Here is a 113,131-nt window from a genome sequence, read left to right as displayed (position 1 = left end):
AATATGCATCGGTGCCTCAGAGAAGATGTAGTTATTTCCACCGTTTTGTGTGGGAGTGTAAATTTATGTGCGTAATCCCTGTGTACTATATCGATGCTCCTGGTCAAAATGAGAATGAATATTCACAAATGCATGCACCGGCGCACACACAGCTGGTCCTTTTAAAGTCAATAAACACAGCTATGATGGCAATACCGTCTCTGCTCATATACAGTATGCTGCAGATGATGCAACCTCTGAGCAGAGCCCAGATGATCCGGGCCACACATTTGTAATATGTTTGCTCGCTGCAAACTCTACACTTCTGAATCTCATAACAATTTGAATGTTTTTTTTGTTTTTTGTTTTTATCCTCATATGCTAAAAAAAAGCTTTTTCTGCTTTTTAGCACAATAAAAACAACTGAATATTTTCTACATCTAATCATAGAAAGTTAAATGGGTGTTCTCTTTGAGGGTAATTGTGCTGTATTATTTTAAAAGTTAGGACTCCATGGGTTCGTAAAAGTGGAATTGTGTCTTTCGGCTCTTTCTTTTCTATTTTTTGCAAAAACTATTGTTGCTACTGGCAGGTAAAAGCTGTAGGACTTTATGATGGGAGATACTTCAGGGGAAAATACAGTCTAAAAATAGAATTTGTGCGGCTTTTAGGTTGTGTTCTTTCACTGTTTTTGAAGGGCAATGTTATCACTGAATTGTTTAGAAAGAAAATCAGAGCATTAAGACTCGAGTTGAGAATGTCATCAGGTGTAACAAGTTGACTGACACTGAATTAGTGACTGAATCTGTGGATATTTTAAATGTAACTCTTCAAGCTGTGAGTCAGAAAATGCCCCATGTGTCCCAGTAAAATAACGGTGACTGCTGTCAAAGAGTCCCACAGGAGTTGTTCCATTATTCACTGTCTGGCAGCTCCAGGGTTTATATCTACATGACATCATCATCGCTACTGCCTCTTTGTAGGCAAGAAACATAATCAAATCCATAATGTTAAACTAAAAACATTTGATGGTAATAAATTTAGGAGAGATCATCTTTTCAGGGTATTAAATCTCCAAAAGAAAGGTTATGTCAGGAACAGCTTTTCACTTTAAAATGTTACTCATAACTAACAGAACTGGTAATACATGTACAACTTTTGGAATATCATTAATATAAGAAAAAACTAATTAAGTAGCCTACATTTACTCAAGTAATGTACTTCATTTACTTGTACTTGAGTATTTCCCATTTAATGCTACTTTCAACCCACTTCATTTATTTTACTTTTAAGATGAAGACTTGACACAAAAAAAATAACATGAGCTTTTAAAACACAACACAATATTAAATATTAAACCAGTGGTTTCCAACATTTTTGGCTTCTGACATCTTGAAAAAAAAGCTGTGTGTACTCGAGGTCTCATGCCTATGAGCTGTAAACAGCTCCACCACATACTGTTCTTTTACTCTTAACTTCTCACATGGTTTGATTTTAATAAATGTTTATAATTCAATATCTGGGCAAAAGTCAAATATTAAAGAAAAAGTAAAAAAAAACGAAAATATAATTTAACTATTATTATTGAACTATTATTCATTTGACGAACCCTCACATTTATTTGCTGTCCTTGTATAAAAAAAAAACCCTGTAGTTTAAACTACTCCACTTGCAGCAGCTACAACATGATGCTTCACTATTAATAATCAAATGATTATTTAGGGTTACTTTTAATAGTAGTTTTACTTTAACACTTTAACTATGAAGTAGCTGAAAGTAGCCTACTGGGTCTAAATATTACTTCCACTGATCATGAAAGTTTCTAGTTAGGTTTAGTACGCGTGTAATCCAGCACTCGGTCTGAATTTGGTAAAAGTAAAGCTTTGAAGCTGAATTAATGTGCTACAGTTCAGGCCCTGTCATATAGTCTTAAACTTTAAAATGGAATCACACGATTCACCATCTCAGTGCCTGAAGTGTGCTGGTATCACTAGTCGTCTATGCAGTACCCGCACCTCTACATTTTACTGTTGCACCAGCACTTCTTATCAGCCGTCAATACTTTTTCTGACCTCTCCATGTTACGCTATCTGGGCGATTCATATTTAAAGATGCTGCAAAGCAAATTCCAAGATTTGCTTCTCAATACATTATATACGAGTGAAATGAGTTGCTGAAAGCACGTGCAAAGTTTTTCAACTTTGTCGCACTGAAATGTGGAGTTAGACCGTTAAACAGTTTCTCATCCGTCTGCAGTTCAGGTTTTTTTAGGCGTGGCTAAAACCGAGCTTCAGTACGTCACCGACGTAGCTACATCACAATCACAGACTGTTTATATAACCTTCTGCGTGGCTCCTCCTCTCACACGGTGAAACGGTATAAAAGCCTGGAGCTCATTTGCATAAGAGGTCATCCCACTGGACTTCAGTTCTACTCCTGCTGTAGTCAGATTGTTATTGTACATCAGCTGGCTGCTACAGGACGTCTCCCTCCACCTGCAAGTTCATCTTTCCTGGAAGCAAGAACCTCCAAAGCAGCGCTGCATCGCTATTTAAATGTCCTACTGATGAAGAAAGGAAAAAGAGGTGGATTGATTTCATGAAGAGCTAAAAGAGACTTTAGGATGAACACCAACAGCCGCCTCTGCAGGGACCATTTCACGGTGGATAGTTTCAACTTGGACCGGAGACGGACCGAGTTCACGGACACGCCGCTTCTCCTGCAGCGCGGAGCCGATCCGAGTTTCACCCTCACGGCGTTCATCTTCCGCTCGCACCGGTACCGTCCACCGCCGCCGGCCGCGTCCGCAGCCGGATCGCGCCGCCGGACCGCCGGCCGTCTCCGCCGCTACCATCGGCAGTCTCGTCCGCCGCCGCCGCAGTTCACCACTCAGCATAAGTTCTGTGTGCTTGTTATAATTATACGAGATAACTTTTCCACAGTAACTCTGCTATATTTAGTCCGCGGTGCAAACCCCTAACGTGATTTTACTTGATGAAGAATAACTTGATTTTGGTGAAATGGGAGCTAATGTGCTAAATAGCTTCTATTGAGCTCGTAGCCGAACAGAGTTCAGAGGAAAATGCTCCGATAACCGCAGATTGTTTCATGCGTCTCAATATAGCTCCGATAAGGAACTATAATACATGTAACTCTGTGTTTTACATGTCGGGGTGATGGTAAACATGGACCAGAGGATATCTAGTCCTCCCATTAATGAGGGTTGTTGTTTTTGTACTCCAGTGTAACGTTATAATCAGCGACCCTCTCGGTTACATGTACCGGTACCGGTCCGGGGATAAACGAGCCCAACTACATGTGCAGGAGGCTGCAGAGAGCAGGAGGTGGGAGGAGGAAAGACTGGAGAGCAGGTGGAATGGACATCAGTGAAAGAGAAATGAATTAACATGACTGTGATATAATGAATTAACATGTGCTCAACCTGAGCAGGTTCAAAGAATTTGATGTAATGAATGACATGTGATGTAATGAATTAACATGTGATGTCATGAATTTACATGTGATGTCATGAATTAACATGTGATGTAATGCAGCGTTGTTCATGTTACAGTCGTTACAGAACTAAATCAACTCCTCCATTCTTATTATCTCCACTATTGTAATGCAGGTGCGTTAGAAGTAGTTGGAGACTCACTGTCTGCTGTCTCTGGTGTCCAGTTTGACTCCTGTGTTACAGCTCAGGGGGACAAGCTGGATTTATATGCATCTGTATGTTTCACTCATTGGACAAATAAATTCTGATTCTATTGTGTTTTCCCAAAGCAGGCTGCTCCGTCCACCAGAGAGACAGAGTACCAGTGGGACATCATGCATAAAGTCACCGAGAGGTTGGATGTCAGACGGACCGCTTAGTGGGGAAAAGAACTGCAGCCACAGGACTGTCATACAGGACACTGAACACCTCCCAGCGAGTGGGCGGAGCTTCAGCTCCGTCAGGCGACACGCCCCCCCAGTCTCAGAGCAGAGAAGACTGATGATTTTCTCACGATTTCAAAGCCTAATTTAACAAACTTGTCTGTTTTTTTTCATTCAAATTTGGATGGGTAGTTAACAACCCATACTTCTGTGGTGTGATGAACTTAAAACTCATTTTCATTTCTACTTTACAGCATCTTTAAATCAAAGCCAGAAAGTTCAGCATTTACATTCTGTTCTCAATGCATCACAGCCTTTAATTTTACATGGGCTTTGGTACCAGAGTTACCTCCTGTTGATTTATTTAAACTTTGAACTGTGTTATGAAGAATGTAAAATATATATCTGTCAGTGCTCCCGTCATTTTATACAGGCGAGGAATAGTTTACAGGAAAGGCCTTGACATTAACTTTATTCACCATTTGCTTGGATTTCAAGTTCATGTTTGACTTGTCGCAGTTGTTCATAAACATTTGATTGAAACTCAGCTCAGTGACTATTTATGGAAACAATATAATAAAACACAAAAAAAATAACGTGGTGCCTAAATCAACCACAATAAACAAATAATTAATACTAAGAAGAATATTTGATCAAGTGTAATAATACACACTGACTGGTTGTTAGAATATATCAAGCCTATTTACTTTGTTAGCAACATGAATAGAACTCTTGGTTTACAATAGGAAGAACAAGGAGTGTACATATGAATCACAGCCTAAAAGAAACATTATTGAAATTCACAGTAAGCTACTGCAACTCAGAAAAGGTATACAGTGAATTTATTCCACAAATGATGTAAAGAGAATTGAACTGTTTGGGTGCAGCATTAAATGAGCTCGTCAGTAAAGTTGTTTCACTAAAATACAGAAATGTCGTCGTCGAAACGTCGTTCTTTGTTTCTGGGTCTTGCATACCCTTTTTTCAAATTTTATATATATTTATATATATATACATACATATATATTTGTATGGTTATATATATAAATATATATAAAATTTGAAAATTATATATATATACATATATACATATACATATGTATATGTACAGTTGATACATTTAGTTAGCGGGATATAAAACCTGTTAATCCTTTCCTGCAAAAAATATATATCTTATGATCTCTTATAAGAGTGAGATCATCTTTGGTGATCAATGCTTGTTTTAAACCGATGCTGTCATCATCAACCCTTTAAAGTCCTAATTCAAATTACAACCCAAATTGTGTGCATTTATTCATTATATGTGCAGGCAGAATTTAAACTTCAGTGTGAGTTTGTATAGCCTAACATATTATTTCATGTTAAATTCACCGTACTGCGGTACTGATTACTTCTGTTTACGGTAAAGACGTGAAGAAACTCTGCAATTAAAGCAGCATGAAAATGTTCTGCTCTTGTCAGCTTTGAGTTTTGTTATGAACTTGTTGTGATAAAAGGAGCTGGAAGCTAATTTATGTCTTTCTTAAAACCATCTGTAACAATAACTGCAGCTGAAAAGGTATTTTAAGAAACGTGGATATAATTTCTGTTACTATGGAGTCACTATGGAGATCATTAGCTTCGATCTTGCACTTTACATTTAATGTGAAAACATAGCTAATGAAATAAATGCTAACCACCCATTTCCAAGATCATTTGCATTGTGTGTGTGTGTGTGTGTGTGTGTGTGTGTGTGTGTGTGTGTGTGTGTGTGTGTGTGTGTGCACTCAGTTATATATAGAAATGGTAAATCAAAACATGGCTATGAGCATGCACAGGCAGAAGAACAAGTTCAATATCATAGGATCTGTCTTTACATGTGGCATCAGTAATAATGTGTGACCCAGCTGCAGTACAAGGACAGTTTTTGTCTCTGTTATATCGGAGGTCATTACAGCTCAATCGTGAATCCAAACAATAGGAAATAAACTATTTAGTTTGAATAAATTGTTTGTTTCAGTGGTTCTGTTTCATTGAGCATTACTATGCAGGTAGATTACAGAGACCTTCACCATGAAGAGCCTCATGATGTCTTAGTATTTATATCTAAAGGTAAAAGTTTAGGGATAATAGACCTGCAGTAATGTTAGAGTTTAAACAATTTGATCAATTGATAAGTTAAATAACTAATTAATAATTTATATGATATTTTTTAAGGGTTTCAGTTCCTCAGATGTGAATCATTTCTTTCAATAGTCTCTGTGCTGTTGACAGCCGAAGCTACAGACATTGTTTTCAGGTTGTCCTTCTGTCCCACTCTCGTGAAAGTGATATCTCAGTGCTTTGAGGGAATGGCTTCAAAAACATTCACTTGGACTCGAGGATGAACTGATTCATTTAAATGTTGGTGGTTTAAGGTCACTGTGACCTCACAAAACATGTTTGTGGCCATAACTCAAGAATTATTTTAACAATTGAGAGAAAATTTCAAACAAATGTCTAATAGGATAAAATAACTGATGACATTTTATACCCAAAAGATCAAAGGTCAACTTCACAGTACCATCATAATGTTCTGTAAAAACTCCATTGTTCAACACCTTAAGTCGGGAACAGAAAGGCCGATTGTGACTGCATTTGAACTTACGTCAGATACTGAATTAGTGCAGTATCGGTGTCCACCTTGAAACTGTTGTGACTGTTTAGATCTTCTGCGCTGTCGTGTTGAAGATGTGTATGAAACATCAACGTTTTAGAATTTGTTGCTTCTTTGCAGCAACATCCATATTTGAAGCATCGTCTATTGTCATGACCTCAATTTTGTGTTCTATTTTAATCAGCTTTATTGGACAAATTCCTTCAAAGTCTTTACTACATATATTATATCTCGACAGGCATAAATGTAAATTGCAATTTGACTATTCGACTTAGGTCTACATCCACGAGGCGGTAATTGTAGTTTGTGTTCTTTTATAGTGAAGTCAATTAATCCCTCTGGGTTATAAGCTGTTTACATAAATGTCAATTTGAGCTTTAGGTAAATGTCATGAGAAACACATGCTTAAACAAGTGAACAGTTAATTACCTGGATGATAGGGTTTTGTCTGTAAAATATTAGAATTGAATAAAAGATACAAAAATTTCCATCATCAAGTTTTCAGAGCCCGAGGTGAACTCTTCCTATGTCTAGTTTTATTAAACGTAGAGTCTAAAACCCAAAGATATTCAATGTACAATGATATAAAACAAAAAACAGCAAAACAATATATTTTAGGAGATGAAAAAGGGACATTTTTAAATTGGCACTTGACTAATCATAGAAACATTATTAAAACCGCCGTCAACTAATCAATTCTCTATACTCAGATTAAAAAAGGTGAGTCAATTGGCAATCAATTGTTTGACTCAGTTTTCAGTAAAAATACGTAACATTTGGGGATTCTTTGTCATTTAATAGTAAAAAGAATATGATTTTTGGACGGTCATCTTTTGGAATTTCTCATCTTGGCCTCTAGAAAATTACTATTTATGAAGCATTTGTCAGTATTGTCTGACTTTTAGATGACACAGTTAACCAATGAATTGATACAACAATTAAATGATTAGTTAAGGACACTGTCGTTGCACACCTAAAGATTTGTGCCCTGGATATAAGCAAGAATGAACCTTAACAAGTATAAAGAGAGCCACACTCATACCCTACTTTTTGCTTGTGTGTAGCCTGACCTGTCTAATGTCTTTAAACACTAATATAGAAAACATTGTGGAGTTGTACTTCTGGACTATCTCCCATATATTTCATGTCATATTTCTTCTTTCTCTTCTTTAGTTTGCACATCCAGTTAGAGAGAGAGAGAGAGAGAGAGAGAGAGAGAGAGAGTGAGAGAGAGAGAGAGAGAGAGAGAGAGAGAGAGAGAGAGAGAGAGAGAGAGACCCCCACCCCCGAAGTCTATCCAAATATTGCTTCCAGTCCGGTACGCGTTGTGAGTGGGCCTATCATCCAGCACAGGCAAACATGAGTAGCCTATTCATTATTCATGTCATTGCAGTTGCCCTGTTATGATACAGTCCTATTCGGAGTGGGCTACCTGATTTGCTCAGCGCGTCCGTCAAAGCAGTGCGTGGCCCTGCGTCGGCTGGCTGTGCGCGCTCATAGGTCGGACCGAGAAGAATCGGAGGGGGAGCAAGCAAAGTGCGCGCCTACGAGACTGCGCGTCGCAAGGAGGGGGAGAGGTCCAGCTGCAAAAAAAAAAAAAAAAAAGGAAGAAAAAATACGCCGTGACAATGGCAACATCAAGCATCTCGTAAAAGGTAGATAACAGGCGAAGGGGCGCCGCGAATCGGGAGTTTGAGAGGCGACGGCCCCTGTTGGTCCCGAGAAAAGCGGCGATATTAGGACATGCTGGCTGCCCTATAGCGCGTTTCCTGGAATACGAATTCTTCCGTAATTGAAAATGGAGCGGCGGGGGAGAAGAGAGTCGCGCTGTCTCCATCATTGAGAGGCGCGTCCACCTGCTATTACTGGAGGCCCGGGCTGCTGCTGCTGGTGGTGGCGGGGAGGGTGGGGGGAACATGCAGGGGAAGTGTTTGCATTTCGGGGGGAAGACGCATCTCTGATACTGTCCAGAGCAGCTGAGAAGGATCCCATTGCGACGGGGGAAAAAACGCAGTTTGGGCGCATACGCTCTGGAGGTAGGCAGTGAAAACGTTATTATGCTGCTATTCGGCGTGCCGTGTGTATTTGAATAGGGAGCGAGCTCTGTTAGGTATGCACATGACAGCTTGATTTATACACACACTGATTTATATCCCTGCTTTACCTGATTTGGTCTGATCGGACATTTTATTCAAAGGGAGAACACACCATGCATGCGGTGTAGTAGCAGCCCTACCTCCTTGGGACAGCTGTCGTAGCCTACATTCATTCGTCTCTGCTCCATCGACCTATTCCCTGCGAAAAATACCCCCACTTACTTAAAGCACAAGCTCTGACCTATTCGCTTAAGGCTCAGAAATTCAACCCAAATACAGATACCACGTGTGGTTGTTCATATTGAAGCCAGTTACCTTGCGCTGTTTGTATGTTTTGGAGAAAAACAGTGGCCTCTGGACGTCATTTTGAATCAACGTTATGCATCCCGAGCAGTACTGCCCCAAAATGAATAAGAAATGAATAAGGGAGAATAATCTATAGTCCAAACTAATGAATGATTCATGAATGGGCTATTGAAACCTAATGGGATAACACATCATTTTACAGCTAGGCCCCTCCTGTGATATGGCGAATAAATGATTCATAAACGGTTTATAAGCACAAATTCTTAAAATTGGCCTAAACATCACCACAACAGAGCACACACAGGTGCAGCAAGGCATGTGTGAATGCCTGCACTGTCCGGTCACTAGATCAGTAGCTTACTGTGTCTGTGCTCTCCTTTTAAGGATGCTTCATGACAGATGTTTACTGGATGTCCCAGTCACCACACTGCAAGCCAGACAAGCCATTCTCAAAAATAATGAGCTCCGGCCCATAATAAGAGCCTGTGTGCTTGGTTTTGTGGAGGTGTAACTTTGTTTGAAATAGGATTTTAATTGGATTAAATTTTAATGAGCTAGAAATTTGCCTGGCTGATGTTTATTGGAATGCCTTGTAAAATGGGATTTTCAAATAAGAACTTGGCAAATTTATCGCCACAGTTAATGATCTGTACAGCGCACAGTTATTGACCTGACATGACTTGGTTTGATTTACGTTTTGAAGCCTTTGAAGCCAACTTGACAGGGTGCTTTTGACTTGCTGGGTACTTGTTGGAGTATTTGCTTAAAGAATATGTTATAATGTTAAAGTGTAGGGATTTAGGGGGCAGTTATAGGGTGAGCTGCTGGTGAAAGGCCCGTCACTACCCTCTCCTTCTCCAATGTGACGACAGCATTGGAAACCAGATGGAAGGCCATGCATTGATTGAGTCAAAGAGAGCCTATAAGAGGGCCAAATTGAGTTGACACGTTGATGTGGGTGTCATTATCATGTGTGACGGCACAGTGTGCCATCGGGCCCGAGGCTATGGGATGTGTGGAGGGGTGAGGAGCCTCCTTGCTCAGGCCGCCCTGGCCTTGTTTGAAGATCATAGCTGCGGAAACTATCGTACCATATCAGCGCTGTCTTCGTTCTGTGATGTGCCACCAAGCGTGCCATGGAGATTTGTCTTTACGTCATTTGCCATTCACATCTCCTCCTGGTCAGTCCTCATTGCTTTTGTTAAAGTGCCATTTTCTGTTCAGTTTAAATTGGGTGAGAAATTGAGCCCAATGACACATTTCAATACCATGGCTCTGTTCCACAGTAGCAAGGACAGCGCTGGCAGGTTTTCTGCAAATGTGTTTAAAATGCTATCCGAGCGTTATGTTGCAGCAATAAAAACCACCAGCTTGTGTACATAGTCTCTTATCTTCCCCTGTCCATGTGTGCTCTGTGGCTTCTCCTCGGCTTCAGCCTTAGGCACATGTGTTGGGGCCTCTACATGTCTCTCAATTGGGAGAGTCTCAGTTATACACAATGAGCTGATCCTCATCAATCATCCTTTTTCTTACAAGTGAACATAGTATTCATATGTGAGGATCATGATTCTGATTAATATTTTACGCCTTACATTTAATGATGACTATAAAACCGGATAAAGAAGAGAAGCAGCAGCATTAGGGGCTACACTGCAGTATCACAAACATTCATCCTCTACCATTGATTCTTTTTTTAGTAGTTAGGTGTTCCCAGATCTCTTGAGTTTACCTGTTCTGAGCGTGACAAAAGGCAGAGTACAGGTGAGAACATCTCATTAAGTGTACATAGAGGCCCTTCCTTGCTTGTCTGGAGCCCTGCTGTGTTTGTGCTGCAGTTTTTTTCTGCAGATTGTGTTGCTACTGTATAGAAGCACCTCTGTCTTAGTCTATGTAGACGCATGCTGAGCCCATCGGGACCTGCTGCAAAGCTTAAGCACCCAGTGTTTATGTCAGGCCACTGTATGCAGAGGCCTGCTGTGTGGATCCCGGCCCCTGTGTTTGGGTTGTGACATGCTGGCTCTGGCCCAGTGGAGGCAGTCTTTCTCTGTGCTGCTGAGTTCTGTAATTAAAGACAGAAGTAAGTCCAGGGGAGAAGGCCGGGCTCTGATTGCTTTTCATGGCCGCGAGGAGAGAGCTGCAGCGTGTCCTGAGGGACTGAGGCGCTGCTGAGCTCTTTGCTGCCTGCTCTGCCCCCCCAGACGGGAGCTGTTCCAGGAAGACACTCACATTTGTACTCACATGCTACTGGCATGCTCGTGTGCACACGTAAACATACTGAAACACATTCAGCTGCACACACACGCACACGCACGCACACACACACACACACACACACACACACACACACACACACACACACACACACACACACACACACACACACACACACACACACACACACACACACACACACACACACACACACACATGAACTGAAACACAAATATATACACAGTGGCTGAGAGAGGCAAAAATTACATCTGTAGCTGACAGGCAAACTGTGCTAATCTACTTTAAAGAATGCCCCGTTTTGGAAAATATGTGTCAGTGTGAGGTGTAAGGCGCCGAGGCAAAACTGTTACAGCGCAGTCATGTAATGAATTAAAAACAATACAATCAGAAAGACGTTAAGCATCTCACCCTTGATTGGCTGCTCTTTGGCATTGACGGAGCAGTTGATGTCTGTTTGGGCTAAGTGTGGATGTGAGCAGAGGCTGCCTGTAGTCCACCCCCCACCCCCTCCCCTTTTTCACTTCCAAAGCAGCATCAGCCAAACCAACGAGGGCTGCTCTGCACTGTGAGGGCTGAGCCAGCATGGACATGCTCACATGTAGGGTCTGGGTGGGCCCCAGTGCTTTTAAAAAAGATGAGAAAAATGGCCTTGGCGCTCTCCTCTCTTTCTGTGGATTCATTCATGGCAGCTGGCTGGTTAAAGTACACTGAAAGTTTAAACCATCACATGCCTTGCAAGTCCTATCAGAGAGATCAGGAGCACTTTGAGGATAGGAAGTTTCAAAAAAAGAGAGAGAGGAAAGCATTTTGGATGCTATCTGAATGCCAAGTTCAGCCATGTTCATGAATTAGTTCTGCCAGGATAATTAAAGTAATGCATCAGGATTTCACCCATTAACAAATAAAAGTCCAATCAAACTGGGGTCTATTAAACCACTTTTCACATTGCCTACTTGATCTCAATATGTAGGCTGGTGGCCACCGGGGCCATGACCACGCAGGCTTGACGTTCATAGCTCATTTCCTGCTTCCTCATCAGACCCTTATATTGCAGATGGATAGATAATGTGAAATTTCCCCTGTTCTGCTCACACTCTCCTGGGCCCCCTTGTATTTCAACTCGTGGGATTTTTGAAACAGATAGTGAGATGTGATGCAAGGAAATTTAAGAACGGGCTGAAAGAGGTGAAGATTTAATGCAGTGGACACAGGTGCACTGACATGAATGGTGTGAAAGCGGCATATTCACAACATGACTCGGGAGGGAGGAAGCTATATGACAGGGCTAGATTTTAATTGGTTTCACACAGTGTGCTCCTATGTATTGTTCCCTTTGTAATGGCACACACAGTGGCAATAACAGCTCTGGTTTTTGTTATATAATAACACTAATAGATTCCCCTTGTCTGCAATGCCCCTTGTCTAATTTGAACGTGTTTTTTTTTTTTAGATTCCTCATGTTAAAGCCGTAGGAGCCCCATATTTATGTTACACTGGATGTGCATACTGTCAGGATCCTGAACACTGGGATACTAAGCCACCTTCATTAGCCTTATTTTTTATTTGTGGTTGGAAAAGGGGTGGTGGTGGGTGAGATGAAATAAAGGGGTTGATGAAGAGAAAGGGACCAAAACATTGGGTAGGATTCTCTGAGAGGAAAAAGCAGAGAAGCTGCATATGGGTGTGGGGGTGGGGGGTGGGGGGTGGACATGGTGGGAAGATTAGAGGAAGGGCTGGACAGACGGAGGGAGAGGGGACAGAAAAAAGGGAGAGACATAGTTACTGTTGGTGGTGGGGGTTCAGGGTGCGTCTTTCCAGTACAGCCAGTTGGAACAAACAAACAGTCGTGAGACAGACTGTGTTGTTTCTAATGGGAGAGAAGCTCGCTGTGCCCTGGATGTTTCCCTGCACCTTTCATTTTCTAAATGCTGTTTTGTCTGTTCACCACTTAACAAGCCACCAGTGCCTCAGAAAGAAACCACGCTTTATTTGCTGCTGTACATAATTACCAGCCATTCAAGACAGGCTTGTTTGCTACTCTAAACGATGTTGTGAATTTATGTACAAATAAGAGACAGGCTATATTTTGTTGTAAATCTTTTTACTGCATACAAGTTGAGTGTTTTAAAATTTACGGCAGCGCGAGCATTCGCTCGAAGATTTGCTGTAATTCATTTCACTTTAATTGTGCTGCTGTTTGTGGAGACCGCGCCATTTGTGCCCTAATCAGACATTAGTGATAATTGAATTGTATGGCTATTTTATCATAAGTTGTGGTTGATGATGTAGAGAGAGCAGAATGACAAAAGCCTGTTGAGCAGATGCAGTAGTTTTCTCTGTCAGATAGTCAACTGACGAATAGCGCTTTACTTTTCATTTACCATTGCATGCCAGAGGCAAAACATAATCCATGCGCGACACATCCAAGCAGAAGTCAAATGAGAAATGTTTTTGAATATCTTAACACAGAGGATGTGAATTGAATTGCATACATGAATTTCAAGTTGGATCTGACCCTGATCTGTTGGATGATGTTGCTGATGATACAACAGCATGACTGCTATTCTACTACGGGTAATAATTATAATCATTCACAGCTAGTGGTCCTTGTCACAGGAGTGGGGCACAATGGAAATAATAATTAGGACTTCTAATTTCAGATGCATGGCAGGAGAGTGTATGAAGTGTGTACTGTGGCTCTTTGACTTCTAGGATGTACAGCTGTGTGTATACTTAGTCATTTCCCTGTGTGTGTCAGCTCCAGCATGCCTCAGTAAGAATTTCTGCTGGCTCCAGGTTTTCTTCAGCTTTGTGACTCTAGCTATTTCTCACAGTGCACACAACACACACGTCACCCTCCACACACAGACATATTGAATATTTTACATTATGACAGTGACCCAGTCTTTGCTGTCATAAACAAGTAACTAATTGTAGCATAAAGATACTTGAAGGGCCAGGATTTCGGCTTCACATTTATTCTGGGCTCACCCCTGACAGCAGCGTTCGGGGACATACTGAAGCTCTGTCATGCGCAAATAGACATTTTTCAACTCACTATCTCTCAGTGCTCTTCTAACCCATTTCCCCAAGTCATCATTCAGCGACACTGTCAGAATACAGCCCACATATATCACAGTTGAGCCAGTAAAATGCTCTCCAGAAGGAGTCAAATATGCACCTCAGTGTAGCCGCCACTGATAAAAGAGCTAATTCATCATTTAGTCACACAAAGCCTCAGAGATTCTTTGTAATATTTTGTATTCTGTTGAAATTCAGGATTTGTGGATTTGCCAAATAATCTCCAGGCTTTCTGTGTGATACCAATGTTGGTATTTAGCTACGTTTTTATCACATTTATTTTTCAATTTATGCACGTAGAATTTCATCTTGATTGGCTGCATGTTTTTCTGATGCCAGAGACAAAGAAAAATGGAAGCGATGCTCAACAATGCCATAACACTATATGTATCTCATCTACTTAAATTAATGAGCATCAGAAACAGCACCGAATGTTTGGTCTCAGTGTTTTTCCTTATTGGCTCATCATATATCTTGATCTGAATCATTCTTTACTGCATTTTAAAGTGTGGTATTTAATTGGAGTGAACTTCATGTTTCGTTGCTTTGTTGTAAAACCAGAGCTGAAGTAATTATTAAATTAATAATTCACAGAAGAATTATCTGCCGCTATTGTAACTGTTTACGTTCTTTTTTTCCAAGCAGAATGGCAAAGAATAGTCTGACATGTAACTCCTAAATTGGGAGGATTTTCTGCATTTCTTTGACTTATTTATTAGCAAACTCACTATTTTAATTTCTTGGACTGGAAGAGGTAGTCAGCGGATAATTAAAATAATCCCTGGTAGCAGCCTAGACAAAATTTAACTCTGAATTTGAGATGTTTAGCTTGTGTTTTGGAAAAATAAATGAAAGTGTTCTGTGAAAAGACGTTATATTACATTTGTAAACATTGGAATTGGTGCCAAACCCCCAGCAAATGCTGCTCAGGTGGGCTATGAACATGCTATATTTTATAAAGTGCATCTTGGTACATCTTATACCAGTATACAGTATTTTAAAGAGAGATTTATACATTTACACATTTACAGCGACTGGGGAGTAGATAAAAAGTTACCTTTGATATCTGATCTTTGAAGATAACCTGCTAATTATGGTAAGTAATGATGTAAAGTATGTGCTTGTTCCTCAGCTATACAGTGTCCAGTATTATTATTGTCAGTGTGAGCCTTTTTTTTTTTTTGCCTTTATTATTGTTCCATTTCTGTCACTATGGGCTAAATACTTTAGGATCATCACAAGACAAGGTATTTTCCTTTTATATTCAAATGACGCTGTGTGTAACCTGCTCCTTTGAGATCTGTCTCTGAGGTGTGTGTGTATGCTCGTGCATGAGTGCACCTTTTTGCCTTTTGTGTGCACTATTTGGGATTTACTTATGGTTTATTTATGCCGTTAATTCCATTGAGAGAAACTCTTTTGTCACGGGAGAGCCAGTGTACAGTCTGCATGCATACTTTATAGCCATATGATCTAATAGGTTTAAAACCTGCTGTCAAAGATGTATGCTGCTGCAGTGTTTTGGCTCGAGTGATGGGGCCTCTGGAGAGGTGGCGTATCTATGTGCATTGTGCATCGTGTATGCACTGCAGTGTGTGTATGTGTGTGTGCATATGAATGATCTGTTTTAGGGGCAGCCAGTGGTTTCAGAAGCTCTCTGTGCTGACTGTTAATCCCAAGGCACTATGAGTCTACCTGGATTTAGTGACCTGACAAAAAATTAGCAATAACAAACACTGTAGCACACTGTCTGTATCCCTCTCTTCTGCTCTTACAAATCTGCCCAAAACTATTGCGACTCCACAGTGAACGCATGGCAGTCCGCCAAGCATTTGGAAATATGAATGTGTACGTACGCATGTGCACATGCTTATTTGGCCCCCTGAGCTTCTCTGTGGGCACAGAAGTTGTTTTTTTTGCATGCATGTGCAGGTCCACATTCATATAATAATAATAAAATAACTTATGGTTATTTTTTTTTCATCATACAAAATGATACCAAGTGAACACAGTTATTTGGATAACACAGTGCCTACGAGGAACGCATATCCAGCGGACAAAGGCTCCATTGTTGAGAGAAAAGCAAGGAAATTTTGTAACAATTTACACTTTGACTCCATCTCTAGGGGCTTTGCAAAATGTTAATTTAAGTTCCCATTATAAGATGTATTTAAGTGAGACTAAGAATTAATTCCATTATTCTTGGAGGCAGCTGGGGCTTCTGTATCCGTTGAGATGGTTTTCTGCTCCCTCCTGAGACCTGTGGGTTTTCCCATCACTTTTAAAATCAATTACCTTTCTACCTCCCTCGCCTCTCCAACTCCCTCTAAGTACTCTTGTCATATTCTTCATTAGAAAACCCACCACTTCACCTATAGCTCGCTATGAACACCTCAACCGTAACTCTGTGTATTTTTAAGTGTTCATGGCACATTTGAGTGTCTCTCTGATTTATGAATATATCTTACACAGTGGCGTATAGGTGCAGGTCTAGGCAGCCTCATTTAAAAAAAATTTTTTTTACAGTGTTAGACGATGTTTTTGGCTCGGATATAAATAGGAAGACAATCTGACGCCGGGTGAAACCTGTTAGTCCTATGTGACACTAAAGCCACAACAAAGACATTGCTGTACTGCTGCTGAGGAGAGTATGCAGCCCTTGGGAGAGATCATGTTATTTTCCCTTGTGCGCCATCTCACAAACATCTCACTGCACTAACTGAGGGGACTAAGCATGGATGGGCTTGACGGCTGCTTCCTATTTTAGTCATCGGCAGGTAGGCGGATGAGTTGAACTGTGGAGGATCTCTGTGCAGCGAAGTCTTCGTCTAATTAGTTTGTCTAATTATGTCTTTGTGCTGGAAATTTCTCAAATTAGTGGTATCGTGCAGAATGTGAGCATGCTCATTATGGTTGTCATGAGAATTGTTGCGGCAGTTGGAGAGGAGAAGAGAAAGGGAGAGGGAGCGAAGGAGTGTCACTGGACCAAAAAGCTCTCCATGGTCGAACTCCCTTTATCAAGTACAAATATCTTGTAATGGGAGATGCAGTGCCCAGCGTCGTCCCAGGAATTCACAGGGAAAATCTTACTTTTGTCAGTGAACCCCCTCCCTCCTTCCCTCCCTGCACTGGGGCTGCACCTATTTGTGGCAGACCACAAAAAGGTCCCCTTTGATTTCCCTTCCTTGTGTGTCAGCTGCAGGAGTGTCACAGCATCAGGGATGTAAGTGTCTCACATGGAGGCCCTTTTTGATTTTCCCTCCTTGCAAGGTGCCACAACATCAGGGAGGACCCCCCCCCCCCTCCTGCCCTCCCTCCTCCCCTTCCTCTTCCTCACCGTCACCTATAACTCTGAGCTGCTTCTCCTGGTGACCAAGTGAGAGCAAGCATCCCGGATCACCTGCCAGCGAGCAAGCCATCCCCCCCCCCCTTCCTCTTCTCCTCTTTCTTTCCCTCCTTCCCTCTCTCCCTCCTTCTCCTACCATCCCTCCTTCCCCCTGTCTCTCATTCTCCCTTTCACTCCATCTCTCTCCCTCTCCTTCCCCCACTCCTGGACCTACAGTAATTGGTATTCCGAGTGGCAGCTGGGATCCATACAAACATAGCAGACAGAGGGAGAGAGCGAGCGAGGCGGAGTGCGTGTGTGTGTGTGTGTGTGTGTGTGTGTGTGTGTGTGTGTGTGTGTGTGTGTGTGTGTGTGTGTGTGTGTGTGTGTGTGTGTGTGTGTGTGTGTGTGTGTGTGTGTGTGTGTGTGTGTGAGAGAGAGAGAGAGAGAGAGAGAGAGAGAGAGAGAGAGAGAGAGAGAGAGAGAGAGAGAGAGGGAGAGAGAGAGAGAGAGAGAGAGAGAGAGAGAGAGAGAGAGAGAGAGAGAGAGAGAGAGAGAGAGAGAGAGAGAGAGAGAGAGAGAGAGAGAGAGAGAAAGCCAGCAAGTCAATACGCTGGTTCATTAGAGCACTGAGTCACAGTGGCCGCTGCCTCGTTTGTTTGTGTTTGTCCAATACTCTGTCTTAAGCAGAGCCCACCGCCTCTGTCCACTCACACTGGCAAACCTGACAGCAACACACCCCAGGCTGCCTGGTCGCTGGTGATATGGGCTTTTCTGTTCCTGTGAGTATTTGGACATACCGGCTTATGAAATAATTACCAAATCAATAGCTCCGAATTAAGCAAAGCGAGGCTTTTTCCCATGATTCACACCAACCAAGTCCAAGTTCATGGCTAAAGCAAGGCTGGTATGGAAATAGGCGTGATATATTTTTGCTCCCCCTCCATAATTATGCTGTGATCGAGTTATGTTTTCCATGACTGATTATGTGTCAGCAATATGGGATATTTTTGACCGGATTAACCGAGGTGTTGATGAAACACGCAGCGACAAAAAATTGTAAGTCTGATTATGGCAGTGGATGTAAAGAAGACAGGCCAGTTCTCTGAAATGGATTCAGAGACAAGAAAAGAGAGAAACTCCATTAGGAAACAAAAATAGGATCCTGCAGTTATTGAAAATATGAAAGTGGATGTTCCAAAAAACAAGAGAGAGGAGTGTTCTCTGGTCACGGTGTGCTTTGAGCAGACCACTTGTCAGGATATTGAAAGAGAGATAGAGAGAGGCCGGTTAAGAGAAAAGGCTGAAGTGACCTGTTCTTCTCTTCAAGGCCTGTTTATTTTGGAGGAAATAGTAATATGTCGGTGGCTGTGCAGTTGTCTGGCCGAGGCTGCTGGCTCCCAGGGCCCTCGTGGTGCACAGTGACCTCTCATTACCACTGCTTGAGGGAGCGTGAAACGTAGGAGATCACTCCAAAGGGCAGCTGTGTAGATGCGCCTAACCTTTTAAACCATCGGAATACGTCAACCATACAAATAACTCATTAACCTTATCCATCTAAATGAAAAGCTCCTACTTTTATCCCACACCCCTTCCTCTCTCCAGTATTAGATTTGTTTAATTGGCCATTGCCCATGATGAAAATGGCAAGTCCTTTTACAATGTGGTGTGGTCATGGAATCCAGCAGGGCAATGGGGATTTGGCCCCCTTTTGCCACAACACTTAATGAAGCTGGTTTAAGATTTGGGGGGGGAGGAGATAAGAAATGTAGGGTTGTGGAGGTGAAAGCTTGTTAGCATGTGTGTGTACGTTGTTCAGGAAGTGGCCTCCTGCTCTGTCCAGTAGCACAGGGGGGCATTGATTGAAGGAGCTCAATAGCTCGGGCCTTTTAATCACCTCGCTCAGAGGCTGCATTGTCCCACAGGCCCGAAGAATAAGCGCTGCTAATACCCCTGTGCATATGCACACAGCCACTGGCTCCCACAGACCCACACAGGCACTAATCAATAGGCGTGATTAGAGGCAGACCGGCCTTTGTTCTCATTTGTCCACAGAGAAGCTTGTCTTCTCCCCAAACATTTGGCCAACTTTTGCCTTCATTTAGACCCAGTTTGGTAATGTTTAAAGACCTGGACTGTGCAGTTTCTGTTACTCTGATGAGAAATTTAACCTGCTGCACCTCGAGTTTGCATCTGAGACTGTCAAACGAAAAATGCTTGTTCTGTGAGTGTAGAATAATGTCCTGTTCTGACCCAGTTGTAAAGAGAACATTTAGACTTACACATCAGCCTTCTAAAAATGGCATTTCTCTCACTCTCACTCTGTTTTGCACTCTATCTCCATCTCTCCTCTCTCTCCCTCCCTCAATCTGTCTCTCTGCCTTCTTGGCTGTCATATCTCTTTATACTGTTTAGAAATGCTGTACATTGTGTTACAGGGTTGTGACTGATAGCCTGCCAATTTCAGCTGTGGCACATCAGAGAGGCTAACCCCCCCTCCTCCGAACACAGAGAGACACACATTAAAGCCGTGACAGTGTGCTCCTTTTACTGCTCTCACTGATTCCATACTGCCTGATTAACTGTTTTGTGAGAAAGCTGCGGTTCTTATTTATTATTGAGGGAGACCAGTGAAAACACAGTGGCCAAAGCTGCAGCAGAGAGACTGTCTCAATGCAGGAAAACACAGAAACTCCCTCCTGGCGAGGGTTGTGTTGTAGAGGTGCCGCAGCTACACGAGCAATAGACAAGAATTATCGTTCTTTCTCATCAGAGATTCTGAGGCCATTTATATTTCCATCTGTGCAGCCTATCAATAAGCCTCTAAGCCCAGGTTTCAAAAACTAATAACATCAATGACTTTAAAAGGGAAAACAAATATCAAAGAAAGGCGGCGTATTAGCAGCCAGAGACGGTGGGTGAATACTGCGATTTGAGTTTGGAGACGGTCTGAAGGGCAGAGTAGTGTTCTCGTTCTGTCCCAAGTCCTCCTTGTTATTAGCCCCAAACACATACAAACAAGCTGCGCGCACACACACACACACACACACACACACACACACACACACACACACACACACACACACACACACACACACACACACACACACACACACACACACACACACACACACACTCTCTCTCTTTCCTCTTTCCTCTGACCGACACCCTTCTCTCCATTTTCTTGCCTTGTCTCACTGGCTTTTTTTTCCCTCTGCCCTCCCTCTCCCGTTCCCTCATTCTCCCTCTTTTTCCTCTGTGTATCTCCTTTCTTCTCCTTCTGTCCTCGGCTACCCCCCTCCTTCCACCCCGCCTGCCCCTGTCCTTTGGTTTTGAAGCCAAGTAAAGGAGTCGCCTTCTGAAGCAACGGGGAAATAATTTGTGGCTCCGAGAACAAAGGGAAATCTTTACTGTGAGAGTAATGGAATGGATTTTGTGATGTGGATGAAAGCCTTCTTCATTTTCAACTCTCATTTTGAAAAACAAAATACTGATAAAAGATTATAATTTAAAAACAGAAATAATGACACTGTAATATCTGATGGATAAAATATATCCTTTTATTAGGATCATGATTATTTGATTTGAAGAAATAAGCCAAGAATAATATATTATAGCAAATAAAAAAATTATAACTTTATGACTGTATTTTTGTTGGTTTTATTAGTGTTGTAAAAGTTTGCATCCAAATTGCAACCACCGCAATTTCACGAGTAAAATATAGTCCATTATGGTCGCATATTGACTGGAAATTCCTCAAAGCCCTCAAGAGACCTCCATACTCAATTATTGAGCTGTTATCAATGAGCTGCTTTTGTCTTGGCTTGAGAGACTGTGGACGTTTTAGCAGGACATTTATTGTGTTGAAAATAAGGAGTTGGGAAGCCAAAGATGCAGTGGATCTGTCTGCTGCACGCTCGCTCGTCAGTCTACTTAATATTTTTCCTACATTTTGATGTATCGAACTGTGGAACATTTCTCAGGGTCCTTAACTCCAGAAAGAATTTTATTTATTTACCAATGACAAACAAATCAAAATAATATATTGCTTCCTGTATGCATTATGATGTTTTCTTTTTGGCAATTTTTGTCTTGACAATAAATTAAAGAAATTTAATAAACCTAACTCTTAATGACACAAAGGCATTTTACTTTTATATTTTCTCAGCTTTTAAAAAATCTGCTTCCATTACTTCACTGAATACATTAGTTAGTGACCCTTCAGTGTTCCAGATCCTCAAAGTAACTGAAAGTGTGTTATTAAATCATCAAAGATATTGTAAAAACAAGATTTGCAATTATTTCCTAAGAAAGGGAAGTAGTGGGCTTAAGTAGTGCTGTACGATTTAATGACCCTTTTCACTTTCTGGCTTGCCGGCTCTCTGGTAGGTGCCGGAAATCTACTGGACTTCTCACTGGAGACAGAAAAGAAGGGTTTCTTCACTTAAGAACAAGTGGACACTGACTGATGAGTGGCTGGTGGAAGACGGTGGACTTTGCCAGCAGTTGGTCTGTTCTTTGCCTCAGAAACTTGTGCACGGTATCGACAAATAACCCCAGTGATTTTAATTAAGATTATGGAAGTGAACAAATAAATAAACCTGAAAACTGCATTCATTGACTTTTGGTCATGCAGGGCAGAAAAATAGCCAACAGGTTGACAGCCAATACACAAGCTATTATCAGTTTATGAAGCTGTTATTCTTAACAAATTACCTGATTTCACATCCTACAGAAATGGAGCAACATTAGATTTCTTTAGGAGTTGTGTTTCTAGCCAAATGAACTGTAAGTTGAATATTCACTCTCCTTTTAGCTCTGGCCTTTTGAGTGCTAGATGCTTGACTTTGTTCTCCTAAGAACAAATGTGCTAATTCTGCTGTCATGTTCTGGGCTCAGGGATGGATATTTCATTTCACTGTTGGGGAGAGGACAATAAACAGAAACATTTCTCAAGATTAATTCCTTTAAGAGGACACCAAAGGTGCTGCCAAAAGTACAGTTGTGTTCGATGTGTATAGGGCAAACCCTGTTCTTTTTTTCTTGTGTCTATAACTTGCACAAGTGCTTCCACTGTATTGTATTTGAAATTTTGTAGTTATGTGATATACTGAGGGGGACAACTGTGTGTTTTTTTTTCCAAAAGCAGGGGTCAGTATGTACCCTGGCTCCACCAGACTATTCTTCACAATTTCAGATTTCCTTGCTGTGATTACAGTCTGGAAACTCTGTTCACATTAACGTTGGTTCAGCAACTTTGAAGGGCGGACCAGCCGGCAACCAGTGTTGGTGGCTCAGTGCGATGACATTTAGGTTAGTTTTTTTTTTTTTCTCATGTAGTTGCACTGGTGATAAAGTCATCCGGTGGTCAATGCGGATTGGTTAAAGGCTGCTCCAATAGTTTAAAATTGGTCTGTGCCCAGACCCATATATATGTGCAGTGAATTCTGGTTACTCTCTGGGACACCAAGCTAGTCTTAACCCTCTTCCCCCATAATTCCCACCCATTGGGAGACAGGTACTGAAGCATGCTATGGTTTCAGTAGTGCTTTTTATCTTGAAAACTCATGTGAGCAGCTCTGGCCAAACTATAAAGTGGGGGGTGGTATAACTAAAACAATTATTATTTTTTTTTACCAGGGGCTAAAAATGTCTGTAGCAAAATGTGTTGATTATTCTTGTGATTCAAGTACTGGGAGTGACCACTTTGTATTACACAGAGTGGCTTCATTCAAAGTTTATGATTAACTGAGTTTTAAAGATAATCTGGCTGCTTATCCAACTCAGTTACAAGTCAAGAGTCATGACCTTTTGACTATGACTGACAGTGAATTTCCACCCACACACTGACTGGGATATACATGTGCATCTGCTAGTAGACTTGAACTTTGGAGTTAGCTAAGCTAGCTGTTTCTACTTTCTTTCCGTCTTTATGCTAAACTGAGCTTAAACCCTCCTGACTCCCCGAACATAGAGACATATGAGTAGTACTGATAGTTTCATCGAAAGGCCTTTACACACCGGGGCGTGACAATTAAACAAGATGAAAATACAAAACACTCACCTGCAAATATGTCCCATCAAAGTGATGGACATCCTAGATGTTTGGCAGTTGCTTGTTCATACTTTGTCCTTGAGATGGTTATCTTTGTAAATTTTACAACGTACAACAGCAGGTGGCTGGACACACAAACAATCAACATTGTCTTCAGGAGTTGTGAAATGATGTCTGTTCCACTTCCACACAATGTGATTGGTTGATGTCGTTACTTGCGCTGTGAAAACCCCGGAAAAAAAATTTCACCGCTTGATATAATAAAGACCTCAACTCTTGAACTACTTTAATGCCTTTGTACCGCCATTTCTTTTTTTTTTTCTCACGTCGTCTGTCGGAACATTATCTCAGAGGGAATTTCTTCAAATTTGACACCCATGTTTTTGAGAGGTCACAGGTCAATGTTACTGTGACCTTACTTCCGTTGCATCCGTCCATCCCATTCTGGTAAACGCAATAACTCAGAAATGCCTTCAAATGTGGCACAAATGTTCACTTGGACTTCAGGATACACTAATTAGATTTAGGCAACGATGAACTTTCACCACCAAAATCTAATTAGTCCCATTCTTGTAAATGTGTTGCCACAACAGAACAGAAGGGAAGATTGTGACGATATTTCATATTTGGGTAGATACTGAACTGGTGACACTAATTGTGGGTGTCCACCTTGAAACTGTGCTGATTGTTTAGATCTTCTGTGCTGTCGGGTTGAGGATGTCCACATTTTAGAATTCGTAGCTTCTTTGAAGCTACATCTGTAAGTGAAGCATTGTCTACTGTCATGGTGACAACCTCTATCAGAATCAGCTTTATTGGACAAACTCCTTCAAAGTCTTCTCTATATGAGTTAACATGAACTTCAATTTAATTGATGGCGGAGTCATGCAACTGCTAGTTGAATGCATTTTTAAATCCATACAAAGATCTTGATATTTCAGAAATGATTTTGTTAACTAATTATTTTAAACCAATCATACAATCCAGTGTTTTTCATGTTATACAGTTTACGTTTTTTTCTGCGAAAAGTAAAAAAAAAAAAAAAAAAAAAGCAAATACCTGAATAATAATCATGATCATTCATCTGTGTTAGAAAACAGAATGTAACAATGCCCTCTTTTGTTGAAAATGAAATCCCCTTCAAAACAGAATTTGCAGTGTAGACAGTGACTGAATGTGCTGAAGCGATTAACAGTATTAACCAAACCTATGTGACCCCGACAGATAAAAAAAATGCATGTATTTAATGTTGTGAAACAGCAAGTCTCTAAATTAATGCTAATCAGAAAAAAAAACGTAGACTGTTTTGTGCAGCGTACTTCAGTCCACAGAGAGGAGACAGTGTAATGATTGTAGCAGCAGCAGCAGCCAGTCCTGCATCACTCCTGCCGCTTTCTTTCTCCTCAGCACTGGCTAGTTGAAAGAGGTGATGGGGGAATGACCTCAACTTCCTCCCTGGTAGCTGCTCAAGTCACTCTGTTAGTCATCTTTAATTCTCAGCCATCAGCGCAGTCGGCGGGGAGAACAGACCTCGCAGTGAAAAAACTTTACCGACCTTTTGTCGGCAATAATGAGACGTGACTGTACAGTGATATGCTTTTAATGCGCTGGTTACAACAAAAACATGAAACATTTAAAACTCAAACTCATGTTTATCGTATTTAGCACTGACATCGTGGCATACACTGTTAACACTCAGACGATTACGTTTGGCCTAAAAATATCTTCAGAACAATTAATACATGATACTGAATCTATTATCGAGGCAGCTGCAATGCACGCTCAGTTTGGTTCAAACCTGCAGTGCAGAACTTTTGTGGATTCCTTCTGGCTGTGAGAAATTTATGGCACGTGGATATGATGTATGCATATGGGTGATCTCGCCTGCCCCCGTAACTCCCTCGCCTCTAGGAGAACGATCTTCACATTTTTTTGAAGAAATAAGGGCAGAGGAGAGAAAAAGTCAAGTGATGTAGTTGTCAGATGGTAACTTTCAATTTGTAGCCCATTATCGACTGCAGAAATGTGTATTAACAGCAAAAGTGTTGATTGGAGGTATTTATAAACAGGCGGGTTAACGACTGATCTATAACTGACAGGTTAGTGTGTGGAAACTAGCAGCCTGATAGTCAGATGACATTATTTGTTGCCTATTGCTCTCGAGAAGCTGCTCATTGACTGACTTTTTCAGAGTCCTGAGGCTTTGTTTCTTTTTTGACCCTACAAAATACAAAGTAAGATCAATTGTATATGCTTACAGTTCAATTTGTGTGGGTTATGTATGCAGATATATTGTTGAGGACCCAAGATTCCCACTCACCTGCTGCAGCTACACCAATAACCCGGGTTTCTTCTCACAGTCAATTTCTTTCCTTTTTTGACTTTAATGCTTCCCCTTAATGCTGAGCTTATTTTTTTTCCAGAAGCATCCACTCAAGAAACTTTTACTTGGATGCTTATTAGGTTTTTCTGCCATACTTTCAGCTGCTGCATCCGACTCCTACTCGTTGCTGGAGGTCACATCAGACAACAGATTTAAAAATGCTGTGTACTATAAAATGCAGAGATATCCACTTTGCGGTGATACTTGTTTGGTGAGGTCTTAAATGTAACAAATGTTAATTTGCATGACAAAGTCACAGCCTTTAGGTTTAAACCTCCATGGTAATAAGTGAAAAAACACGACTTCGAATTTGGTACAACCTGTCCTGTAGCGACCCCAAATGAAATGGCAGTTGGTGAGAGTTTGAGTATGGTCAGATGTGAAAATGTCCTTTAGTGGGCGCAAGCATCACGAGTGCAAAGGAGGTTAAAGATGGATGGGTCAACAAAACCTCTAACCTGACGCGCCAGATGGTTTGTTACACAGAGCCATCAGAGAAGTCCACCTTGGAAACTGCAGGCACATCTGTCTATTGCCGTCTATCATTGGCTAAATTCATTAGATCGTTGTTATATCTGCACAAACAGTTGCTTATGTCTACACCTGCAGCTGTTGGTATGTAGGACGCTGATTGGTCCAATTCATAGGTGGTTAAGACACAAACTTGAAAACTGACCAGACTGGATTAGTTTGATGTCGTGAATCCAGCTGCCTCACAAAGTAACAAAAATTTAATTAAAGACATAAAAAATGTTGACCCCTAAACTTAAGCGTTTGTGATTGAAATCACGATAAAAAAGAAGTCATATTATTTTCCTAAACCTAACCTAGAACAAGCCAAACCTTAACCGTAGCATTGGCACATCATAAAGCAGATTTATATATTTAACACTGATTTTTAACACTTTGGAGAGAACAAACACAAGGTGTAGTACTGGTATGATGGAGTTGTTAGAGGTTTTTCTCGAGGACATGGTCATTTACTGCAGCTCCCCTCACATGTTTCATGAACTTTTTAAAAACCAAGTCATTATCTGAACAATTCATTGAAAACGGCTGTTGTCTTCTAAAGAATTGAAAAGTTGACAGTGTGGAGATACATTGTTTTAATAGGACAGCCAAGTTTGGTTGTTTAGACCTTCTGGAACAGCTTGAGGTAACCAGTGAAGATACTGGGCATGAATTGAAAATGTGGTTTTACCAAAAGAAAATTAAGAACGTACAATTTTGTCAAATATTTGGCATTTCTAGTTCAATTAGCATATTGTGGATCTGTGCTGCAAAAGCACAGTGGTAGTGTCTTCACAGGACTTTCAGTATGTCCACTTTTTAGTGTGGTTTGATATTAGGAACTAATATTTTACGGAAGTGGTCAGGAGATCGACCCACTCGTGTCCTAAAAGATCCTGGACGAGCGTTCAGAAGGATCTTCCATCCCAACTGTCATTTTCTCCACATCTCTTTCACCATCTTTGAGCACGGGGAGAGAGGATGGGAAATATAAGGTTGGCCGTGCATACAACCATTAATCACAGGCCCAGAGGTAGTAAACAGTCTTTGATGGTCATTAGAAAACAGTTCTATTACAGAGGTTACTGTGTCGAGCGGTTAACCTTCTCTTCTTTGATGTATAGCTGCATGGGTTTTTAGAGCAGGAGGAGCAGGAGGAGCAGGAGGAGGAGGAGGGGGAGAAGCGGGAGAAGGAGGAAGCATGCTCACCTAAGCTGGAATGTCCCCCTTTAGCAGCTTTTGAATCGTTGTGCAATCATCGTGCAACCTTTTGTTTCCCTCCCCCTAGTGCTCCTCCTGCTGCCCCCCCATCTTTTCCTTCCTCCCCTTTTTTCTCCCTCCCTCCCTCCCTCCTGTCGTCTGAAATGTGCCCTGCATAAGTGGAGGCAGCTGCTTAAGTGCTGAGAGAGGGAGGAGAAGGGGAGAGTGGAAGTAGAAGGAGGGAGGTGAGGGCCGAAGAGAGAGAAAGAGAAAATCTGACTCACAGTTAGCTTTGCTTTCCCTCCCTGAATGCTGCAGCATCTACTCCTCCCTTTGCACTCAAGGTCTCTCTCTCTCTCTCCCTCTCTTATACACACACACACACACACACACACACACACACACACACACACACACACACACACACACACACACACACACACACACACACACACACACACACACACACACACACACACACTCACGTACACACTTTTGCAAGCATAAATAAGCTGGGTTCAGTATTTTACTTGAGGTTTCTAGGTTGTTGAAAATGATTTTGTTTTGTGCTGCTGCGGTGCATTATTGACTTGAGAGGCTTTATTGTCATCTTGTTTTTTTGTTATGAAATTTTAATGTGGACCCTCATAATTAGGGTGGCTCTATTTGATACAGCTACCAGCCTTTTCTCAGTGTTGGCGGCGGCATACGGAGGGCTACTGATGCAATAAAATAAATAACACATGGTTAGAATGGCGACAATTGTCTCTGTCAATAAAATGTCAGATGAAATATCTCTGGAGCTTAAGGGCAATTTGGCGAGGGTTTGTGCCTGTGTCTTTAGTGCTCTTGTGACAGTGGGCTTCATAGCTAAAAGCACACTCCCCTGCAGTGGAATTACATAGTGGTGGTGACGCCAGCAAAAGCCCAGGGCTTTTATCAGCTGTCATTCACGCAGAAGCTGGATAGAGGCAGCAAGGCCGCCACGGTACAGAACAGGACAAAAGCTCAATACTTGGCTGTAATTGTGAGGAAAAAACAGCATCTAACAAGGTCAGAGAAGCACTGCGGTGAAGTTGATGCACTGTTTCAGTGACATAGCTGTACTGTAGCCTTGAGTTGGATCAGAAAATGCACTTTCAAAAGAAATGCTGATAATATTCTCACATCTCTCATCAACTGCATCATTTGGTTGATAAGGTGCAGACTCCTCTCATATGTTTAACACATTAGATGGAGTGCTGTGCCAAATAGTACTTTTCACGATGATATCTGTATAATTTTTTTTATATAAAATAATGTAAATCATGATAACAACAATATTCCTACTCATCGATGTAATGACACATTCCATGAGTGTCATTCAATAATGTACATCATACTTGCAGAATCGTATGATGTACAATATGTGTAATTTTTAAAAGCAGCTATATTTTATTACAGAATCTGAATCTCACTCCGAGTTGCTGTTGTTGTTTACAAACTAAAGAACTGAGAAATAATATTTTTTTTGTATTTTGTTATATCATCAAGAATATCGTCATCACAGAAATATCATGATATTATTTTAGGATTTTAGCATGTTGAGATCTGTGATAGACTTTGTAACAAAAGTTTCATCGTAAACAGATTAAAACAGTTTTCCTTGTAAAAAAAAAACTATAAACTTACTATAAATACAGTTAGTTAAATAGAAAACTGCTAATGTAACTGAAACATATTTGATGGAAGAAAAACTGAGGGTGACTGACTTTACAGTCGATTTTACAGTCCGTTTTCAGCTCTGTAACTCGTTAATTAGCTGGTTTTGAAACAAAAACAATAGATATGTTACTTTTTTCACAGAAATATTGGTCTTAATAAAAAAATTAAAAAAATAAATTTAAAGTTAGTTTAAATAATGTATAATGTGCAGGCAGTAACAATTGGCTTGAGGTTTCAGAGGTAAGATGCCAATATAGATGATGAAAGCGGACACTTCAAAACGGTGGTTTGCGTCAGTTTCTCCTCAGTTTCACATGCAAACCGAGATCTGTCACAAGATAATGAACACCGGCTCCACCTGCGTTTGACCTCAGACTGCTCGTGTCCCTCTTCCTCACTCTTCACATTCTCTGTACGATACGCAGCTACAGTTCCATAATTTGCACACGAGAACTTTATCATTATTCTGTCCTTTCAATAATCTAATTGGAACTGTTAGCTTTTATGTCATTGAAAGTTGTTGCTCCGCAGTTGACACTACAAAACTGACGTGCCCGTCTGGGCAGAGTGAAACAACTCTGTCGAATTTTTTTTCCACTGAAAATGTAACAAACTGAATCTTCAACTCCCTAAAATCTTGTTGAATCAAGTCTTTGCTGGTGTAGTTTTACTTGTGCAGCTGATCTAAAATATTATTGAAATTTTTGGTTGAGGAATCTATGATTAATCTAGTAATAATTTGTTAATCATATAATGAGCCTTTATTATTATAATTACATTCTTGTAATGCATGTTCATCATTTCACACCAAAGCGAAGCAGCAGTGGGAAATAACTTCATGGATGTTGAGCCGTTTGGAGAATTGGCAAATGTTGTTTATCCCAAATTAATTGATCACTTTGACTGGAGGAAGAAAACTGTGTTTTTTCACCAAAGAAGCAGATTTAATGCCTTTAATGTGCACATGTATATGAAGTTGATTGTCCTATGTTAAATACATGCTAAGAAAACAACTTACTAAATGAAATATAATGAGTAATTTAACTGCTGTCATATTAAGCACTCTTTTCTTTCTGGTCATTTAAATTGACGTTGTGGCATTAACATTAATGTTTTGACCCAAGATAATTAGGTATCAAAGTCTCTGACTTTGCAAAACTAAACTGAGTAACATTCAAGGTCTGTGTGATATCATTAGGGCAGTCGTGAATATTCATGATCAGAGTGGGCCCCACAGGTCGGCGGTTGTGAGGCTCCTTTGTCAGATCACTTAAAAAAATCCTGAAGCAGTTAGAGGAAACAGAAAACATTTTACATATTGTAACATGCAGTCCCCTGAAGTAGAAACTGATTTAGGTACAAAAATGACAGCATACAGGATGCTCAATCAAGAACTGATCAGCTGAATGTTTTTTTTCCTCCCAATATTATTATTATTATTTTTTTTTCAAACTGGGTTGAAACATAATCAAGTGCAGGCTCCAGGTAGTCACAGGGGTGGTTTAAATATGTGATGACCAGTGATCACTGCTGTACAATCTGACAAAGGGGCTGCAACCCGATTATATTGTTAGGATTTATCAGAACAGCTAATAACTGGCAATCAAATCAGCTCCTCTCATGACGGTCCATGTTGAGGAATATACAGAATTCTACATATGTATTCAAGGTCACATGACATTCGCTTTCATATGTAATAATGTACAGTAAGCTATTTTAAAAGACCGGGAAGCCTGCACAGTTTTCTGTTTGTAGTTGAAATTATGAATATGCAGTCAGTATGTCCTATAATGATATTCTGTTTGTTTGTTAGCATATTTAGCTTCCCATTAGCTGCTGTATCACAGCAGTTATTCTTTCAGGCCCCATAATAAAACATACAGTACGTGACAGTACAAATCAACTCCACTTATGCCCACCCAATTACATAATGGCAATGACAACACAACATGCAACAGCTCCATCCATGTTCTGTGCGAGGGCAATTGCCTGTTTTACTGGAGCAATTTACATGATTGCATTTCTACTACAACAATCTTATTCTTATGTTGTAAAATATTACTTTGGTTTTCCTGAAGAAATAGTGCTTGAGAGGCATTGTTTGTTTGAGAAAGAAATATCCTGACGTTTTCATTGTGACACCTTGAGTACTGCTTGTTATTTGCACAGACTGAACTTGAGGAATAACTCATTGCTGTGGTTTGCAGGAAAGAAACAGATTTATGTTGTTTTGTTAGTCCTGCTGCCACCTGATTGCTGCGCACACCTCGCCGGACTTTCCCGTCATCTAATAAAAACAATTCTCAGCATGCACTAAATAAAGAATTTACTATAAAGGCTTAATAAAACTTGTCCATGGGTTTTTGGATGGGTTTGCATGTGCACTTCTACTAGTGAATGCCATGAAAATTGCTCTTCAGCTTTGTGTTAACTTAAAATAACAGAGGGATGAAACACGACTATGTCATGCCTGCGCAGGGACTAATACTGCATGACTTTAAATGTGTCACTCTGCACTTTAATTCATGCTCTAAAATGACAAAGGCTCTCTACCTTGAAACTCTTCAGAACTGTTGCTTACTCGTTGACACTGACATTATCAGTCAGGTAGAAGTGAGGCTGCTCAGATGCTTCTCGATATAATTTTTGTTTTGGAGCAAGTACTGACTGTTCTGTTGTTTTCTTTCTTTATTTGTCACTTTTCTTTTCTGTGCCACAGGCCTGCTGACACGCCCCTCCTAAACACAACTTCATCCATGTTGTAACAGGCTCCAGTTTTGACTTGAAATGTAACTTGACATTTTTAATTGTATGGATATTTTGCTAGATGTCGACCAACAATTATACATTACACAAATATGCTTATGTATTTCAACTTATCGAGACTTCAGGAAAATGTAACATGTATAAGATGAGTAAAAAAATATATATATATATTCACCTAATTGGTAAATACAAACTAGCAAAAAAAAGAAAAGAAATGATCTTACATTCAAATGAGCAAAAGGGTACGTTTAGTTTCAGGTGTTTTGATATGTGGAACTTTTGTTTCAAGCTTTTTCCTGAATTGGCCTCAGGCTGATTGCCCTGATTCGAAACACCTGTTCTAGTTAGTATAAATGCCAGGTAACCGGTTGCTGAAATGTTGATTGCTCCAAGTAAAAGTAAATAATTGCATCAGTGTAATGAGTTTGCCGCTTCTCTTTTTTTCCCCCTGTCTGTCTGCGAACCGGTGCTTCGCCAGACTAGAGGTGCGTTTTCCTGCAGCTTTTTCTTTGTCAGAAAAATTGTGAGCAAATAGGAGATGAATGGAAGATCATAAAAAGGAACTCAACAAAAACAAGTACAATATTGTTTTCATAAGTGCAACATGCACAAGACATGTAATGATATCGCTACCACTCCTCTAAATATCACCCTGAGAAAACACTGTACACAATTTGTACCTTTTATCCTTGCAAAGTACTTCACTGTCAGATTGAAACAGCCACAGTGACAACAATGTTTACACCTTGTTTTCTCTATCTATCGCCACTACATGCTGTATTCAAAATGCAATAGTAAGGCAGTCTATATTTATTTGCAGAATATAAACGAATTATATGCCACAGTAACCACAGTTTACATTATTTTTTTAATGATCAGGTTTGGTGATGGAAAGGTTTGTGGTATTTTATTAGTGGCACAAATTTAATGGGAAAAGGAGGATCGTTGTTGTTGTTTATTGTTTCTACATTGATGAATTTATGCTACCACTTTTCTCACCTAATCTAAGGTTTGTGTGTACACACACACCATCGTGTGCAGAATCAGATCATAGACTGGAAGTTAGACTAAGCTCTATACATGTCCCAGTAATTGACAGCTAATCCAGGGTAATCAGATTATTTTCTACCTTAATTTGACTAACATGAGCCTGGATGTTTACATGACAGTTGAGGTATTTGTAGTATCATCTTAATCGGGCTATAATGATAATGAAAGGAGGCTCACCTACCTACTGCCCGACATTTGAACATCTGGAACACTAGAAGTTTTTAATGTAAATATGCATAAATAACAGAAGAGCCAGGTGGAAATGCTTTTGGAAGGGCTGGCTGCTAGCAAACATAAATGTAAATAATATCACAGTGAAGAAAAACATGTGCCTTCTTGAATTTCTCTACTCTGCCTGTTTTTCTGAGGGCTCATCAGCAACAGAGCCGTTCTGTTAGAGGAACTCTGTTATTTGGGATATGAGAGTCAATCCGTGCTGCTACTCGGGGAGCGTTTCTGAATGGCTGCCCAGGGCATTGAGCAGAACAAGGCACAGAGTGAGCTGCAGCAAGCAGCTCTGGAGAAACAGCAACACTCTGTTATTCAGCCCTTGGCCTGTGCTCCAGAACATTGTGTGTACATCTGTAATCTTACCTACCCCCTAGGCTCACACAGCCCCCCCTATCCCTCCAACCCACCACCATCGCCGCCATCATCACCACCACCACCACCACCACCACCACCACCACGTTTTCTGTCTCTCATTTACTCTCAGCCCTCCTGTCCATATTCTTTCTCTCCTTCTCGCTCAGTCGTTCTCATCATCGCGTCATTCCCTTTTTCTCTAACACAAAGATATAGTCAAGCAAACACACCCACACACTTTCTCACATTGACACCCGTACACAAACACACCAAGGGCCTTGAAGATACACCATGTGTGAGATCGCACAGTCTTAATGTGTCAGGGCCACTACAGCCTGCTCAGTTTTTCTCCTAATTAAAATGTAATAAAAAATGACGTAAAGAAAATGTTCTCCCTGTTGGGGTCATCCGCGGCTTCTGCAAGAGGCTCGCCCTGATTTGTGATATGTATTTATACGTGTGTGTGTGTGTGTGTGTGTGTGTGTGTGTGTGTGTGTGTGTGTGTGTGTGTGTGTGTGTGTGTGTGTGTGTGTGTGTGTGTGTGTGTGTGTGTGTTGCAAAAGTAAACGTTTTGAGCTGAAATTGAACTGGAGCTGCGTGTGTTTAAATATACATGATGGTGAGGGCTACATGAATGCGATCCTGTCCTGGATGGTGAGCAGTTATGAGCTGTGTCATGTGTCTGTGCTTTCAACTGCTCTGTGCAGGGCTTTCATCAGCCTTTGCCTCTGTCACTGAGACATTCCCCACTCCCTCCCTGCTCCCAGCTCCACTTCACACGCTGTAATAAGGCATTCATACGCACTCTCTGTTGCCTCGGCTGTTTTGGCGCACCACTACATTGCAGTCCAAGTGTAAAAGACTGCTGTCGTGTCAGGGATCGTGCACAGCTCTTTGATGTGTACTGATGTATATATACATATAACATATATATATTATTTTACCCCGATTTATTTCAACACTTACATTTTAAGGATTAAAGCTCTTCTTTGTCTGCTCTCTGACACTCCAACCGTACAAGGTGATCAGTTTGTAGCAACAAGAATATCTCGTGCATTGACAATCCCTGTGATATATTGTCATTGTCTGCCAGTTAATATGTAGTGCTGTTCCCTTGGGGATTAGATGTGGCTGTCATGCTGCGGCTTGAAGATATCAGGAGATCACGCTGCTGCCTGCACTTTAATAAATCTTTATTGTTTTCATTGCATTACCAATCAGTCACCATTTGACACAATTACCACTGCATTCCTGCATCTCACCATATACCAAGTCTACTGTTAACTATTTTTCTTGTTTTAGGGTTTGTGTTTTTATTTCTAATGGGAGGCATTATAAAACACATCTTTTAAGCTCCCACAGAGTTCAAAACAACAGGAATGTATTTTTCTCTCACGTCTTTTTTTTTTTTCTTCCTCAGACAGCAGCAGCTTTTACAATTGAATTTGAATGCCATGCTTTTAGCGCCAGGGTTGTTTGATTATCCACAGACAGGGAGCTGTGCTGGATTCCATTCCTTTCATCATGCTTTAACCAGTGTGAGCTGGCTCCCCTGTCGTATTTTATGAGAGGTGATTTTAGTGCCTCTCCTTTATGCAGATGATTTTGGCTGCCTCTCCCCAGTCTAGTCTTCAAGAGGTGGATATTGGTTTTGACAAGAGAGCTAACCCTGCTACCTCCGCTCTCACCAGGCTGTCTTCCTGACTGCTTCACCAAGCTGGATATTCTGGGCCATATGCTAATGCAAATTACACTTAGTGAAAGGGAGGCTATTGCATGCATCTACAGGTGTTTTCATAATGAGGCTCAGTGACAGGAAAAAGGACAAAGGGCTGGAAAACCTCATTGACCCTTTGCATTTCCACCGGTATGAGTGGTTTTATATACTGCCACTGAGCCATATATGCTCTTTATATGCAGTAATACTCCCAGTTTATATCCACATCAGATGACACGTGCAGTGTATTCATTCATGGATGTGGGCTACAGTTGGTGCAGAGCCTCTATATGGGATCATGAGCTGTCATTTACAGGGTTTTTTCTTTCCAATGATAAGTGTTCATGAGTCTTTTGCCTTTGTATGCATCTACATTTAGCTTCCGTTAAGCTGCACCTTTCCATCATCTCTTTTCACAGAGAGCACTGATGTTAAGGTGATAATTTAGTGAATGGGAATAATGTGAATCGGGTATTTCTGGTCCATATTCAGCTCTGCCGGAGCCCCAACATGCATAAAGGCAGACACACAAACTCCATCAACAGTGCACGCAAATGTCCTGCAGAGCTCTTTCACACTGTGGCTGAACTTAAAGTTGCTTTTACATTCATGCTCCCCTAATTCAGATAGCATTGTTGAGGAAGAGTCAGCAGTCTCACCGGAGGGCGATCATGTTTCTGTGATGATGCTGAAGCTTGAACTATGGAGTCAGTCATACAGTGTGTGATAATCATGTGTCTCTCTCGCTCTCCCTCTTTCCAGTTTCACTGTCTAAGTAGAGGGCTTTGCATGATTGCCTGGATGAGTGTTTCCCCTCAACGCTGCATTGCTATTGTCCACTTGTCCCTCCTTCATCTGTGTAATTGTATGCATGAAGTTTCAACTGTAAATCCCAGCTGTTGGCAGGTTGTCTGCTCTGCAGTGCTGGGTATTCTGGTAAGCTATTGGCTGAAGGCTATTGGTTTTTCTTAAGCTGGTAAACATAATGAAAGATAACACAAAGAGGAGCTAGGTAGGTCGGGTTTTTTTTTCCTGCTTCTCCAGTCAAATAGATTGGAAGAAGAAGAAAAAAAACAGGCAGCATTTGTCCCCCCTCTCTCCCTGCTGAAACAGAAAGAGTAGCTGTGTGGAATAAAGGAGATGCTTCTCTCTCTATCACACTCCATCAGCATTATTTACCAGACCTGCCAGTTGCTTTGTACAGCACCTCTCACTGCCAAGTAGGCGACTGGCGTACGACCAGGGGCTAGTGACAACAGGCTACAGTGGAAAGCAAGGAGAGCTGTATGGACGAGCCAAGTCTATTCATTCCCCTAGGCTGCTGAGTGAAGCACAGAACTCTATCTGCTCTCACTGAGGAGAACATAGCACTTTTTTTTTTTTTTTTTTTTTTTTTTTTGTATACACGCAATGCTGGAAATGATCATAAACCCGGCTTATCTCTTTGAATCAGAGTTGAAACCCACCGTATGCAGTATTAGTAGGTTTGTAATGGCTGTGAATAACCATATTTGTTTACCCTGAGCCGAAGTTAAAAGGCTTTGAATAACTGCGAGGCTTTGAAGGTGTCGTGCGTACTGTATATACTGTACTGGAGGTGAACTGCACGTGTCAGAGAGGCTGTAATAAATGCATTTTTCCTTTGTCATTCCCAGCCACACTCCCATCAGCCTTCCTCACAGAACCTATGGAAACATCAGCACTCGGGGCTTGGAAACAGAAAAGTGATTTTTTTTTTTTTTTTTTCCACAGTGTGTCACAGATGGTGGGAAAGCCTTTGTAATGCTAATATAATATCACACTGTGTCGGCCTAGCTCCGCAGTTCGCTCTGTGTACCAAGCAGCCTGGCTGTAGAGTGATTTACCAGTATGGAGAGAAAAAGACCTCCCTCGGTTCGCACTGAAAAGGCTGTGTGGTTGGCGGGTCCTGCCGCTCGGCCTGCTGCGACTGGGCCCGCCTTGACTTTATTGATTCCGTGGTCCATCCAGTGATGTGTTCCGTTAATTAACTCGGTCTCTGAATGTTTGTCACATTGTGTGTGCTTATAGGAGAGGATATTACTTACAGGGACTTGGCATTAAAACCAGAAGGAATTATATAGTAGTTGATTCTCAGAAACTAAAGGCAAAGGAGCTCCTTATTTAGGCCAGTGCTTTTAGACAAATTTAATTACTGTAATATAAATGCACAGATGATTTAACATAAAATATGGTTTCTTTTCCTTTGTAAAAATCAGGTAATTGCAGTAAAAGGCACCTGACTGTGTTATTGTGCAATGTTATGCCACCTCCCATCAAACGAGCCAATAGCAGGCCACTTCCTCTGATGGTAACCAATGACTTTGTACCTTTCTCTGTGGCAGCGAGACAGCTGCCGGAGAGGAGGAGATAGGGACATTGATGTCTTTCTGTAGTTGCGCCATGTCACATTGTTGTCTATTCGATTTCCAGCCCTCATCCTTGGTATTTGAATCACAAGGAGGAGCGTGAAGGGGGATCTTGTCTATCTGAAAGAGCATGCTGGATTAAGGGGGTTATTTCCCCAGAGGGGGGGATATGAGAGTGAGTGTCACTCAGACAGCACTCACTCTCACACTGCCTCTGCCTCTGCATGTTGCCAGGGAGCCCCGGCTTTGACTTCTTCCCCTCTCCTCCCCTTCCTCTCCTTCATCATGTAATCCTTAGCTTTTTGCCTTTCCTCCCTCTCCTCTTCCTCTGTCTGGTATGCTTCCTCTTCCTCATCATTGCTACCATCTCGTCACGCTCCCTCCCGTCTTCCCCTGCCGGTTCCATGCTGCCCTACAGGGAACGGAGAATTGCGTAGTTCGGAGGATGGTTGTTATTCCAATCACACCTCTGATGCAGCGAGGGTCCAGTAAAGTACAGAATAATTGGCAGGTTCCAGCAGCTAGTGACAGCCATTCTGTTCTAGTATGTGTGTGTGTGTGTGTGTGTGTGTGTGTGTGTGTGTGTGTGTGTGTGTGTGTGTGTGTGTGTGTGTGTGTGTGTGTGTGTGTGTGTGTGTGTGTGTGTGTGTGTGTGTGTGTGTGGCTCTGATGAGAGGGGGTTGCTGCAGGTGAAGCATTCAGAGGTCATTTCATTAATTACTGGCTCTTGTTTTACGTGCACATTCTCACATTCTGTTTGTCAGTCTGTGTAGTAATGACATGTGCGTGCTGACAAAACATCTTGCTGCTGACAAAAAAAGAAAACATCAAGCAAAGCGCAAATTATGTAAAAATTGAACCCACCCGCTCGTTAAACCAGCCAATAACATATTGGATAGTTGGAATTTGTCTGCAGCTTTTTGTCTTTTCGCTACATCGCTCAATATTTAACCCACCTCTGCATCATAACTCACTAATAGTATTTGTGTCTGTGATTTCAGACAGCGGAGTAATGGTGCAAGTGGAGCAGATGTTTGGTAACCACACACCTAATTAACTGAGGGCCATCCTGGGTCAGAGGCCAGAGGTCACAGGTCTTATGTGTTCAACCCTGTGCCTTCTGAGATTCACTGACTGATAGGAATCCAGGGCTGATCACTGATACACATCAATGGAGCCAAGCAGGGCAGCTAATCAAGCATGTGGGGTATTGGGATGGGGACAAGAATCAGGGAAAATAAACCAGTGCTATCTGCTGGCAAACACATTGACCCACAGACTTAATGGAACATGTCTCCCATAGGTGCACTGTTCTATTGATTAGCCATTCTTGGCAGTTGTAGCCAACACTCATATTGAGTGTGATTTTGCTTCTTTCACCATCTCCGCTGTAGGCAGGTCTGTTCTTGCAGATGCTGAATTACAATGGGTACAGTATATCTCTGTGTTGCTACATGTGCTGTTTTTTTCTTCCCTCAGCTGTGATTGCCTCCCATAGAAACCAGCACCATAGCGACAATCATCACTTCTTCTGATGCCCTGTTCCTGTGATCCAGCTTCACCTTTAAGGGCTTCTCATTATGAAGGACTCTAACTTTAATGTCTTACACGAACAGACGTGCGCGGCATATGTGCTCGACATGCACACACAGTGTACATGCAAGATCGAACAGAGCCATACTACACACACTCCTGCACGGTCAGACACGCAGCTATACAACACAAGTTCATTTATAGCAAGGAACACACAGACATGTACACAGCAACACTTAAGCTCACTTGTGAAGAAAAGAAAGGCAGTGGCCCTGAAAACTGCATAAATGTCTAGTATTCTAGAGCTTATGTGAGAGAGGTAGAACAAAGTGGTAGTAATACAAAATATTGATCACATCAGCCAATAATGTTTCTGACAGGAATTGTTGTGGCAGAAACAGGCATTGACAGAGTGCATTTGCAGGCATGTAAACCTGCAGGACATTATGCCATTGTATTAGCACTGATCCCTGCGATGGAACGGCCCCCAGTGCCCCCCATCCTGATTTAGTTTCAAGAAAGCAAATTAAGCGTAATTTTAATAAATGCACCTGTTGGAAATATGATAATGGCATCGCTGATGTCTGACCATTTTTCTTTTTTTTTTGGCTGTGGCAGTAAAGATTATTTGATGCATGCAGAGCATGTGTGTAAGTGCATGGCTTTGTGTGTATCAGCCAGGAGTTCGAAGGGCTGGTCATGATTGTTAGTTTTGGCTCTGTGTTTCTGGGGGGTGGATGCATCTTCTGTATTTATCAGCAGTTACTCATACATCAGCATCTTTTTAACTGTACTGAGTGGGAGCACTGTGTATGTAATGAGTGTGTGTGAGCTTGTGCACAGAGCCGCTTGTATGCAGAGCCTCATTAAATAAGCAATCGTTTCATAAGACTGACCCATCAAGAGCAGTGGGTGGACCAAACACAGATTTGCTCAAATGAGCAAATAAAGCTGTAATGTGAAAGTTTATGGTGCGCTGGCCCGCGTGTGTCTGTGCGCGTGTGCATGTGTGTGCTTTGCGTGTATTAGCATTTTCAAACATACAGTACATTTCCAATTTCTGGCTTGTTATAACAACCTCAGGCTAGTCGAGGTGCTTTTTTGTTAATGTCATCACATTAACTGGGTACTGCCGTGCACTCTCATATACCATCAGAGGATTGCTGTACATGGGAGTTGGATATATCCATATGTTAGTGATGATGCCATTGCTTCTGTCTCATTAGCTGCAGTGCTGAGGCTCTAAGCTGCTTCTTGTGCTCCATTGGGACAGCTGATGAGGCCTGACTATGTGACCTTTAACAACCTAATCAACTTTTAACACCTCGCACACTGCATGCCTTATTGCCATTCTTCTCTCTGCCATTCACCAGCAGGTCCCCTTTCCTTTTTTTGTTGTTTAAAGCGATAGCCTTGTTCTGACTGATCATCTGTACATATACGTATCAATGAAGCAGCATTGTAAACACATGCAGCAGCAGTCTCAGGAGGCACGCAGTGATGTATTGTAATCGACTGTCTCTCACCTGACTCTTGACCTTCCCTCTGCTTATTTTTCCCCCCTTTTATCTCTTACTTTCATCTCCTCACTGTGAAAAAGCTCAGGTTGTGCAAAAGATAAACAAAGAGGAACAGTGAATATATAACCATGTAAAAGTTATATATCATACACTGTCTGTTGTATTTGCATTGCATAAAGAAAACTAAATAAACTTGAATAGTTTATTATTATTTGAATGTTATGTCTGCATATATGTACTGTAATGCTAAGAATGACAATGACTAATTTAATGCATTTATCTGCCATCACCTTCTGTCAGAAAGTATATATATATTTTTCCATGACAGTTTACAATTTATATGAAATATCACCATGTCATGGTAGAATGCCTCCTTAAATATGGAGCAATGCAATGGGCATTGATGAATTATATTAATGTATCATGTTTAAATAACTTCAGTTATTTTAAATACATTTTCTTGTGTTTAAAGAAAACCTTATCTCATTTTTGAAAACGATGCCATATAGGAAATTACGTTTTTATCTGTTAGATATTTAGTAGCGTACACACACAAATCTAAATTGGAGTATTAATGACACAATACTGTAGAGACCTGTAAAACACACATGGATAATATCATCTCATTTAATGCAGTGGTGTCTTTGTGTCTTTGTGGTGTCTTTGTGTCATTATTACTGAATTTATAAAGACAAAATAACAAACAGCTTGGAATGAAATACAATAGTAGGAGCAGTACGACAATAAGGTGTTAATGTTGCTGTATTTTCAGCGTGGATAGAATTGAATGAACACTTTTTATGCAATTTGTCCTGTAATGACTTTAACAGAAATAAACTTCATTGTAGTTCATACTTGTCTGATCATCCTGAGACTAGATCTTACTTGCCGAGTGTATTAAGGACACAAGAAGCCTTTTGTTCACAGTTATTTACAGGAATATTATGTTGAACCAAGGCACAGTGTCCTTATTCATGTTTTTAAAAGCAATTTGTGTTTGGAAACTGAGTTAAACACAAGTGGCAACCCACCGCGACGTCATTGTTGGTTTGTTAGCTGCCGTTTTGAAGCCTTGAGTCTAGCAATTCGGAGTTTTTTTTTTTTTTTTGAGGCAGGAGTGACCAGATTTGGGAGAGGGAGTTAGAGCAGGAGAAGAGGGTGGATTTGAACCCGAGGACACAATCCCCACCCACCTATAACGGCAACCTATCTGCACCCTCCAAGCATGTCAATCAAACGAGGCACGCCCCCAAACATAGCTCTTTGAGGCTTAATATCTACTTAATAATGGAATTATTCTCATAAGGACCAGCAGACACTGATCAGAAAGAGTGAATTTAACAAATGACACCATAATGACCTGGAGAAAATTTGTACTGACTTTGTCGTTCGTGAGACATGTTGACGCTTTTTGAATGAAAGTCTATGGAGCCAGAGTTTATTAGCAAGCCACTAGTGGCCCTAAGTGGTATTGCATTGTAAGGCACCTCAACACTGGCTTTACATTTCAGACCCAGAGGCTACGGTGACTCTTATATACAGTCTGTGATTTACTGCAAGTTGCAACTTATTACATGAAAAACTAAATGGCCTTCACACCAGCCAGAGGAATCAGCAAAAAGTGGTGAAATGTTCCTTTAAATAAACCTAAAACTGAAAAGATAAATATAGTAGTTGAAATGAATGTGTCTCTAGAATTAAATAGTGCCGTACGTGTCACTCATCTTCCACATCTCAGCAGTCCTACGATCCCATTAGGAACTGAATATTAATGGACTAATCAGTCCCCTGAGAAAAGCTGGATTTAGACATACGTTCAGAGGGTTAGAAGGAGGCCGAGGCCTCAGAGGTAACAATAGTTACAGTTGTGTCGATCTGTATCTGCAGGTTCTGCTGCACTGATAAAGATCCAGCTCTATAATCCTGATTCATAGTGAATCTTCAGCTATCAGATGCTTCCTGGGCTCTTCAGCAGCCTGTGATTGACAATGATTATCTAAAGCAGATGCTGTATCTCTGCCATCACCGTGGCCATGTCAGGGATTTCAGGTGAGGATGTTGGATCAAGTGCAGCACCAAACAGCTGACAGAGAAGGTGTGCAGAAGCAGAGGCACATGTAGGAGACACCATTGAATTAAGATAGATAGATAAGGAATGATTTTATTCTCTCATTCTCTCTTCATGTGTCAGAGACAAAATCATTTGAGATTTGTCCTCAGCTGCAGCACAGACATTACCTGACAATGAATCTTCATGACAAAGTTAGTCAGTCTGAGCTTCGTGTTGAGAGTTAGCTGGAGGAAAAATGGGCTCAAATCAGGAAGCATATGGTGCATCAGCATCTCCTACAGCCCTGACACACCAACTCTGTCAGATGCTGCTGTTGTTGAGCATATGTGGCAGCTTTTTGAAAGTTTGCGTATCTTTCGATAAAGTTTAAATTTTTCTTGAAATAGAGAAACCCAAGTAATAAGGTTGATGTTAGTAATAATTAATTCATTGTTATGGTGTACAGTGAACCCTCGTTTTTCGCGGGGGTTACGTTCCAAATAGAAACCGTGATAGGCGAAATCCGTGAAGTAGTAACCTTTATTTTACAATTGAAATAGATAGAACTGGACATTAAATATATCTACGTTACATATAGTCGTAATGTGATTTCAATGCACGATGCAAATCCGTGAAGCAGCGAGACCGTGAAAGGTGAACCGCGTTATAGCGAGGGTTCACTGTATTGACTTTAAGTTGAATTGTGTTCTTTTAAGAAATGTGGTTCTAAATTTGTTAAGATAATTGATTCTGAGCAAATTGTGATCATAAATATTATAATAGCTGATATAATCAATATCTTAACATGACTACTTATGTGGAAAGGGCTGTAGTGATGTACCCAACAGAGAATTGTCAGTCAACTCTGCACCTCCTCTCGGCTCTATAGAGCTTTGTAACTCATTTTTTCCTTCAGTACCAAACAGCAAGTAAAGCTAGCTACAGGCTCGTGAACACAGAGGAGCATTTAGCACCTAAAGAGCCAGATATTTCCCTCAGGAGTTGCTTGTGAGAAAAACAGAGCTGAATATTGGACACAAACATACGTTCTTGTGAATACTGTTTTATGAAGCGATAAGATGTAGGCTAGTATGTCAGTCTTGCTCATACAGCCTTTTACACAGGCCCCAGAGGCCAAATAATAATAATAATAATAATAATAATAATAATAATAATAATAGGTGTAAGGTCTTGTCTGTGAAGAGGTTGGTCTGATTGTTTTTTTTTAAATATATTTCCGATGCGTCCCTTATTGTAATTTGCGCAAAATTATAATTGATTACAGTCATATCGACCAACTCTACTTACAAACACTGACAACTCACTTGTTAATTCCACTCATGCAGGCACACAACGTACGTACATGTTGACGGTCAGCAGGTGGTCGGCGATGGTCTTTTACGATGTGCTCATGTGGAACATTTATCAGGAGACATAAAGCGACGTGAGTTGATGGAAAGTGTTTGATCTGTTGTCCACTGACAGGGAAAGCATCTTTGAGGTTGGCTCAGCGTGTCCGGACCTCTCAGCACAGGAGAGCTCTGACATATCAGCTGTGAGGGGGCCTGCTGACCATTCAATAGAGAGAGAAAAACAGAGGAAGATGAAGATGGATAATAGTTGGGCAGGTTAAATTAAGAGGTCAAACCTGGGAATGAAAACAATGTACTCAACATTAAAGAGTCTTTACTTCTATCAAAAGGAGCTCAGATCCTCACTGTTACTCATAGTATAGCTCCGACTGTCTTGCAGATTCAGAAACTCCTCAAAGATAAACGACAGATTCAAAACCACTAATATGTCTGTGAATACAGTAGGTTAATGCTGTATGTATTACTCTGCACCCGTGTCTGTACTGGATTTGTGCTTGTCTGTACTCCTACCACGTATTGCTGTGAACTCAAGAGTATTTCTGCGAGTTGCGTGTGAGGCAGGTTAGTCAGCCTGTCTGCAGCCAGCCATTGAACCTGCTCTGAAACTGTATACCTGTGCTGAAAAGAGGAGTCGCCATTTCAGCGCTGTCTGTTTGGATCAGTGTTCCCTGTGGCGCTATGCCCTCATTGAGTGCTCCTCTGTTGGGGAGCTACTCCTTGGCCCCTGACTCTCTCCCTCTGTTGGCACAATGGACCCTTTGTACCTACATATACGACTGCTGTGGGACCTTGCCTCGTATTTTTGGCAATTATACACAATCGCACTCCAGCTATCCCTCTTGTTGCCGCTTCATTGCAGAGAAATGCAATTGAATCGAGGAGAAATGCAGTGAAACGCGGACCCGTGAAGAGGCTTGCAGGAATTAGATTGTGAGGCTGATAAGTTCTATATAAAGCGAGTAAACATGTTCTTATCTTGTTATCCAGCTTGCACATTAACACATGGTGTGTGGAGGAAGGTTTAAAAGGATAAATCAAATCCTAATCATTCTGTTTGGCTTTTTCCACTCTCTGCTTTTTGTCTCTATGTCTGTTTCACATCGCGCAGAGGACCTTAGTCCACAAGCAAGAACAATGGAAGGGTCAGAAGAACTCGCCATTTTCCTACACCTGCTGAACGCTACAGAAATGAGTGCACAGTGATTATGTGCCCTAATGTGTGGTGTTTAAAGAGCAGTTTCCTGCAGCAGAGTTAAATGGTGGTGCCCTCTGTGAAGTATTAATGATGTGGATGGATGAATCAGGTCGGCGCAAACCTGTTGACGGCAGCTACAGTGCTCTCTTAAAGCTGCACCCAGACATCAGGCTTAACCGCTTGGCAAATTGGACATGCTTGTTGGCTGTAGCTCCAATTTATGTGCACTCTCTATTGCAGTTAGTCCGTCTTCATTATTGAAATGGCCTCTCGTCAGGTCTTGACAGAGTGGTGGAGATGGTAAAGGGAGGGAGAGGGGGAGCATGCAGGAAAATCATGAATAACGTGGAAAATAAACACATTTGAGGGACTGGAGCTGGCTGGCAGGAGGGGTGTTGGAAGTGTTTAATTTTCTTTCTCTTCCTCTTCCTCTTTCTCTTTCTCTCTCTTCATGTGATTGTATGTGCAGCTTCTGCCAGTGGTTGTTGATGCTGTGGATCCTCAGCCTTGGGGCTTTATCTAACACACATGCAATTGAGCATAAACACAGACAGACACACAGACCTTGCTCCACACCCACAAGCAGCTCTCAGCGCTGAACTCTAGCAGTACCTCTGTAGCCTGACCAGCAGCCCAGCTGTGTGTTGTGTCACAACCACGCTGGAGACATGCTGCTTAGTCGCCACAGCCTAGGGTGATACTGAGACTACACTATTTTCCAGGATAGTTGTATTGATCAGGCCAGGCTTTGCTCACCTAGGTCAGTTCAAAAAGGATATCAAATTCCAATTCATGCTTTGTTGGGATGTGTTTCTTGCCAGACGCAGAATTTCTCAGTGAGTCGAATTGATATAAGATGACCTCAAAACCATTTCATAGCTCTGTAAATGTGCACTTAAGCCTGGGCTTCAGGTGTAATAGCACTTCCCTTTGAAGAGAAGGACAGGTTCTGGCTGGGTCTACCCACAGGGTCCCTGTACCTGCTGCACACATGAGTAGATGTGATGGCTCATGAGGTAATTACCCACTGAGCTGGTGTGTTTGCAACTGTAAGCTGAATCAGGGGTTCCCTTCAGGTAGCTCTCCTGCTCAGGTCAGTGAATAGCTAATGACATCAAGAAGAAATAGGATGAAAGAGATGGCATTTGGTTGTAGTCAGCCGCACAGTACCTTTGTCTTATTGTCTGCCGTCTGTCTTAATCTCCCAGCCACCCTTTTCACACCACAAGGAGATCATGTTATTAGATCCCCTCCCTTGGCTCATTTGTCATCCGGCAGCACCACTCCTCCAGAGAAGGACTGCAGGAGCACAAAAAAGAAAACAACAAAAACAGGCGGGAGGCCACAATATCAAATGTTCGTCATTTACCGGCCCAGAGTCTCTTGTATCGTCATCATTCTTTTACAATCACAGTAGATTAATATGCTTTTACTTTTCCCACCTGATTCCAAAAGGCTGACAAACTTCAACCTCTCCTCACGCTACTTTAACATACCATTTTGTATTACATTGTACGCAGTGCACGCACGCACACACACACACACACACACACACACACACACACACACACACACACACACACACACACACACACACACACACACACACACACACACACACACACACACACACACACTCACGCATGTACACTCAATCATCCCAACCCCACTTTCACCATCACTTCTTGCTACAATAAAAAGTATTGTCAGTGGTCACAGTTTGCTTTCACCGCCTCAGTCACTTCTCTTTAATCTCTCCTCTTTGAGCTGGGCTGGTTTTCTTGCTGCTAAGGCACTCTAAAGGGAGGGAGCCAGCTAATTACAATAAACAAATATGCTCAGAGCCACCTATGTAAGGTTCGCATAGGTTAACAACTCTGCTATAAATGTTAAATGAAGCTTAAAATAGGATAGTATGGCATACAGTTGCCATAGTGATCCTCGCTGTGATTCTTTGTGTACTTTCTTGGTTGGCAAAGTTTAGATTAATCTCAGACATTAATCTGTGAAATGGAGAAGAAATGAGTGATTGTTTGCTGCCCCAAGGGCCTCTTTGATGCCTCAATCATGTTTGGAGCTTTTTGTTCAATTACCGCAACTTTGTGTTTGTCTTTGTTTAGTGTCAGTCTTTGTTGTAATGAAATGTAATGCCCTGCCATCAATGTTATTCTGCATTAGACACATGGAAGTCACCTTTAAATGATTCCCCCCGTGCTCATGTCTCTTCCCATTTCTCTTCATGCTTCTCTTTCAACAGGTGGGGCAGTCAAAATGATGCATAGGTGGTGCAGCGTTGAGACGTATTGATGGACGTGTTAACAGACAGCGGTCTCACATTGATCGTGAAGACTTCAGACCCAGAGAATGCAAATGTAGTGGAGAACACAGGTAAAAACTATTCACTCTTTTAAAAACATGTATAGCTCATAAACATAATTTCCATTAAATATGACTTTGTTTTTGAATGAGAAGTTCACATAAAATGTTACTTTTACCTTTTAATATTTGAAAATTAGCTTTGAACATTTAGAGAAACTTGATTGTTGACCTAAGAGAAGAAATTTGTATTTTTTTCCAGAATAAAGGAAAGTTGAATAACAACAGTTTCTCTCATCACTCCTTAAAAACTTTTAAGAGACAATTACCAGGGAACCAGCTTTCTTGAATTTGCTTTTCACCCTCAGTTTTAAGCTCTTTGACAAGATATGGGGAGCGTAAAACACACCGTCTTTTTTTAAATGAAAAGTGGAAAAAAAAAGAAACATTAAATGAAGCTTTTTAAGCTATTGTTAATCCTCTCTGCTGATGCTTCCACAACTCAGAAATATGACATCTACCTTTTCTCATAAAATGGTGCAAATGTGAGACGGTGCTCCCATTAATCTCACACATATTCACAGTCATTAGCACAGACAGAGGAGGTCTGTGTGTAAAATACTGTTTATCTAAATGTATTTGTTTATTATTTAGTTTTCATTTTGGGTTGTACCTGCTACCTCTCTGTGTAAACAGTGCATCATAATCATATTTCCATGATGTAAGCTTGTGATATCAAGCGTAATTCAAATGAATCCAGGTATGTCTGCAGTACAGTCTGTTCCTTTTAGCGGACGATAAGCCCCCACTGATGTTGTGCATTTTCCAAGACTCATTCAGCCACAACCTACTGCCCCCTATAGTTTACCTCTATCAAGCACCACTGATCCTTAGATGAGGTTTATCTTAGTGTTTCAGCTCTGGTCAGGCTCAGTGAGGACTGACCGCTCCCCACTGTGAGAATCACACAGATTATCCCCAGCCGGTTCCCTGACAGGAAGCGAGAGGAAGAGACCGAAGGAGGGAGAAAGGGGAATGAAAGCATTAAAAAAGTAAAGGGTGAAAGCGGCTCCATTGAGCAGGAATAAGGAAGCTCTTTGAGGAGGATGGCCATGAATCATGCTGCAGTTACTCACCACTTATTATGAACATCCTGTATTGGCTGGATTGATCCTCCCCACCGCCATTCACAAAATGTCATATAGTGAAGATGGAGCAAGCAGCTTCTGTGGCTGGTCTACCAGCTGGATAAGAGAACGCCCCGGGTGGCTGAGCTGCAGAACGGCTAGCTCTGCATTTTACAAATGTAAAAGCCGCCGTATAACAGGGATAAGGAGAGAGTGAGCAGAAAAGGGTGGACGAATGGATGGAAAGGAGGGATGGAAATGATTTCAAAAAAACATTAAAAGGATTAGAAAGGCCATGTCAGCAGTTTTCATTTGTATTGTACTTCCTATTGTGATATTTGAGCTATTTGGTCTTTTGGTCACATTTAGTGGATGAATGTTATTCATGCAGGGACAAATGGTCTCCATAAAGAAACTTTCTTTTGTTTCTGTGTGGTTTAAAAAGTGATTGTACCGTGAGAGAAGAAGCATGCATGTGTATGTGCATGTGTGGCATCTGACACACTAATAGATAGGGCAACAGGCGCCAACTAGTCTCCCTTCTCATGTCTATGGCCATGTCCCTCGGCATGGGCTTGTGTCTATGCGGGGCTGCCTGGCACAGAGGAGCTCGGGCTTACCTCAGGTGGATGAAGCCCTGAATGTTATGGCTCGAAGGAGAGGCATGACTCTGAGAGCTCAGAGTGCTAACTGGTCTGGTCTGGTCTGGTCTAGTTTGGCGGTGGTCGGGCTGTCTAGCATGGCTGGGCTTGGCAGATCCGGGGATTAGAAGATCACCGCCACCTGCCAGCAGCTGGGGTCCTTCCATATGCTCAGTGGTAAATGTGGATGCCAGATTGCATGAGCCGTGTCACATCTAGCCTCACTTTCTATCCAAGGAGTTTCTCCCCTGATAACACCGCTCCAATGCTACAACTGTGTCGGGTTGATCTCAGAGTATTTTTTTTGTTAGTATATGAGCTATTCTCTCTGGAAGTGAGAGATTGAGTACCGGCTGCAGTGAGAATTTTGGATGTTTATCTTGTTTATGTTTGCCAGCTCAGATGCAGTAGTAATATTATGCAGTACCATAACAATGAATATGAGGCTGCTGATCCCCCTTTGACCTGTAATGTCAACCTCGATTTGTCAGCTGCAGTCATCGCTGTAAGACCCTGTGTGCGTGTGTGTGTGTGTGTGTGTGTGTGTGTGTGTGTGTGTGTGTGTGTGTTTGTGTACCTGTCTGACTGACTGATCTGTGGCACATTCTGAACAGCTGAAGAGCTAATGGTCCAGCTGGAGACAGATGGCCTCTCGATAACACTATACCCCCAAGCCAATACTCACACTCTCACTCTCTCGCTCATGCACACACACACACACACACACACACACACACACACACACACACACACACACACACACACACACACACACACACACACACACACACACACACACACACACACACACACACGTGAATCTACACATGCACAAACACACACTCTGTCTATCACACATAGAAAATACAATTCACACACATTGGATAGGATAGATTGTTAATCCATTATAAACCCTGAGGAAACACATTTCTCAATATGAGTTTAATGTTTCACAGCAATTTTGAACAATCTTTTGGCCATATTAGGTTTCATGCAAGCACAGGGGGATAAAGGAGGCTAATTTCTCTCCTTTCCTGTTTCTATAGCTTTTTTCTTCTTTGTAGCTAATGGAAGAGATAACTAAACATTTCTTTATATTTGTCTTGCCTATGATTGCTGGAAAATGATTCTGTTTATATATAATTCCAGTGTGTGCCCACATTTGGAAAGATTTCTCGTTCTTCTTTTGGTCTTGTCTTTACAATAACGGCATTACAATATGTCTGTAATTTAATTCAAAATGTAGGAAAGGACATCTGTCCTGACTCTCCACAGACAGAACATGTGTCAGTCACATGCTTTTGCTCTGAGGTCATTTTGGCTCACAGACCAAAAGGAACTGATGGCAAACACCTCGCAGTGATGCCTCTGCAGCATCTAACAAGTTGCTGCTATAAAAAATGTCTGACTCCGAGAGGAACACAGAAGATGCATATTTCTCCTGAGGTTTTCTTCATTAAGGATGACAGTAGCACAGTCGTATGCTTTTAGTAGGTGTTGTGGTTGCTCCGATGTGTCTGCAGGCCGCAGACCCAGAGGGACCGGCTCTCAGAAATTTCATTACCTCATTAAATCACTCTCAAATCATATCCATATTCAAAGATTTACTCACCACCAATACAGCCAGGCTGAATATAGTGTTTGCTAAGCAGTCTTCCCCTCAAGCATATATCACTACCTCAGTAATGATTAGGCGCATCCATTCTAAAATGGGTGATGTTGCTCGTTAACCTCTGTGAACACATTAATTGCTGTGCTATGTTTTGCAATTTAAAAAAAAATAATTCTGGCATCATTTTAAAGAATACATGCGAGGCATCAGCTTGGGATTGTAGAGGGAGGCAGGTGTAGATGATATGGTTATACAGTTTCCAACATATGGGCCTGTCGTGTCCCATGTGTATGTACCTGCCTCCGCTGCTGTCATCTAATTATGCAGAGCAAACAAAGCTATCTGCCTGCTGCTACAAGCCTGCTTCTGTGAGTTTTGATTGTTACTCATCAGATGGATGTCTTCAAGTGATTAAGACATTGTCACAATTGACCTGTAGAAAATCACCAAAGCCTACTTCCAGTTTAGTCATTATTGCTATTGTTGCTGCCAATCTGTGTCATTTTATGGTATCCTGTTACTTAAAAGCTGAGTTGGATCTGTGTCTACACAGAAATGTTAAAAGGAGGGGGAGGTAAAGCAAGACAACTGCATTCATTTGATCTCATATATTGCACTTGGGTTGGAAAAGAATGACATATAATATGATGGTGCTGTTGTTGCACATCATTTCCATAAACTGTGATTTCTTATTTTCAGTAATTAAATTGCAAGACATTGCAGTGACTTTTCCTTCTCTCAATCAGGGAAAGCTACATTTAAGACAAAAATGACTATTTAGTGACTATTATCCCTTTTAATAAATGCTATGTAATTGCAAGTCATGTCATTGATCACTAACACCCATTTTCACTCACATTTAGAGCTCTTGTTAGAGCTTTGCATTGCTTCCTGTTAGTATACATATGATACAGTTACTCATTTTGTTCTGTTAAATCCACATTGATATCTCGCACCTGTTTATCACCTTTACCTCTGCCGTCATGCTAACTTAACGTAAAGCAGGTGGCTCTATGTGTCATTCATCTTCTTTGTGCTTTCTGTGTTCTGAGAATTGCCTTGCCTTGTCTTGACTTTTACGTTTGAACATCAAGCGTTAATGGGTAAGAAGTTGTCCAACTTGACATTGCTAATACCTCTCATTGAATCTGGTATCAAAACGGAATTATTAATGTTTAAGGCTGGCATCACAAAATGACATTTTGAGCTCTAGGGGGTTAATTGACACTAATTGCATTTGAGCAGCCAAGAAGAATGTCAGGGTAACTACAGAACAAAAACAATATAATTCAACTTCAGACTTGCAGTTCAAAGAGCTGAAATCTTTCCTTTTTTTTTCCCCCTGCAGGAGTATGTGAGCAGAGTGGTGATCTGAGTCTGTGTGGACTCGTCGATGCTGCTCTCCCTCCATCCTCACCTCCTCCTGCCGCAGAGACTTCACAGCGGGCCTGCCCGCCGCACCAGAGGACCACTCCTACATCACCATCCCTCCCCCTGCCCCTTGGCTCCGACCCCTCTCTGGGCCTAACAGTGGCCCCCTGCCCTCCCTCCGATGACGCTCCGACTGTAGTCCCCCACCTTCACCAGGGTCCCACACCCGTTCCCGGTCCCACTCCTGCGACACTTCCCACCCCAGCTGTAAGCTCCTGGGACCCAACTGGAGACACCCAGAAAACGTCCCTGCCATTGCCCGTCGCCCTCCCTCTACCTGCTACAATGATGGAGCCTGGCACCGTGTCTGCCCTGACAGAGGAGTGTCTTCTTCAGCCCAACCGAACTTGCCTTGGCTGCTTCATTGAAACCCGCGATGCCACTGACCCTAATTCCATCCAGAACTCACCTCATGACCCCAGCGCCAACCCCGACACAGAGACTGGGCTAAGTGTAAGGATAGGGGATGTGAGCCGAGAGGACTTTTCTGACATCAACAACATCAGTATCCAGTGCCTGAGCCATGCGGGGGAGGCAGTGAATCACTATGGAGAACAACTCCTCTCTGACCAGCTACTTAGCTTTCCTCTGCCAAAAGCCCCAGGTGAGGGCAAGAGAGTGGATGGAAACAAAACAACAGAGGACTGTGATGACCCAGAGGACGATGCAACAGCTAAGAACTTGTATGAGGGACTGTTACTAGACAAAGTCAGTGGGGAGGAGGTTCTGCTGGCTAATGCTGGGCAGGACTGGGGATACTTTGAGTCTTTTATCAGCGAGAGTAAGATGGAACTGCTGGATCTTTGTTCTAAGAATGAACTGTCAGTCAACCTTTTCTCTGAGGAAGATGTTGACAATTTGTTCGATGATGAGGACGACGATTCAACATTAAGCAGTGATGTTTGTTCACTGAAGATTCGTTATGAGTCTTTCCAGGACAACATGAGGGAAAAAACAAACGTGCTCCAGGAGGAGACACAGTTCAACTTCTTCCCCAGTGTCCTGGCCAACTGTGCCAAGAAAGAGGAAGGAGCAGCAGTGTTGAGGAGGAGTGCTGAGGAGCTTCAGCCCAAAACTGATGAGCTCATCCTGGAGACAGCGCAGGAAGGAAAGGCTGGGGACTGCAGCGGTCGGAGCCCGCTTGATGGCTCCCAAGGCTCACCCATGTCCACTCCCAAAGTCAACTACCTAATGGACTTCAATTCCACAGAGGAGTCAGGAGAATTCAGTGATGACAGCTCCTGCACGGGCTCCTCCTCAGACACGCTGCAGGAGGGCAAATTTAAAAAGGGTCACTCAAAGAGATTCCTTAGCCCCTCCAACCCTCTCAACTACGGCTTGCGCTCCAAGAGAAAGGTACGATACAGCGACGATTACTTATATGATGTTGACTCGCTGGAGAGTGAGAAGAATGCCGAGAAAAAAGAGAAAGCTCCCGTTGGTCAGAAAGAAGAGGAGGATGTCGACTGGTGCCCCAAAAAACGCCGGAAATCCTGCCGCAAAGAGCCGCCCGTGGTCATCAAGTACATCATCATCAACAGGTTTAAAGGAGAGAGACTCATGTCAGTGAAACTGGGCAAGCTGGACCCTGTGGATGCTACTGTGAGCTTAAATGCCGACACAGTAAGCAAATATGAGACACTGGCTCCTCTGAAGCATTTCTGGCAGGAGAAGCAAAGAGAGAGACAGGAACAGCTTAAGCTGGCTGCCAGAGATAAACAACAACGCGGTTTTCATCTAAACGGACGCCATCATCGCCCTTTTAATTCTAGTCATCCCAAAAGGAAATACAAGATTGCAAACAGGCTTAAGGTTCAAAGGATTCACACTGTGGAGCAATCAGCAACAGCACAGGGCTCCCCTCTCTCTGATCAGGGCCAGGGAGGTGTCACTAAAGAGGAGGCCACCCCCACGGTAGGAGGAATAATAGCAGCCCCAGGCCTCCCAGTCACATTAGACACAAACTCCATCACGCACACAGTCACAGCCAAGAGCCGCTCCCAGGAGAGGGAGGAGAGGGAGGGGAGGAGATTGGGTGGAAATAAAACAGTCAGGATAAGGAAATTCAAAAGCGAAGCCAGGCTGAGGAGCAAGAAAATGAAAAAGGCAGAAGGAGAGGAGGGGAGGAGCGTGACAAATGAAACGGATGCCTGTGTCACTGCGGCACAGATTGAGGACCCGACTGCTGGGTTAGAAGAGGCAGGCATTAGCTCAACTACAGTCAAACCCCATTTCTCTGACAGCACCACTACCGCTCACGCATCTGAGGAGAAATTCCCCTTTGTGTCATCCACCTGCTCTCCTGACAAAGCTTCCTCCTCAGAGGAGGTGGAGACCGGTGTCCCTGTCATCCCGGGGGGTTACCTGCAGACCCTGTTAGATGCTACAGACTCCTCCGGTGGAGCAGCTATCTCTTATTTCCCGCAGCAGTCCTCTCGGCAGCAGTATTCTCTGGGGCTGTCCCTGGAGGAGAAACAGTTTTCTTCTCTGCAGCTTGCTCAGAGTTGCGTCCTCTCTCCTCCCTCCGAGTCCGAGCTCCAGCAGTCTCCCCAGAACTGCCCCAGCTTCCCCCAGATGTGGCACCCACAGCTCTGCGCGAGTCATAGCCAGAGCTTTGGGCCCGAGACCCCTGAGACTCCCATCTTACCCAACAACTTCCCAGCTGCTGTGCCCCTGAATGACAGCCTGCCAGTGTCTAACTACAGCCAGCTGAGCCCTGAGGCTGACAGGCTGCTTTATGAGAAGAGCTACCTGACTGAGGCTGGTCTGCAGCCTGGGGCAGATCTGCAAGTGTGTCAGTCTGCCTGTGTGGAGGGCCAGGTGCAATACCAGAGAGGGTCCCTGTGCACAGACAATGGCAGGCTCATCAGCTATGACTCAGTGGGCTCTCTGTCAGCCTCCTCCAGCAATTACAGCTCCCTCAGCCTCAAGTCTTGTGAGCGAGAGGGTGAGGAGGAGGGCCGAGACAACTTCTTAGCTCACTGCAGTCCTAAAGTGGTGATTCAGCAGAGTGTGGATGCCCTCACTCCACTCAGGGAGTCCTCAGACCTGCTGGATATCTCCAACTTCACCCCCGACAAGTTTAGACACTCATCACTGTCAGAGCTTTCCCCTCCCGAGACCCCTAACCTGTCCCCCCAGGTGGTGGGGCGGGAGATGAAGATGGCAGGGAATGTTGGAGAATATCAGGAGGTGAATGATATGAGTATGGACTGCAATAGGGAGGTAAAGTGGAACTGTGAAGTTATACAGCAACAGGAGCACACAGCAAATGCATACACGGTAGAAGACAGCCAGTTTCCACTGCACAATTTCAACGGCCAGGATGTCTTAGGCTTAGATAAAAAGGAGCTGGGTGTTACCGAATTCGATGAACAGACTGCTGAGATGTTGGCTGGTGCGAAAAGCATCAAGTCAAAAAGGAAAGGCAATTGCAAACAGACAGCTGCAGGACAGAGCCCAAAGAAAGTCCGGGCTCCCAGGGCTCCCAAGTCAGAAAAGGTCAAGACCCCGAAACAGAACTCGCGTTCCACCAAAAAGATAAAGGCCATGTTAGAGGGGAAGGCGGCAAAGAACCAGGCAGGTGGTTGTGGCACAGGCCTGACTGACAGTGGCAGCACTGGGGACTGGCCTGGCACCGGCTGGTCAGAGAGTAACAGCCTGGTAGGGGATGACCAGAGAGAATTCGAGGAGCCCTCCAATATTCTGTCTAACATTGTCTCCGGCATGGCCGAGGTCCAAAGGTTCATGATGGCCTCCATTGAGCCACTGTGGAATCCCATGTCTGAGGCCTGCATGCCCTCTGAGGCAAATAGCCTCAACCTAAAGACCCTCAAAATCTTGGCAGGAACAGAGGCTGACCTGAAGAAGAAAGGAGCTGTGCTAACGGGGGCTGGGAGAGGCAGAAAGGCAGGGGGAAAGGGAGGAAAAAACCAGGCCAAATTCAACCCCTCTCATCCCTTATTCCCTCAACTAGCTCTGGGCTGTAACATGTTTGATAAACCCAACTTTATTAACCCCGGGCCTGCACACAAAAAGCTGTACCGCCACAAGACCAGTGCAAAGTTCCCCCGGATTGAGACACTGAAGGGGAAGCGAGCTGAGAGAGACCCAAATAAGGACATAGCACTGATGACCTCTTTTGAGAAACTGAGGTAATATTTTGTTATCAGCTGCTGTTGCCCTCCTCCCTCCCCCGCCCCACACTCTCCCCCCCACAACCTGCTCAGCCCTCCCTCCCAAACATACCTACACTGACGCTATGCCAGAGCTGCATGAGTACTACGTTTCCCCCTGACTACTCCCACTTCCTTTTAACCCCCTGAAGAGGAAATTAATATCTGCATGAAAAACTTCTTGTACTTTGCAAACTACCTATTGAGTGATTGTGTCAAGCTTGATTGAGATTTGAAACGACCATGGCTGCATTTTTCTTGCTTTTGTTGTTTCTGCTTTGTTTGTTCTTCTTATAGTCGTTTTTTGTTTTATTTTTGTCTGAAAAAAAAAAGAAACAATAAGCCTTGAAAACAGTTCTGTCGCCTTTTTGAGGAACTTTGTTTTTGTATTTTCTCAGCAGAACTAGCTCCCCTGAATTATATATTTATTTCCCTTTCCCCTAAAGATGTAGCTATATACACAAATGCATTGAGTGACATCTACGCACCCCTTCCTCCTCATCTGTTTTTGTATGCAGAATATGGATGTCCTGTTGTTGCTGTCCTTCATACACTGCCTGGCTCATTTCAAGAGGGAAACCTACAATTAATGAGCCCTATTTAAGCCCAAGACATCTTAAAAATACAAGATGGGACCATTTTGTATTGATGACATATCAGACGTTGTCTTTTTTTTCCCCTCAAAGTTGGAATGACTCCCCATTTCCATTTCTTTTTCTTCTGGAGTTTAGAGGACCTGGTTACCTAAATTAACATTTTTACGCCTTGCAAATTCATAAAAGCTCCACCCTCAGAGTATTTTTGTCAATGTTGTTGTACAGGGACATGCAATATTTGCAAAAAAAGATCATTATAATCTTAAAATCAATGTGCCAAAAGTAACAATGCTGTGTAAATGACCTCTTATATATGTGTGAATATTGGCTGTTCCTCTTTTCTATCCATTGGAATATAGGCTGCTCGGGTTGGAGACTCCTTACAGAGACTTGCAACTACAGGAATTCTTTATTTGAGACTTTTCTCTCTTCTCCGATGAAAGGCACCAACAGCTGGCAGTGGTACACCACCACTCACTAAACCAAATCAGAAAGACTCTGAATTCTCCTCGTTTCCCCCACTTTGTTTGCTAAATTCAATTTACCTCAACATCGCCTGGCACTGAGAAGCAACAAAAGAGAGGCAAAGGGGAGATCTGCTCTGAAGGCTACTGTAGAGGAAGGAGATGAAAAAAAAAAAAAGAGATGTTCAAACAAGCTTTCTCTGGACCAAGAAGAGTGTAGTGCAGATGTCTAAGGGTAAGCAAGGGAGTTATTTGTCATTTGGGGCTGTGCCTCACTGAATGGCTGTTTGTACTGGAAACTTAAGGCAGTGTATTACTCATAGAGATTCTGATGCACGCATCAGTCGTGAATGGACATTTTTGCAGTTAGGTCTAATGTGAATGTGAAAACAGTATTCAGTACAAATGGAATCAGTAATCTTGTAAATGAAGGAAAGCATGTCTTTTCATTCACTCCACTTTGGAATTTTACTTCTATCTTACCAGAAATGGTAATTTAAACAGTAACTTTTCTTGACATTCTCATGTAATTTATGTCTAACACTGCCATACTCTATGAGTTACACCACTGGTGTATTTGGTGTCTTGATCATTTGTTAAATTTTTCACATAATGTCGAAATTTAACTTCTTTCTTTTTAAAGTACTTTCTGTCTTTTATTGTCATCTCAGTTTTGACGGGTCATAATTCTGGCAGAAAATATTGTGACCAGAAATTCAAGGCCAAGTAGGGGCACAAATTGAAAAAAAAAAAATCCATTGCTATACTTTACTTTGGGCTCATTCACTACCTCACAGCTCTGAAATAAGCATGTAGAAATTCACCTTAAAATGGACCATATACAATCATGTTAAATCAGTTATGAAATCTGTTGATTTTATACACTAAAGGAATTTCAGGAGAAATGCAGAGCCAATCAGACGCTTACAAGAGTATCTTTTACAAATATGTGCTCAAAAAAGGCCAATGTCTTTTCTTTCTTTTGAACAATACTATAATTTTTTTTAGCATAGCAGTAATTACACAAGACTGCATGGAGATGTGCAGCCAAATTGATTGATTGATTGATTGATTCATTAATTGATTGATTGATTCATTGATTGATTCATTGAAAAACAGGCCTTGTCACACTGGATATGGCAATCCTGACGCACAGGTTACAGTAATTGATTGCTTGCATATGGCAAGAATCATAATCAATCTCTCTGTGTCTCATTTTTTCTCTCCTCTCTGCCATGATCCTTTGTTTCTTTTCTCCAGTGTATCAGGGTTAGGACCAAGACAAGCTGCTGATGGGAAGCTCCACATGGGCTGCAAGCCCATTTAGTCTGCCTTCTCTCATTTCTGCCTATTGTCAAATTGAATGTACTTCTCTGAGTTCATAGTTTTCTTTCTTCTTTTTGTTTTTAAAATGTGCCACTGTTGAGCTGCCTCATGTTAATGGTGCTAAGAAAGCTGACAATTGTTTTCTTTTCTTTTCTTTTGTGTTTGGTTTTGATTTTTTTTTCTTTTTTTCCCAGATTTAAAAAAAAAAGAAAGAAATGCAAAATAGATTAGGTACCTAACCCTCTTTATGAATGTATATTATAATGTTATGTTTGATGTATTCACTTCATAATTCTTTGACACTGATTGGAATTACTTTTGCTCTTTTCATTAAAAGATTACCGAGCTTTATATATACTGTCTAGAGTTGTTACCTGAAGGAATCTTAATGAACTCTTGACACTACAAAATCTTGTATATTTTTTGTGTGCCAATTTGTAACATATTTTGTAAGTGTATATTTTTCTTAGAAAGTGCTGTGAAGTATTTGTGTGTGTGAGTAACCTTTTATGCGCCTCTATGGGCAGTGGAAAGGATATACAATGACAAGTTTCTGGTTTTAAAAACCAAAATATGAAAGTATCAACAGAAAACTAGAACTATTTACATTTTGTTGGGAGTTTTGTAATAAGACCATGATCTTGTTGTGAGAGTGTTGTGTTACTGTGCAAAACACAAATAAGCAAAGAAAAAAAAAGAAAACTTGGAAAAAAATATAATTTGTGAACAATTTGCTGTTTTATAGATTTTCATGTAAATTATTTGAGTATTATTTTGTTTTTTTTGTTTTGTTGTAACTGTTGCAAAGGTTTTAAATATTTGTGATCAAGCCTGTATGGTGATAATGTAATATTGGTAACTTGCTGAGTTTTGTAATAATGTTTATGGAGTAAATATACAAATTAAAATAAGATTTTGAATGCTGCTTTCTGAAGAGAGTTGGGTTGTGTTTTTTACGCTGTAGTCAAAAATTATGCTACATTACAGTAAAGATGAAATCTTTTTAAAAACACTATTAACCTCTCTGCAAACAAATTCATTCCACTCAAAATAATGATCAGAAAAGGTTACGACATGCAGTTTTGTGAAACAACTTATTATCACAAACATTGTATCATGATGTCAGGAGTGAGGCATAAGTAGCAAATATTCCGCATGTCTTTGTGCCACCGCGAAGTAATGGGGAAGAATATTATCTGATCTAGTCAGTGTTTGTTCATGGTACAAAATGTGTAAGTGTAAAAACAACCTTGATAATTCCAATTAGTCTTTCCCTGTTTGTTATATTGGAAGATTCTTCGACGAAAGTCATTTTAATTTCTGTACAAGGCTGGCTTTGGCTCATGTTATTTTAATGTCATATCTAATTAGCACTCAGGGTCAGGCATTGCTGCTGAGTGACTGCTCATCCATAACTCTGAGCTGGGCTGCTGTGGTCCACACTGCAACTCATTCTGGCATGCTTAATTGGAGCTGGAGATACTGTCTCCAGACCATAAACAGATCCTGTGATGTATGCCTCCAAAATTGTCAGCTGGTATTAGCATTGTTTTTGTTCTTTAGTCACCCGTAGCAGATAGGGGAACAAGCGAATTATAAGATGGAATGTCTAATACCATAGATCGGGTACACCTGTGGTTATTAAGTGAGATAGTTGTTTTGTCAGTACGTGTTTACACTGCACAGACAGCCATTGGAGAATTGTTTGTTCCTTTATTTATTTTTTAACGTTACTAAGAACACTAGAGAGTAACATTTTGAAAGAATCAGCATGTCGATATCTCGATGTTTTTGTATCATGGTGTGTACATATGAATTAATTTGCCAAGATCCTTCAAAGCACATAATTACTCAACGCATTTTCTTATTTGGCTGACTGATTTGCTGTTAAAGAAATAAACTTCTTTGAATACAAAGATTTACATATAATCTAATGTGCCAAATTCACTAAAAGGACGCTGCCTCCCAGAGCTTTTCTGTTACTAATCTATTTACAGGTATAAAATAAAAGTGAGGAATAACACAGTTTTCCTGAACATGTACCTTAATGTATGCAGTTTTTTGATTTACAAATGAGCTGTAAGTAGATGCCACCTCCTGTCAAACTGTCATCACTGGGTCTCTTCTGGCACACTGCTGTATCAATACAGTCCCTCCTCTGACCACACAAATGTCTGGGTCTCGCTATTAAGCCTGTACTGTTTCTTCCTCAATACTTCTTTTATTTATTTATTTATTTTTGTATCATTCTTAAAGGGGAACTAAAACCAGACCACCCTGACTTCTACTTGATTACTGTTTCTGAATTCTACAGACATGTTGGATGTTCTGTTCTGCTGTTGGACCCATTTTTTCATTAGGGTGCTGTTTAAATTGGCACTGCAATGACTTTAAATATTTTTATATATAAAGATTGTTGCTTTCATGAGACAGCAGAGAGACAAAAAACTAGGGCAGAAAATGGGAGGGATATAACATGCAGTAAAAGGTCCTCACCTGGGATCAGGCCAGTTGACATTGCAGTTTTGTGGATTGTGCCTTAACCATTTGGCCTCTGCAAGGCAACAGCAGAAAGAAGGTGTGACATCAAGTTATCAACATGCTAAGTGACAGGCTTGGCATAAATACCGATTTCTAGCAATATATTTTTAAAGAAATGTCCGATTACAACGTTGTTTTGTGCAGTTAACTGTCATTTGAAGTGGATTCATGTTATTGTCTTTGCTACATACTGTGTTTTAATTTGTTTTCTTCTTTGATGTATGTAAACTGTTAATACTGACTTTGTTGTCAGCTGTAACAGCTGTAGATGTGGGAAAAGGCGACCATAAATGAAGTGGGCAATGTATAGGACATTTTTTTGATGAAAAAGCAGAACTAGTCTATTCGTAAGTGGCACTTGAGAAGTTCACCATACTTAGCGCTGGTTATAAAATCATTGCCAGTGTGAGTGGGTGATACCAAAATATGCACTGTACAATATACAAACAGCATATACTGTATGGCATATTGTGTTTTTTGTATACTGTGCACAAGACTATTGGTTGTTCAACACTGGAGACTAAACAACTAAATAAGACAGGAATGATGCAGAACCCGTCAAACAGGATTTCTCTCAATGGTCATAAGTGGGATAACTATGGATATGACATATGGCATTTCAGTTGCTCCAAAATATAGTTGCTCCAACTAATGATGTGACACGGGCATTAAATGCTGTGGGTAAATACCATACAAATGATTTAGGCTATATGCAGTCATTTAAGCACACTGGCGTTTATAGATATTTGTCCTGCTGTCTAAAATATGGAGAAGTATTTGCCTTTGCAACCGCACTGTGACGCTACAGCCGCCCCGTAGCACCCTCGTTCAAAACAAACATCCTTTTTTCCCAACGCTCATCTCGGGGACTCGAGAAAAAAAAAAAGGTTACGGTGCCCCGAGCTCGGTCTTCCAGGCGGCAGCGCTGCGCGCGCAACCCACCCCTTCTTTCCTCGCGCGACGATTGGCAGACCGAGACGCAAACCGCGCAGATCCTCGCGTCTGCGCGCGCCTGGCAGGTCGAACCCAGGGAGAAGAACACGCGCTCGGACGGTTTCCGGAAGCTCGTTTGTCGCCTTCCGACAAGAAAGAAAATGGAAACCTGAAATCGGACTTTAGCGAAACACTCAGTCGTTTTTCGGAGGATATTAAAAGAACAACCGGGTCGTACGACCGTATCGCTGCCGACATCACCGAACAGGTAACGTACTCGGGGTTTGGCGACGGACGGCGCGTCCCTTCTGACTAACTTTATTCTTTATTAGCAGGCTAATTTTAGCTCGTCCGCTCCGGTCAATGTTTTCTGGTCGTGAACGTCACCGGTTGACGTCGTTAGCTTCTTTAGCTCGCGGTGATGCTAACAAGCGCCTCAATGTATTTTTTTTTTTTTTTTTTAATGAAATCCTCGTGTGTTTTTTTTATTGTTTTGTTTTTTCCCCCTTGCGAGTGTCCAGCGACGATAAACGACGCCGCGGGTTTTCACCATCTGAGATGTAGTTGTATAAACCTGCTCCACGTCGAGGTGATTCAACGGAGAACACGAAGTTAACAAGCGGAGTTAGTTAGCCGATGTTAGCCGTCTGTAGCTAGTCAACGTGGAAGCTAACTAGCTTTAGCGTAACTTGACCGGGTTGTTCGGTCGTCTCGTAAGTTTGTTTCGAGCCGACGATACTAATCGTGTCTCACTCGACGCCCACCGCTGTGTCTCCACGTCACTTAAAAGCACGCCGGTTCCTTCTTTTCTTTTTCTTTTTTATATATATATATATATTTTTTTTTTAACAGCTAGCAGCAGTCGGTAGGAACCGTGTACGATGCTAACAGACAGCTAAGCTAAGCTACATGATGCCATTTTGTTTTCATCTCGACTTTGACCAACACTGCTCCTCCACAGCAAAAGGAAACACTCAGATCATTTTACTCACACCGATCCCGACCACTCCGAACACGTATTGTGTGACGTTTTGGGTTTTTTGGGGTTTTTTTTTTTCCCGGGAAAACGTATGTCGCGAACAACGTGACGAGCTCGAGCTCGTCCGTGTTGTGTTTGTGAGTGATGCTAACATGTCAGCTCGCTTTGTGACCGGTGGACGCAGCTCGTGGTTGTTTCAACTCCCGAGGTTGTACTTCTTCTCCTCAACGTGCTTTTGTGATGCCCAGTTTTCGCTTCCCTTCCTGAACATAAGCTAATGTATTTAGTAGATCTACTTGAGGGTGTCAAAGGTGACGAATCGGACATCCTCGCGTGTCCTGATAGTGAATCCCAGTTATATAATTATAGTACAAATCTTGTACGTTTTAGTGCTGTAACTTCTTTTTTTTTTTTTTTTTTTTTTTTAGATTTAGAGTCTGTAAGCAGGAGATATCCATCCTTGTATTTTTTAACACATCATCTATATTTTTGTTCTTGTTTTGCAGCAGCAGCTGGATCTTGCTGAAGATTGGAGAGCATCCCCAGACCTCCTTCCTCTTCTGAATCGATGGAAGGGTCAAACAGTTTAGAGCCGAGTGGCAGCGACCAGCCAGAGTCACAACGCAGGAGGCAGCTGGACCGCCTGGACAGGGAGGAGGCTTTCTACCAGTTCGTCAACAATCTCAGTGACGAGGACTATCGTCTCATGAGAGACAACAATCTTCTGGGCACTCCGGGTAATAAACCTTTAATCTAATGACACTTTGCTTTTAGTGTTGTGGAAGAAATCTGACGGTTGAAATCCCTGTTGTCCTTTTATCTGCTCTCCCTTTCCATATACTATACTGAATTCAACGCCTGCCTTTCAAAGTTTCAAAGTGTTTGGTTGGCTTAAGGATAAAACGTGCCAACATAGATGTAGATAAATCAAGGTGTTATTGGACTAATACCCTGTGACCTTTTATGTTTGTTGTATGTCAGGTCCAACACATCTAAAGCCACTTAACAGAACTAGTTAATAGGCCACAGTGCCTCTTAGTAGATATTCAGACTGTTAATTAAACATTATCGGTTAGGTTGTTGTGCTGTGGTCTTGCATACTGTAAATCCACCTTCTCCATGGTTACACATTTTATATTTTAAATATTATACTTCAATTATTATTGGTCAGGAGGGCTTTGAGCTTAACAAGTATGCACTTATTGGCCCGGCCCTACAAAGAAGCACCTCTAGACAGCTTACAGGATTGCTTTTGCAAACGTTTCAAAGTCATAATATAATGACATTTCATGAGCTGTTGGTAAATCTGGTTCCTCTTCTATCTTCACACATCTCCTGATCGCCCAGTAGAATCAAAAGTTAATGATAAGCTCAGGTAGATAGTTTTTGATTTGTCACTATGCTCAAAATGCAACAGCCTTATGGACTACTGAGGACATCCAATCCATTTCTGTCCCAGGACAGTGGGAGGGAGAATGTAAGTTTGGAGCATCCTTCAGTGGAGCACCACACAAGGAGAGGGCATTGAATGGACAGTGGCATGCCCCGGTAAGTCTGGAGGTTTTAGCAATTGTCCTGTTGCTGTGTACAAAGAAAAGCAAACAGCCAATACATTACAAACATTTATTCCAGTTCTTTTTTTTCTTCTTTTTTTTGGACTATGTATGTTTCTAGAATTATTATTATTATTTTTTTTTACTTTTCGATTTTGGTTTTCGATCTGCCCGATATGTAAGTGTATTTAGAAAATTAGCATGTCCCTCTGCCAACTTCTCCTTTTTCTTTCATGTAAATCCCACTTTTTTTTATTTTTTTATTGTAGTGAGTTAAGCTGTCACTTTTCAACCAGCTGCCTCCTGTGTCTTTTTCCTAGCTGGTCGTACTACAAAAAGAGAAGTGAAATAACATTTAACCTTCAAGACAGAAATACGAGGACTGCCCAAAAGGATTTTTTTTCTTGGTCAGTAACAGAGTGTTGTTTTGTTATGTCTCTTTTCAGGAGAGGTAACAGAAGACGAGCTGTTCAGTAGACTTCAGCAAATCAAAGACGGTCCAGAACAGCAGAATACGACCCCTAGTACTGAAAGTGTAGAAGAACCAGTTGGTAAGTTTTGGTATTTCCTCAACTTTTAGTTTTGCTTTTGACTGGTATTTATCGTCAAATTTGAATATGATTTGTCACTCATTCATTCTGCTGATTTTCAGAACAACCAGAGAGCTCTGAGGATCCTGCCAGTGGCGATAGTCTCCTGGACTGGCTGAACACGGTGAGGCGCACCGGCAACACAACCAGAACTGGCCATCGTGGAAACCAGTCGTGGCGGGCTGTGAGCCAGACCAACCCAAACAGTGGTGATTTTCGCTTCAGCCTGGAAATCAGTGTGAACCGCAACCTGGCTGAACAGCAGGCAGCCGCTGAAGGGGAGCAGGAGCCTTCAGAGCAGTCTACAGAGGGTCAAGAAGCGGTGGTGGCGGCGGCAAATGCTGAACCTCAGGTTCCTATGGAGACAGAAGTGGCTGAGGAACCAGTTGTAGAGGAGTTGGCTGTCATAGTAGAGCCAGAGCCTGAACTAGAAGAGGTTGTTTCACAAGAAGTCTTAGGAGAACCTCCCAGCTCTCCTCCTCCGCCGCCAGTTCAGCCACCGCTTTGTCCGTCTCCACGCAGAGGTCAAAGGCGAGCCCGCAGCCGTAGTCCAGAACCACGCAGGACTAGGGCCCGTTTAGCCAGGAGCCGCTCCCCTCTCAACTTGGATCAGCTAGATGGTCTCCCTAATCCACGACATGCTCACAGCTCTCAAGGCCCCAGTTCTTCCACGAATGCTCCCCCTGTGCCTCAAGTGGAGGGCAGTTCTCGGACTCGACAACACGTTCTTTCCAGGCAAAGCACCGCTGACGGTGATGTGCAGCCATCGAGAGCTGGTGCAGAATCGGTCCCCGAGGCGCCAAACGTGGGATCTCAGGAAGGAGAAGCTGCTGGGGGGGAAGGGGGCGCAGCAGGGCGTCGTCCCCCGACTATTATGCTCGATCTCCAGGTGCGTCGCGTGCGTCCGGGTGAATATCGGCAAAGAGACAGCATCGCCAGTCGTACCCGCTCGCGCTCCCAGAACTCAAACAACACATTTCTTTATGAGAGTGAGCGTGGCGGATTTCGTAGGACTTTCTCCCGCTCTGAGCGTGCTGGTGTGAGGACCTACGTCAGCACTATTCGCATCCCTATCCGAAGAATCTCTGATGCAGGTTTGGGAGAGGCGACCTCGATGGCTCTCCAGTCTATGATACGGCAGATAATGACTGGTTTTGGTGAGCTCGGCTACCTCATGGATTCAGACTCTGATTCTTCAGATTCAACCCGCGGAGCCAACGCACCTGCAGACCTGGAAGCCCTCAACAATCCAGATGCTGCTGCTGCTGAGGCTCCGGCTGCTGATGCTGATGAACAACCGGTTGCCGCTGGAGTCAGAGGAAGGACAGTTGAAACTGATATGGATGAGGGCCTTGCCGCAGCTCCACCCGCCTCTGGTGGAAGGGCACGACCTAGACCACCTATCAGCTTAGAGGAACCCAGCTCACTGCCCTTCCTGCGGCTTGCTCACTTCTTCCTCCTAAACGATGACGATGAGGACCAGCCCCAGGGACTGACCAAAGAACAGATTGACAACCTCTCCATGCGCAACTTTGGTGAGAGTGATGCCTTGAAGACTTGCAGTGTCTGCATCACAGAGTATGCAGAAGGGAACAAGCTACGCAAGCTTCCCTGCTCTCATGAGTACCACGTGCACTGCATAGATCGTTGGCTCTCCGAAAACTCCACCTGCCCCATCTGCCGCAGGGCTGTCCTGGTATCGGCCAACCGAGAAAGTGTAGTGTAACTCTTAACAGACTGCAGGCCTTTTGTCTCAACCTAAGTAATCTAATATCCCAAGTCCATAAGAGGCTTTGAGGAAATGTGTCTCCACTGTTGAAATGTATTTCCTACATACCATTTGTGAGTTTCATCATAATGCAGTCACAGGTTTGATTTGGGGCGCTCCATCCAGTGACATTGAGACATATTTAGTTTCTAGACATTTATTATTGAAGTCCAAAGTGGGGCGCAAGCAACGCATGCTGTGGATCAACCTGTAGCGACCATGCGGTGGCGCATTGCATCAAGCCGTGCGCGCGAGCATACCTGTATCTCTTAAAGAATCCTCTGATTATAAAAGCTGCACACTTGCAGGTAGTTCAGACACTTCTGATCTCTTTTTTTCTATTAGCTCCTACATGGCGCCTTATATACCATGAGTTGGGTATAGGTACAAATCTTAGTTACACCAGTTCAAAGTATTAGCTGTAAATAAGCTTGTAAAAATAATTTTTGAATCATGCTTTTTATCAGTGAATTGGTTTTAGATTGTAAATTATCTCATGGAGATCTGGGCGATGTTGGATGCAGTCACTAGTCCCCTGAATTTGGTTTTCAACACATGCGTGGTATCAGTGTACACAGCAGAATGTCATAGAGATTGTGATTTCCAAAGGGTGTAAGGACATAAATTGGTTTGAAATTTACAGTGTGACTTGTACTCTCTCTTCTTGTTCACCTTAAAGAAACAAAATTACTATTCTGGAGTGGCATATTGCATTAAAATCTCAGTGTGTGTGCCCAATTCTTTGAAAAAATTTAATCTTGTACTGCCACGAGGGAAACACAAATTCAACCATGTTACATTGGCAAAGTTCAAGATTATTTTGAAAACATATAACATTGTTATTTTCTTAATCATGATAATGATAGAGGTGTGATCGTGTCAGACGATAGGGATGGTCCAATATTGGTGATAGAGTTGATATCAAGTTGTGAATTTTCCCACCTACGAAATATACTAAACGGGTGATGTCAGAAATTGAAAAGTAGTTTCTTTTGCCCCACCCCCCACCCCCCCACCCCACACACATAAAAGAACGTTTACTTTTTAATGTACAATGATTTCACGATAACTTTGCAGCTGGATTCTTTTTTTTTCTTTTTTTTTTCCACTAACATAATGGGTTTCTTAAACTATCGATTTTTTTTTATTTGATTTTTTTTTAAGTTCCGGTATTGGCATAGTAAAATATCCAAACATTGACTTAAGAATTACAAGTAAACTTAACTCAAGCCAGAATAGGCCAACGTTGTCAAGTCTGGGAAAAAAAAAAAATCCACGTCATTGTCCCTTCTTCAAAGCTTCAATAGAAAGTGAAGACGCTTGCCCACTGTGCCCTCCTTCTGCCTCATGAGCAAATGCTCCATATCAGTGTGCAATACATGCAAAAGTGAACGTAGGGAAATACAAACCATGATATAAATGTATGCTATTGTTAAAAAACTTGTTGTATATGGCTACAATCTTAAATGAAGACTTATTACCTTTTATGTGTTGAAGTTCATTTTATATAGAAGTTCTGTAGGTTTTAATAGCACTGTTAATGAACAGGAACACTGGCGAAAGGAAGAAAAGGGCATCAATATTAATGCCATCCTGTCATGTTTCTTGTTTCATTGTTTGATGTTTTAGCCACAATTATTACCTCCCTCTGTGGGACATAAAAGTTTGAATGCAAGATGTTGTTGAATACCAGAAACATGTAAATGAAATGTATGTTCCCTCACAGGCCATGCTTTAGTTTTGGCCTTGTTCTGTGACCCACCCAGTGCAGTATGTTAACTGGGTGTTAAATGAAACTAACCGCTGAATTAAACAAGTTGTTATGCTATGAAATGCAGTGCATTGCTTATTGTGCTGTTTTGATGTCAGTGGGTTGCTTACAGTTTTTTGTCTAACCATCTCACATGATTTTTTTTAAATTTTTTTTTAATTTATTTGTTCTGATTATTTAATATCTCTCAACCCCTCCGATTTATCTGGTTTTCAAAGTAGCTCCACCTGCAGCAGCTACAACAGCGACATGCTGTTTACGCACTTGTGCTCCAGCACTAATAATGTCACATAAATATATATATCAGTCAGAGACTAAACCAGGACTTTTACTTCTGTACTTTTACTTCAGTTGGATTTTTTTATATATATGCAGCATTTTTACTTGTTATGGAGTATGTAAATATTTCTGTCTTGGTATTTTTTTTACTTAAGGATCTGAATTCTTATCACTGTGTAGCACACAGACTCAACCTCCCTATGTGAGGATTAAAAAAATAAAAAAAGCGAAAATATAAAGACCTTATGGCAGAACGGTTGTATTGGACTGCATCAGAGTGCACACATGTACCCAGTGAAGTGTTTCTGTGTACTGTGATCCATTTGGAGAGGTTGTGATGTTACCAGCACCCCTACTGGTATGATATGAGGATCCCGATACATTCCCAGCTGACTCATAACAAATAATTAATTTGATTTATGACTATGGACTTGACTAAATAAGCCCGTTTTGACAAGAAGCGCTGTTTAATGAGAGTTTTACTTGCAAATTTGTAAAAAAAAAAAAAAAAGTCACATTTAAAGTGTTGTTAATGGTTCACAGATCACAGACACGGAACAACAAGGAAGTACCGGAGTCAGGCTGACGGAGCAGGGCAGGGATGACGCTCCGAGCAGCTGGGACTCGGTTCTCGCGGAACTGTTTGAAGGTAAATTTATATCAATTTATATCCGCTAATGCGGCGACCATCTTTTGTCTCCTCTTTCCACCAACCAGATCTAAAAAGCTTGAAGGTAGCACCAGTTTAGACTTCCGTATGGAGTTAATACTCGCTGCGGCACCGAGTCAGGAAAACGGGCTCAAGATGGTGAAAGGTTCCGTGATCAGTGGACTGAGAAGCGTTTCGTTAACTCGTTTGCTTTTGGGCAACGTCGACGTTTTACTAACGTTGCAGGACAATTGAACCTTTCACGTGTTTGGAGAGGCGGCTCACATTCACCACGCAGCGGCGCTGTTTCACGCTGAATTCGACTACAAGTAACTGCTGTTGACACAGTCGAAGTCATTTCACATGTTTTTTTCTTTGAATTAATCTGTCTTATTTCTTGTAGATTGTCTCCATCCAAACACTTGGAGTTGTTAAATTCAAAAGGACCTGTCCAGTTGAAGTGAGCCATGTGGATCATTTGGTGTTGACAGTGAAAAATGTGCCGGACACCATTAACTTTTATACATCAGTTCTTGGCATGGAGGTGATCACTTTCAAGGTATTATTATTATTATTATTATTATTATTATTACCACCACCACAGTAATATTAATATAAAAAATATTAAGTATTGCTAAGGAATTACAATGTCAAATTTGTTAGAATTATGATGTGTATAGATATATTTCATTTATTTATCAAATTACCAGTAGTTTAGTTATTATATGTGCATTGTAAGGAGCAGTAAAAGTGAAGTCTTCTCTTGTGCTTTTGGTTTGAGAAAACATCCACTAGATGGCAGGCTTTGATTGTGAGTGAGCCGTGTCACTCTACAGATTAGAGACACCTCTCCTCACCAACAATGCAGTGTCTGTGTTTTCCAGGGAAACCGTAAGGCTCTGGGTTTCGGGCAGCAGAAGTTTAACCTTCACCAGCTGGGCCAGGAGTTTGAGCCAAAAGCCAAACATCCGACCTCTGGCTCTGCAGACCTGTGCCTCATCACCAAAACCCCTCTGGCTACAGTAGCTGCACATTTGAAGGTGCTTCACATATCACCACTGACCATCTTAAATTACTAATGTCAATCTTTGCCTTTTCAGATGGCCACTCTTTGAAAAGTGCTTCACCTGGCACCAGCGAAATGCTCCGTGTCTATTTATGTTGTCTCTTCTCCTCTGCAGGTTTGTGGAGTCAAGATTGAAGAGGGTCCAGTAAAGAGGAGTGGAGCTGTGGGAACCATCACCTCAGTGTACTTTAGAGATCCCGACCACAACCTCATTGAAGTGTCAAACTATTGTCAGACACCAGCAGAGGATCCTTCCTGAGACTTCTTTGCCATAGTTTGTCAGCATGTGAAAATACATTCAAATACGATCGGTCAGGCCTATATTGCACAGTTAGTGTTTCAGCTATTAGATGCTAAAATGACTGTAGTTAAAACAACACTTGCACTTCATTTAGACATGGTGGATAACGTCAGATTCCTGTTGTATTTGTGTGTACAAAATGCTGCCTTGGCACTCAATGGTGAATAAAAAGTGAAAACTGAAGATTTGTAGCTTTATGATCAAATAGGTACTAGTGGAGATATTTGTTCACTTTGTGAAGAGAAATGGAAACGCTACAAGAAACACTGTTTTTCAGAAGAAAATACAAGGTTCCAACATCCTACCAAAGGCTCTATATTTTTACCTTTTTGGACATAACTTGAATAAATCCTTAAATTATATACATACCGTATATATATATATTTTAATCAATATGGCTGCTGAAGACATTTATTGTTGCAGTAGTTCAGATTTCTATTAGGTTTTTTTTTTCATCCTATTTGAATAGAGAACATACTCATCTCCACTGCTCATTATGTTGACGGAAAAATGGAAGCCTGGCATGTCAGTAATGAAACCTTTCTTTTTTTTTTTATTGGGCTGTGGAGGAGACCGTGAGGAGATATACAAGAGACTAGATCTTTCACCCTAATACTCCAAGTATACTGTATGAGCCTAAGATATCTTTTTGTATAATGCAACGCTTTGGCCCTCGTACTGGGACAAAAACAGTCCTAAGACATTTGTAGCGTAGGTTTATCCCCAGAATAATCTAAATAAGTGTTGGCCGCCAGACAGGCAGGCTCTAATGTCCAGGAAGATGAGGGTTAAAGATGAAGGGGTAAGGTAAGGAAGGAAAGGGAGAAGCCTGGAGAGTTTCCTTAAAGGAGACTAATCTTACACCCAACCAAAGCCAGGGAGGTCCCCAGTTGCAGCCACACAAGTCCAAGAGGGGGTTGAACATGTTCAGCTCGGTCCCCCTGCTCCAGGGATCCACACAGCTCCACAAGGCCTTGGTCTCCAAAAAAAGGTCAAAGCACTCCAGACGGGTTCTTGGATAATCCAGTGCTCGGTTACTTGAAAATATATACCACTTTCTTTTGTCGAGCAACTAAATCCGGAAATGAATTACTCTTTGACATTGCTCCTCTTTCGGTCACTCTCCCTCCTCTCAGTTCGCCTTCATGTTTCTTTTGTTTGTTGATTTCCCTTTCTCCAGCTCACAAGTGTGCTTGATTTATCACTTTCCTGTCATGGTGGTAAAGGGCTCTTCCCTACTTTTTTGTCTCTTTTTTTCCCCCTTTCTGCTACACATTAGAATATTTCAGTATTGTTCAAAATAGGTTGACAAAAATAGATTTTTGACTTCCCCTTAACCATCTATACCATCTCTTCGCAAAATGATATTTTGGACCCTGGAAGCACTTTGGTATCTTAAAGTCGTCCTCTGCATAATATCGTCGTTAGCTTAATTTTCAGTCGTCAGTCAGTTGCTTAACCCTTGTGTGGTGTTCGGGTCTGTGGGACCCGTTTTCATTTTTTATCAAAAGAAAAATGATACGATTAATTATTTTTTCAAACTGAGACTCATAGGCCTTGGCTCATTTTCTGGACCCGGGGCTAATAAAAGTGTGGAAATTGTTTTTGCCCCTGCCGTCCCGCACAAGGGTGCAACTTAGTTGAACAATTCAAGCACCGACACCTTTCTGATCTCACATTCCCGCATATTTTACCCTTTGTCTTGCGGGAACCAATCTTTATTTGCTCATACTCTATCCCAGCTGCAAATTGGGAGCAGGACACAATAAATATAGCTTTGCCAGTGTGGTTCCTTATCACAACTGATCAAGATGGCCAAAAGATTCTCTGCTCAGAGGGCCTTGCAATTGATTTTGGAAGAGAGAGAAGCTTTTGATGATGATGTAGAGGAAGAGGTTTTCAGAATGTGAGGATCTGACAGTGACTTTGAAGAAGAGGATGAGATTGAGCATCAGCTAATTCCAAAAGGAAGACGAGCCACGGGACCAGCCCGTCAGCAGCCGGCTCCAGGACCAGAACAAGCCCGTCATCAGGTAGCAAGTGAAGAAATATGGATGCCAAAAAATTGTGAAATTGAATGGTCTTCTTGCCCAAGAAATGAGCCACCCCGCATGGCTGCCAATGTGATAAGGATGCAACCAGGGCCAACACGGATGGCAGTTTCTCATGTGCAGGACATCAAGTCTTCTTTTGATCTTTTCATCCGAGATTCCATTCAGAACATTATTCTGGATTGCACTAATTTAGAAAGAAGGCGTGTTTTTGGAGAGAGGTGGAAGGAGATGGACCAAACCCATTTACATGCCTACTTTGGGGTTCTTATCCTTGCTGGAGTTTTCAGGTCCAAAGGGGAATCCACAGAGTCCCTGTGGGATGCAGAAACTGGCAGAGAACTTTTCCATGCAACAATGTCTCTGGAAAACTTCCACATAATTTCCAGGATTATCTGCTTTGATAACCGAGACGACAGACCATTGCTTGTAATTGGAACGAAGTAAACATCTGTTCAGTATTTTAACTTAAAATAGTTCGATTGTGTTGAATTAAAAGCCCCAAAATGCAGCGGGTCCACCAGATCCACGAACACTGGCTGAATAACAAAAATATGAACACCACACAAGGGTTAAAGTGGTTGTTGAGTGTCATCACTATGTGTGAAAAGTCAATGAATTTATCAGATCTGGAAATATCATTAGCTGACAAATCCTCAAGACATTTATTGATCTGCCTTACAGGTCGTAACAAGTTGATCGTGACTTGTATTATTTTTAATTGGATTAAAATTCAGTCTCTGGTGACAGATATTTCTGAGTTTAAATTAAGACCAAACACACAGTCCAAAAATACTCTATGATATGTTTCTGTTTTTTGATGAAATAAATATGATTTCATAATAATGTATTTTATTATTCATTTATGTAATATAACTTTTTTCCTCATTGTAATATCTTTGTCTACATCCATTCATGATCTATACCCACTTTGTCCTGTACAAGGTCACAGGAGGCAGGAACCGAGCCCAGTTGACTTTGGATACAATTGAGCAGGCATGTATTTCTTAGGCCTGTTGAAGAGGTCAGAGTACCTGGAGAAAACCCAGTCAGGCACAGGGAGATCATGCAAACCACTCAACTGAGGTTCAAACCCAGAACCTTCTTACTGTGAGACAGCAGTACAAGTCACTGCACCACCGTCCCTGTCTTCCAACTCCCCATATTCATTTTTTCCCCCCAAATGTCGAAGTAAGACACGCAACAGAAATATACCTTTCATTGTCCTCTCTGAATCCTCAGCTGCTCAACATCAAAGCACATACCTTTTTTGGTGTTCTGTTCACATGTCAGCAACAACAAATGAGAAGCAGTATGGACTGTCTATGAGGTTGGCTATCTTTAGCTTGGAGAGGAAAAGATGATTTTTTTTTCTCCATTTCCTGACAGTAAAAGTGAACAGTGGGGCTTGTCACCCATCAAAAGCCACCTGGCCACCATTGTTGCATGGAAATTCCACCTGTCACAGTGATAGGTGTAGGGCTGCGCAAGTCTTTCGGCATTTGATGTTGCAGCACTATGGAATTGTTTGGTTAGTGATGGGTGGAGAGGGTTTGCAAACGGTACATCCTCATATTTATGATTTTTCTGGATGTTGAAATATAATACACAAAAGAAGCGCATTGTATTCCATTCATTGTCCTCTCTGTGAATTGCCGGTTTCTGGCAGAGAACCATTGCCTCAGATTTGGAGGTGTTAAACCTCATCCATGCTGCTTCACACTTGGCTGCAAACCACCCCAGTGAGTGCTGGAGGTCGTGGTCCAAAGAAGCCAACAGGACCACATCGTCTGCAAACAGCAGAGATGCGATCTGGAGACCCCCGAACCCGACTTGCTCCTCCCCCAGCTGTGCCTAGATATCCAGTCCATGAAGGTCACAAACAGGATCAGTGACAAAGAGTTTTTTTTTATCAACTCCAGTAACCTTCACCTGTGTCCCCTCTTCTGTTCTGCTGCCCTGTCTGTGTGAGAGACACACCGCCCTTCATTATACACAGAGAGCGAACAGTAGAGCAGTAGCAGTAGCTGATATTAATACAGGAGGGGGAAGCTGTGTTTTGTCATATTAGCTGGACAGATGTCTGTGAGTTTACTTTTTATGTTATACGTGAACGGTAATGTTATAAATAGGTCTGAAGACAATATGAGTGGAATGAATTATGACTGTTTTAACAGATTCATGATGGACTCCTCGTCCATGCGAGTGATGCCAATACATCACAGAGGCGGCGCTGTGGGTTTGTGATCCGTTATGTTCCCACCTGTGCGTTCCCAATACAGGTGAGACAATTATATTTTCTGTTCAGTTCATAATTTCAGTGTCAGACTTGCATTGTGTACCGAGCTTCCTTTTTTTTTTTTTTTTCTGTTTTTGTGTTAGGATCCTGATCGACCCAGGAAATTTCACGCCACAATGTTGGCCTGTGGAATGGACCAGTTCAATCACTTCTCCAACAACAGCACATGAATTCTTACTGGAGTTTTCCTACCTGCAAGAACAGCTGCTTTTACACTTTACAGGAATATTTCATAAGCAGAGCACATTTCCATTCAATATAATCTAACTAAAATAACTGCTGAAATGTCTCAACTGTGAATAAATTATGAATTAATAAAATGTTGTTTCATTGTGGATATCGTATTGTTCCATATACAGATTTAACTGGACCGTTTCATCAAGCTTTTAAAAAAAAATGTTAATACAAGTGACCATACAAACAGCACTGAATGATTTTATTCTGTCATCCTTCTTTACCTACATTTCACATAAGGACTTAAAAACAGCTGAACTGAAGGTAAATCACTGAAGTGTTATAGTATGGACATAAACATGTTTACAACTATTCCAAAAACGAATACACATAGGGCCTGATTTACTAAAGGTTTGCGTGTGTAAAATCACGTGCAAACTCCACACCACCCGCAAAAAAAAATGTCCAAGCAGATTTATTAATATTTCAAATGTACAATTTAACACAGGTTGTCCATTTTGCGTGTTTGCCTGCATGCATATGTGATATTGGGTGTTTCTGCTTGAAGGTGCAAAATACTGGGACGGAAAATGCAAATAGAACAATTTAGCACCCGCAATGATATTTACTAAACCTGAAAGTAGAAACAGGAGAAGTGATTGCGTGTGTAGTTTAGTACGACTGAAGGAGCGTATTAATCAGATGCGCAAATCTGGAGAGACGGCTGCTCTTATTGTGGTGAGAAGGAGACGCGGGGAAACTACTCCACTCCCGTCATTCAAGGTGTGCTGTCCCGGGTCAGGATGTGTCCCGCAGAATTCACAGGTAGCTTCATAAGGTTCCGGAGCACTCGCGAGGCACTGAATGAAAAGTCACCTGCTCATCACCAGAAAGAGCTGGACCAACAAAACAAAACACAATTAGATAGCCGGTCGCCACATATTATACAGAGCGGGCTTGGAGAATGTGAATCACCTGTTGCGATGAACCCGTAATTTAAGTAGGACTCTTGGTATTTTCTTAGCTTTCTTTTTGTTGGTGGTGTTGGAGTTTTCTATTGTCTCGTCATTCGGTCGTTCCCCCTCTCCAAGGAACCTCTCCAAACACGTTAGTTTTTTGGGGTTTTTTTTTGCTCATTTTTGCTCGGGTTAACTTGTGGGCTTGTCGGTGCATGAAAAAAAAACTGCGACTGAGACAACTACAGAAAGAGGCGCGGACGGAAGTAAGCATTTTTCAAAATAAAATACCATGCAGGTTCTCCCTCTCTGGACCCATATAAATTTGCATATCGAGCCAACCGGTCCACCAAGGATGCCGTCTCCTCTGCCCACCACTCAGCCTGCACCCACCTGGACACTCGAGACTCCTACATGAGAATGTTGTTCATAGACATTAGTTCAGCATTCAACACCATCATCCCTCAGCAGTTAATATGGAAACTGGACCGGCTGGGCCTGAGCTCTTCTCTCTGTAATTGGTTGCTGGACTTTCTCACCGAGAAACCGAGCCCAGGAACCGAGTCCAGTTGACATTAGATGCAACAATTAAGCAGGCATGTATTTCTTAGGCCTGTTAAGGAAGTCAGAGTACCTGGAGAAAACCCAGTCAGGCACAGGGAGATCATGCAAACCACTCAACTGAGGTTCAAACCCAGAACCTTCTTACTGTGAGACAGCAGTACAAGTCACTGCACCACCGTCCCTGTCTTCCAACTCCCCATATTCATTTTTTCCCCCCAAATGTCGAAGTAAGACACGCAACAGAAATATACCTTTCATTGTCCTCTCTGAATCCTCAGCTGCTCAACATCAAAGCACATACCTTTTTTGGTGTTCTGTTCACATGTCAGCAACAACAAATGAGAAGCAGTATGGACTGTCTATGAGGTTGGCTATCTTTAGCTTGGAGAGGAAACAATTATTTTTTTCTCCATTTCCTGACAGTAAAAGTGAACAGTGGGGCTTGTCACCCATCAAAAGCCACCTGGCCACCATTGTTGCATGGAAATTCCACCTGTCACAGTGATAGGTGTAGGGCTGCGCAAGTCTTTCGGCATTTGATGTTGCAGCACTATGGAATTGTTTGGTTAGTGATGGGTGGAGAGGGTTTGCAAACGGTACATCCTCATATTTATGATTTTTCTGGATGTTGAAATATAATACACAAAAGAAGCGCATTGTATTCCATTCATTGTCCTCTCTGTGAATTGCCGGTTTCCGGCAGTGAACCATTGCCTCAGATTTGGAGGTGTTAAACCTCATCCATGCTGCTTCACACTCGGCTGCAAACCACCCCAGTGAGTGCTGGAGGTCGCGGTCCAAAGAAGCCAACAGGACCACATCGTCTGCAAACAGCAGAGATGCGATCTGGAGACCCCCAAACCCGACTTGCTCCTCAAAATTCATGCTCATCGAGGTTGAATTTCCCCAACACAATCGTCTCCTGGTTATGTTACACTTAAACATTTATAGAGATATTTTTAGCTAGTTGACTTTTCTTATTAACTTCTTTCTGCAGATTTCCTGTTAGTGTCAACTGATGGAAACCCATCATGAGAACAGATCTTAAAACATCAACATTAGTTTTTTTTTAATGATTTACTTTAATGACAAATCAGTGTGCAAAGTCTTTTATCTTTATTTCCAATAATCCTTTCTTCTGATAAAACGCTGCAATGTAGGAAGTGTCCACAGAAAAGCCTCCTCAGTCTTTCCCATGATTTGTTCATAGTTTATTTCCTTGTGTTTGTTACTCACAGTGCCATTCTTTCCTGATTGCTCTTTTCAATTTACTCGAAACCATAAAATTCAAGTGTCTTTGTCTTTTATGCCACATTTCCTTCTTAGACCAATACTCAGCGCGTCATTATTCCTTTGTTGCTTTGTTGATCAAAGAGGGTTGGATCCTGACGGTAAAACAGAATTGATGATCAACCATGGCAAAAACTTAAAATTCATGGTTTTTTTTACACCACAGCACAATTCAGGGAGTGTGTTCAGATGATCATTAACATAATTAACATTGATATAGCAGATTATAATTTTCTCCATTGGTAATTTATCCACAGTTGTATTCACATTGTAAATAAGCAGTCCTTGCAGCTTAGTATGCATTCAAAATTCAGTATGCAACACATACTTTAAAGTAAGGACCATAGACAGGAATGAGGAAAACCACTCTCTTTTCCCAGCACTATTTAAAACAAACCTTTGTTTTGCAAACTCAAAGGCAAACCTTTGAAAAAAATAAAAATAAACTTAATGTTTGAATAACCTTTTGACTTGTTAACTTTTCTTCTTGACTTCTTTCTACAGATTTCCTGTTAGTGTCAACCAATGGAGACAAGGACGTTTGTCCTTATTACGAGAACAGATCTTAATTCATCAGCATTTGTTATTTTAATGATTTACTGCAGTGTTTAATAACAAACTAATGGACTGTTCTTTGTGAACTCATAAGTAACATATTTTCTCTTCAAAATTTTAATACAGTATGTTGTACTTTCTCTAAAACAATGTGTTGCTTTCATTTTTTTCATGTGTGTTTAATTAGCAAGTTTAAATACAGGAACAAGAGAACATTTCTAGGAGGAACATATTTATATTTTTCTCACACCATTTGATCTGTTATGAAAAAACAAAACAAAACCTCAGTCCATGTTTTTAAGTACAGTGGTGTGAAAAAGTGTTTGTCCCCTTCCTGATTTCTTATTCTTTTGCATGTTTGTCACACTTAAATGTTTCAGATCATCAAACAAATTTAAATATTAGTCAAAGATAACACAAGTAAACACAAAATGCAGTTTTTAAATGAAGGTTTTTATTATTAAGGGAGAAAAAAAAAAATCCAAACCCACATGGCCCTGTGTGAAAAAATGTTTGCCCCCGAGATGGCCGGACATTCTCCTTCAGGATCTTTTGGTAGACAGTAGAATTCATGGTTCCATTTATCACAGCAAGTCTTCCAGGTCCTGAAGCAGCAAAACAGCCCCAGACCATCACACTACCACCACCATATTTTACTGTTGGTATGATGTTCTTTTTCTGAAATGCGGTGTTACTTTTACGCCAGATGTAATGCGACACACACCTTCCAAAAAGTTCAACTTTTGTCTCGTCAGTCCATAGAGTATTTTCCCAAAAATCTTGGGGATCATCAAGATGTTTTCTGGCAAAAATGAGATGAGCCTTAATGTTCTTTTTGCTCAGCGATGGTTTTCGTCTTGAAACTCTGCCATGTAGGTCATTTTTGCCGAGTCTCTTTCTTATGGTGGAGTCGTGAACACTGACTTTAACTGAGGAAAGTGAGGCCTGCAGTTCTTTGGATGTTGTTGTGGGGTCTTTTGTGACCTCTCAGATGAGTCGTCGCTGTGCTCTTGGGGTAATTTTGGTCGGCCAGCCACTCCTGGGAAGGTTCACCACTGTTCCATGTTTTCTCCATTTGTGGATAATGACTCTCACTGTGGTTCACTGGAGTCCCAAAGCTTTAGAAATGGCTTTAGAACCTTTTCCAGACTGACAGATCTCAATTACTTTCTTTGTCATTTGTTCCTGAATTTCTTTGGATCTCGGCATGATGTCGAGCTTTTGAGGATCCTTTGGTCGACTTCACTTTGTCAGGCAATTCCTATTTAAGTGATTTCTTGGTTGAGAACAGGTGTGGCAGTAATCAGGCCTGGGTGTGGCTAGAGAAATTGAACTCAGGTGTGATAAACCAGTTAAGTTATGTTTTAACAGGAGGGGGCAAACACTTTTTCAAACAGGGCCATGTGGGTTTGGATTGGTTTTTCTCCCTTAATAATAAAAACCTTCATTTAAAAACTGCATTTTGTGTTTACTTGTGTTATCTTTGACTAATATTTAAATTTGTTTGATGATTTGAAACATTTAAGTGTGACAGACATGCAAAAAAATTGGAAATCAGGAAGGGGGCAAACACTTTTTCACACCACTGTATTTATTATTGCAACAAACAAAAATGCTACATTTATGTAATATTTTCTGTGGAAAATACTATTGTCTTTACATGCATCTAGCATTTACACTGTAAAAAAGAACATTTTAGCAATTGTCAAAGTCAAAGTACATTATGTTTTAGCAAACTCTTAATAGGTACAATCTATTTGAAATCATTCGATACATAAACATTATTTTTTTCCTTTGCATTGTAACTTGATGAATAATAATGTGTGTTTCGTAATATAATAAATTTCAATTTCCTTTAATGTATTTATGTACAAGGATTTATGTTTTTCTGTGATTGATTGTGTTCATTGCAGTTGTAACAGAAGGGCCCTGCAGTTCCCCAGCCTGTCCAGGTCCTCCACCACATCAATCAGCCGCTCCACCTTCTCTGAGGGAAGCACCACTTCTGCATTATTCCTGAACTTCTTCCTCAGGCTCTCATTGGTCAGTGGGTTGCGCCAGTGACCGTAGAAGGTGTCACAGCGTCCCGTCAGGATATCTCCCCCAACAAGTGTCACCTGGACTTCACCATACATGTAGTTGAAGTTGGCGGGGTTGTCATGGGGATGCTCCAGGCAAACACGGTCCAACAGAGCAAGCAGGTCAGGGCGGTTGATGGCAGCAGGGGTGAAGGACTGCACAGTCACCTCTCCATCCAGGAGAGCGCTACAAGCATTAAACTGGAAGGAGTGGCGAGCCTCGTGCTCAGACTGAGGGAAAGGCCTGTTGATGTACTTTGATTTGGGGACTCTGAGCAGGATGTCCTGGACTAGACCAGGGGAGACTTTCCCAAGACCAACTCCCACAAGAAGCTTATGGACCGATGCTGCAGCATCTGCCACCCAGTGCATTCCCAGATGGGCCGGGAAGCGCTTGAAGCCCATGTCCTGCTCCTCCAGCAGGAACATATGGCCGCCATTAGTGGGTGATTCTAAAAGCTGTGGCACATAGTCTTCATAAAAAGCATTGAAGCCGGCCACCCCCACTACTGCATCCAGGATCAGAGGACTCGCCTCTAGACCTCGGGAGGCCAGCAGAGCAGCTTCCAGCCCCAAACGTGAAGCATTCCCAATGTGGAGGGGTTTAGACTGAGTGGCTGCATTAGCCATTGGGGCTCCAGCAAGAGAAGCGGCTATAGCCAAGGCATGGCTGCACTGGGATGGATCCAGAGACAAGAGGCGAGCACAGGCGGCTGCACTTCCCATAGTGCCCACCACACTAGGAGGGTGAAACCTGGTGAGAAAGTCACAAGTAAAAAAGACAGAGAGACTTTGGTCAGGTGTTTTGGAACTATTTACTCTTAGAGTAGCATTTTAAATAGGTGCTCTCCCTCATAATGGTTGCAGTAGAACCCCTTTTTTTGTTGAAACAGAGTCTATCTTATGTGACTTTCCACATACTGAGACAGCTTTCCTCATTAGTGTGAAAGAAAGGAGAGATTAAGTCAATTCGGTATTTGATAAACAACCAAATAATGTGGTGGGTCATTTGACTTGGTGTAAACACATGCCCAATGGAGTCCTCTGTGATATTTTACTCCACATGGCTAATTGTGCTTACACTACCCACAGAGTCTCTGCTGTCCCTCAGATGAATGTGATAACACACCTTTCGCAGCTCATTGACACTACTAAAAGACTGAACATTACATCTCAGTGGCCTCCTTCTAAACCAAAGTGCAGAGATCAGCAGAGTCAAATATGGATCTCTTTAGACTAATATGGGGACTTTTTCTCCATGTAGAATACAAATAAAATATTGTCAACAAGGACCTGGCTTTATATCAATTATATGAACAGTAATGCAGACCAAGAAACAGAAAACAAACTGTACTGTTGGTATGAGCCCATAAATTACAGTGTCTAAGGACTTTTGATGCTGTGAAGCACTCACCTCTTGGGGATGTTGTGGGCTTCATTAGAGAACCTCATTAGCCGGCCCTGCATCTCGATGCCGACATTGAAGGCCAGTAAGAAGTCCAGGCCGCTTGGTTTATTGTTAGCTGGCATCATGTCAGTGAGAGCCAATACAGCAGGAAGGACAGCTCCTGAGGGGTGAGTGGCAGGGTGCCACGTATCATCAAAGTCCATGGAGTGAGTCTACAACAAAGAGAATTTAATTATCAAATAATTGTACATCAAAGCACAGCACAGCATTTAGTTTGATATTGAAAACAAATAGTTGGTTATTGATACATTTCCCTGACATTGCAAGTTGTAACCTCTACATCTGTAACGTAGGCCTATTAGCTCTGTGCTCTCATCTACTTCATCAGTGAACACACACTCTACATCTGCACTCTGTGGCCACTGTATTTTAATTGGAAAATTCCTATAACTGTCCTAACAACCATTAGAGGCAAATACAGGGTACAGACATGAGCTCGACAATCCTTAGCACTGGAGGCCAAGCAATGTTTGTTGATGTAATGATGGAAATTTCTGATGTCAATTCAGTATTTTCATTTTCATCAACCCCTCCTGTTGTTTGCTGCCCAGACTGTACCAAAAGCTGTGCATAAATAGCTGTATATTTTTGGTTGCGGTAAGGATTTAATGGGTTAGTACATCTGAAATTGTCTGGTGTACTGGGGACAAACACATCTGTTCCACTTATTTACACTCACCGCCACTCCGTTGACGAAAGCTGCGAGTGTCGGGGAGAGCTTGGTGCCCCTACGTCCGTACACAGAGCTGATGTCATCAGGTGCATACATGTGCTGAGAGGGAAAGACGGAGACAGGTAAGCACAGACGTTGTCTCATGGTCATTTTTTTTTTTTTTTTTTTTACCCAAAATAGCTTTACTCTTTCCTCTGGCATGTCACTCCTCAGATGAGGGAGGCTGAATACGTTTCTTTGTAAGTCATTACAATTATTTTTGTAAGGAAAAATTTAAAATGGTTTGTTCCAGGCTAAATTTATTATAATAACCAGTAATTCCCCCCCCCCCTTCATCTCATCTGTCCACACAGAATTTGCACTGATTTAGGACTACTGTTTATATAAGGTCAGTCCTTTGCTTTCATCTGTCTCACTGCCTTATATCAGATAAGATGTTAATAAAAAGTTATTTGTATTCCTTTTCCTTTATTTGGGCTCACCTGGCAGTACTGCAGGGCCAGTTCAAACACATCTGTCGTGCTTCCAATCAGACCAACTCCGATGCTGTCCAGCACCATCCTTTTACTGCGGTGGAGCACAACAGGAGACAAGTGCTCGGGCTTAATATCACTGATGAACTTCCCAAAGCTGGCTGTGACTGTGTCCTCAGGAGCCGGGTGCTTCAAGACTGCAGGGGGAAATGAGTGAGGTCAGGAGAAATATTAATTTGTCTGAATAAATAAAAATACTCCTAATAACTGAACAAGGGAGAAATATGTTTTCTAGTTTTTGGAGAGATGACACAGCACAGGTAAGTAGACCAAAAGTTTACCTTCCACTGCAGACTTGTGCAGTCCTCTGGCAGCCCACACTGGTCTCATAGTTTTCTGTAGAACAAACAGTCCAGAATACCCATAAACCACTGAAAGAACATGTATTATACTTTTTCTCATCTCAGATCTATTACAGGCTGTTGACACACAGTGATTTTACACTTTCTATGACAGACTCATAATGGACATTTGCTTCACTTTAATGAGCCTGCATGCCTCTTTTGAAAGAGCTATTGTGCCAATGAGATGGTGCTGTACCAGGTGGGTTACAGCATGTCAAATCTGCTCAACAATGATCAAAATCTCTGTTTAAATCTGCCCTACCATGTGCTCACACATAATAAAACCACCTACAAAGTACATGTTATATTATGATTTCAGAGTTTAGTTTTAAATCCTTTACTAGACTGAGTTTTAAGTAAACAGTTTAAAGTGTGCAGAGCAATTAACTTTAAACTCAAGATTTATGTCCTTTATTACTGTCTAATACATAGATCCCTATTAACATTATTATCTAACAGAAATAGCAATAAAAAAATGACTTTTAATTTTTACCTGTAGCATGGAGATCATGGCTTCAGTCAGATTTTTCTGTCCCGTTGACTTTCTTTCTTCTTTCTGTCTTCTTTTCTTCAGTTACGTTTGCTGCCAACAGTTTGTGAAGGATGCTTTTCTAATGGAGAGGCCACCTGCCTTATATAGTACAGTACTAATACCGGCCTGGGAGGAACCTGGAAGGGCAGGTATATCTTTGAAAAAACCTAATGGTAAAAGGAGGAATTTCCATATAAATCGTCATCAGTGTTATAACCAGCATGACATTTCTCAGAAGAGGAGGAGGAAAGAGTTGTACTTTGGCAGGTGTGAGGTAATGGTATCACCTCTCAGGTTTTGTAAGATTGTGTGTGGGAATTCATATCAACTCCTCCTACACATAGGGAGGCATCATTTATGACAAACTTTGATCCCTACTTCAGCAGAACTCAACAGTTCATTTATCCAAGCATCTTAACCAGGTAAGACTTCATTTTCATTTGCTTTACTGCTGAGAAGACTTTATGACATCTAACCATCCAACAGAGTAGAAAGCTACGTAATGATGATGATAAAATGCTTTTTACATAAATATCTACACTTGTTTAAAAGCTGCTCGATGACAGAACAAAATTATTAAAATTTAAAGTTATTTTTTGAGATGATCTGAAAATACTTAAATTACAAAAATACATAATTAACAGAGTAGAAACAGTACCTGTTTGAGAGTAAAAATCAGTCTTATGGATAAAATACTTGTTTATGTGGAAACCTGCAGCTTTTCAGTCATTAGATCAAGTGAGTTAAGTAAAGCTGGTATTCTGTGTGTCTTACTACTGTTGCACTACAACAATGGGTCAGTCCACTCATGACTGGGCAGGGCTCGATACGCTCAGGTTTCTGGTGAGGTAAGGCAGAAAAGAGACAGAGATCAGAAAGTTATAACTTAAATATAATTAACAACAAAAGTACATAATTAAAAGAGTAAAAACAGTACCTGTTTGAGAGTAAATAGCAGTCTTATGGATAAAATAAACACTGTTGTGTAGGACAAGCTGTCATCTGTGCTGTATATACAGTTTATTTATGGAATATTTAAACACATTGTAATTTGCTTTAAATCCTTTTTTTCCCCACAAATTTACTGTTTTCTTTGTGTTTCTCAGTTTTACTCTGTGGTTGACTTTTCTTTTTTCTTTCTTTCTTTCTTTACTAGAAAAAGTCAAGTTGTTCTTTCAAACCACCGTGCATACAATATATACAATGATGTATTGGGTGTTTATTTTAGCAACACAGCAATACTAATACAATACTAATACTATTCTTCTTTGTTGATAACATTATCACAATAAATAAATAAAGATTAAGACAATATTCAGATTTTCTTTCGAATGATGTGTGCATTTGGTATGGCACTTCATCCTTGATAAAAAAAAAAAAAAAAGTTTTAACTTGGTATTATATACTGTACATTCACGTTGTCATTGGTTTTGTTGTTTTAGTACAACTGTAGACAACAAAGCCATCATGGCAACATCAGATGGGTTCCCTGCCAGTTTCTATGGAGAACCAGGAGTGTTAGGCATGTTGTCCAATGGGATCAGTGCATTCCTTGTCCTTCTGCAGAACTTCAACACAGCTCACACTGGTAAGGCACCAGTAGGAGTGGAGAACATACTTGCAGGTAAAACTTTCAGAAGATCTGCTAAAATAAAATTATATAAGGTCATGTAGAACTGGTCGAGTAATTTCCATTTCATGTTGTTTTAACAGGTGTCCATCTCATCCTGATTGGTGGTATTTGTCAGCTAGTGGCCGGACTGCTCTCCTTCCGAAAATATGATCACCTGAGTGGCACTGCCTTTATCGGCTATGCTGCTCTGTGGGGTAGTTATGGTGCCACCCGAATATACTTTGGTGCTTTATCTGAAACTCAGACAACAGCACATCAGATGATGCCCAATGAGTCTCTGCCCACTAACATGATGAGCACCATGTTTCTGAATGCCACCACCAGAGAGACCATAACAGAGTCAGCGATCGCGGGTCTGGTCCCCTATATTCTTCTGTCCTTTCTCCTAGCATTTTGCTCTGCCACAGTCAACTACATCATGCCTTTTGTTTTTGGAGCCATTACAGCCACTTTAATCTTCGAGGCAGTGGCTCTCGTATCAAGCTCCTGGGCTCTCGTGGTCTCTGGAGTTCTGGAGTTGCTAATTTTGATCTTCGCCATCTATGGTTCTGCTACGCTACTTGTCAAAGGCCTGACTCAACGTCTAGTCCTCAAAGGCTTTGGGACCCCTCTCTTAAATGTTCTCCTGTTGGGGACTGGGAACTCAGCAAGTGTCCAGAGCATCGGCCAAGAGAAGAAGAAAAACACAAAATACGCTGAGCCCATGGCCTTGGGTTTTTTCTGTGACTCTGTTGCTTCTTTCATCTTTGCGTTCTACAGCTTTGGCTACATGAAATCATTTGGTTTGGGAGCTGCATGGGTCTCAATCATCTCAGTTGCCCAGCTGTTCTCCAGCTATTATGCCCATCTGCGTAATGATTGCTACCACACTACAAAGTTTGGGTTTCATGCTACGTTTTGGCTGATCAAGGCTTGGGACGAGTTTGTGGTGTCTGCCCTGATTGTGGAGGAAGCTAAAGTTGTCTCTGGGAGGGAAGCAATGGTGGGAAACTGGTTCTTTATAGTGGCAGGCTTGGTGCTTTGCGTGGGAAGCCTGAACATAGACCTCCTGGAACTGATCCACAACATGCTCTTTGTCCTGCTCACGGTCTCAACAATCCCGCAGATCCCACTCCAGGGTTACTACATCTTCTTTGGTGTAGCTTGCTCCCTGTTCACTGCAGCCTCCATCTATGGCACCTTCTCACGTCTCATTAACACCATAGCAGAAAAGTCTCTCATCCCCGTAGGACCACAGCCCGTCTCCACTGACAGGATGAAGAAGGCTTTGAAGTGCAGAAGGTCTAAAGAGGGAGACCAGGAAGTGGTGAATCAAACTGACCAGGCCTCAGATGCCCTGTTCTATCTTTCAAATGGGGTTGCAGCACTTTCAGCTCTTCATGAGAGTATGTTAAGCACAAATCCCACTTTCCTCCATCTCACTGTCCCTTGGGTCCTCATCTCCGGAGCAATCATCCAGGCCTACGTGAGCAGGCTGCAGGTCACAGGAGGTGGCCGGTTTGGGTCAGTCATCCCGTCCGTCTACGTGGGCGTCTGGGCCACTTGGACCTGGTTTAGATTTGCAGGTATGTCAGGACAAGTCATGTGAGTAAGCTGATAATTCTGATTTACACAAGTGTCTGACCCTTAGTTGTTGTTTCCTAGGTGATCTGCTTCAGCTCTCCACAGAACGAGCTTATGGTTTTACAGCAGGAGCCATCGCTCTCCTGGTCATTAATGGTTTCCTCATGTTGATTGGTAAGTTAAACCTCATTACCTAATTGGTTTTTTAAAAGAAGAATCTTTTATTATTATTTTTTAACCATTTCCAACTCTTTTGTTGTTTGTGTCAGCTGCCTACAGGAACCTGGTTTTGCTGTTTCTAACAGCAGTCATGGAGGTTGTTCTGGTCTGCTTCCTGCTCTCCACCCTGAAGCGACTGCCATATGAGCTAGAAAGTAAGCATGGACAAAGCCTCAATTTTAGAATCCAAAAGTAGCTTTTACTTAAAATATTTAAAAAATGTATCCATGTATTTAATTATTTATAACTTTTTTTTTTTACAGTGGCCATGCTTGCACTGGTTTCAGCTATTTGTATATATGGAGCTCTGGCATCACTGGTCAACTGCATCTTCTCACAGACATTGCTGCCAATGGGACCTCCCTTAATAAAGGTAAGTAGTGAAGAGATTACCTTTATTTTCCCCCTCGGATTCAACTGAAATATATCCTGTACATCTTATGAACACGTCCCTTTCTCTGTGATCTGTTTTAGGAGGAAGTGAAGCAGGAAACAGCTTCAGATCTGCCCTGTCCATTGGCCAACTCACGACTCACCAGTGGTCTCCTGAAGATTGCTGGCCTTTTGGAGGAAGGAGGAGTATGCGGTATTCCCACGGACACGGTGTATGCACTGGCCGCCACCTGCAAGAATCCTCGGGCAATAGAGAAAATCTACAACATTAAAGTAAGAAATTAAGAAGAATAGGCTGCATTTCATTCATATTCAAAATTGTGTGGTTTGTATGAAACTGACTGACCTGTTCCAGGACAGACCTGCAGAGAAGCCAATATGCATTTGCATCTCCAGTGTGGAGCAACTGGTGGCAGCCAAGCCTCCTTTTAGTCCTCTGCTGTGGGAGTTTATGAGAAATGTGTATCCTGGAGGCATCAGCTGCATTGTCAGCAAAGGAGACTGGCTTTTCAGACTAGGTAAAACTGTTTAGAGCTGTTTAAATGCTGTTTTACGACAGTTTCAGCTTATCTTACGAAAAAATTTAAATTAAGATCAATCATCAGAATTCACCTCAACTTTCAATCTATCTTGCGTAGGAGTGGGACCAGCTTATGACCGTGTTGGTACCAAGGACAGCATCATGATCCGTGTTCCTGACCACACGGTGACGTGTCACTTATGTAACATTACTGGACCACTTGCTATCACCTCAGCCAATCCCAGCGGAGAGCCAGACAGCACCCACCACAGCATGGTCATCAAGTAAGAGTCTCTAAATCACTGTAGCAGTGATCTGTCAAATTTGTTTTTAATCACAGAATATTGCTAATGGATGCAACTACATACATTTACTCTCTCTTTTCTACCCTCTTTTTTGCCACAGTCGACTGGGACACAAGGTCCAAGGAGTTTTGTGTGATGGGGACTCTAATGAGGTTGTTGCTTCCACTGTGGTTAACTGCCTTAGGATTGATGAAGGTAAAAATAAAAATGCCTTTTTCTCTTTATTGTGTGTTTGAAGAAGGAGAAGGAGCACTTTCTAACTCAAACCTATTTTTACTTTTTCTTTCAGGCATCATCATCATTGTGAGAGAAGGCTGTGTCCCGGCAGTTAAAGTCCAACAGATCTTTGACAGGGTGAAAAGCACCATGGTGTGATTGTATTGTACCTCATTTTTTCTCTCTCTTAGGTTCTGTTGTCCTCCAAGTTCTGCTTCTTCAGATTGAGTTTTTCCATTCAACCATCTCAAAGACACTTTATGGACAAAACGAGCGCAGTGTTGTTTACAAAGGTCAAACTTTTGATGTCTTTGCTGATGTTATAATAAAATCACCATTTTCCAGTGCCTTCGGGGACAACTTAAGAATCTATTTCCATGAATAATGATAAAGATAATGTTTCTCAGCTGTTTCACTCTGGCAAAAACAAAACTATTGGAACTTTGATATTTTATATATTGTATGTTGAATTTCACATATCTCAGTGTCAAGGTTATAACAGGACACTAATGTTCTTTTCTAATGTATTTAAGCTCTTTGTGCACCTTTTGAACAATTCTGTGAAAATAAACTGGTGTGCAATGTTTGTGTACTAAAATAAAAATAAAAATATCAACAATATTGTGAGTTTTAGGAGATTGATTTACAAAATCGATATTTTTAGTGCATTATTGAAGTTTAAGAGGAAACAAGAGGAGACAGAAAGGTGGAGACTGAGAAGCAACAAAGATCCAAACAAGAGCCTTGTTGATCTCAGTACACCAAAGAGTCTCAACCATTAGATTATCAGGATCCTCCAGTCACGATGAAGAAAGATTCTGAACTACAAGTGATGCACTAAGGAGAGGGCAAAAAGGAGAGTGCAAAATTTAAATATATTTTTTCCAAATTAGAGGCAGAAAGGAAAATACACAGTAGATTACAACTTCTTTTACAGGTTGTATTCACACAACCAGCTGCATGTTTTCCACAAGCCAAATAAAAAATGGATGCCACCAATAAAATCACAGTTACTCGAATTACATATAAGATAAGACAAGACAAAAAAAACCTGATGATAGGCGGCACACTCCACAAAGTAAACAGGCACAGAAATGTAACGATCTCACAGGAAACAATCCAGCTGTTATGGATCAAGACTTTTGTTGAACTTATCAAGAAAGTTACCTAAAAAGTTTTACTTAAAATGCGTTACTATGCTGTGACATTATGTAATCCATACTTTCATTTTAAAGGATCATAGAATTCACAAACATCCTCAAACCAACAGAGAAGAAGAGTTATATAATGAGCACAGTTTCAAGGTGAACACCCAATGTCACCAATGCAATATCCAATCAAATGTGGAATATGGTCACATTCTCCCCTTGACATGGAGGTACGGCCAGAAAAAGTGTTTATGCACAACATACAATGAAGTTGACCTTTTGGATATAAAATATTATCTCTTCCCCATTTTATCCTATGAGACATTCATGTAAATTGTTTTCATAATTAGCGTATGAAGTCTTGAGTTATCACCACAAACGTGTTTTGTGAGGTTACAGGGACCTTTGACCTGTAATCAGTTCATGCTTTGGCCTAAAAGAATTCTTCAGATGTGTACCTTCATGAGAATGGGACTGATGGACAACATGAAAACATAAATGCCTCTGGCTGTGGCTGTCGCCATAGTTCAGGAGAGGACAGCACAGCTGAGTACAGTGTGTCTCTATTTAATGGTGTAATGGTGTTACGTGTAATTGGTGTGACCATGCTTATTTGCAAATTCTAGAAATGGAAATCATTTTGTGCAGGAAGCTCAATTCTGGTAATTCAATTACATATGTCACATTTCCTCCTTTGTTCATTGAATTGTGTAAACTTCCATGATGGGTGTTTTGCTGAGCAGCCTCTCAAATTTCTTTGCTTACTCATGGAAACACAGCAACAATGATTTTACATCAAAAGGACAATGGCAAAACCTTTAGACTACATCTCAACATGTTTCTCTGACATCAGCAAGTGTTATTGAAATGATTTGACTTAACCAGAGACTATTATTTTGACAAAATGTCAATGTTGGATGGTTCTCAAAGCAATAAATATTATGTCATATTATTGTTTCATTAAGAAAAACCTGAAATCATTTACTGTAATTTCAAAAACTCATAGCAGGAAGAAATATTATCCTGTGAAAGAACTTGAAAGAAGATAAGAAAACATCTTCAAAGTTTTCTTACTCAGAATAAAACCGAAACTCTTGTTTTCTGTTAATTATTTTCCTCTGACGTCCTAACTAGGCCTCCTGGAAAGTCAGTAATAATAGGGAAGTATTCCTGTTGTAGCGATGGGAGTGGATCATTTACCGAATAGAGTGCCTTTATAGCATCTTAAACAAACAGGATTTCCCCTGTTTGAAAAATAAGTGGTGCATCACAATGAAGCAAAGAAACTGCTGCTGTAGGAATAAGTCATGACCAGGAAACATTTCTTGGAAAACAATTTAAAAGCTGTTCAGAACATTTTATGTGACAAATATTCCCCCTTCCATCTTGCTGGAATTACCAGATGAATGACACTGGAAGAAGTGTAAACATGAACATTTTTAATGCTATTTTTTCAAGCACTTCCAGAAGAAGGGTGGCAATGAAACATATGGCAGTGAAAATGGAAGACACGGTAGGACAGTCAAAATACAAAGAAACATACATGACACGTACATGACAAATCCTTGCACAGGTTCCCCCACAGTGGGACAACATCATTGCTGTAAGAGGTGTTTTTTTTCTGAGGCTCTGGGTGCAGACATCCTCTCACTCTGCTCCACAGGTTGTTTGTCATGGTGGCCAACAGTGTGAACAGGACACACTGCCGTCTTAAGTCCAGACAGGCTGTTTACTGTCTGACTCCCACAAGGAGGAAAGTGTCTGAAAGACGAATCCCCACACTGACCTCCAATGTTCTTGGTTCCTTGTTCTGGTTTCTGGTAACAGTGTATTTACAAGGGATCGATCGATTATGGGCACCGATATTTAGCATTTTTATGATTATCGGTATTCTTTTGATTCGATCGCTGGTAAAATCTGATAATTTTCTGTCACTGAAAGTCACACTTATTTCTATGCTACTGCTCTACTGTTCGCTCTCTGTGTATAATGAAGGGCGGTGTGTCTCTCACACAGACAGGGCAGCAGAACAGAAGAGGGGACACAGGTGAAGGTTACTGGAGTTGATAAAAAAAAACTCTTTGTCACTGATCCTGTTTGTGACCTTCATGGACTGGATATCTAGGCGCAGCTGGGGGAGGAGCAAGTCGGGTTTGGGGGTCTCCAGATCGCATCTCTGCTGTTTGCAGACGATGTGGTCCTGTTGGCTTCTTTGGACCACGACCTCCAGCACTCACTGGGGTGGTTTGCAGCCGAGTGTGAAGCAGCATGGATGAGGTTTAACACCTCCAAATCTGAGGCAATGGTTCTCTGCCAGAAACCGGCAATTCACAGAGAGGACAATGAATGGAATACAATGCGCTTCTTTTGTGTATTATATCGCAGCCCTACACCTATCACTGTGACAGATGGAATTTCCATGCAACAATGGTGGCCAGGTGGCTTTTGATGGGTGACAAGCCCCACTGTTCACTTTTACTGTCAGGAAATGGAGAAAAAAATAATTGTTTCCTCTCCAAGCTAAAGATAGCCAACCTCATAGACAGTCCATACTGCTTCTCATTTGTTGTTGCTGACATGTGAACAGAACACCAAAAAAGGTATGTGTTTTGATGTTGAGCAGCTGAGGATTCAGAGAGGACAATGAAAGGTATATTTCTGTTGCATGTCTTACTTCGACATTTGGGGGGAAAAAATGAATATGGGGAGTTGGAAGACAGGGACGGTGGTGCAGTGACTTGTACTGCTGTCTCACAGTAAGAAGGTTTTGGGTTTGAACCTCAGTTGAGTGGTTTGCATGATCTCCCTGTGCCTGACTAGGTTTTCTCCAGGTACTCTGACTTCCTTAACAGGCCTAAGAAATACATGCCTGCTTAATTGTTGCATCTAATGTCAACTGGGCTCGGTTCCTGGGCTCGGTTTCTCGGTGAGAAAGTCCAGCAACCAATTACAGAGAGAAGAGCTCAGGCCCAGCCGGTCCAGTTTCCATATTAACTGCTGAGGGATGATGGTGTTGAATGCTGAACTAATGTCTATGAACAACATTCTCATGTAGGAGTCTCGAGTGTCCAGGTGGGTGCAGGCTGAGTGGTGGGCAGAGGAGACGGCATCCTTGGTGGACCGGTTGGCTCAATATGCAAATTTATATGGGTCCAGAGAGGGAGAGACTCTCTGTTCATGGACTAAGTCATTACCTCTCCATACAGTTTCCCTCGCTTGAGTAGTTTCTGTTCTTTATTTTGCAGCTGTCCCGGCCATGGAGCTGCATGTCTCTGCTCTGTGATTGTCGGCCCCACCAACAGTTCATGTCATGTATCTCTTTCATGTCCTTTTCTCTCTGCTTTCCTCTCTCCCCAACCAGTCGAGGCAGATGGCCGCCCACCTCTGAGCCTGTTCCTGTTGGAGGGTTTTTTTTCCTGTTAAGAAGAAGTTTTTCCTTCTCTCTGTTGGAGGTTTTTCTCCCTTAAAGAGTAGTTTTTCCCTCCTAGTTGTGTGGGAATTGTTGAATTGTTGGGTTTCTCTGTATGATGCTGTAAAGTTCTGCTGTAAGGACTTTAATGTGTTAAGTGCCATGAAATAACCTGTGTTGTGATTTGGCGCTATATAAATAAAATTGAATAAAATTGAATTGAATTGAATTGAAATGAATTGTACATGTGGTGGATTGTCATTAAAGTTGACTTTAAGTTGCACATGCCCACAGAGGCTCGAGAAGTCTGATACAGAAACAGAAGTGTAAAGTCTTTTGAATTTGGACGTGGTTAGACTGTAATGTGTTGTACCTTAAAAATAAGTATGAAATTAAGTTTCCAAATGTGTATCCAGAAGTGAATCAAGTGCAATCATCATAAATTCATTGCTGTTGATGATCATACATTATTGGATAAACTTCTTTTACCCAATATTGTTGATATTTATTACTAATTGTATTGCTAATTGATTTCCTGACTGCTTTCAATTCAGTTTTTTAACAATATTGCTAATGAAATGAACTTACAGTGCAAAACTTTCATAATCGGCAGAGATCTGTGAGATGAAAAGCTTATGAAAAGCTGTATTTCAAAGAATAGAATAAATCACACGGTCACTGATATTTTAAAACAATATTGTAATAATAACAGCAGCTGACAAAAATTTCACATTTTATTATAAAATCTTGATGTGCATTCATATATTTAAACTGATACAATATCCAGAAACAAGTTCAGATCATATAAATATGAATTACATTCAGTACAAAACATTAATTAAAATACAAGTAACTGAGTGCATTAGAGTCTGTGTGCATATAATATATGCATCTTTGAAATTGATCTTCTTGTTGGATTGTCCTTGTTGATATCTCATGCCTCCTCAAACAACAATTTGACATCTACTACATGTTCATTAGCTATTCATGTATATCAGACTTTATGTTACACCAGGCAGCATTTTTAAACAGTGTAAATACTCCGAATCATTTCTCGCGATTAGATTTTATTCCGGTGAAACAGTAGATGGAGTTGAGCTTCCAGATCCTCTTCCTGACTCTGCTTTGCTGTCCTCTCCTGAACTTAACTCTCCTTGTATGTCAGGTATATGCAGATCATATTCAAAAGCAGGATTCGTCTGCCCCTGTATGTGCCGCTTCTGAACCTCCTCAAAGATCTGGAGAACCTTGAAAGCAGACAAACAAAAACAGCAGGTATTAGTATGGGCAAACACCAAATCACAACTGCTTACTGAGATAAACAGAACCAGAGGGAGCTATTTATTTTACCTTGGATTTAGGAATGAGACCCACTCTGAAGAAACCAATATGTCCCGTTTCAATCTTGGTGCAGTCAACCACAGTGGATGCAATGTTCTCTGGGGAGGGTCCATCACATAACACTCCATCCACCTAACCAACCCAATGCACATGTAGTTCAGAGAAAAACAAAAACACCATTTCCTCTTGTATATATAAAAAAAACTAAATTATTGTTAATACCTTGTCTCCCAGTTTGGCGAAAACTTGGTTATGGTGAGTTGTGTCTGCCTCGCCTGTAGGGTTGGCTGAGGTTACTGCAATGGGCCCCACCTGCAATAATTTACAAATAGTTAACCGAAGGCTTTGCAAACTGATTTTCAAAAATTTTAAGGCATGCAGTGATTAATATTCGTGGCTCTTACCAGATTAATGAGATGTGTAGCTACAGAACAGTCAGGGTTTCTGATTGCAATGCTTTGTGGAGTCCCGATGTGTTTGGCAGCATCTCCCAAACCAAAGGTGTCCATCCAGGGTCCTGTGTGACACAAGGAACATATATGATGCTCATAAAACCCCCACCAAGCAAAGGTCACACAAACAGAGTCTTACACATGCAAATAGAGAAAGACCCACCTCTGGGTATAACCATGCTGATGGAGGACGGCCACGCAGCCTCCATGAAGTCCAGGAGCAGCGGGCTCAGCAAGTGTCGAACAGGCTCCAGCTGCTTGATGGAGGAGATCCACATGGACATGGGGCGGTCCTGCGCCTGCTTCTTCACCCTGAGGCCAAACACAGCAGTTAGAAAGTAATGGGGGCGAGAAAGTAATTAATAAATGCAGACCAAAGGAAGATGCATGAAAATGAAAATCACTTGTAAGCTTTGACCACAGCGTTTGGCCTGTTGCAGGCTGCCACCAGCACATAGACGGTGTCAGTAGGTATTCCACATATGCCACCATTTTTCATGATTTCTTAAGAAAGGAAGACAAGACAAATAAAAACTCAAATCAAGTACGTAAACAACTGCTTATTTCAGAAAACTAGCGTGATTGTCTTTTTTCTTTATCTCACCTGCAATCTGCTGGACAGATGTGGCCTTGCGGGCTGACACATGTGGACAGATATCTGCTCCTCCCCCGACCCCGCTCAGCTTGACTAAAGGTTTTCCTAAGGGGATTTGGGGGGACTGGAAGGTGCTGTTGAAAATGTGCGCCAGGAAACAATAGAAACTGACGAGACCAAATATGATGGTGACTCCTATGTCGTAACCGTAAGGAAGCGCGTCTACTGTATCCAGCAGGAAGCTGATGAGTATGAGCTGGAAGGTGAGTGCATAGACAAACCAGGCAGCATTTAGAAACAGAGCTGCAGCAGTCACTAAACAGTTAAACAGCATGAAGCTAATGATCCCAACAGCCAGATTAAAGCCTCTGGTTTCACCATACAAGCCGCCGTATCGTGTCAACCCCCACACTGCCCACATCACCCCGTAGAGAATAAAAACTGTGCTCTCAAAGGTTTTACCCCGAGCGAAAGCTACTGAACCGCAGAGCAGCTGCAGAGCCCCACCAGCCATCAGCACCCAGGGCAGAACCAACACGGACAGAGGATTTCTGGCACCAACCGTGGCTGTGATGGCGAAAGCAGCCAGCACACTGCATGCATGGCCCAACACCTCTGCATCTGCATACTTAGAGTAGCCCAGGTGAGGTGTGTGCAGCTCTTCATTGTGTGCTCTGAGAGTGAGACTCTTCATCCGGGTTACTACAGCTTTGAAATAGCCCTTCCCTGTGGGTATCACAGTACTGGAGACCATATTGAATGTGGTAATTAAAAGCATGCCAGCAGAAACTACAAATATAGCTGCCTGTACACCCCGAGTGCCTCCTTGAAAGAAGCCTTGAGGCTGGGCTGCAATGGCAATACAATAAGCTGCAAAGAATAACTGGTAGAGGCCTTCTAGCATGCTCTTCTGACAGCTGAACAGAGCCACAATGCAGAAAAGCACAGAGAGGACTGCAGGGAAGGGAACTGGGGAGAAGGGCTGAATGGAGTAAAATGATAAGAGAGCAGTGTAACCCTCTGCAAACTTCAGCAGGGCTGTAAAACCACAGAAAGTGGCAGCTAGCGTGTCCATAGCTCGATAAAAGAGAACACACATGCCAAGCTGGAACACTGCAGCTGTCCAAAGCCAGGGGACATGACCGACAAAGAGCTGTGGGACCACACCTAACAGAGGACAGGCTAATACAGAGGCAGATAACAAGTTCATCACCAAACATACAGACACTGCATCACCACAGCCCTGATTCTGCTCTGTTTTCAATGCTGTCTTCCTCACGACTGTTCCTGGAAGCTCCAATTTACTGCGAGTGATCGTGGACAGTAGACGTCCAAAACCAAAGTAAACACACACCAGACAGACAAGGAGATAGTTAGCAGCTGTGGCAGACTGACCAAAACCTGCAGCTGACAGACCAGCGATTTGATGGGCACATGCTAAAGAAATGCCGACAGATATAAGAAAGAGAACAGATTTCTTTACTACAACTGCAACGCCTCCTATGATGAACAGGGCTAAAGTAAATGCTGCCAGGCCGGGGACCAGAGAGGATCTGAGCTCTGTGGGCTGCAGCACCCTCTGCCCTTCCAGGATGTACACCAGACCTGAGCCACACCACAGAGCAGAGACAGTCAGGCACAGAGTGGAAAACAGCTGGGCGTGGGACAGACTGCGATAGACACCTAGCAGAGAAACAGCGCAGGGTCAGGAGACTCATAAACAGGAAGACAATTAGAATCTGTAGAAACTCATTCCATAGTTAAATCAAAACCAACCTGCATAAGCTACAAGGGCTGCAATGAGGAGGAGAAGAATCCCCAGTGCAGTATGAGGGATGAAGTCTTTCTCAGGAGAGCTGGCATAGTTGTTCACTAAAAGCAGGAGAGAACCTGTAGGTAGAAAAAGAAACCTTTATCCTGAGCTGCTGGCTACTAACCAAAACAAAGACAACCATGTCATTTTATATATATTTCTTAATGAGAATAAAGTGTTTTTTTTTTCCAAAACAAATAGCAAGAGACAGAAGTACTAATTAAAAGCACAACTGAGACAATTCCCTGTTTTAACTACAACATACCTCACATGATCACATATTCTATATGTTGCTAATTATTCTTTTAATGCAAATAACTGTATCATTGTGATTGTTTGTTATTTGAATAAAGGGGGGTGGGGGGGGGACGTTTCTAATTGAGGGGGCGGGACCTATGTAACAGGCTGTCTCATGTTTACTGTTTGCATTGGAGACGATGTGTCCCCTCAGGGACTGCAACTCCAGCCTCTGGTCAATTGAGGGAGTACGAAAAATAAAGAGAGAATCCGTAGGCTGAACGTGATGTCTTGCCTCCCGACTCCACTTATTATATTATTATAAGTGCCCCGTTACACGAGCCCAGGACGCTCGGTCACAATACAAATAGTGCTGTTTTCTGATATTAGTGGTTGGCTCCGTGTTTTAGGTTCGTAAAATTTACATGACACACTTTCGCGATTCACAAAAAGGTAATGACAAAAATCACAGGAAATTTGGCGTATGGCTGACTGGTAGCCTGCACCGCCAACAATGTGAGGAAGAAAATAAAGGTAAGTCAGTCAAAGTAAGTAGAGAATAAAGACTTACCGCCAGCGATGCCCAGGATTCCCACGGACACACGCAGTGAGTGTTGTTGAGCCATGACAGAAGTGATTTTCTGACAACTTGAGGCTGGAATTTATACAACTGCATGTGACGTCAGTACACAGCAGGAGAAACCCGCGAGGCGACGCTGCAGCTCACCGGGAAATAAGAGACCCGTCCCAGCTGCGAGAGACTGCAGGCTGATACTGTAAGTGCTATTGTGTCTGTAATCTAAAGAGTCAGTCCGGCGGTATTATAGGTAAATTATGCACAGCCATACAAAATAGCCTTTAAAAAAAAAAAAAAAGTAAATAGCGAGATACTTTTTTTTAATCGTTTTTTATTTTTTTATTTTAAAGGAAAACAAGCACGCATGCAGAGCCAGTATAGTGCGTTATGCATACAAATATCACCACAAACCACATTTACAGAGGACAAGCAGAAAACAAAAACAAGGGGGCTATAACAGAGACAGAGCATCAAATATTGTATAGCCTATATTCTGCATGATATACAGTATATCACTAACAAAGATGTTCTTGTATTACATCAAACCTGATTGAATTATTTATTCTATAGTGCTCTAACAACGTTCTGTGTTTAAAATTAAGTGTTTGCAGCGAGTTTGTTTTGCATCAACTGTTTTCACTAAAATGCACAAAACGATGAGACTGTATTCATACCTAATCTGATTTTTTTTCCAGTAAACCTTTATGCCTTTACCTATATTTCAAAAATTAAAGCAAGTAAATGAATTTGACACTGAATAGTATTTCTCTGTAAAGTAGTCGTTGACTTAGTTAAACATCAACACAGTTTTATATTCATCTGAAAGCAAATATTGAGCAGAATGATTCAGCATTTTCTCTCCAAGACTAACCTGACAGGTGTTCCTGTCCTAATATCCTAATCTGATATTTTTTTTTTTTCAGTAAACCTTTATGCCTTTACCTATATTTCAAAAATTAAAGCAAGTAAATGAATTTGACACTGAATAGTATTTCTCTGTAAAGTAGTCGTTGACTTAGTTAAACATCAACACAGTTTTATATTCATCTGAAAGCAAATATTGAGCAGAATGATTCAGCATTTTCTCTCCAAGGCTAACCTGACAGGTATTCCTGGTACCTACATGATGTCATCATTTTAGATGAACAAGGTGCGGGAGGAGACGGAAGAGGTAGGCAGATCTATAAAGAGTCCGCTTCACAGCTCAGCCGTCACACTTCTACCGAAGAGCTCGATTACGCGCTGTGTCCAACCAGGCTACCGACAACAATACCTGTTAAAGGTGAGAAAATCTATTCACATTGTCTTTACTTCTGCTGTCTAAATGAATGCTTTTCTCCACATGATGGAATCCAATTCAGCAGTGCAAAATGACCGAGGAAAATGGAGACGTTCTAAAGTAGTGTTTGATTCAACTTCACGTGTTTACTGAATAAAGCTGTGTCATGCACCGCAGACTCCAATCTCTTCCTGGAACTTCTCTTTACTGGTGTCAGCGCTGTTACCTGGCACCAGCAGCACTCCTGGGACTCATGTCTCGCTTGGCTATGTAAATGTTTTATGAGAACATGTAACAGGTGGCTCAGGAGCTGCGCTCAGCTATTCTAATGCACTCAGATGCCTCCTGACTCCTTTCGACGCGAAGGAGTAGCGCCTCAACTCCCAAGTTCCCTCCTGATGTCCGAGCTCCTTACCCTCTCTCTAAGGCTGAGCCCGGCCACTCTACGGAGGAAACTCATTTCGGCCGCTTGTAGCCGTGACCTCGTTCTTTCGGTCACGACCCAGAGATCGTGACCATAGGTGAGGGTCGGAACATAGATCGCCCGGTAAACTGAAACACCGACACGGTCCGGTGCGGCGCCTGTTGTACTGCCGCAGCCGCACCGATCCGCCTGTCGATCTCCCGCTCCATCCTCCGTCCTCCGTCCTCCCCTCACTCGTGGTCAGGACCCCGAGATACTTAAAACTCCTTCGCTTGGGGCAGGCACTCCGTCCCCACCTGGAGGGAGCAATCCACCGGTTTCCGGCAGAGTATACACGTATTTAAAAACTAGATATACATGTATTTTTGTGTGTGTGTGTTTCATAGTAACAATGGCAAAGCGTGTCGCAGTCATTCTGTCAGGCTGTGGAGTCTATGACGGCACAGAGATACACGAGGCGTCCGCTATCCTCGTCCACCTGAGTCGTGCCGGAGCAAAAGTAAGGGCGAGAAAAAGTGTTATGATGCATTTATCTGTGTTCAACATCTGGATCCAGACACGTCTAAAAGTACTTTGCAACTTTATAACACACGACCTTAGTAGCAACTTTAAAAAAAAAAAAAATGGTACCACAATCCTTAGATACACAGGCTCATTTGAAATAGAAGGTTTAACATGTTCGGTGTTTGATTTCAGGTGAAGATGTTTGCTCTGAATACAGATCAGATGCATGTTGTAAATCACTGTGAGGGGAAACCTACAGAGGAGAAGAGAAACATCCTGCAGGAAAGCGCCCGTATTGCCAGGGGCGATGTGACTGATCTGGCCAAGTTAGATGTCTCGGCGTTTGATGTTGCCATCATCCCAGGTGAGACTGACTTTGCCATCAAGGAACACTAGAGTAAAATATATGACATTTCTTTCTGTTTGGTCATCGCTACTTTTGTGATATTGTCTATGAATCCTGTTATTTTTCATTAAGGGGGCTTTGGTGTGGCTAAGAACCTGAGTGACTGGGCAGTGAAGAACAAGGACTTCACCATCCAGCCACTTATCGTGAAGCTCATCAAGGATTTCCACAAAGCTGGAAAGCCGCTGGGCATGTGCTGCATCGCTCCCATCCTGGCTGCTAAAATCCTGCCCGGCTGTGAGCTCACCATGGGGGAGGACAAGGAGTGTGAGAAGTGTGTGAAATAGTATATAATCATCATCAGATGTTTATGGATACAAAATAATATCAGTTCATGTTTAAAACATTTCTTTTCTTTTTGTCTTCAGGTGGCCGTATGCTAAGACAACAGATTTTGTGAAGGAGATGGGCTGCAAACATGTGAACAAAACTGTGGAGGAAGCTCACGTTGATGTCAAGAATAAGCTGGTTACCAGCTGTGCCTTCATGTGCAAAGCTCCCTTTCATCAAGTGTTTGATGGAATTGGTGTCATGGTTAAAGAGACACTCAAACTGGCCAAGTGATCTTTACAAAATAAATGTTTGTATTTATTTACTCAGAATTTTCATGCAACCACTGTGTTCAATATCAAGTTATCCTTTTTTTTTTTTTCATCTAATGTTTTGTGAATGGCTCGAGATTCTTAATAAAGGATCTTAACAAATTACAACTTTGTAATTCTTTTTCCTTTAAACAAAAAAACAATGGCAATCAATAATAACAAACAATTTACAACCTAAATCCTGTGATATGTTTTGAAACATACATAAATGTTACTTTATATTGTTTGGACCGAACATGGAAGAGACCGCAGATGATTGCTCTGTGTTTAAATGTCTGTTCCACACCCAGGGAGCGATCCAAGAGCTCCTTGACTGATCAGAAGCTGCTAGGACAAGAATGAGATGGACAGTTGTATGCAAACGTTTGGGCATCGCTGGGAAATTAATATCTAGCAGGGCTTAATTTGTCTCTGGGTTAGATAAACTTTGACATTTTTTCTGTAGCCTTTCTATTCTACCAAATCCTGGTGTGGTTTATCTTTTTTTTTTTTTTTATAATTTAAATGACTAACTCTGGAACAGAATTAGTTAGAAGTTTAAATAATATCAAAAACCTGTGAAATTACTGCATGTCCACTAACACACAAAGTTGTAGTTTTTAGTATAATTGAAACTTTAAGTCCTTCTTTTGCACAGGAACATGAAAGCCTTGTGTATAGTTGCAAGAAAAAACACGTGTTTGTGTCCTGAGTGTTTTACATCTTGATTTTAGGGGTTATATACTAAGGGGTTATATCCATAAAAGCTCTTTCTGGTGATGATTTAGTAAGAATTTAAATAAAGGTTACTAAATTGCGTGTTCTTTCCCCCCCACAAAAAATTTGCACCCGCTTTGCGGCTGATTTACTGAGAGTAATTGCGTCATTGAAATCAGGTGCAAATGGCTGTATTTAAATGAGGGGTTTCCGTGTGTTAAAGCAGGGGTCCCCAACCGCCGGCCCAGAGACCAGTGGACCAATACCGGGCAGCACAGAAAGAATAAAAAACTTTTTTTTAATTTTTTATTTTTTATTTACATTAGTCTGCATGGTATTTTATTTTGAAAAATGCTTACTTCCGTCCACGCCTCTTTCTGTAGTTGTCTCAGTTTTTTTCATGCACTGACAAGCCCACAAGTTAACCCGAGCAAAAATGAGCAAAAAAAACTAACGTGTTTGGAGAGGTTCCTTGAAAAGGGGGAACGACCGAATGACGAGACAATAGAAAACTCCAACACCACCAACAAAAAGAAAGCTAAGAAAATACCAAGAGTCCTATATAAATTACGGGTTCATCGCAACAGGTGATTCACATTCTCCAAGCCCGCTCTGTATAATATGTGGCGACCGGCTATCTAATTGTATTTTGTTTTGTTGGTCCAGCTCTTTCTGGTGATGAGCAGGTGACTTTTCATTCAGTGCCTCGCGAGTGCTCCGGAACCTTATGAAGCTACCTGTGAATTCTGCGGGACACATCCTGACCCGGGACAGCACACCTTGAATGACGGGAGTGGAGTAGTTTCCCCGCGTCTCCTTCTCACCACAATAAGAGCAGCCGTCTCTCCAGATTTGCGCATCTGATTAATACGCTCCTTCAGTCGTACTAAACTACACACACAATCACTTCTCCTGTTTCTACTTTCAGGTTTAGTAAATATCATTGCGGGTGCTAAATTGTTCTATTTGCATTTTCCGTCCCAGTATTTTGCACCTTCAAGCAGAAACACCCAATATCACATATGCATGCAGGCAAACACGCAAAATGGACAACCTGTGTTAAATTGTACATTTGAAATATTAATAAATCTGCTTGGACATTTTTTTTTGCGGGTGGTGTGGAGTTTGCACGTGATTTTACACACGCAAACCTTTAGTAAATCAGGCCCTATGTGTATTCGTTTTTGGAATAGTTGTAAACATGTTTATGTCCATACTATAACACTTCAGTGATTTACCTTCAGTTCAGCTGTTTTTAAGTCCTTATGTGAAATGTAGGTAAAGAAGGATGACAGAATAAAATCATTCAGTGCTGTTTGTATGGTCACTTGTATTAACATTTTTTTTTTTTAAAAGCTTGATGAAACGGTCCAGTTAAATCTGTATATGGAACAATACGATATCCACAATGAAACAACATTTTATTAATTCATAATTTATTCACAGTTGAGACATTTCAGCAGTTATTTTAGTTAGATTATATTGAATGGAAATGTGCTCTGCTTATGAAATATTCCTGTAAAGTGTAAAAGCAGCTGTTCTTGCAGGTAGGAAAACTCCAGTAAGAATTCATGTGCTGTTGTTGGAGAAGTGATTGAACTGGTCCATTCCACAGGCCAACATTGTGGCGTGAAATTTCCTGGGTCGATCAGGATCCTAACACAAAAACAGAAAAAAAAAAAAAAAGTAAGCTCGGTACACAATGCAAGTCTGACACTGAAATTATGAACTGAACAGAAAATATAATTGTCTCACCTGTATTGGGAACGCACAGGTGGGAACATAACGGATCACAAACCCACAGCGCCGCCTCTGTGATGTATTGGCATCACTCGCATGGACGAGGAGTCCATCATGAATCTGTTAAAACAGTCATAATTCATTCCACTCATATTGTCTTCAGACCTATTTATAACATTACCGTTCACGTATAACATAAAAAGTAAACTCACAGACATCTGTCCAGCTAATATGACAAAACACAGCTTCCCCCTCCTGTATTAATATCAGCTACTGCTACTGCTCTACTGTTCGCTCTCTGTGTATAATGAAGGGCGGTGTGTCTCTCACACAGACAGGGCAGCAGAACAGAAGAGGGGACACAGGTGAAGGTTACTGGAGTTGATAAAAAAACTCTTTGTCACCGATCCTGTTTGCGACCTTCATGGACTGGATATCTCGGCGCAGCTGGGGGAGGAGCAAGTCGGGTTCGGGGGTCTCCAGATCGCATCTCTGCTGTTTGCAGACGATGTGGTCCTGTTGGCTTCTTTGGACCACGACCTCCAGCACTCACTGGGGTGGTTTGCAGCCGAGTGTGAAGCAGCATGGATGAGGTTTAACACCTCCAAATCTGAGGCAATGGTTCACTGCCGGAAACCGGCAATTCACAGAGAGGACAATGAATGGAATACAATGCGCTTCTTTTGTGTATTATATTTCAACATCCAGAAAAATCATAAATATGAGGATGTACCGTTTGCAAACCCTCTCCACCCATCACTAACCAAACAATTCCATAGTGCTGCAACATCAAATGCCGAAAGACTTGCGCAGCCCTACACCTATCACTGTGACAGGTGGAATTTCCATGCAACAATGGTGGCCAGGTGGCTTTTGATGGGTGACAAGCCCCACTGTTCACTTTTACTGTCAGGAAATGGAGAAAAAAATAATTGTTTCCTCTCCAAGCTAAAGATAGCCAACCTCATAGACAGTCCATACTGCTTCTCATTTGTTGTTGCTGACATGTGAACAGAACACCAAAAAAGGTATGTGCTTTGATGTTGAGCAGCTGAGGATTCAGAGAGGACAATGAAAGGTATATTTCTGTTGCGTGTCTTACTTCGACATTTGGGGGAAAAAAATGAATATGGGGAGTTGGAAGACAGGGACGGTGGTGCAGTGACTTGTACTGCTGTCTCACAGTAAGAAGGTTCTGGGTTTGAACCTCAGTTGAGTGGTTTGCATGATCTCCCTGTGCCTGACTGGGTTTTCTCCAGGTACTCTGACTTCCTTAACAGGCCTAAGAAATACATGCCTGCTTAATTGTTGCATCTAATGTCAACTGGGCTCGGTTCCTGGGCTCGGTTTCTCGGTGAGAAAGTCCAGCAACCAATTACAGAGAGAAGAGCTCAGGCCCAGCCGGTCCAGTTTCCATATTAACTGCTGAGGGATGATGGTGTTGAATGCTGAACTAATGTCTATGAACAACATTCTCATGTAGGAGTCTCGAGTGTCCAGGTGGGTGCAGGCTGAGTGGTGGGCAGAGGAGACGGCATCCTTGGTGGACCGGTTGGCTCGATATGCAAATTTATATGGGTCCAGAGAGGGAGAACCTGCATGGTATTTTATTTTGAAAAATGCTTACTTCCGTCCGCGCCTCTTTCTGTAGTTGTCTCAGTCGCAGTTTTTTTTTCATGCACCGACAAGCCCACAAGTTAACCCGAGCAAAAATGAGCAAAAAACCCCCCCAAAAAACTAACGTGTTTGGAGAGGTTCCTTGGAGAGGGGGAACGACCGAATGACGAGACAATAGAAAACTCCAACACCACCAACAAAAAGAAAGCTAAGAAAATACCAAGAGTCCTACTTAAATTACGGGTTCATCGCAACAGGTGATTCACATTCTCCAAGCCCGCTCTGTATAATATGTGGCGACCGGCTATCTAATTGTGTTTTGTTTTGTTGGTCCAGCTCTTTCTGGTGATGAGCAGGTGACTTTTCATTCAGTGCCTCGCGAGTGCTCCGGAACCTTATGAAGCTACCTGTGAATTCTGCGGGACACATCCTGACCCGGGACAGCACACCTTGAATGACGGGAGTGGAGTAGTTTCCCCGCGTCTCCTTCTCACCACAATAAGAGCAGCCGTCTCTCCAGATTTGCGCATCTGATTAATACGCTCCTTCAGTCGTACTAAACTACACACACAATCACTTCTCCTGTTTCTACTTTCAGGTTTAGTAAATATCATTGCGGGTGCTAAATTGTTCTATTTGCATTTTCCGTCCCAGTATTTTGCACCTTCAAGCATAAACACCCAATATCACATATGCATGCAGGCAAACACGCAAAATGGACAACCTGTGTTAAATTGTGCATTTGAAATATTAATAAATCTGCTTGGACATTTTTTTTTGCGGGTGGTGTGGAGTTTGCACGTGATTTTACACACGCAAACCTTTAGTAAATCAGGCCCTATGTGTATTCGTTTTTGGAATAGTTGTAAACATGTTTATGTCCATACTATAACACTTCAGTGATTTACCTTCAGTTCAGCTGTTTTTAAGTCCTTATGTGAAATGTAGGTAAAGAAGGATGACAGAATAAAATCATTCAGTGCTGTTTGTATGGTCACTTGTATTAACATTTTTTTTTTTAAAAGCTTGATGAAACGGTCCAGTTAAATCTGTATATGGAACAATACGATATCCACAATGAAACAACATTTTATTAATTCATAATTTATTCACAGTTGAGACATTTCAGCAGTTATTTTAGTTAGATTATATTGAATGGAAATGTGCTCTGCTTATGAAATATTCCTGTAAAGTGTAAAAGCAGCTGTTCTTGCAGGTAGGAAAACTCCAGTAAGAATTCATGTGCTGTTGTTGGAGAAGTGATTGAACTGGTCCATTCCACAGGCCAACATTGTGGCGTGAAATTTCCTGGGTCGATCAGGATCCTAACACAAAAACAGAAAAAAAAAAAAAAAAAGTAAGCTCGGTACACAATGCAAGTCTGACACTGAAATTATGAACTGAACAGAAAATATAATTGTCTCACCTGTATTGGGAACGCACAGGTGGGAACATAACGGATCACAAACCCACAGCGCCGCCTCTGTGATGTATTGGCATCACTCGCATGGACGAGGAGTCCATCATGAATCTGTTAAAACAGTCATAATTCATTCCACTCATATTGTCTTCAGACCTATTTTTAACATTACCGTTCACGTATAACATAAAAAGTAAACTCACAGACATCTGTCCAGCTAACAGAGGACAAAACACAGCTTCCCCCCCCTGTACCAGCTCCTCTGGGATCTCCTGGTTGACTGACAGCATGTTTCCAGGACGGGTGGCTTGGCGATGAGGTAACATGCCGGAGCAGTGGCTACCTGCAGGGACAAAGTTCAAGTCTGTGAGGCTGTGTGTTGATTTAAATTTGTGTTTTATTGGACATTCATATGCATCAAAGACCCCATAGTGGTTGGTGGGAGTCTAGAACATTTTCTGATGGCTTTGATTTAGCTGAGGTTGAACCAGGACTGTGCTCTCAGGCAGAAAGTTGCATCAAAGCAGCTTAGATACCTGGGATGACCTGAAGGGCGCCATTTTCCTTTAGTGAGTCATCCAGAGCGAGCCACACAGAGAGAACAGGCCCACCAGCAATACCCCAATACCTGTGAACAAAACCATTACAGTTAGACAAAACAAAACAAAGCAAAGCAAAACAAGACAGTGTTTTCTCAGTAAGTATGATTTACCTCATATCCTGGTGCCAGGCCACATATGGAAGTCCATTCTTTCCAGCATTCCCAGCAGGTTCGGTTTCAATTTGTTCATTCTCCTGGATATTGGCTGGTTTGAGTGTCGGGTATTTACAGATGAAGCGGGAGTCCAGCAGGATGACGTCAGGGCCCAGTACGGCTTTGACCACCTGTAGAATACGAGGGTGTGTGGTCAGGCCCATCACCCACGGATACTGAAGGTGACTGTTGTGGAGGCTGTACTGAGTGTATTCTTCACCTGGAGATACAAACAAATACATCATACACCCATTCTCTATCATAAAATCCAACACTGAAGGCTCATCATATGTGGAATAAAGTACAGGTTGGACACACTATCTTTAAGATATATGTATTTGTGATGAAATTAGCTCTTATCAGTTATTTTCACTGCTCCCAGTGCTCCTCCTTTCTCTGACTATCTCTCTCCTTTTATTGCCCTTCCCTCAGACCTCTGTGTGCTTCTTACCAAATTCATTCTCCAACTCCAAAAAGGCCTGTTTAGCCTCCCTCAGCTCTGTCTCATCCAAGACAGGCAAAGGTGAGAGGAAGCCCTGCTGGTTGTAGCTCTCCTGCAGTTTAGCTGGGGATGTAGTCATCTTTGTTCGACTGTTTCACGGCTGGCGCTTTAGGCTTTCTGCTTCCAGAATGTATAAGGTAGAGCCTGTTTGTGGTGGTGGAGGAGGTGAAAGTAAAGATTAAAGATGGCAAAATTCCATGCTAGCATTATATGTTTATCTACATCTGGTTTTCAAGACAATTTGAACTGAAGCTGTTCATAGATCCATAAAAATAAATGATTTCCTGCCCATCAGGGCTGATGGGAAAAACACAAATACTGTACTAAATACCACCTTGTTCCTCCTGTTCCAAGACTAATGTAACCCCACAGACCACCTCATTACCTGTCTGAATCAAGTTTATTTTGAATGTTAAGAGTCAGACTCTTTTTATATGTGGACTGAAACAGATTTAGAAAATAACTCTCCCACTCTTGTTAAAGTGGACCCAGCAAACACGACTGCAAACTATCCTGCACTAGGCTGGCAGGGATGTAAAACTGATTTCAAGCCTTTTAAATTAAAAGAAACATAAATAATATGATAAAATGTGTAGAAAATGACATCTTTAAAATGCCCAATTATTGCAGCCTTTCTGGTGTTTGTTTATGTAAAATCATCTGCAGAGTAACCCTATCTGTCTGTATTAACAATAACTATTGCAGTAAATGGTTGGTTGTCTCCATACCTTTGTGATGTTCAGTCTTCTCTTTGTCCCTCTGTGAATCTGGACTCTGGATGCTGTCACACTGCTCTGTGGCAGAGATTATATACTGCACGGTACACTTTTGGGAAATTCTGCTTCAGCATCTTAATATTCCTCCGAATGCTAAAATTAAATCAGATGACCTCGCAGTGTCATGTGATCAAGGTGTGGAGGGCCATTCAAAGAGTAACACAAAACCTTCTCTTTTTAGGAGTTCCCCGCCCAACTCGTGTTATTTCCACTTACTGAGCTAATGACTCATTTCACCACCAGGAAACAAACACTATAATTTGAGGCTGTTTTTGGTGCCTCAAATAATAACTAACATAACTGTCAGCTTCCTTTTGGGAAAAGCTGTGAGATTTTAGTCTTGGGATTCAGAAACAGCAGCGTTTACATTTGAACTTCACAGTGAAACATGTGATGCTTCCTCCTGGTGCCCTAATGTCTGTAGGTTGTTACCAAGTTGCTGACATTGTGTATATATGTGTGTCAATCAATCAATAAATTAACTTACTAAATTAACAAAAATGAAAACACATTAATTGATTGTTATTGATTGTTTTTGTGAAATACCCTTTCTTTGTTTTGTTATTTGCTTTAATAAAAAGACAGATTAAACAATCTTTTACAGTCTGTTACAGGAACTTTGTAAATAAACAATAAAACATTATTTACAGAGGAAATCCCCTGATCATCTGGGGCTGAACTATGTTCTGTTGTAATCTGTGTCAGTAGTTTCAGTTGAGATGATAACCGGATAACCAGGAAAGAGCCACAGTAAATCTTCCTCTAGACAGAGAAAACATTAACTCAGTCCAGTCAAGTGTTACCTCCTTAACTGAATACCTGATGTCATTGTGCACAGATTGTATTGTATAATTTACTGCTGGGTACTTTTATACTTTTAGAGAATAAATAATTTACTGTCAAAATACTTTAAATTGATGAACAACTCTGTGGCTCCTCTGTTATGAAGTTGTTTTTATGGTTTACTATACAAATCAGAGCAAACAAAAAAAAAGAGTGTAACTACAGGAAAATATATATTTCAGAAAGAGATATATTAGATATATTAAATATATGTAGGTACCAACCTACACACATTGGCAATTATTATTGTTGGAGAGCTAAAATCGCATAGAGTCAGATTTTACTTCCTCTCCAATGATGCTATGTTGCGTTTCTAGATGAAATTGAGTTTGTGACACATTTAGCGTCTCTTATTTTACCATGCTGAGACTGAGCTTTATTTTTTGTGTATAATCATGGTTTTCTCTGCCTCTCAGCCTCAGTCTGACTCTTTGTCCCTGTTCTGGTGTTTCGGGCAGAGTGGGTGGTGCTGCTGTCTTTTCTCTCTACTTTGTGTCCTCTTGTCGCCCCCTGGCAGCGGCTGCTCGTTATTGCAGCGGTGGACGAGCACGGGCTCCTTGTTTGCAGGCGTTTTCTGTAACAGTCGCTGCAGCATCTGTTTGTCAGACCGCTCCCGTCTGAAGTCATCCTCGTAAACCTTGAGCTGTAGCAATGTCAGAAACATAGACGGCAGAATCAGAAAAATGCATGAGATTGTAGTGACAAGCATGTCTCTAAGAGATTCAGGGAGCAGCTTGAAATGGATTCATCCCCATGCTGTGTCAAAACAGATTATAAATCCTATATTATAAAATGTGCAGCATTGAAAACCACACATAAAGTCCATTGAGGAATTTTCTTCAGGTTAAATTGGGATTTACTTCAGATTATACATATAATACCGATGTCAATGCATTACCTATAAACTCCATATGTAACCAAAACATGATCCTAAAGTCTCCATAACCGACACGATAAACAAAGCAATCAAGCAGTGCATGTGTTTTCATTTAGCGCATACATCATTTGTTGGGTTTGGAACAAGACTAGTTTAACAATGTGTTTCATAATCTATGCTTAAGTAAGTATGAATGTGTTTGTGTTTTCGTGTGTATTTAGTATGTTGCCATGTGTACAGACACTACCTGTTCTTGCAGTAGTGCCACCTGTTGGCGCATCTCCTCCCTCTTCTTCCTCAGCCTTCGGTTCTCCTGCAGTGTGTGCTTGTGGTCGTTGTGCTCTGTCTGATAGTCGGCTTCATAAATCTCAGTCTGTTGACACAAGACATCAATACGGCAGTCAGCCAGCATCAAAGCCATATCTTGTGATCTGCAGCTACTTCTCGATATTGTGATATTTTGAAGAGCACAGAGCCGCCACTTGGTGGTGCAGTTCACCGTGTCTTTCAAGTCGTTAAAGCATTAAGCAAATCTTTCCCTGGCAACAGTGAGTTGACATCAGTTCTGTTCTCTTCACATTAGAGATGGAAACATTTTTTTGATGCAGTGCTGAAAAGAGCAGCCCACCTGACATCTTAGTGCATCCAGCTGCTCCTTTAAATCATGCACTTCTTGCTTGGAGTCTCCCAGCGATCCCAGCGGGGCTCTGCTGCTCTGGCTCTTTCCCTGCCACCCTGCCTCTGGGCTGGAGGGCTCTGGGAAAAAGGAGGATGAGGGGTTGTATCCAGAGACATGGCTGCCTGACAGGCCGGGACCTCCTGTGGGATTACTGGTGGGACACGACACAGGACTGCGTATCGCAGCACTAAAGCTGCCCTTCAGTGAAAAGAGAGGACAAAGTGACGTGCGACATTCATGTCATAGAGCAGAGAACATTGAAAGAAATAAAGATGTAGAAAGTGTTCAGGCACACAGATCGACTGACAGGAGGTCTACCTGTTTGGCAGGTGTGCAGTCTCTCTCTGGGTGCTGCATCCTGCTCTCGAGCAACCTGATATATTCATGCAGCTTCTGGT

The 113,131-nt window shown here is 41.8% G+C and overlaps 8 protein-coding genes across 12 annotated transcripts in view; 4 read left to right on the top strand and 4 right to left on the bottom strand.

Moving 5' to 3' along the window:
- The first annotated feature begins 7,829 nt into the window (after nt 1-7,829).
- Nucleotides 7,830-60,171, top strand: nexmifb (neurite extension and migration factor b). Of its 2 annotated transcripts, none has more exons than XM_069697031.1 (3): nt 7,830-8,145; nt 47,816-47,946; nt 52,603-60,171. In XM_069697031.1, the coding sequence occupies exons 2-3, from the start codon at nt 47,865-47,867 to the stop codon at nt 56,841-56,843; spliced, it is 4,323 nt and encodes a 1,440-aa protein (XP_069553132.1). In that variant the 5' UTR covers nt 7,830-8,145; nt 47,816-47,864; the 3' UTR covers nt 56,844-60,171. The 2 variants fall into 2 exon arrangements, with proteins under 2 accessions (XP_069553132.1, XP_069553131.1); XM_069697030.1 differs by lacking the exon at nt 7,830-8,145 and adding an exon at nt 8,411-8,526.
- Nucleotides 60,172-62,812: 2,641 nt separating this feature from the next.
- Nucleotides 62,813-69,447, top strand: rlim (ring finger protein, LIM domain interacting). 3 transcript variants are annotated; one of them, XM_069697034.1, is made up of 4 exons: nt 62,813-62,988; nt 64,209-64,436; nt 65,699-65,803; nt 65,905-69,447. In XM_069697034.1, the coding sequence occupies exons 2-4, from the start codon at nt 64,268-64,270 to the stop codon at nt 67,566-67,568; spliced, it is 1,938 nt and encodes a 645-aa protein (XP_069553135.1). In that variant the 5' UTR covers nt 62,813-62,988; nt 64,209-64,267; the 3' UTR covers nt 67,569-69,447. The 3 variants fall into 3 exon arrangements, with proteins under 3 accessions (XP_069553135.1, XP_069553134.1, XP_069553136.1); XM_069697033.1 differs by having other exon boundaries at nt 62,814-62,988; nt 64,206-64,436; XM_069697035.1 differs by lacking the exon at nt 62,813-62,988 and adding an exon at nt 63,238-63,309 and having other exon boundaries at nt 64,206-64,436.
- Nucleotides 69,448-69,919: 472 nt separating this feature from the next.
- On the top strand, nt 69,920-71,859 carry glod5 (glyoxalase domain containing 5). The gene is made up of 4 exons (XM_069696727.1): nt 69,920-70,309; nt 70,713-70,868; nt 71,194-71,349; nt 71,491-71,859. The coding sequence occupies exons 1-4, from the start codon at nt 70,262-70,264 to the stop codon at nt 71,632-71,634; spliced, it is 504 nt and encodes a 167-aa protein (XP_069552828.1). The 5' UTR covers nt 69,920-70,261; the 3' UTR covers nt 71,635-71,859.
- Nucleotides 71,860-81,469: 9,610 nt separating this feature from the next.
- Nucleotides 81,470-85,233, bottom strand: irg1l (immunoresponsive gene 1, like). Its single transcript, XM_069696726.1, has 6 exons — nt 85,155-85,233; nt 84,599-84,653; nt 84,267-84,454; nt 83,791-83,883; nt 83,058-83,263; nt 81,470-82,397 (listed from the first exon to the last, which is right to left on the bottom strand). Exons 1-6 carry the CDS (start codon nt 85,170-85,172, stop codon nt 81,470-81,472), a joined length of 1,488 nt encoding a protein of 495 aa, XP_069552827.1. The 5' UTR covers nt 85,173-85,233.
- A 10,124-nt stretch (nt 85,234-95,357) lies between these two features.
- LOC138619918 (uncharacterized) lies at nt 95,358-99,663 on the bottom strand. The gene is made up of 9 exons (XM_069696725.1): nt 99,609-99,663; nt 98,764-98,877; nt 96,997-98,670; nt 96,797-96,896; nt 96,556-96,704; nt 96,345-96,457; nt 96,163-96,252; nt 95,950-96,072; nt 95,358-95,846 (listed from the first exon to the last, which is right to left on the bottom strand). The coding sequence occupies exons 1-9, from the start codon at nt 99,661-99,663 to the stop codon at nt 95,667-95,669; spliced, it is 2,598 nt and encodes an 865-aa protein (XP_069552826.1). The 3' UTR covers nt 95,358-95,666.
- A 1,129-nt stretch (nt 99,664-100,792) lies between these two features.
- Nucleotides 100,793-102,926, top strand: LOC138619917 (glutamine amidotransferase-like class 1 domain-containing protein 3, mitochondrial). The gene is made up of 5 exons (XM_069696724.1): nt 100,793-100,896; nt 101,704-101,816; nt 102,014-102,185; nt 102,300-102,501; nt 102,596-102,926. Exons 2-5 carry the CDS (start codon nt 101,709-101,711, stop codon nt 102,789-102,791), a joined length of 678 nt encoding a protein of 225 aa, XP_069552825.1. The 5' UTR covers nt 100,793-100,896; nt 101,704-101,708; the 3' UTR covers nt 102,792-102,926.
- A 5,050-nt stretch (nt 102,927-107,976) lies between these two features.
- LOC138620085 (L-threonyl-[L-threonyl-carrier protein] 4-chlorinase) lies at nt 107,977-110,352 on the bottom strand. The gene is made up of 7 exons (XM_069697028.1): nt 110,287-110,352; nt 109,508-109,702; nt 109,015-109,276; nt 108,839-108,930; nt 108,506-108,645; nt 108,309-108,413; nt 107,977-108,207 (listed from the first exon to the last, which is right to left on the bottom strand). The coding sequence occupies exons 2-7, from the start codon at nt 109,635-109,637 to the stop codon at nt 108,121-108,123; spliced, it is 816 nt and encodes a 271-aa protein (XP_069553129.1). The 5' UTR covers nt 109,638-109,702; nt 110,287-110,352; the 3' UTR covers nt 107,977-108,120.
- A 1,243-nt stretch (nt 110,353-111,595) lies between these two features.
- Nucleotides 111,596-113,131, bottom strand: part of LOC138620082 (TNFAIP3-interacting protein 1) — a 6,584-nt gene continuing 5,048 nt past the window's right edge. For both annotated transcript variants that reach the window (XM_069697022.1, XM_069697023.1), the window contains exons 4-7: nt 113,052-113,131; nt 112,683-112,931; nt 112,302-112,427; nt 111,596-111,820 (exon numbers count right to left, since the gene is read on the bottom strand). The exon at nt 113,052-113,131 is cut by the window's right edge and continues 49 nt beyond it. In XM_069697022.1, the coding sequence (XP_069553123.1) occupies nt 111,596-111,820; nt 112,302-112,427; nt 112,683-112,931; nt 113,052-113,131 (680 nt within the window). The remainder of the gene's footprint in view (nt 111,821-112,301; nt 112,428-112,682; nt 112,932-113,051) is intronic.

Source organism: Brachyistius frenatus, unplaced genomic scaffold (assembly GCF_029030835.1).
Source record: "Brachyistius frenatus isolate BFR_SWC_R1_liver_20210118 unplaced genomic scaffold, ASM2903083v1 Contig_22, whole genome shotgun sequence".
Taxonomy (NCBI): Eukaryota; Metazoa; Chordata; class Actinopteri; family Embiotocidae; genus Brachyistius; species Brachyistius frenatus.
The sequence above is the reverse complement of the archived record's forward strand: the minus strand, read 5'-3'. Positions and strand labels throughout refer to the sequence as shown.

Excerpts from the sequence above, each read along its gene's own strand:
- nexmifb (XM_069697031.1), top strand. The coding sequence starts at position 47,865 with ATGGACGTGTTAACAGACAGCGGTCTCACATTGATCGTGAAGACTTCA. Across the intron at positions 47,947-52,602 it reads AAATGTAGTGGAGAACACAG|GAGTATGTGAGCAGAGTGGT; the intron begins GTAAAAACTATT and ends TTCCCCCTGCAG.
- rlim (XM_069697034.1), top strand. The coding sequence starts at position 64,268 with ATGGAAGGGTCAAACAGTTTAGAGCCGAGTGGCAGCGACCAGCCAGAG. Across the intron at positions 64,437-65,698 it reads CAATCTTCTGGGCACTCCGG|GAGAGGTAACAGAAGACGAG; the intron begins GTAATAAACCTT and ends GTCTCTTTTCAG. Across the intron at positions 65,804-65,904 it reads AAGTGTAGAAGAACCAGTTG|AACAACCAGAGAGCTCTGAG; the intron begins GTAAGTTTTGGT and ends GCTGATTTTCAG.
- glod5 (XM_069696727.1), top strand. The coding sequence starts at position 70,262 with ATGACGCTCCGAGCAGCTGGGACTCGGTTCTCGCGGAACTGTTTGAAG. Across the intron at positions 70,310-70,712 it reads TCTCGCGGAACTGTTTGAAG|ATTGTCTCCATCCAAACACT; the intron begins GTAAATTTATAT and ends TATTTCTTGTAG. Across the intron at positions 71,350-71,490 it reads CAGTAGCTGCACATTTGAAG|GTTTGTGGAGTCAAGATTGA; the intron begins GTGCTTCACATA and ends TCTCCTCTGCAG.
- irg1l (XM_069696726.1), bottom strand. Across the intron at positions 84,455-84,598 it reads GCACAAGTCTGCAGTGGAAG|TCTTGAAGCACCCGGCTCCT; the intron begins GTAAACTTTTGG and ends TTCCCCCTGCAG. Across the intron at positions 83,264-83,790 it reads CTTTCGTCAACGGAGTGGCG|ACTCACTCCATGGACTTTGA; the intron begins GTGAGTGTAAAT and ends TCTTTGTTGTAG.
- LOC138619918 (XM_069696725.1), bottom strand. The coding sequence starts at position 99,663 with ATGGCTCAACAACACTCACTGCGTGTGTCCGTGGGAATCCTGGGCATC. Across the intron at positions 96,705-96,796 it reads GCTGTGGTCAAAGCTTACAA|GGTGAAGAAGCAGGCGCAGG; the intron begins GTGATTTTCATT and ends GTTTGGCCTCAG. Across the intron at positions 96,073-96,162 it reads TCGCCAAACTGGGAGACAAG|GTGGATGGAGTGTTATGTGA; the intron begins GTATTAACAATA and ends TGGGTTGGTTAG.
- LOC138619917 (XM_069696724.1), top strand. The coding sequence starts at position 101,709 with ATGGCAAAGCGTGTCGCAGTCATTCTGTCAGGCTGTGGAGTCTATGAC. Across the intron at positions 102,186-102,299 it reads TGATGTTGCCATCATCCCAG|GGGGCTTTGGTGTGGCTAAG; the intron begins GTGAGACTGACT and ends TTTTTCATTAAG. Across the intron at positions 102,502-102,595 it reads GAGGACAAGGAGTGTGAGAA|GTGGCCGTATGCTAAGACAA; the intron begins GTGTGTGAAATA and ends TTTTGTCTTCAG.
- LOC138620085 (XM_069697028.1), bottom strand. The coding sequence starts at position 109,637 with ATGACTACATCCCCAGCTAAACTGCAGGAGAGCTACAACCAGCAGGGC. Across the intron at positions 108,646-108,838 it reads CGCCCTTCAGGTCATCCCAG|GTAGCCACTGCTCCGGCATG; the intron begins GTATCTAAGCTG and ends TTGTCCCTGCAG. Across the intron at positions 108,208-108,308 it reads CCTGTGCGTTCCCAATACAG|GATCCTGATCGACCCAGGAA; the intron begins GTGAGACAATTA and ends TTTTTGTGTTAG.